Source organism: Ostrea edulis, chromosome 3 (genome assembly GCF_947568905.1).
Source record: "Ostrea edulis chromosome 3, xbOstEdul1.1, whole genome shotgun sequence".
In the NCBI taxonomy this organism is placed as follows: Eukaryota; Metazoa; Mollusca; class Bivalvia; order Ostreida; family Ostreidae; genus Ostrea; species Ostrea edulis.
In genome coordinates, this window is record NC_079166.1 from 73,870,414 (window position 1) to 74,014,592 (window position 144,179).

Below are 144,179 nucleotides of genomic sequence, written 5' to 3' on the forward strand. Positions count from 1 at the left end.
GCAGATAACAGTCAATGTAAATGAAAATAATAAAATCAGTTTTCAAGAAATACGAATAAACATGTCTTCACCACATGCAGTCATCTAAAGCAGATATGATTTAAACATTCATTAACAACACAAATATACAACACAATACCTTGATTTCACTTTCGTAAAGAAAATGTTTCAAGCGCCTAATATTTGTATTGGTAATGAATATTTAAATCAAATCTGCTTTAAATGACTGCATGTGATGAAGATATATTTATATTCGTGCAAGCTGATTATGCACACACAAAAAAAAAGCCAAAAAAAAACCCACACCAAACAATATAGCTAACAACGACTAGCGAAAAATACATTTGAATAAAGTTAAACTGCTCCAAGACAACAAAAGTCAAACAATTGCAGAATTTATAACTACTCGTACTTTGTAACAATAATCTTTTAAACAATATACTTTCAATTAATCAATACATGGATAAAATCAGCAAAAATCCGACCCACAGGTGTAAAAAGTGAGAATTCAAAACACTTCATTTTGATTGTTTTGACGTAAAATGGAAACATGCTGTTGGACTTTTTCCTGTCAGAAATAAAAATACTTTAGTGTCCAATTTACTTTTATCTTTATACCTCTGATGGTATACAAATATAAAATGTATTTAGACTTGAAGAATATTAATGAAGCATCTGAAGGACTTTTAACCAACATAAATCGTGTATTTTACCACATACAGAAATATTATTTGTTACTGGGAATACAAATAATTTTCTATTTTTAGAAAAGACGTTAGTCTGAAATTAAAGAGTACCAATATTGATGTCTTAATCCCACTCTCTAATGGGGGTTGCCCCTCAGTTGAAGATAAAGAGGATACTTTTATGGACCAAATATATTTGTGTGCATCATCTAGTATATGTGAACCTGACGATTGATATCAATATTACTATTATCATTAATACCATTCATAGCTACTAAATGTTTTTAGAAAACATCTTTTGTGTGATATGTGAAAGTCTGTGAATTGTACAACACGCATAAGTCTATGCATGTAAATCTATATGTCGTATTATACTTATAAATCGGTATGATATATAAAAAAGCAATACAAGCTGTAAATGGTGGTATTTTTCAACTTTGCAAGTATGCATCAATTAACACTTATAGGTATAACTAATACAGAGCTTAGGGAGGAATGCTACAACAGAGAAATTTGATATAGATGAAAAGTGGATGTTATATAAACAATATTTTGAAATTGAAAACTTTCAATTTTTATTTCATTTAATCAAAAATGCAGTTTTAATGGAAAACAATCTAAAACAATAAATCCCCTGCTGGACTCTAACCCACGACATACAGTTCAGCAGTTTACGTGCTAAGCTACTGAGGTACTCGGCTAAGTAATGATGTTCGAAATGAATAGACAAACGCTGTTTATGGGTATATCTTTATCCATGTTTTAAAAGGAAGTAAGCCATTATGACGATGTAGAATATATCCTTATCATATGATGGAAATATTTAGCAAAATATACGGGGGGTATTGCTTGAAAACATACCTACAATGAGCGTTTCATATAAACTGTCATAGCCTCGGAGTAATTTGTCATATACTCTCGGTCAATGGGATGATGATTGCCGAACATAATTGGATTGCTGAGACTGCGGTTATATAAAGATGAGTAAATACACAGTTCGTTTGTTTTCAAATATTACATCGTTTTAAAAATGGCTTTAGAGATTTTCGTTAAATCTGACACTTGCGCAGTACCTCTCTTTCGCATTATTCCGAATCGGTGACCTCCAAGGTGAATACACATTGGAAATTACAAACGGAATTACTGTCAGAAAAAGAATTATTCCTGAATCAACATTTTCTGCTAATAAGAGTTTGTATTCCTTCTCATCCATTCTGATTGAATGAAATTATATATATTAAATGATAAATATGGTATTCTATTTGTTCTTTTTTATTTATTGCAATTCATTTAGCGTCAGCTACAGCTTGTATTGCTTTAAATCAATTGTAATAATGTAATAAATTTCATGAAAAAAGAATGAGCTACATACTTCTCGCTACATCCACCTTTCTCAGCTATACTCCAATCCGGTTTAAATAAAATGACGAAAAACAGGTATGTGATCATGTTAATACCACTAATACACGTACATTAAATGAGGTCGACTAGAATTTCATTCATTTTATTTTCTTCCCTTTCCCAAGTTGATACATCCTGGAGTATAGGAAATATGGCAAACTCTAGGAGGTTGGTAATTTGATGTTAATAATCCCTTGAGACCACGGCGTTTAAGGAATAACAAATTAATATTAAAATTGTATTATCCTTAAACGAATTTGACTCTACTTTTTTTGGCACACTGTTTTTGCCTATAATAGCTCTAAAACTTCATTGTTATTTCGGATTTCAAACATTTCGGTTGAGCATCACGGAAGAGACATAATTTGTCGAAATGCGCATTTGGTGCATCAAAAATGGTACCGTATAAGTTTTATATTATGTGTAATGATGATCTGTAGAAGTGTGCATATTTTGATATTCTACTAATACCGTCCTCTATTGTTATAAAGAAAACCAATATACATTTTATATACATTTTGTCCTTACTTGCTCACTAAATTGTTCTGGACATAAAGGTTGTGGGATGTAATTGTGTATGTTTAGAATAATTAGGCTAGTGCATGGGTATTGCGGTTTAGACAAAAATAAGATATATGTGTGTTTCTTGTTTCCCGACCCCAACTACGTTTTTGCTACCGACCCTCAATATTTTATTGATAATGTATATACAAAAATCTCGAATTTTCAAACTGGATTTTTCCTCTCTTCACATTTAAGTTACTCTCATTAATATTGTGACTACTACTAATCTTTAAAGCGTGTGAAAAAGAATTGTAATATATATATATATATATATATATATATATATATATATATAAGCACTAAAGTTTCAACAACACCCGATACCTCAAATTGTCGGATCCACAACATGGATACAAGGTCAAATACAAAAAATTATACAAAGCACTAAAATGACCAACGACACGAACAACCAGATTGTCAAATTTTCGGGACGACCCGGCCATATTATGTATTTCTTTTCGTTTGTCCTGAAGAAATATCAACAGAGAATAATAAGAAAAACTACATATAAATACATGTATTTATATGTAGTTTTTCTTATTATTCTGTTGATATTGGCCACATTATGTAATTCTTTTCGTTTGTCCTGAAGATGGGACGGATCGTCCCGAAAATTTGACAATCTGGTTGTTCGTGTCGTTGGTCATTTTAGTGCTTTGTATATATACATACATACATACATACATATATATATATATATATATATATATATATATATATATATATAATCCCGCATTAGACACATCAAAGGAAAAGTACGTACTACTTATCCTTCTGTGTTTAGTAAACCAGAAGTGATAAAAGAATTAGAATATGTTTTGGTTCCAGGTGTCAAAGCTTTTAACATCATTGTCTTTGTTTGTAAGCCTCATTATTACAACTGTATTTTAAACGAACTTGGCATTCATTCCTCTTTTGGTAATCGTACTTATACTCCAACTGCCCTTTCAAAACATGAAATTCTTCAAAATAATGCTTCTGTTTTAGACACATTTAATATCCCAGTCAATGGGTCAAACGAATAAGAGTTACCGTACCTATACTGGATTCCTAAACTACATAAAAACCCTTACAAACAAAGATACATTGCTGGATCCAGTAAGTGCTCAATCAAGACCCTATCTCTGCTCCTGATGAAAATATTAACAGCTGTGAAGGAGAAGCTTCAAACTTACTGTGCGACTACATATGCCAGAAGTGGTGTTAAACAAATAAGGATTCTACGAAATTCGAAAGAACTTTTAGTAAAATTGAAATCGCAAAACTTTTCCCAAATCAATAACATTACAAACGATGAGTTGGCATTATAAACAATTTAAAAATGATTTTGTGAATTCTTTCTGTTTAGGAAATTGAAACGAAACCTTGTTTCTATGCACAAGAAATAGTTGATTTCATTGGTAAAACTTAGGAGTTCTGGAGACTTCGCTCCTGGGCCCCCATCAGGGCTTTCCTATACGTTACGTACACTTCATATCTCTCTGGCTACACGCCTGATATAACATGGACGGTTGATGTGAGGAAAATGACGGATTGTTTTAGTGACTTGTGGTTTTAAATTTACCGTTTGTTTTTCTTTTGGGTTAGTTTATGAAAGAGCACCATGCTACAGTAGTCCTTTATCGAGGAATATTCAAACCAGACTCTACATGCATACAACAATTTTCTCTTTTCATTTTGTTTACATGTACACAATCAAATGCATGAATACCTTTGTAGATTTGTCATTTTTGTTTTCAGTTTGTGGGAAATATGCGCTCATATCAGAGTTGGAGTATCAGTCTTTAAGTATTACTGTTATTCAAATATTGTAACATGAAATTTTATAATGTTATAGCATTTTATGTTACAATGAATATACATGAATACTGATTAATGATATTTTAATATTTTGATGCTAAACATTGAAAATACAACTCATTTAAAGCTGACGACCAAAATGTGTGCCTTCTTAACCAGTGGAATTTAAAGTATCATCTATTTGTACAGGCAGAAATTTAACTCTGAAATGACATAGACTAGCTTACAAATACTTGAAATGTGACATACATCATAGACTATATGAATGTCTCTGTCTTTTCAAAACTTTGTAAACGATAACATACCTCATTATCATTCTTCGATCATTCTTCGATTGCACAATAAATAAAACAAACTCCCTATAATAAGCTTCTATCTTAATGAACAACCATTTTGTGAAACCTTTAAACACGTTAAAGGTGAAAAACAAAATTATGGTGAAAGTTCTGAATCAGTCTCTTAAATATTGTGATATTAAGGAAGAAATATAAGTAAATTGTTTGGATTTAATTTTGAATTTGTCTATAACAAATTTATTTACAAGGAGATAGTTCTATAAGCAGTAAAATGAATTTCAGTTTTTCATAGTAAATATTTATTATAGTTATAATTATCAGTTATTTCCTCAATTCCATTTAAGGTCAAATTATAGTTTTCTATGATTAGTAATCAGGAAGTGTGTATACTTATTTTCCATTGTTGAATCGACATATGTACGTTTAACTTCCTCAAAACTTTTCATAACAAATATAATACAATAACAAAATCAATTATCATCAACTTAACCTATCGCCATATCCGAAACCATGATTAAAATTTAAAATGCGGAAATAAGAGGGAAGTACCGTCAATTATTTCCAATCAGTGGAGTTTTTGTGAGAAACAGCCTGTGAAACAACGAAAACTCGGATTGACAGATGATGCATAAAGTATAAAGTCCTTCAATACATATGGAAGAGTTAAAGTTATATAAAAAGCGATGATAACGAACAATGAACTCTATATCTTGATCAGATAAACGGGGTGATCCGAAATTAAAATCAGTATGTGAAGAATGCCCTTATAGTTAGTGTAACACACATCAGATGGTATGCGACTTAATGACAGATTGTATTTGAAAATTAAATCATCATAACGACTTATAATTTGCGATATGCTGAGTTTAAACGAGGCTGTTGAAAGCCTGTAACATCTACTTATGTCTTGGTATAGCCTGTCTTAATTTGAGGGAAATAAAATACACAGAAAACGATATCCAAAAGAAACGGATAAGTGATTTATTCAAAGTGTTCAACTTGTTTTGTTTCTCTGAGTACATGTACAACTCAATGCGAAAGCAACGTTCACTGCAATTAATTTGCTGCTGCAATAAAGCAGTCTCTTAGAACTAGAGAGCAGCACCCTTTGTGTTTAATTACAGATAAGGATCAGCAATATATCCTTTGATTTTGTAAACAGTTATACTTCTCTATAGAGACCTAACTAATCCTGATCTGATTATACGATATCCGATTTTCTACACATAACCCATTGTTTACAATATCTGATTTTCTATACCTTATTTCGCAAATTTTATAGTCTCTATAACGATCTAGTTTGCCAATTTAAACCTAAATGCTGTCTGGCGTGTTTCATAGTTCCATACATACCGATTTTAACTGCAGATTACTTCGTTAACTTGATCAAGGTATATATTCCATGGCGTGTATGACCTGTCAACAGGGAATGCTTACTCCTTCTAGGCACTTGATCTCACTTCCGGTACATTATATGTCCAAGGATACGAGTTTTCTCAACTTTTAACTTTGAATACATTGTAGGAGCCATGAAATTGATCGCTGTTCGTTATCTTCACCTTTTCACAATTTGAATATATACCACTTGGGATGCTATATGTTTACCGCACTTTTATATTTTCCATTCAGCAAACTTTTAAACTGTGCCTTTATCTGTGATTATAATTAAATTTTGCTTAATAAAGATGACTGAGGGAAGGTAGCCTTTAACGTTTTCATGCGTGTTCCGTATTGTCCCTCACCAGGGCTCTCGACCGTCATTTAAATAGAGACATGTCATGAGTCTGAGAGAAATCTTCTCATTATGTAGTAGAACTATATCCTGTTTTCCACCGATGGTTATGGCTTTAGCCATTCTATTTGAAAAGATGTAGAACATTTCCACATCGTTTCATCAAAAGAACTGGATCTCAATAGTAATGTTTTTTCTCCTATAATTGGCCGGGTTAAACAACGTGCAAACAGCTTATAAAATATTGAATGACAGGCGGGCGGGCGGACATCCTTGTAATAGTACCTACTTTTTGTAATTAACTCCTCTAACACCTCTAACTTGACATTCCTTAAACTTTATACAATTGTTTTGGATACATTGAAGATGTGCACATGCCTTTGTGAAAGTGATCAACCATTTTTCGAGAAAAAAATACATGTGGTTGTACACCCCACATCTCTTACTTGACGTTCCTCAAAATGTGTGCAGTTGTTATGGATACATTGAAGATCTACATGCGTCTTTTTGATTGTGATCAAAGAAGTGGCGGAATTCCAACTGTCATTGGATTTTATGTAAAAAAAAAAAAAAAAAAAAAGTAAGGTGCCATCCTATTTTTCTACTTCATTATGTTTCTATTTAACTGAATTTATAAAAATTAGGGAGGTCCCAATGTCATTCTTGTTTAGGTTGTCTGAGGTGTACTTTTAATACTCGGGGATCTCCCTATTATAGGAGTTGTAAATAAGTTGTCAACTTCTTCAATCGTCATTAATAAATGACAACTTTAAAACAACAATATGTACATGTATTTTGTTGTTAATTGCCAAGAAAAATAGCAATGCTATGGGACACGAGAAAACCGTGTTTTTTGATAGTATCTTATAAAAATGGAGAGCATAAAGAAATTCACATGTAGTTAAACGTCGTCATTTTTAAGCATTACTTAAATAGACGGTACCTTTTTGTATCTTCCTCAAACGTTGTGCAGTTGTTATGTACATTAGCAAAGATTTGAATATCAGTTGTCAAAGTATATGGGATATGCAAGAGCTCACAATTCATTGTTATGTAAACAAAGCTTGTACCATGCTTTTGTTTACATAGGTTAAATATATCAGTAAAAGTTTCGTGTCAATTTACAAGTTTATTCGGAAAACAATTACATAGTTTCTTGAGCTTGAGACATCTCATTTTGTTTTAAACATGCTATTTCCTATTATGCAATCTATATGTAAAAAAACAAAAACATGACACGAACCTTGTTTACATAACAAATCATTGTGAGTGCTAAATCTCAACAGTAAGTCAACAACTGATATTCAAATTTTGGTTGATTATTAGAAATACTTTAGGTAAGCATTGTAAACAGTAAAAATCGACAAATGAAATTAGAAAATTTTCAGCTCAAATCGTGCTCATGTCCCTTTATTTCTAGGTGTTTCTTGTTTTAAAACCGATTACTACTGAAATTATTGGTATCAATTGCATTGTAACTTAAGAAAGAAATCAACTTAAAACACGCTTATAGCATCCCTCCTCTCCAACTCTACTTTGACCAAGTGCATATCTTAAGGATGTATGCTACACCAGAGAAATTTGATGTAGATGACAAGTGGAGGATATGTAGAACACTATTTTGAAGTTAATTTTTTTCAAATTCACTTTATTTTGTCAAAAAATACAGTTTTAGTAGAAGATAATCTGGACAAAAAAATTAAGACCCCTGCTGGACTCGACCCTGCGACCTACAGTTCAGCAGTCGGTATGTTAACCTACTGAGCTACTCGGCTACGCATTTAAATTCAAAAGGAAACGTTACATATTGCTGATATTGATTTTCCCCCCCCATGTTTTTATAGGAAGTCAGCCATTATGACGATGTAGAGTAGCTCCTTACAATGTTTCCTTCATAAAATCCAAGAAATTAAACCTTGGCACAGAATTGGCACAGTGATTCTGGCTACGGTTAACTCTGTTTGCCTGATCAAGATATAGGGCTCACGGTGGGTGTGACCGGTCGACAGGGGATGTTTACTATTCCTAGCCACCTTATCCCACCCCTGGTGTGTCCAGGGGTTCGTGTTAGCCCAACTCTCTATTTTGTATTGCTGATAGGAGTTATGAGATTGATCACTGTTCGCTATCTTAACCTCTCACCTTCTTTATGTCATAGATATAATACAACCTGTTAAAATTCAGCATGATAAAGAATTTAGTAACATATGTTTTATTATACACTGATTGTTATTACTATTTATGTGAAGATTGGGACCGCAATCGTAAGCACACCCCCAACTTCCGTTGTATAGGGAGAAACTGCAAACATGTGGGTCATTTATTTGACATCCCTCAGATTCAGCACAGCTGTTATAAAAGCATTGGAGATCTGCATGCGTCTTTTTAAAAAAAAATTATCGGACATTCTTTGAAAATTTTGCGTGTACATGATGTAGTTGAACTTTGTCATTTTAAGTATTGCAGCTACTTTGTGTAACGAACTCCTCTCACAGCTTTTACTTAACATTTTCCATACCTTGTACATTATATATGTTATAAAAACACAGACAATATACATCTGATATTTTAAAATTGCATCTTTTTTTAAATCCTACATTTAATGTCATTTTTTCAGTATGTTTTGTACTTGTCTCTATGATAGATAACATATCTTAAAGCAACCCGGCCATTTCTGCTCTTAAATCGATTTTTATCTCTTGTGGTAGTAACATTAATGTATATCATTCCTGAAAAATTCTTTTGGTTTGTTTTCTGTTCCAATAAGAATGTTTAACTCATGTCAAGTCTTCATCAGGTATAGATTAAAGTGTAATTAATTTTGACCTATTCTATCGACCTACGACCGTAACAATAGTGCCTGCTGTCGTGATACGAAGCATCGGTTTCGTGTAAGGTATCATGCGATAGACTTGTAACATTCCTCTCCAAATATTGAATATTTTAATTAGGTAGTAGTCATTACATAATTTTCCACCTTAGGTTTGACTCGACCAAGGTGCAAGCGGGGCTTGAAACCACACCCATTTCTTTTACAGAGCGAATGTTTTAACCACTATCAACCATAGAGCCTGCTACATGTAATAACATAGAATATAACATGTGCACACATATTTACTCACCATTATGGACTTAATATGTGATCAAAGTCAGAGCAGGTCCATACCAGAGTGACAAAATATCAAATAGAATGCGAAAAAATATACAAGTAACATGTTAAGGTAACCGAATACTCGCATCATTATCTGATGAAACTATTGAAAATGTATCTATTTCTATTTATTAGAGTTAAAACTAATAAATTATCAAATAAAATACATAGGCCATCGCACTTTCAAGACGCGAAATATACATAAACAGAATTGTATATCAGCGTCAGCCTCTCAGCATTATCAAAATTTCCTAAAAACTATTTATATCTATATAATAGTATTCATAACAGTTTCATTATAACGTGAGGCAAGCAAAGCTATCTCTAATCAGACAAGAAAATAACTTCAAATAACAAAATTTATTTACAAAAGAAAAAAAAAGATAAAAAGAGAGAACAATAATGATCACATCTGTCACTCACCTAACATACACATAACTTATGCAATTAATATTTACAGTGACAAAAGAAAACTTATCAATATTCTCCATATGATTATACAGTTATACAGTTAGTTGCCACTTGACTTCAATGGTCAATATTGTCATCTCCAAGTTTGTCGAATTCAAAAATGAATGAAAACACATGACATGACATGTTTGCAACTATGATTAAGTTCTATATACTGCAATGAGCGAACCACGTTCGTCACTTAGCTGCAATCCCTAATAGTTCTTGATTTTAGGGTTTAAACTGTTGAACCGTAGATCCCTCTCCTCTCAGGGTTGAATCTAAATACTAGCTGTTCATGGATTGCCGTTGATATATGGTTCAACAATTCACTATATTGATTTCCTCGTTCAATAGTTGTATGATGAAAGTAAATATGAAAATAAATGCACATGTAAAAACTAGCATTGATACTTATTTGTTAAAAGATTGGGCGGACCCTGAATCACATCCGGTCATTCACTTCCGCCCAGATAGAGAAATAATGTCACAAGAATATTACCAAGAACATTGAAAATTAACTCGCTAACTCTCTATATAATGTAACAATAAAAAGATCTAAATTATCACGCCACCGTCATGCTTTGCCCATACATACGTGTAAAACGGTAAGTACTGGCCAAGTTCAAATATAAGAGAGGGTATGTAGAAACTGTTAAATAAGCGTTTTTCGCTTATCTAACAGTTTGTACACACTGCAAATGAACTATAAATGCAAAATATATACTTACCACGATCGTGTATCCGTACACGTGCCATACATAAGTTACTAAAACATGTATATAAATAATTCACATCGAACACGTGTCAGCATACAGCACAGTGACACACCCACCGTCTTACCATTGACGTAACTCACCCGAGAATGAATACCCGTCGATAAAGTTACGCTTGGGTGATTTTACAAAGAATTATTTGAAAGATGGGTGTGTTTCATTTAATAACAGGAGCATAAAAAGGTGTGTTCGAGTACAACACATTATATAAAAGTAAAATGGCGTTAGTCATTTTTACATTCATAAAACTGCTTGTTTACAAAAATATACAAAATGTCGGTGAAAATAAAGGAGATATATTGCATAATGAACTTTATAAAGAAATCAATCAAAACGGAATCATTGCCCTTGGATTATACATATACATTAATCCTTTATTCTCACATTCCGGTATATAGATATTGTTCGTGCTTTCATCAAAAATATGATGCATTGCAATTTTATAGTTTAATTACTATCAAATCAATGATAAAATGGATGTGTAATACATGCATGTTGATACATACATGATACAAGTCGTTGATATTGAGCACAACAATAGCTAAGGAGATTTGGAATAGTGAAATGTTGAATTATTGTCCCCTAGCCAGAAATTGATGGGTACAATATAAACATTTTCAAACAATAGACATAAAGTTGTCTTTAATTAGTAATTAGTGTACATATGCCTATTTTAGAGTACACATCTTTTTCTCCGCGTCTTTATATATTCCGTTGTATGCATGGTAACATACATTGCTCAAATACAGATCCCACTCAAAAGATGGAACATAATGTTTAGATAAGAATACAATTACCTATTGATTTATTTGTAGAATTATCTGAGTCTGCTCTTTGCATTTCCTTAGAGTAATCCGTTGCTGGGGAAGTAAAGAGTACTGTGAATTCTGAAAATGAAAGGCAAATTCACAATGAGTTTTTTTTAATACAAAGCACACTTTCTGCTTTGGCGATGCTATATGTGTAAAATATGAGGATTTCTAATTGACATTTGATTTTTCACTCACATTCAGACATCACTAATTGTAGGTGAAGTAACACAAAATTAGACCTATGATTAGCGCTCAGGACCGTAGTCATGAGGAATTTTTAACGTGCCAACACCTGTCGCTACAATATTATACAATATCTTGGTTTTGTAATCAAACCTTGGTGTGGACATCCTGTTACGATGTTACATCTGTCCTGTTCACAGTCATACTTCCCCATACAGCGCATACCGTAACGTGGATATTCACAGGTTTCATTACAGTACTGGCCAATGTATCCAGGCATATATTATGTCAATAGGTCGGGAAAAAAACTTCATTAAAATCAATGTTCTTTTTTCGCATTTGTCTTAATATAACAAAAAAAGGTTGGCAAAATGCATTTTGAATTCAAATATATATGCGTGCGTGTGTGAGTGCGCGCATGTGTGTGTGTACTGCAAACACTGCTTCTTTTTTCGTTTTGGATGTTTTAAAAGTAAGCCAGTTAATGCGCCAGTACATATCAAACGTTGTTCTTTATACCTTGCACTTTGTCTATTGCCTAAATAGAGCAATCTCTTGTCGTAAGGGGCGGCTTAAACACTCTTGCTACAAAAAATGTTTACCTCTTTTGAGTTCAAAGTTTTACATTGTTTCAGATTTTGTCAAAATCCATGTATGTTTGAAAGTTTTCTTACAGAGTAGTGTTTATTGATACTTGTTTACAAACATGGTGTACCTAAAGAAACTTTAAATCAATGTGTGAAAAGGGAACAATCGATTACATAATTACTTTATACGGGAAAACTTACTCCGTAAGCACTAATGTTTTGATCAACTTGACTTAATTTAGTTTGTTGCATTCTATTTTAGATGTTTTCCATATCTATCGACACTTTGTACAGAAATATCTGAAACGAGATGTTAGGTTTGTTTGTAGCAAATGTGCTTAAATACACTAATTTTCGCAAAGTGTAGCATTCTGTCCCCCAAAAATAAAGAATGAGACTTACAGAGACTCTAAATATTTCTTTGGTCGCCCTAGTGGTGGGGTCATCCTAAAATAGAGTCTCTCGGTCCTTTTGTAAGAATAAGTGGTGAGATTTCAACAAGGAATGTAAAATACATCATTGTTAAATCAGTACAGAGGGTGATTGTACTGCTCATATATAATGTAATGACAAGAGGGCAACTGGTTGTAACAATGATCAGCTAGCAACCCTACTACACGTGTGAAAATTCAAAGTGATAACGAGATGAATATATTTGATACTATTCAGTTTTCATACATAGTCTAATGTTGTTGTACTTAAAAATCACTTTTCAAAGTGTTTGAACTGGTTTAAAAATTTAACGCATTATCATTATATTTTTCGCAGTGCAATTTTCCTTTTGGACTTTTGACCGATGCAAGGTGAAGATAACGAACAGTGATCAATCTCATAACTCCTTTAAGCAAAACAAAATAAATAGTTGGGCAAACACGGACCCCTGGACACACCAGAGGTGGTATCAGGTGCCTAGGAGGAGTAAGCATCCCCTGTTGACCGGTCACACCCGCCGTGAGCCCTATATCCAGATCAGGTAAACGGAGTTATCCGTAGTCGAAATCAGTGTGCCAACAACGGCTTAACAATCGGTATGAAACACGTCAGACAGCATTTGACCCAATGCAAGGTTGTACTGACGAAGTAGATCGTTATAACGACCATATCATTTGCGAAATGCTGACTTCAATCGAGACTGTTGAAATCCCTGTACCATCAGCTTGTTTGTCAGTAGCTTACCGATCTATCGTACGCGCCATAGCCTCCAAATATATTTTTCATTAACAGTAATGGATGATTTGTGTTTGCAAACTTATATGACCAGCCTAAATACTTCATAAACTGACATACTCCACAAAATATGTGTTTGATGATTGACAGAAACTACATGCATATTTTAGGAGCTATGATCTGTACAGAACAATCACAGAAAAAATGAAAGGGGAGAGAAAGGGGAAAATAAAACGTGGAAAGCGAATAACATTTAAAGTGACTGGTTCACATTTTTGAAATAAAAATAGTTTTCATTTTATATGTTAAACATTAAAATTCAACTCATTTAATGTTGACATCCAAATGTTGACCTTCTAAATGCAAGGATAGGAGCAACATAGTAGCCCTGGAACTGTGTTATGTAAACAAATACTCGAGTCGTTTTATGCTTACAAACGAACCAGTGAAATGTTAATTTTGTAATTTAAAACATCTTAATTTTGCACAGTCCCAAATTTAACTTTAAGTCGACACATTTCACCTAAAGAATACTTGAAATGTGATAGATAGATATATTGAACTTAGATCGATGTCCATTTCTTTTTAAAAATTCGTAAACAATAAAATATCGCAAGCTTTGTTTACAAAACAAATAATAACTGTGTAAAATGAGCTTTTAAGAAAAAGTATAACCTTATTTTTTGTGAAACCTTTTAAACACATTAGGCAGTATACTTTGATCATTAAAAGTGAAAAAAACCAATTGGGATGGGGTGCGTGGTGGGTTTTGAATCAATCCCTTTAACTTGCGTTGTGAGGACAAAAGTGTGTATACTACATGTACGAAGAAAAAACATAATGCCCTTACAGTTACAATGTACGTCCCTATAAATTTGGCCCATATAATAGGAAACGTTTAGATAAAAAATATTAGATATGTGGGGGCAAGTTACATGATCTATTTTATTTTACAATTCCAAGACAGCATTCCAGGTGTCCCTATAACTTTTTAAGATATTGTATGTATTTGCCTCTACAGTGACACAAGTGTCTATTCTTTCACATTTAGAATTTCGAGTTGGGTATAAAAGAATAATATTTACGTTTTTTTTGCAAAAGAATTATGAATCAGTAAAATGTATTTAGGCAGATAAGGAAGATGGGATACGTGATTCATGCACTTGCAATACCAACTATACATAGAGCTGAGATTAAATGCTTCTCAAAATTGACATTTTTTATGGATTTTTGGAGTGAATCGATATGAAACAAGTCAAACAGCGTTTGACCCAATGATAGCTTGTGTCGGCAAACTAGATTGTTATAACGACCATATAATTTGCGAAATGCTGAATTTAAACGAAACTGTTAAAAGCCTTGCACCATCAACTTGTTTGTCATTAGCCTCTCTCGATTTAAAAACTGATCATAATCAGAATACGCCCTTGCGTATCGAATCAAACACCATATGGAGGTGATAAAGGAATATTGCTACATGAATATGGGAAGTTGATGACGGAGAAGCTGAAATCATCCCGTTTGTCATAAAGTTGAGTTCCCAGTTTGCTGTTAATGTCTATTTTGAATAAAATATCTAAGTATGAAGCAGAAGTGAACTACTCTGTGGTGTCTTTTGATTTCGAGTTCACAGGGATATATCGAATCGACATATGAATGAAAATTAGCAATGCGAATAGATAAAACATCGTCGATATATATAAATGTCGCGTTGAAGGCCACAGGAATAGAATGACACGTCATAAAAAAACAGTTCTGATAATGGTGTAAAAATTAAATCAACAACATTCAAAGAAATGCAAAACGAAAAGGAAACAGCAGGAGAATATGTCTAAGTGAATAATTCCTTAACTATATATGTATTGTCAATTCATGGGAGGATCTACTGTGAAATACAGGGTAATTTTCAACATGAGCTGTGTATGGGAGCGTGTTTTTGAGTGATCTTGATGCACGTGGTACATGTATAAAGTAGGGAAGTTGTATAATAACGTTCATAGAAGCATGCGGCATTTACATTGTTCTACAGAAAAATATGTCTAAATTTTGGTTAAAGAAATATCATTGATTTCCCTTCCCTACTCTTTTATTGTGCCACCTGTCAAATTCGTTCATTATTCATTGTGCGGACTGTAATGCCCCTGGTGAACTCTCTCATGTATGACAACAGACCAATACAAACCTGTACATCTGCCGAGTGTTTCATTCCATATTGTTTCCACACATCATCCATGCTTACTGTAACACAAATTCAATATCCTTTTCTTAAAACATATGAACAACATTGTGTCTAAAGATTATTCAATTCGAGATTCCACCATGCAAAAAAATGTATGATGACTAGTATACAAATGCAGGTTAAGAAAAGTATGTGCTTCAATGTATTTACAGAGTTAATATCAATTTTACTCATGAGAAAAATATAATGTCGAAACCATTGAAAACAAATTAAAGGGTCGGTGACTATCTTGAAATGGTTCACGCGAATTTTCAGTTCTATTTGATTTCGTCTAAAGCTATATCCTGTGGGCGAGGGAGCTGGAATCTGATTCAGAATGAAATTCAAACACATATCGGATGAATATCGTTTGATTGGACCTGTAAACATGAAGGCAAGCGGAAACAGGTTATCTGACATGAAAATGAGCAGGAATAATACTATCATTTTTACATCGAACTAGCACAAATTTGGAACCTAGGGAGGGACAATATCCAAAGTCCAGACTCTAAAATGTCTTGTCGGGGATTACGAATCTAGTTTGATTTCTATAAAAAAAATTCCCCATTGTGTTCATCAGTAAAGTTGGATATACATGCAACTGATTATGATTGGGCGGGGTTTTGTATGTCGTTATTTTTGTTCAAATATCATTCATACAATCGATGGAATAAATATCATATAGTCAAAGAAATCTGTGTATATATATGTAGATCAATGGAAGGTGAAGATAACGAATAGTGATCAATTTGTTAACTCTTATATAATGAATACAAAAGAGAGAGTTGGGCAAACACGGCCCTTGGATATACCAGGGGTGTGCCCTTGTGCCCAGGAGAAGTAAGCACCCCTGTTGATCGGTCACATCCGCCGTGAGCCCTATATCTTGAGGAGGTAAACAGAGTAATCCTTATTCAAAATCAGCGTGCAACGAACGTCCTAGCAATCGGTATGAAACAAGCCAGACAGCATTTGACCCAATGATAGGTTGTTTAGAAAACTAGATCATTATAACGGTTAAAGAATTTGCGAAATTCTTACTTTAAACGGATTGTTGAGACCTCCGCAACATCAACTTGTTTGTAAATCGCCTGTCTCGATCTAAAACAGATCATAAGCAGAACAAGCTATTGTGTATTGAATTAAGTTGAGAGATATAAACACCATCTGTAGATAATAATGGAATATTGCTACATAAATATGGGGAGTTGACGATGGAGTTACTTAAATCACCCCGTTTGTCATAAAATACCTAATTATGAAGTAGATGTGGAGGACGCTGTGCTGTCTTTTATTTGGAGTTGCAAACTATTTTAATGATTAAAAATTATTGCCAATATATCTATTTATTTCTTTATCATATCATAAACATCATATGCAGCAAAACTGATAAGATGACACGAAAGACCATGAAAAAACTGAAGGTGGGGGATTGGTCATTACTGATATTCAATCAAAAAATAAAGCAAAAAAAAAAACTCATGGATCCGCAAATTGAAAGAGAAAAAACATGTTGACATGAGGATCCGGGTTAGAATAAGTCCTCATTACCCCTTGCTTGTCGTAAAAGGCAAAAAAATTGGACGGTCCTTCGGATGAGCACACAAAACCCAAGGCCCCGTGTCACAGCAGGTGCTATAAAGATCCATCACTCCTCAAAGGCCGTAGGGGACAAGCATTGACCTAAAGTCTTCAATCATTTACCGGCAATAGTGACGTCTCCAGATGAGTGAACGATTCCAGAACGTCCCGTACAGAACGATATACAACCAACCAACCAAATAATATAGATATAAACTACATGTATTTGATGACTACGGAAAAAAAGAAGAAAAAAGTACGAAATGATATGGATTATGCCTTTGTTCTATATGAAATGTGATGTATATAAACAAGTATTTACATGTTTTACAGCTGGTAAACAAATACATGATAATTTCAATACCGTGTAATTTCTTTAACAACATATTGTCAAATGAACCGCCATAGCCTCGGAGGATTGCAGAACATAATTGGATGGCTGAGACTGAGGTCATAAAAGATGAGTAATTGCACATTTCGTTAGTTTTGAAATATTACATCGTTTTAAGAATGACTTTATTTTTTTTTCTATAAATCTAACATTTGCGTAGTACCTCTCTTCCGCGTTATTCCGAATCGGTAACCTTCAACGTCAATGCACATTGGAAATTACGAACAGGAATTACTGTCAGGAAAACAATTATGCATGAATCGACATTTCCTGCTAATAAGACGTTTTTATTGCTTCAGATCCATTCTGATTCAATGAAATTATATATGTTTAGTCACACATATGACATTCTATTTGTTCGTTTTTAATCTATCTTATTTATTATTATTATTATTTTTTTTTTTTGCAATTCACTTACCGTTAGTTACGGCTTGTGTTGATTGAAATCAATTGTAATAATGTAATTAATTTCATGATAAAAGAATCCACAACATACCTATCGCCACATCCACCTTTCTGAGCTATACTCCAATCAGGTTGATACGAAATAAAGAAAAAGCAGTATGCGATCATGTTGATACCACTAAAACACGTATATTAAATGAGGTCGACTCAAATTTCATTCACTTTATTTTCTTCCCTTTCTAAAGTTGATAAATCCTGGTGTTCGTGAAATATGGCAAACTCTGGGAGTTTGGTAATTTTATGATAACAATCCCTTGAGACCACGACGTTTAAGGAAGAACTAATTCATTTTTAGAATGTATTTGACTATGTTTACTGAGGATCTGTAGTAGTGTGCACATTGCGATCTGCCCTTAATGCCACCCTCTTTTTCTAGCAGGAAATCGAGTGGCATTTTATATATATTATGTCCTCACATGCTCCCTAATTTGTTCTGGACATATAGAATATAGGATATAATGGTGAATGTTTAGTATAATCACTAAATTCTTAGGCTAGTGCATGGATAGTAGGGTTTAGGCCAAAATAAAATATATGTGTATTTCCGGTTTCCCGACTCTACCTGCGTTTTTGCTGGTGACCCTGAAAATTCCATTGAAAATGTGTATAAAAAAATAAAAATCTGGAATTTTCAAACTTGATTTTTTTCTTTGATCGCATTCAAGTTTTTCTTATTTATATTTTGAGTACTACTAATCTTAAAAATGTGTGTAAAATATTTGTAATGTATTTAGACCTTATTTGCAACGTATCTAAAACTAAGATTTCAAATAAAATGTTTTAATGACATAAAATGTCTACATACCTACCCTACCAATTTTATTTTGGTGGGGGGGGGGGGTGAAATAGGAAACACACATATATTTTATTTTGGCCCTATTACATCACTCCGGTGGACAATCGGAATTATTACAATCACATTTTAACTAAGAGCTGAAAGGTCGAGTAACATAATCATTATCCTTACATTGGCGGAATTGCCTGTTTAATGAATTAAAATACATATAGGTTCTATTTCTACCATTGAAACATATATAATTGTGAACCTGATAATTTTGGATATTTAATAGTGACATAACTCAGCTGGTTGGTGTGTAGAAAATGACAAACGGTTTTAGTGACTCGCGGTTTTAAATTTACTCTGCTTTTTTATTTTGTTTAAATAATACAAGAGCACCATACTACTGAAGTCCTATATCAAGGAATATTCCATTTATACTTTATAAAACAATTTCCTCTATTTATTATGTGAGAATTATTTGCATGTAGATAATCAACTACATGCATAACATTGTATTCTTTGTCAACTTTTGTTTTCAGTTTTTGAGAAATGTGCGCACTGTAAAAAATATAGCAATCGTTCATATCAGAATTGATTTATTATATCTTGTTTAACGTCTCTCTCGGGAATTTTCCCACTCATATGGAGACGTCACCAAGACCGGTGAAGGGCTTCAAATTTGGGCCTTTGCTCGACACTTAAGGCCATTGAGCAGTGAATGTTCTTTATCGTGCCACACCTAATGTGACATCCGTTTTTAGGTCATCTCTAAGGAACCGTGACATTCACACCCTGATGCCGAGTGTTTGGCGATGGAACTGTCACTACCTATTTTAACGACTTAGTCTATTGCGGCCGGGATTCGAACCCATGTGGAGCGAATGCTCTAACCGCTAGACCACCCTCTTTAAGTTTCACTGCTTTTTCAAATATTGTAACATAAATATTAGAATATATTATAGTATTTCATGTTTCATTGAATATACATGAATGCTGATTAATGATTTCCTTTAATGTTAATAGTTTGATATTTTGATGCTCAACATTGAAAATACAACTCATTTAAAGTTGACAACCAAAATTCGTACCTTCTTAATCCAAGGATCAGAGCAATATTTTAGCCTTAAACATGCTTTATGTAAACAAGACGCGAACCTTGTTTATGTTTACAAACAAACTATCGGAATTTTAATTTTGTAATTTAGAATATCCTTTATCATTATGATTATTAAGTAACCCCCTGGTAACTGGAATTATTTCAAATGTGAAACTTATACGGTATCAATTTTGATGCACCAGATGCGCATTTCGACAAATAATGTCTCTTCAGTGATGCTCAACCGCAATGTTTGAAATCCGAAATAACAATGAAGTTTTAGAGCTATTTAAGGGGAAAACAGTGTGCCAAAAAGTGGAGTCAAATTCGTCTAAGGATAAGAGCTGTGCGTGAGGGAGATAATCCTTAATTTTGAAATGAATTTCTAAATTTTGTAACAGCAATTAAATATACATCAGTATTTCCAAGCTAGTGACGAAGTACTTAGCTACTGGGCTGTAGAGACCCTCGGGGACTAACAGTCCACCAGCAGAGGCCTCGACCCAGGGGTCATAATGTGAGACTTGAAGCTTGCTTGTCTGATATCAGCAATTCGATGTCATCAAACATATTGGAATTGAACCATGATAAAACTGATCTCATCTTTTTTGCACCCAGAAGCAGAGATCGTGGTATGTCTGACATCAACCTTACTTTCGATGGATGTGTCATCAAATCAGTTGCAGTAGTTAAGAACTTGGGAGCTTACTTTGATCAATCCCTCAGTATGGATCAACATGTGACTGACATGACAAGGTCCTGATTCTACCAAATAAGCAATATTGGACAGGACAGACACATTATTGACGAATAAACCTGCTAAACGCTAATGCATGCTTTGATGACATCAATACTTTACTGTGCCAGTGCATTACTACTTGGTTTACCAAACAGGACAAACTCCAATGTGTACAGAATACAGCAGCAAGTATACAACTTGTATAAAAAATATGATCATATTGCACCTGTACTGAATAACCTGCACCGGTTCCCGGTTCAGTACCGCATACAACACAAAGTGAATGCACACACATACAAATCAGTCCATAAAACCGGACCAATCTACCTTAGTGAGATTATTACCCCATATTGCCCTCCAAGAAATTTACGTTCGGGAAATGGGATGCTTCTTAATTTTCCACAAATAAAAACAGACTCATGAAAACAGGCGTTTTGACTACTCCGCGCCAAAACTGTGGAACGCCTTACCACTCGGATTACACCAAGTCAAATCTCTAGACACTTTTAAGCGACACCTAAAGACTTATTTTTATAGTATTGCTTTCTAGCTAAAAGACAATTATGGGTTACTTAAAACTTGTTTTAAAGATTCTCAGTGCATTACAATTATACCCATGTACCATCATTTTTTTTATATGAAGGATATTATTGTTTTTCATGTAAATTGTATGTTTTATATGTAAAGCACTTTAGAGATTTTAAATTGATTAGGACCGCTATATAACTCTTGGTATTGTATATTAGCAAAGACAGTACTTTAACTCTGAAATGGCATATTTTACCTTTAAAATGCTTGAAATGTGACATACATCATAGACTATATGACGGTTTTTACCTTTTCAAAACTTTGTAAACGATAACATACCTCAATCTGTGTTTACACAATGAATAATGAACACTATATCATAAGCTTTTGTCTTAATGCATAACCTTTTTGTGAAAGCTTTAAACACATCAAAAATGAAAAACAAAATGATGGTGAAAATTATGAATTAGTCTCTTTAATAGTGTGATATTACGGAATAAATATTAGCAAATTGTTTGAATTTAATTTTGATGTTTTTTAAATTTCAAATTCATTTTCAAGGTGATAGTTCTATAAGCAGTAAAATGAAATTCAGCTTTTCATAGTAGATACTTCTTGTAGTGATAATTATGAGTTATTTCCTTTAAATCCAATTAAGATCAAATCAGAGTTTCTAAGAATTGTAATCAGGAAGTGTGCGAACTTATTTTCCATTTTTGAATCGAAACCACGATAACAATTGAAAATGCGTAAATATCAAGGACATACCGTCAATTATTTCCTCTCAGTGGAGTTTGTGTGAGAAAATAAACACTGACATTGACAGATGGTGCATGTAGGTGTAAAGTCCTTTAATAGATGTGGAGGAGTTCAAGTTATATAAAGCAATGATAACAAACAATGAACTCTATATCTTGATCAGATAAACAGGGTAATCCGAAATCGATATTGTGATATGCTGATTTTAAATGAGGTTGTTGAAATCCTGCGACATTTACTTATTTGTTGCCTTAATTTGAAGAGACAAATGCGCATAACACAATATCCAATACATATGTGATTTATTTAAAGTGTTCAACTTTGCAAATATGTTTATCTCGATACATAGACCACTCAATGAGAAAGCAACATTGATGGTGCAGGGGTTCCAACAGTCTCCTTCAAAATCAACATTCCGCATATTCTATTGTCGTTATAACGATCTAGTTTGCCAATACAATCTATCGTTGGGTCAAATGCTGTCTGATTTGTTTCATGCCGATTATTAGGCCGTTCTTGGCACACTGATTGTGACTACGGATAACGCCGTTTACCTGATCAAGATATAGGGCTCAGGGCGGGTGTGACCGGTCAACAGGGGGATGTTCACTCCTCCTAATCACCTGATCCCACCTCTGGTATACCCAGAGGACCGTGTTTGCTCAACTCCTTAATCTGTATTGCTTATAGGAGTTATGAGATTTATCTCTGTTAGTTATCATCACCTTTCATTCAACACAAAATATAGAACTGTCTCTTAGATCTGGAGAGCAGCACCTTTTTGCAGTTGATTACCATTAAGGGTCGGTTTCCTTTGATTTGGGTAAAAAATTATACTTCTCTACTCAGAGGCCGTACTAATCCTGATCTGATGATACGGTATCTGATTTTCTACACATTACCCATTGTTTACAATATCTTATTTTCTATACTTTATTTCACAAATTTTATAGTCCTTATACCAATCTAGTTTGCCATTACAATCCTGTCATTGGGTAAAATGTTGTCTGAGGTGTTTCATATTAATTATTAGGTCGTTCTTTACATACTAATATTTACTACAGATTACTTCGTTCACTTGATCAATATATAGATCTCAATGCGGATGTGACCTGTCAACAGGAAATGCTTACTCCTCCTAGGCACCTGGCCCCACCTCTGGTATATTGTATGTCCAAGGATACATGCTTTACCAACTTTTGATTTTCAATTCCATGTAGGAGCTATGAGATTGATCACTGTTCGTTATCTTCACATTTTCACAAATTGAATGTGTACCTTTTTGGCTACTATATATCTCCCGCACTTTGATATTCTGCATTCAGCAAACTTTTAAACTGTGCCTTTATCTGTGACTATAATTGAATTTTTCTTAAGGAAAATGACTGAGCGAGGGCAGTCTTTAAACGTTTCGTGCGTGCTACGTATTGCCCCTCACCAGGGCTCTCGACCGTGAATTAAAAAGAGACACATAAGTTTAAGAAAACCCATGTCCTCTCAGTTTTCCACCTTTCGTTCAGGTTTTATTCATTCTATTTCAAATGTTGTAGAGCATTTTCACATGGACTGCATCTCAATAATCATGATTTCACCCCTACTTGTCTTTTCTTTTTTCTACGGGTTGCACAACACGGAAATGGCTTATGAAATGCTAAATGACGTCTCTGTAATAGGGTACCTATTTTGTGTAATCAATTCCTCTCACACCTCTAACTTGACGTTCCTCAAACTTTACACAGTTGTTACATGTATGGATACATTGACGATGTGTATGTCCCCTTGTGAAAGTGATCAAACATTTAGTTTCGAACACTTGACATCTAGTTGAACTCCTCTCACATTTCTTACTTGACGTTCCTCAAAATGTGTACAGTTGTTATAGATACATGAAATATGTGCACCTCTCTTTTAGAAAGTGATCAAACAAATTTACCTATAGTTAAACTTAATCATTTTAAGTATTTCTTATATAGACTGTACCTATTTTGTATAATCAGCTACTCCTATACCTCTAACGTGATATTCTTCAAAATCTGAGCAGTTGTTATGGATACATTGAAGATGTGCATGAAAGATGAAGGTAACAAACAGAGATCAATCTCATAACTCCTATAAGCAATACAAAATAGAGAATTGGCCAAACACGGACCCCTGGATACACAATCCGTATGAAACACGTCAGACAGCATTGCACCCAATGACAGGTTGTATTGTCAAACTAGATTATTAGAACGATCAAAGAATTTGCGAAATGCTGGCTTGAAACGAGACTGTTGAAACCCCTGCGCCATTATCTGATATAATTATTGAAAATACATATATTTCCATTTATTAGAGTTAAAGCTGTTAAATTATGAAATAAGATGTATCACTGAAGATACATTATTTGTCGAAATGCGCATCTGGTGCATCAAACTTGGTACCATATAAGTTTTACATTACAACCCCTAGTTCGAGGCCTCTGCTGGTGGACTGTTAGTCCCAGGGGGTCTCTGTAGCCCAGTAGCTAAGTACTTCGTTACTAGATTGCAAATACGGATGTATATTTAATAGGATTATCTCCCTCATGCATAGTTCTTATCCTTGGACCAATTTGACTCCAGTCTTTTGGCAATCTAGGTTTCCTTTTAGCTCTTACGAGTTTATTGTTATTTCGAATTTCCAAAATTTCTACTTAAGCATCACTGAAGAGACATTATTTGTCGAAATGCACATCTGGTGCATCAAAATTGGTACCGTATAAGTTTTAAATACAGGTCATCGCACTTTTTAAGATGCGAAATATACATATATAATAATTATTTATCAACGTCAGAAAATTGTCTCTCAGCATTATCAAAATTTCCTAAAAAACTATTTATAACAACAAAATAGTATTTATAACAGTTTCATTATAACATGGGATAAGCAAGGCTTTATCTAATCACACGAAAACCTTACTTTAGATAACAATATTTATTTACAAAAGAAAGAAAAGATGATGACCTCACCTCACTCTCACATCTGTCACACATCTAACATAACTTAAGAAATGGATATTTACAATGATAAAACAACCTTATCATTATTCTCTATATGATTATACAGTTATACAGGTAGTTGCCACTTGGCATCATTGGTCAATATTGTCATATCCTAGTTTGTCGAATCCATCAATGAGTTAAAACATCCATAACAAATGGCACGGTATGTTTGCAAATAAGATTAAGTTCTATATACTGCAATGAATGAACCATGATCGTCACTTTGCTGCGATTCCTAGTAGTGCTTGGTTGTAGGGTTTAAACTGTAGATCCCTCTCCTTTTGGGATTGAACCTAAATACTATCTGTTCATGAATTTCCGTTGATATATAGTTCAACAATCCACCAAATTGATTCCCTCGTACAATTCAATTTCGAATCAGCAACTCTTCATGACGCTACAATATGGCAACTATCATAAATATAGGCAACTAAATATTATATTAATTGTAGGGATAATAAAGTTGTAAGATGAAAAGTAAATATCAAAAGAAATTTATATGTAAAAAACTAACTTTGATACATGTATTCACAAAACATGGCGGACCCTGCATCACATCCTGTTATTCACTTCCGCCCATGTATAGAAATAAGATTTAAATGTCACAAGAATAAAAAAAAAAGTTACAAATTACCTCACTAACTCTCTATATAATGTAACAATAGAGATTTAACTTCTCACGTCACTGTTACGCCTGACCACACATAAATGTAAAACGGTGATTACAGGCCAAGTTTAAATATAAGAAGGGGTATATACAGACTGATCAATAAGCTAAAACATACTGCAAATGAACTATAAATGTAAAATATATACTTACCACGTCCGTGTATCCGTGCTCTTGCCATACATACGGTAAGTTACTAGTATATAAATAATTCCCATGGAACACGTGTCAGCATACAGAATAGTGACACAGCCACCGTGTTACCATAGCTCACCCGGGAATGAATACCGGCGATAAAGCTACGCTCGGGTGATTTTACAAAGAATTATGGGAAAGACTTGTGTTTTTCCTTTAATAACAGTAACGTAAAATGTGTTTTCGAGTACAACACATTATGTAAAAGTAAAATGACATTAGTGATTGCTACATTCATAAAACTGCTTTTTACAAACATTTACAAAATATCTGTGAAAAAAAAGGAAATATATCACATGGTGGATAGAGAAATAAATAGAAACGGAATTATTGTCCTTTTTTCAATAATAAACAGCTACATTTATCTAAAACGACTCCAACAAACTTTGGTTCTAACCTACATACATCTAAATAAATCAATGCAACATCTTTTGATGTCACATAATTAAGAGGGCGTGCAGTTATTTTATCTTATTTTGGTAATGAACGCAATGATTATTGTGCAATGTAACTATAAGTCGTATTGTACCACAACGCAGAAGTAGAGATAATTTTGAAAGAGTGCACAGTGATGAGAAATAATTGCATTCATCCTCTGTCCCGAAATGAGGCAATACGTGCAACGTTTCATTTATATTTCTTGGCCCCCTTCTCAAAATACTTTATAAACCAACTATGGTTAACACTGCTCATGAATACACTTTCCGAAAAGTCAAACATGTTGAAATATTGAAGCACACTGTTTGTTCTTCATCTTTTCATGATCAAACACGTAAAAGATTGACAGGATCACAGTTACCTATCTATAGGTCGCACAACACTGAGTATTGTATGTTATTTTACAGTTCAGTTCTTATACTTTCATGGAACAGTGTGTATTTTATAGAACATATCCATATACATAATTTAGAAACAAAATCCTACTTTTGAAGTTTCAAATCTGAGTCGACTAATCGCTTCAATTATTCTAATAAGCATCCTTGCTACCGGAAATATACGAGTATCGGATTAAGATTGATATCAGCGCTGGTTTATTGTCCTGTACACGTTGATTATTTGTCATCGTTTAACCAGCCGTCCGAATTATATGACTTTATATATATACATGTTTATCAAAACGCAATCAAACTTGTGAAATGTTAGTGATGTTAAGTTTGTATTTCCACACTTGTCACAAATGTATGTTATATCATTTTACTGCCATCTTCGTTAGTCAATGGTGAAGCTCCACGGTGTCTTTTACATGAAACGAATTTGTTAAGTGAGACATCTCACGCATTTTCTCTCATTGACGTTCAGTTTAATGACAATTTAGCAGTTAAAAAAAAAACAAGAGATCTGATACAAAGATAAAAAATACATGAACTCTGAAGTATCAAATGAATAAAATATTGAAATAAAATAAATGAGATGGTCACAACGACACCAGTTGAAGCAAAGTTTCTTTATCCCGATTGATTATCATAAAGACAAAGAATTCCGCCCGACAAGTAAGGTTTATGTGACTGATGGCAATGTAACATACACATGTAATGGAGCTGTGTATCAGTAAGACTTACCAATGTTGCATGAATTTGACGACCATTAAATTACAAGTTATCGAGGGAAACAGTTCGCTGTGGTTTGTATGGCGAGGATACAAAGGAGGTATGGAGTGATTGTATCACTAGTGAGTGCCGAAAGTACTTCAAATCCTTCAACTCATTTCCTTACCCAACTATGACAAACATTGATACTCTATTCCCACATTCCGCAATATACAGATGGTTCGTACTTTTATCGAAAATGTGATGCTTTGAAATGTTACACATGTACTTCAAATACTATGAAATCAATGATAAAATGGATGTGTAACATGTTCATGCATACATAATACAAGTCGTTGATATTGAGCACAAAAACAGCTAAAGAGATTTGAAATAGTGGAATGTTGAATCATTGTCCCCTTGCCAGAAATTGATGGGTACAATATAATAATTTTCAAACAATAGATATAAAAGTTGTCTTTAATCGGTAATTAGTGTACATATCCTTGGACGAATTTGGCTCCACTTGTTTGGCACGCTGTTTTTGGCTATATTTAGATCTAAACCTTCATAGTTATTTCGGATTTCAAACATTTCGATTGAGCATCACTAAAGAGACATTATTTGTCGAAATGCGCATCTGGTGCATAAAAATTGGTACCGTATAAGTTTTAAAATATACCTATTTTAGAGTACACATTTTTTTTCAACGGGTCTGTATATATTCCGTTGTATGCATGGTATCATACATTGCAGAAATATAGATCCCCATCAAAAGATGGAACATAATGCTTAGACAAGAATACAATTACCTATTGGTTTATTCGTAGAATCATCTGAGTCAGTTCTTTGCATTACCGTTGAGTAATCCGTTACTGGTGAAGTAAAGAGTACTGTGAATTCTGAAAATGAAACGGCAATTCACAATGATTTTTTTAAATACAAAACACACTTTCTGCTTTGGCGATGCTATATGTGTAGTATATGAGGGTCTCTAATTGATGTTTGATTTTTCACTCATATTGAGACGTAAAGTACATGTACCACAAATTTAGCCTTATACTTAGCGTTTACTGCCGTAACAATGAGGAATCTTTAACGTGCCAACACCTGCCGCTACACGTCACCTCCGTTCTTAAGGTCATATCCGTAAGACCCTTAATTCTCACTTCTAAATGCTGAGTTGTTTTTATCGAAAAGGCAATCACTATCGATCTTAGGTTTTGCGCGGCCATGGCATATGCGAGGCTCGAACTCTTGACCTCTTGATGACGAGTTATTTTTTTATGAGCGAGTGTTACCTTTGTGAGCACACCCTGTTTTGAAATCATAGTGGTCTCTACTGTGGGGAGGATCGCACTTCATAAGACACTGTATTCCATAGTAAGGATACTGACATCTGATATCGCAGAACTTGCCCGTGTATCCTGTTGTACAATCTAAAAATAAGAAGTATACATTGTTGAAGGAAATGAAAATAACAAAAGCGAAAGATATATCATAATGAATTAAAATGAAGAAAATACAATACAGAAAGAAATAAAAACCTTACCAGTTTCTAGAGTAAAACCAAATATACCAACGGACTTTGAAATTGCAACGCTGGGTGAATTGTGTTATTGTCTATATAATTAATTTGAAAGATATCATATATAATCGTTGATAAATAAAGTCGTACAACCACCAATTTGAAACGTAATTGCTAAAATTGTGTTCCGTATTATTTGTATATCTGTGTTCATTTCAGTGTTTATCAATGTATTGCATTGTATGAAAGCTACAGTTGAAATAAGATAAACCTTTTGTTTTTGTAATTTTAGGTACCTCGCTCCAGTTCGAAAACTTTAACAATTTATGAAATTTGATTGTGTATGATAGATAGTAGACACGTTGTTATGCAGAAAATTTCAGATTTATCCTTACATGATTTTTACTTCCTTTGTTGAAAGAACAAGTGAAGATGATGGACAGTGATCAATCTAATAAATAGAAAAATAAAATAAAAACAAAAGAAAGAAATTTAAGAGAAGGGCGAACACGGAGCCCTTGTCATGTCAGATATGGTCTAGGGTGTCGAGAAGGTCAAAACATTCCCTGTAGACTGGTCACAACCGACATGAGCCTTTTAGGATAAGTCGTACATCAAATAATATTTAGTACTGAATTAATCAAATAAAACGAGCCAAGCAAAGAGTGAATTGAACAGATAACTGTTTTACGTGAAAAAAAAAAATTTCTACAATACTAAATGGCACGACTTAATATCAAGATCAAATCTCCAGGTCGAAACAATACAATAATTGTACGACTAGAAAATGCAATGTCGAACCTCAAAGCCGAAAGTAATCAAGGTGAGTCATTCACTTACTTTGCACTGGAGATATTGAATTAAGGCAGTTCAACCAATAAAAACGAGTTAAGCAATAAACAAATAGGAAGAGGTAGAAAATATAATAATGAAAGAAGTTAAAAATAGGTATCCGACTAGATCAATATGTTTACGTGAATTAAAATGATAGAGATAGCACTGTATTTAAAAACAAAATGCTTAAAATGTTGAATTCATGAAGGGGATACAGGGTGAAATGCAGAAAATTATATAGCATTAAAATGACACGAACATTCAGACAAACCCTAGGAGCGTCCTTCCCCTCAAGACAAATAGAAATGCCTTACACAAAAGAACGAAGGCAACAATCAGCGACCAACCACGCGAATTCCGCAAAGAAAACAAATGGTGAATGAATGGAAAATACGGGTTCCTGGAAACACCAGAGGTGGGGTCAGGTCCCTCTGAGGAATAAGCATCCCCTGTTGACAGGTCATATACGCCTTAAAACTTATAGCTTGATCAGGTAAATGGAGTAACCTGTAGTCAAAATCAGTATTCAAAGAACGGCCTGACAATTGGTACGATAAACTCCAAACAACATTCGACCCTTTGGTTGGTTGTATTTGCATATATATTATTGTAAAAAAAATGAAAAGCGAAATACTGACATCAAGGGAGACTGTTGAAATCCCTATAACATAACGTGTGTGTCAAGAACCTAAATTTGTTTAATAAAAACTGTGTTTGCGTATCAAAGCAGTTGACATATATACATATGTAAACACGACGAGGTGAATATTACGTACAGAGATCGATTTCATAACTCCTATAAATAATATAAAATTAAGAGTAGGACAAATATGAACCCTTGGGCATACTAAAGGTGGGTCAGGTGATTTAGAGGAGTAAGCATTCTCTGCTGACCGGTTACATCCGCCGTGATTCCTTTAGTATAGTAGGTAAGAATGGTTTATTGCTAAGCAGATATTACATGCATAATATCCCACATAAACGTTGTCTAATCTTAGGTCTCATCAAGGATTGCGAGCTCTTTTAAAAGTATTCTTTAAGCAAAGCATAGTGAAAGTATGAGGGCTGTCCCGAAAATTCGTAAACAATGCTAAACATTTTCGAAATACGCATCGAATCGAAAAGATATTTTACAAGAGAAAATTTATCCTTATTCTAAACAAAACTATAAAATTTGAAATACGTAATAAAAGAGATAAATGGTATGCTACTAAATTAAACGAGAGATGTATGCATTGTTGGCGCACGTACAAAATAAGTGGGTATTTTCTTTGTATCACTGAATTAGATGAATGCAAATGCTTTCAGATTAAATAAAAGGTGAAGATACCGAACAGTGATCAATCTCATAACTCCCATGTATAAGGAATACAAAATAGAGAGTTGGACAAAGATGGGGCCCTGGATATACCAAAGATGGAATCAGGTGCCTCAAAGCAATAATTATTCCCTGTCGACATGTCGCACCCAACTTGAGCCCCATCTCTTGATCAGGTAAACGGAGTTATCCATAGTCACAATTAGCGTGCCAAGAACGTCCTAACAATCGGTATGATACATGTATACATATTGCATTATATCTTATATCAATGGACTCAGTGTTGTATTCTCCGTAATATACTAGCAACTGCAGGACGTCATAAACCCCGGTGAAGTGATGATATTTGTAAACGTACCTTTAATGCAATTTGCGCAACAACATTCATGGTTCACGAGAAATCATAGCATATTGTGTTGATCATGGTTTGAACTCCACTGCACTCAAACAAAGTGGGATATCAAAATCGCATCAGATCACCGGGATGTTAGTAGGGCATAATTGTTTAAAAAAGACACATTGTATGTGTGCTGGGAATGGCATCAGAACCGTAGATGGAACACACACCCCCCCCAAAAAAAAAACCAAGAAAGAAAATAAAGGCCAAGAGACCCTGAAGGTAAAGAACGTCACGAATGAAGACGAAGTTTGTGCGCAGACAGCTATGAATATATGGTTTTATTGGTGTTCCACTTCGTTATGGAAAGAGATATCAATATGCAACTTTGTAGAACAAACACAAAATTATGCTTTTGAATAACAAAAGACAATTAATATTTTAATAACGTGTGTATTGTTATATGTCTATCCATATAATTTGCAATGAGAGCATTAATGCAATCACGTATATTTAATACATGCATGCTATTATATATAACTCCTATTCAGATGATTTTTAAAATGTCTGTGATAATGTGTATTTTACCTGTACACATTTCCAGCGTTTCGTTCCACACTTGACCTGAACAACATCCATGCTCTCTATCAGATAGATAAAGGATTAATTTGAAAATCTGAACAAGACATTTCATCATTACAAGAGTGAACATCAACGATATTTCTTTCGATATTGAAACATCCCTTTTGATACCTATTTTCACAGAGTCTTCCACAATCTGCAACAAAGATATTAAAAACCACAATGACGAATCTGAGCGACCAGTACATTTTCCTCACGTCTCTCGGAAAATTATCAACTACAATTTGAACTGATGCGAACATTTCCTTCCTGTATTACAGTTAAATTTTGTAAGGAATTCATATACAATTTTTAAACAATATCCCATTTATCGTTTCTATCGAAGCATATCTGATTAAAATAACCATGCACTCCCCACATGCATGGTCACGTGCTACCCTGTTTATGATTAGAGGATGCGACATCATGCTCCTATGCAATCGGGATAACGCTTGGCATTTTCCGTCAAGTCGAGAATTTTTATATTGATTTGACGGAAAAGGCCGAGTGATGTTCTGATTGGCTCCGGTGAAAAGATACGCTTCTACATGCTCAATCTGACTTTTCTCAATACTAACAAGTTCAACCTCTCTTATTTCCTTCGTGTACCTCAAGGCTCACGCAATAACGAACATCACAATACCCAACATGTATGATACAGTATGTTGTTACATGTACATCATGTATCGTTCTACACTTAGCCCGAACAACATCCATTGTCTCTGTCAGATGGTCAAACGATTTGTTTTACAAATTGAACTTAGGTTCTATAATTTTAACGTGAAAATCATCTTGCTTTATCTCATACATGTGGTGTATATTGATTGTGAGATACAGCATTAGCTTTATCACACGCCCGTTTGATAAAGCACTTTCGGTCCGAACTACTTTTGAAACCGTTCCCGCGTGGATAACATATTTTCAGAACATTTCAAAACACTTAATATGGATATCGTCTATATGTTCCACTGTATATCTGTCCTCACAGAGTCCTTTGAAATCTGCACCAAAGAAATAAAAAGTCATAAGTGCAAGCCTTAGTACCCAATTCATTTTCTCCACACCTCATGTAGAATTGCAAAGCTATAGTTGGAATTCATACAACTATTTCCTTCCTTGATTAAAGCTATAACGCTTTCTATGAACAAAAACCAAAACATGACACTTAATGCAACCTCGTTACATCGTATAGCATAACCCCACACTCATATTGCTCTGGATACGTTTTAAGCAATTAGACTAGCCACATTTCAACAATGAAATGACTCTTTCAAGATTGATATTTTTCGTACACTGTCAGGTGTTAAATGTGTCCTGAGGATTTTTGTTTTTGAACATTGCATCTAAATCTTCAGGAAAGGAATGCTTTTCTATATGAAGAAATAGGTGAACGAAAGTTCCTTTTAAAAAACGTTGACAAAATCATCTTTTTAATGTGTTTTAGTGCGAGTGTTCAACTGAAACTTGTTTTTGACACTATCCTGATACAAACGTGTCTTAGGAAAGCGTCATACTTTGAAGTGCAACAAGGAAAACCAATTGAAAAAATAATTAGGGGGGATGTGTTTTCATATTAATATTTAGTTAAGTGTTTCCTCGTCTCAATATTCTATCCATGACTTAGAATAGAACATACGGAAATAACAGGGAAGAATTATCTATACTCTTGGCATTGGAGTTCGAGCAGTTTGTTTACGTGGACAGCGTCCTCGCAACATTCCAAAGTGCATTGTAACGGAAAACCCATTTCCACAGGACGGATACATCGAAAAGATCTAGCTGTGCATTTCAATACTTTTGATATGGGTTATATTATTATGTTTTTACTAACGCTTTTCTGAAAACTAATACAGTGGCAAGCAAATGACATGTTTCTATAATTAAAATCATAATCATTCAGTTTCAGAATTAAACTGAATTAAAGAGGGTAACCCCGGTACAAACACCGCTAATACCCCCGAGATCTATTAACTGCAAATCTAACAAATGTACGCGTACATATGGTGTTTGCTTTATAAGGGTAAATGGAAACAATTGCAGCAATAAACTAAAGTATACAGTATAATCATATGATTATATTGTTTTATACCCCTCTCAATACAATAACATATACATTTATTCTTTATCTTTATCTTACGCATTTTACTGGCTTTTATGTCGAGTCAGTGTTTTTATCGAAATGAGAAAAAGCTTAAGATACTTTTTGGTTTTCGATGTGCTATAACAAAGCGTAAATGGGCAATATTAGTTTAAAGGATGCTTTGAAATCCCTGAAATTTAGACTAGCTACATATAACATTGTCTTCTAGCGTATGAATCGTATTTATCGGACAAATGAATTTTACATGTAACATGGTATTGAAATGAAGTTATGCAGTATGACTGTTTAAAATATGAATTAGATGCATGGTTATCTGTTAAATTTTATGTAAATGAATATCATCAAGAACCGCTGCATATCTTCTTCTCCCCGTCGCCTCCATGAATATTCAAATGAAAAAATCTGAAGCATCCATGACGATTTCAAAAATTGTATTTTAGTAAAAAGCATAATGTGATTAAGTTTTGAAACAAATATATAGCCTACATTTGACATTAAGACACTCCATAAAACTCCCGAATGTCAGCGTTGAATACTTATGTGAACCAATACAATGCAGATATGACAGCGCGATCTCAAGTTCTAGTAGTTTGCGTGACGCTACATGTAATTCCGAACTAAAGAACTCAAATTGCACGACTGTCTGGTCCAGCAAAATGCACATATAGTACTAAACCGCCAATCCTTGACTACTGTTGAGTTATGTACAATGTACTATTCAGTTTTATTATATTGGCATTAGTTTTTAAATACACTGTACTCAGTTAAGAACGTTGACGTAACATTTCACAGATTTGCAGTTTGGGGACGTGCTTATCAATTTGGTCCTCAGCTACATATTAAATAGCATTAACAAGGAAGATATAGAAAAGCTTTAAGCATGCTGAATTTTAGGAAGTTGTAAAGTATCAATAATAAAGACACAAGCTCTAGAATTTTCGATTTTGTGGAGAACACTTTTTTGAAATTTATACTTCGTCAAACTGTAGGGTTGTAGAAAGGGGGAGGTTTATTTCTGTCCAAGTTGCAGTACAGTGAATCCCGAGAATTTTAATAGCAATTTGTAAAAACAAACAACGGACACCAGGAAAGAAAAGCAAGGTAAAATCATGTGATGATATAAATATAATCAGACTCGGTGCATCGTTTTTCAAAGCAAAAAAGGGACAGTCAGAGAAGTTCACTGCACAAACGTTAAAAGAAATGGACAGCTCTAAATCTAAATTTGGGGTGGGGGTTATAGAAACAAGGATTGATTCTTCATTTCAATTCTTCAGTTAATTTTTCATGTCCACTACAATTCACAATTTATATGTAAAATAAAGTCCGCGAAGCAGCCTAAACATGGAACTGTGTACGCAGAAATGGCCTGTAATAATAGGTGAAAGTGCGATGTCGAAAAAAGTGTGGGGGCAGTGCACACCCCACTCCCTAATGTTATGCAACTGCAATGCAGGTCGAGCTATGCACTGTAAAGTGATATGCATAAAAAAGCTCTTATTCAAAGAATTTAATCACATGTGAACCACCACCACCCCTTACCCTCCACCCCATCCCGATTTCAACATAAAGATTAAATTAGATACGGTTCTTATAAACATGTAATTAACATGTTATGTTCATTGTCCACAATGTGAAACGATAATAAGTTAATAATGTATATGTACATGCATCGGTTGCACATGTCTAATTTTGTATTGTTATGGTCGTTTACAATATTGATAAGAATTGATAATGAAGAATTGATAAAAGGTGAAAGACATCTTGATCCCGATATAAATAAAGTTACATCATGACCCAACATTACCTACGGGGAAAATCATACAGTGGACACATGAACATAGTCAGTAATAAAAAACATTGTGCAGTCACATATTTTTCATTAATTACACATGATTCTTGGACAAATTCCTTAAATGACATTTAATATCAATCAGATATATAATATATTCTTATGTTGAAAACCGCAACGTATTGTGCACCCCCTGTATTCGGGAGGAAATAACTCATACTGCATTGTGAAAATGTATCCCATTCCTACTTGCTTTTTTTACAGTCATGAAATTATAAGATAGGATTGATTCCTTTTAAGAGAAACAAATGAGATACTATCGCATACCCAAGCTTGTCTTGGATATGCGCATTTATCTCCGTAACTGTGTCTTTGTAAGTTTTTACTAAAAGGGAGGGGGTGTGTTCTTATCTATTCCGGGAAATTTAATTCTGCAGTAGTCTAATATATATTGACACGTACACATCACTTCCTTTCTGGAACATTCTTCCAAACGGCGCAGCCATTCAAATTGGTGCAGCGTAAATTGTTATACATATCACTTTAAAATATGCCGAAGATCAAATCAAAAAGGGGGGCATCCAGATCCACGACGTCGGACCAGTCTCAGCATGCTCAAGCAGTACAGACAGGGCGTAATCGTAGGACACGGAGGAGCAATGATGCCGACCCCAGTGTAGCACATGGCAGAATTCAGTAACAGATACCTGTGGTCCAGCCCAACAATCACTTTCAACCCCCACAGCGGGTGCAGCCTGGGGTAGAATTATCGCCGAATACAGGTAATGATATTTTGCACAATGAATTTAATTAGGGCCCACAACCGTTACCTACAATGATCAATTCAAACCAGGCCCCATTGGCATAGCATGTTGGTAACCACACTAAACATACAAGTTAGTCAACGGTAAATTTGTTAATTTAACCACTTTTCTTGTACGTGACAGCAGTAATTATCAGGTAGCATCTATTTTCTCAGTCAACAAATTTGGCCAAATCATTGCACATCCTTAGCAATCAAACAAAATCACTACTATTGAACGCTGGACAGATTGAGTGATTGGTTGAATATTGTGAAACGTCCCTCTCGAGAATGTTTCACTCATATGGAGACGTCACCACTGCCGGAGAAGGGCTGCAAAATGTCGGCCTATACTCAGCGCTTATGGCCTTTGAGCAGGGATGGATCTTTATCGTGTTACACCTGCTGCGACACGGGACCTCGGCTTTTGCGCTCTCATCCGACGGACCGCCCCATTTAGTCGCCTATTACGACAAGCAAGGGGTACTGAGGACCTATTCTAACCCGGACCTTCACGGGAAGGACAAATGCGTTCATCATATTTACTATCATATGTATTGCTGCTCATCCAGATAAAACACAGCAATTATTGAAGTACGTCCAGGATGTTAGACTGGGGGCAGAAAAGTCACATGGTTGGCCTAATTATGACGAGCAGTTTCGCTTGCGCATGGCAACTAATCCGTCTATGGACTGGGGCAGGGTTGACGCAGAGCTTTGCCTCATTTACATGACCCCTTCAAACACAGGGCTTGCATATGAATGGCGGTTTTGACAAGTGTTTACCTTTTGGTTACGCTATTTCATGCAAATTTTTGAAATGTTCTCATCATTTTTACAATGGTTGGTCATAGAAAAATCAGGGATTGAAACGGTTCATCATTACTTGGATGATTTTATTTTTGCAGGCAGTGCGCATGTATACAAGCCATTGTCATGTCCTTATGCATACATTTCAGTGTATGTGTGTCGCGATGGAAATACCTTTGAACCAGGATAAATCTGTTCAACCCACTAGTTGTTTAATATTTCTCGGTCTTGAGATTGATACTATCAAAATACAAATTACAATACCCCGAGAAAAGGTTGACGAACTCATGAATCTCCTACTCTTCTGGGTCTCGAAAAATAAAATTAAGTTATCTACCCTTCAGAGCCTGGTGGGCAAGGTAATATTTTTGGGGCAAAGCAATACCCGGTGGCAGGGCATTCAACCGTAGAATTTACAACGCCATGATTGGTCCCACTAAGCCATCACATAATATCGAATCGATCATTTCATGCGTGAAGACATGAATACATGGATAAGCTCTTTGAGAGGATTTAATGGTGTAGTGTATTTCCCAGAGAGGGAGTAGGCCACCCAGAACACTTTACAATTGTTCACGGACAGTGTAGGTGGATCTATTTTAGGTTGCGGATGTTATTTTCAGGGTCAGTGGACCTACCTTCAATGGCCACATAATTGGGTCATTACTTCCATCTTGAAAGTCATCACATTTTTAGAACTTGTGCCCATTGTGCTAGCCATATCAGTATGGAACAGTAGGTTGCAAAACAAAAACATACTATTTTACTATTTCATGTGGACAATATGGCCTTAGTATACATTCTTAACAAACAGTCATCTAAGTCACATCGGGTCCTGTTGTTTGTTAGTCCACTTATCCTTCAATCATTGCACTTCAATATTCAGTTTAAAGCCCAGCATATCCCTGGGGAAACCAATAGAATTGCTGATTCTATATCTTGCAAGCAGTGGGACTTGTTCAGGGACCTGGCACCTACAGCCGACCACAACCCTCAGCTTCGTTCCAGAGGCTGCTTTGTCAAGTAAATAAGCCGCCTTTTACACTCATCCTTGTCAGCAAACACCAACCAAGCATTTATGGTGGGTATTCAGGCATTCAACCATTCCCGTAGCATTCAGGGACTACCTAACACATGACCACCACCGGATGCTCACTCAATACATTTATTGCACATTTATCCATACACGGTTACAAGCAATCCACAGCTAAAGCATACATCTCTGCCATTAGGATTCAGTGCAAACTCCACTGGAATGCGGATCCGACTAAGCATTTTATAGTGCAGATATTGTTGAAGGGTATGAAGCGCACACATTCAATGTCGGGTGCACCTTTACCTATCACATTGGACATTTTGAAACTAATCATAAATAAACTACAGGTTGTATGCTCTAGCACGTATCGTATGAGACCCTTCTTTTTAAAGCATAATTCTCGCTAGCTTTTAATGCCTTGCTTAGGATAGGGGAATTTGCTTTGTCAAAGGGCAATTCTGTGGATCGGGTTTTACATAGTGCGACATTTCCCTGCACACTAACTATTTAACAATTCACATTAGATATTCAAAACTGACCAATTAGGAAGGGGTACCACATTGATAGTACATAGATGACCGGAACTACTTATTCAATACAGACCATACACGATTATATGGAGGTTAGGACACCGAAAGCGGAACCATTATTTTGTCATTACTCTGGTCAGCCTCTTGCTCGTTACCAATTTACCTCCGTTTTTTTCACCATCGCTTAATTTAGCTGGGATAGGCAGTAGGCGCTTCAAATCCTACTCGTTTCGCATTGGTGAAACAACTACACTCGCACAACAAGGCATGTCAGCCGAAGTTATTCAAGCGGCAGGTCATGGAGACCTGATGCATATCAGTCATATATTCGCTATCTCTTAACGTTCATGAATATGCCTTGGGTAAGTAGCATGCCTAACATTCACCAAGTTTTTCATAGGTCAAATTGAAGTGTGGATTGTTGGATCCTCCATTATTAAGAGGGCAACAGTGGCTGCCAGATCCAGGAGAGGGGGACCAAACCTTAACGTTCCAAATACGACCATTTGGTGGCAAGGTTACGGGGGTATGAATTCATATAGTTGGTGACGAAACTTAAAATATTAAAGCAGGTGCAAGATATTCCTGATTTTATCATTGTTCATTGTGGGGCAAACAACATAGGCCGTACCAACCTGTGGTCACTGGTCAGACTCTTCAGTCAGCTGTACTAGAAATAACCTAACTTTTTACTAGTGTGAGATTAGTGTGGTCCTCACTTTTGCCTAGATTTAGTTGGCGTTATTCTACGCAGGTACAGGCAATGGAAATCGCCAGAGCAAGAATTAGCAGGGACACAGCGGGGGTTAAGGTTTCCCGAGTAAAATAACAAGTAATAACAGCATATTCATATAAAAGTAAAATTCTTTCAAGCGTTGCATATTTTTAGTAAAAATCGTTTGTCAATACATTAATAAACATCGTATCACGTGGGGAAATCCTTTGCTTACCTATTACGTCGTCATACAAGTGACGTAGAGCTATTTTTATCCGCTACACTTTTAGTTGTTTATCACCTCGTTACAGGTGAAAGATGCACTCAAATCATTTGCAGCTTGGGCTTGATATGTCGACATTAATATGGTAAATTTAAAGAGTGATACGGATCGGTACAATATCCTCTCAAATATAGCAATTTCCATAATCTCAACTCAAATGTTGGGCATTTTCCACATTCACATCCAAATCGTATCTAAACGAGGCAAAATATTGTACCTTCCGTATCAATATCCTAAATCTGCAACTAGTTACCTTTCTGAATATGCCTAGGTCGAAATAAAATATCGTCATCTTTCACCTGCAACGAGTCGATATCTACATGCGTTGGTTTTCTTTATTCCAAATAACTATACACATCAGGGGCGATATCAAGGTCACAAAGTGATGTAAAGATTACTTTACAGTCTTTGGTGGACATATTATATATAAATATATGAGGCATATATTATCGAAGAAATTGGGGGGGGGGGGGGTCATCTGACAAACAGATTAAAACACATACAGCTTGAACACTAGATAATGGCATTGAATAGCGAGAAAATATTACATTTTCCCCGCGATACAACTATAGACCTGTACGTCGTGACGTACTTTTATATTGTGACGTCATATAGTATGAAGTGCACCGAGGTTTGTTTTAACTTTACTCGGGACACCTTAACCCTGCTGCGGAGGGTATTAAGTTAATAGCTTCAAAGGGTGGGGCGTTCATCAAACACACACAGTTTGAAGCTAAACCCGTTCACCTGTATTATTCTGATGTTGTGCATCTGTCACAACTCGGGAATGACTTATTTCTGAATAATCTACAAGGTGTCCTTGAAACCTTCATTGGTGGCAGGGTTAGTGTATTCATTTAGAGCTGTTTCGATTTGCGGCAATCTGGTTAGCGGTGACCATTTGACTTGGCGTACTGCCGTCGTCACCACGGTTCTGGGCACTCCCTTGGTGGCGGTTGCAGTCCCACAAGCGGACCTGTTTCACGGGCGTGTGTGGCACGTGCAAGTGGCGTTTCGGCGCACCCCAACTCAAATAGAGGAGTGCACCCAATATTTTGCAGCTTTATGCCATGAACTTGAAAATTTGCAGTATTGATTGATGATTGAATTGCTGATTGAATGATTGAATTGTTGTTGACATAGAATTGTCAGACTATTGATTGATTGATCATCTTAATCCTTGTATTATTGATTGATTGATTTATTGTATTTGCATTTGGTGACGTTGTGCTCTTGCGTTTACCCAGTTCACAATTCGCCCATCTGGGCCATCACATTTGATTGATTGATTGATTGTTGAGGGGGCGGCTCTGTGGTAGCCCCCAACCATCACCGCGGCCAAATGCGCCAAAACAAATAAATACCGTTCATTATATAGTGGTTGTACAGTATTATTTTTGGACAGGAATCGGTGATAATATTTGTTTACAAGATTAAACAAAACGTTGGTGTCCTTTCTAGTGTAATTGAAAATGGATCCTAAATTAGAAACATGTTCATTTAAATTTGAAGAGTTGCAGTGGCTTCAGAAAGTGCATTTATCATAGTGAATAAAAAGGTAATAATAACGAATAGCGATTTATCTCATAGATATTATAAAGAATTGAAAGTAGAGGGCAGGTTAATTTTATACCACTATTCGTGTATGTTGAGGCAAAATACACCTGAAGTTTCTCATAAGAGCAGTTAATATTTTCGTCATGAGTAATATAGTTGTTTGGCTAATGATTCACCAGATCAAACAACTTGTCTTTATTGTAGGGGTTTTTGTGAAGCTTTGGAATCCAGTATAGGTGTAGTAGCTTAAATGTCTTCCTTCCGTTGACTGGAATATTGAATACCTTTAAAACTGAATCGTGATTTCGGGGAATTAAATCTTGCGGTAAGGAACATTGAGTACAACTTGTAATATGGAATTGAAACCCAAGTTATTCTACAAAATAGTTGTAATAATGAACCTTAAGAGTTCAATGCCGTCACAAGCTTTATCAGCTTGAACCAGTACATTTTCACCATATAAGCTATCTAATTATTTATTCACTTATGGTTTCCTAAACTAAAAAGGGAGGGGGTGACATGCATTATTATTTTAACTTGTATTATAAGGTATTTCAATATTCCTCTGATACTTTTTAATCATTCTCACAAAATTTCAAGATCTTCTTTTTCATATCTGACCCATTGTCTGGCACAATCTTCTACAAAATGACAATACAGAGGTATGTCCGTCGCCAATAGAGAACAGTCACTGGAAGTGTGGGTAACATGTACGTAGATCTTACCTAATACCCCCACCCTATTTCTAACCAAGGAAATAAAATAGACATAAAACCAATATCTCATCCAAAATATGTGATTTCCCATCGATTACCTTCATAAGTTGTTCTGCTTAGCCAGTTTCTACTTTTGGTAAGCTTTTGAAATGACCACTTGTGAAATACTAATATATGTAACTGTGCGCAACAGAATCATGTAAACAATCTCTATATATATTAGTATTGAATGAATCATTGGTTTTATATCTTTTCAGTTGGTTTAGAAGGATAGAGGGACATGTATGTACGTAAGATTTATACATGCTATCCACATTGCAGGTGCCTGTGATAGAAAGATCGGGGCATTTCGAACGTCGTATTTTTTAAAAATGTGTATAAACTTTGATTTTAGTTCGTCATTTTCAACTATATCTACATCACCAGTAAAGACATGTCCAGTGTAATAAATCGATAGTTGAAATAGAGAGAAGAACACGTAGGATTATTTTGTCTAAGATGGTCTATATATGTGGTCATTGTAGCGTTCATTGATTTATGATTAAAATGTTGCGTCGTAACTGTAGGGGGATATTTTTATGAAATACTAAGCACGAACTTCAGCTTGAAATATGTTGGAATAGGAGGCTAAACATTCTTGATGGCCAAGGATGTGACGTATATTGACGGCATCTATATCTTTGTTTGCATTTCAGTTTAAGGAACCGACAGCGTGATCCGGAACATCCATAACCCACGATGGTTTAAAGGCTCATAATCATAGCAATCACTCTATATTTTGAAGAATTCAAGTATGAATTTATTCTGGTTTCTTTAAATATTAAAACTATCAAAAGACTTATCTGATAACGTTTATATATGTAATAGTTTGTTGACGGAAGATAAAAGAGAACACTTTTTTTGTAGGAATGCTTGATTTACAATTCCAAAAGTTAGATATTAATCAATAAATATCCCTCGATCAGATAAGTATCAGATATTCCAGGTTCCCTTTAATACACTGGAAATGTTCGTTCAGTGATGTTGTTTGGAACAGCTTGATGTATTTTACCCATCTGATCTAAAGTTAGATTTTAAGGTATTCAATATCTAACGTAATGAGATTGAACGATTTAAATGAAGATAAATAATGTTTATTGTTAAATAACGATGAAAGCGGAATAGTTGAAATTCACATGATTGGCCAATGACTAAATGCCGACCTTTATGCAATTGAACCTTTTGGAAGAGTAACTCACCCTTGATAAAAAGGAGAAACATCTAATTTTCTAAAACTGATTGCGGTAATTGATTAATTCTATAATAATAATAATAATAATAATAAGACCTTTATTTAACCAGGATTACATATTTAGCGATAACGCTAGTTTTCAATATGGTCCTGCATATAACATACATACAGACAGATATTAGTAAAATAAACACAGATTAAAAGAAGTAGAATACATATAAACTTAAGAAATAATTATGAATGTAAGATAAATAGAATACAAAATGAAGCTTAAAAAGTATGGTGATAATCTCTAAGATAATTTCTCTTAAAACACGCAACACTCGTTGAGTTTCTTATGTTTTGACTCAAGGCATTCCACACTGTGCTCCCTGAAATGCTGAAAGATCTTCTATAATATTCTGTTTTTGCCCTGGGTATATACAAAATATTTGAATAAGAATTTCTAGTTTGCCTCTGACTGACTTCTGATACATATTTAAAAACATTTAAATAATCTGGCATTAAACCATGTAAAACTTTATACACTAAAATGACTTCTATAGACAAAGTAATCTGATAGAGGCAACCAGTTAAGTTCTGTAAACATGACATTAGATGGTGTTTCAAAATTTCTGATGTTAAGAATTACCCTTGCAGCTCGTTTTTGCAATATAAAAAGCTTATTCACATTTTCAGCATTTCTTGGATTGCTCCATATAGTACAACAATATGTAAAATGTGGAAAAATCATAGTATTAAAAATCTTCAGCAACGCATCGTTTGACATAAAATATCTTATTCTTCTTAAAATGCCAATTCTCTTGGAAATCTTGTTCATAAGTGATTCTATATGACTTTTCCAGGACAAAGTTTCATCAATAATAATACCAAGTAATTTTGACTCCTGAACACATTCTATGACATGGTTATTTATCACTAAATTTAATTTTCGATACTTTGATAATTTTTGTGCCGATCCAATAAGCATACATTGAGTTTTAGACAGGTTTAAGCTTAATTTATTTTCCTTAATCCACATTATACTGCGCTGAAGATCTTCATACATCTTTGACTCAATATTTTCCACTGACTTATCTGTTACATCTTGTGAAGTATCATCTGCATACATATTTACATGAGAATGTTTCAGTCCTTGTGGATAGTCATTAATATACAGGATAAAAAACAATGGGCCTAAAATAGAGCCTTGCGGAACTCCAATGGTTACATTTCTTTCCTCCGATAAATTGCCTTTCCAAATAACTCTCTGTGTACGATTTGTTAGATATGATTTAAACCATTCAAAAGTATCATTGCATATGCCAAATGACTTGAGTTTGTGTAATAAAACCTTGTGATTTATAGTGTCAAATGCTTTCCGTAAGTCTATAAAAATTACACCAGTAAGTTTACCTTCATCAATATTTTTAAGCCATCTATCTACTAGAGAAATAAGAGTACTTTCACATGAGTGTTTTGGCCTAAAACCAGACTGACAATCTGTAATTAGAGAATTTACTGACAAATACTCATAAAATGAATTAAAAACATGCCTTTCTAAAATTTTGCTCACACAAGGTAAAATGGATACAGGCCGATAGTTATTAACTAGACATTCATCCCCTGATTTAAAAAGTGGTACAACTCGTGCCTTTTTCCAGTCATCTGCACAAGTACATGAAGATATAGAATAGTTGAAAATATATGCAAGAATATCACATACACTGTTTGATGAAAGTTTTAGAAGTTTGACAGAGATACCATTCAAACCTGTTGCCTATCTATCTATCTATCTCATATCTTTATAAAGAGTTTTGAACGAAAGATTTTTATGGAAATATAATTTCTTTTAAATATTCAAATGAAATATTCTATATAATAGAGACCTCAATGTAAAATTCAAGGTGAACTAATTTAAGAAAAAATCAATATTTGTAAATTCCTATGATGGGTTATTTCTATTTCATAACCCCTTGAACATGATACCACAATTACAATTGCTATCCATTTATTAGAAATGAAATATATTCGTTATATATTGAATATCTTAAAGAACATATATTCCTTTATCTACTACGACATATTTTGCCCACAACACAATTACGTGTTTCGTTATTTATCGTTATCCATCAAGGAGTTTCTAAAAATAGACTACAGGAATTCCATACCTTCCGGAATGATTCAATGTTTTATTATTATATTACATGTGTTTAAATACCCCCACACAATTCCAGTTCTATAAATAGAACATGCATCAGAATAGACAAAGTTAGTAGGAATGTATACATTACAGGTTCAGCATTTAAAATACCTGTGTGATCGCCTCTGATACCATACTCGCAACCAACATATCTCCCAAACGTACTTTTATAAATAAAATAGCAATCCATTGTTATAGACTTTATGAAATAAACTGAACATTTATTAAAAAGAAGGAAAAAAAGCATATTAGTAAGACAAATATACTTACGTAGGCAGTGTTTGACATAGTCTCCCCCGATCCTTCAGTATATTGAGGATATGTGTTGAACTGATCAGAAACAACAATAAAATTGTTGGGAACAATCTTATGTAATTGTTTCCATGATTAACTGCACGTTAATTTTTCTGAACTGAAAATATTAAATCCATTTAAATTATGATATTGCCAGCAATACAATTACGTAGTGCATGTTTTTTTTTGTTTTTTTTTTACACTAATGTGCTAGAATTGAATACCACGTGTGTTTAAATATATCAGGAAGTCTTAGAACGGACCTGATTAGGAAATATTAAAGTATCACGAGATCCTTTGTAACGAATGAGTAAACCATGGACAATCAAATTATTTCCCCCACAAAAATCCACACCACAGCAACCTACACATACATTTTTTCTATACATTCACTTAAAGTGTCACAATTCGGCAGGCTATACATTTACCAGCAAGGTAGGCGATTTGTAGCATCTACATATTTTACAATGAGTTAGTTTTGAGACTATTATTTATCAAATTTAATTTAATAGTTAAAACGTTAAACTACGAAAAGTATATAACAATCTATACACAATATTGTATTCCCATATATCAATATCAACTATAGATAACCGAAGAATGGGTGAACGTTTTTTAAAGAACGATGGAAAACTGCGATTCCGTACAGCAACAAGCAGAATGCTATACCTTACATTCTGTCTTTTACTTGTGACAAATTGTGTGTGTGACAGTCTGGATGTCAAAATGGAAGAAGGAAGAAACAAAAGAGGATTACAGGTGCACATTGTGACATATCTTTGGGGTTGATGATTACAGTGGCTATCAGATCACTAACTAGTATTTATTATCGTAGCTAACAAATAGTGTGAAAATTGTTTTCTTTCTTATTATTCATCCAAATAGTTCACATTCCATATCAATGAACACATATGCCAACTCCAATTAAAATCTCACAATGATTGAATATAAAACTGCACAGAATTAGTGCGTAGTTATGATAATTAAACATAATATGTGGGTGGGGGGGTGTCAAAATCATGAAAACTAAATAGCATTATTTTTTTAAAAAAAATATGGGTTGGGTACACCTTCTTTGATGCTCATTTCGGTATTGCATGCAAGTAATGTAGGTAATGTTACGTATACAATTCCTTTCTTTGATTTTAGTCTATATGTAATAGTCATATCTACATATCCGCTAATATAACATGAGGAAAGGGGTCATCTACTGGTGAAAATAAGTATAATTAAATATAAGTTGTATAAATAGATATGGAATTTAAATCTGAATTTGGATATATTAAGGAAGTTGGCTCCTGAGCTTTTGAGTACAACTGCGCAGGATGCTGCAACTAAGTATTCACTAGTTCAATACTGATCCCATTAGTGCAAATATATTACACATCTATTGCTGAACCCTATCCAGTTGAAAATTTTTGTGTCAATTCAAATTTTGAAAGGGTTTGACAGGGACTATATTTTGTGGCGGAAGGATTCACTAATCAAAAAGTTCTAATTCTGCATGGTTTTACAGTTTCTGTTTCATCCAATTTATCGTCTATTGTTATACCCCTATAGGTGTATTCCAGTTTTATAATTTATGATACAGGTAGTTGAGACTTGGAACTAGTTCAAATGTTGTAATTCATCAACTTGGTTGATATACGTTTCCAAACAGAACACCGATTCTTAAAAAAGTTTTAATTAATTTACTTGAAATTTTGTATAAAAATTCAGTATTTTCGCCAATATTTGAAAAATTTGATCTCCAACCCCCACTTTTTTAAGTTGCATTTTGAACTGGAAGACCAGACCTTGAAAATTATGTAAAATTTTAGAAATTGACATTACTCCTAATATGTCCTTTGAAACTCTCAATTTTGATATCATGAAATTTTTCGTATATCAAGTGCAAAAAGGTCATTATTTATTTCCTTTACTAGTAATAATTTCTTTTTTCATCCGTAGTGTTAGAGGATATGATTATGTATTTATTTTATGGAATGGTTGATTTGTGTTGCTTATGTTGTGTTGACACTAACAGAAAAATGAAGTTTAATTGAATAAATTTTAAGTGCAAAAAGGTCACGTTTAGAACACTATAGCTCAATAACAAGCATTGCGATCCCAGTTTTTCTTTTTAATTTCCTAATTCTCCTTCAATGTAGAAATTAAAAATACACTTTCCAAAAAATTGACATTACTCCAAATGTCGGGTGCGAACTCTTTAAATGACAAAATAGTCATTATACAGTGTTTTCAAATTGTATGGTCGTCATAATGATTTAATATATATTTTGCCAAGTTATGAGATTGATCACTGTTTGTTATCTTCGTCTTGCATATATATATATATATATATATATATATATATATATATATATATATTAAACACTACAAATGACCAACGACACGCACAACAGTGAATTTTCAAGTTCTCAGGACAAATTGTCCCTTTCTCAGGACGATAAAATATTTACATAGAAAAGGAAACTAAAACTACAAGTAAACTACAAAAGCTTCCTTTTCTATGTAAATATTGTTTCCTCGATTTGAAAACTTACTATACGCAGAATAAGCTCTTGCGCATCGAATCAGTTGAGATATGCATGTATAAACACAATATGCAGGTAATAATTCAATATTACTACATGAATATGGGAAGCTGACGATGGAGAAGCTGCAATTATCCCGTTTGTGATACAGTTTAGTTGTTAGTTTGCCGTTAATATCTACTTTCAATAAAATATCCAAGTATGAAGCAGAAGTGGACGACTCTGTGGTGTCTTTTATTTCGAGCTCACAGGGACATATCGAATCGACAAATGAATGGAAGTTATCGTTGTTGATAGAAAAAACGTCGTCAAAATATCTAAATGTCGAATTGAAGACCCCAGCAAGAATATTTTTTATGCTAGTTTGTAAAGAACGGCATAAAAAGTTATATGAAACAGATCATATGGTATTTTACAGAACGACAGATTGTATCAATTTTAATGTAACATTTTTTTATATATATAAAATTCTGATTGCATATTTGAGTGATTTTGTTTACCTTACAGTTACAGCGTCAGTGCATATGTAAATTTTGTAGAGATACCCATGCATCACATCTTCGTCAACAATTGTTCAGAAAATATGTCCAAATGATACCGAATCAAGAAATCTGCGAGCAAAGGAAATGAACTGCGATTCTATAAACAACACTTGTAGCAATTCTATAGATTTCGTTTATCATTGTCTGCTAAATGAATGGGGTAACGGGTCTATAGAAATATGCGCTCCGTCAACAAAAATTGTTGGTATGTTTGGCAACAATTAGAGATCAACTTTTTAATTCAATAATCCGCAATGATAACATTTCTACAAATTTCTGTGATTCACATAGTAATGCTATATGAGAATTTTAAACAAAGAGAGAGAGAGAGAGAGAGAGAGAGAGAGAGAGAGAGATGTACAATAATTATGCAATATTTAATCAATTCATATCTTTCTTTGCAGGACAATTTTGTACTGAATTCAACTTGGGAGGAGGGATTATTCAAGAACACCACAAAACAAATCGATCGTGCCTTTCTTGTCCTTATGTCTACAATTCAAGTGACAGTTTCCGCTGTGAGTGTTCATTTGCTTCGAATTCAAGCTGAAAATAAATAAACACACTAAATCGTTGTGTCGACAGTGTTAAACGTATACAAGCAAAAGTCATACTTTTTATTCATCTATGCTAAAGCACATCTCAAAAACTTGGGTATCACCCTTTTAAGGCTTTGATGATTGAAATTAATTTGTCAAATATACCATATACACCAATTCCCTATAGGTAACAGATTAATATGGTATGACATGATATATTCCATTTATTTTAAAGACACAGAATGTTTCAGCGGCCTTCCACCCATTTCTGTAGATCCCACAGAAGAGCATACTGAAAGGAACTCAACAGAATACACACCGTGTAATGCTCATTCCAGTCCTAGTTTGATTGGGTAAGAAATATTGGGTGATAAAATAGCAATTGCAAGATAAAACTGTTTTTGACTTTATCCAGCTTATGACTGATTAGTTCAGTTCAGTCTTGATGCACGAATAGAACAGACTATTGCCACACATTACACTCGATGATTTTAATATTTAGACATTTTGTTTGTTATAAGCTTTTGTAGTTTAGTTGTAGTGTTAGTTTCCTTTTCTGTTTAGTTTCCTTTTATATATAAGCATTCTATCATCCTGAGGAAGGGACAGGTCGTCCCAAAAAATTGAAAATTCTGTTGTTCTTGGTGTTTGTCATTTTTAGTGCTTTATATATATATATATATATATATATATATATATATATATATATATATATATGATAATATATAAAGTCTTTTTTTTCCGATGTAAAATCTAAAAAAAAATCTAAAGAAATATTCAATGGGATATATATATAAAGATAGATAGATAGAATATGGGACGGAAGTAAAATTGGACGGTTTTTGCTTGCTCTATGGATGGGAAGCTAGTTGAACACTGTCTTTACGCTCTGCGGGCGTGAAAAATAACAGGACGTTCCAGTAAGCTCTGACCTCGATCAAACTCTCTCTCTCTCTCTCTCTCTCTCTCTCTCTCTCTCTCTCTCTCTCTCTCTCTCTCTCTCTCTCTCTCCCTCTCTCTCTCTCAAGAGTTGATATCACACAGTCAAAATAATCAAATAAAAGTGCAGGAAATATGCAGTTCCAATATTATCAAATCTTTAGCGCTTTCTGGATTTTAACATCCATTCATAGATGTGAATACAAATATTGAATATGATCCTGCATATTTTCCTGCTTTTTATTTAGCTATATATAAAATCCAAAATATAGGTAAATATCCACACAAGTAATAGTACAACAAAGAAACATTAGAACGCCGAAAATTACTCAATATGTTCATTTTGAATCTTCAAGAAAATGAAACCGGTTTTATTTTCTGCGGTCTATTTTTTCTTTAAATATATATACATGTATATATAACTGTGTAATTTATATATGCTTGCATGATGCACAGGTATGTACGTATACGTCTCTATGAATCTGTATAAATATGTATCTACTGTACGTTGCATACATGTTTGTATGTGTTTTATATGTACACATGTATGTAAGTGTGCTTCATCTATTGCTCTCTTTGGTTAGACTTGTAGGTTTACTAGCGGTAATACCAGTCGCGTTAGGGGCGCTCATATTTCACCGTAGAAAACGAACATTTTGCAACAGAAATTTGGGACTATCTGATTCTGAGGAAAATACAACTCAAAAGTTCATTGTCTGAATCCGCAGAAATCGTCATATGAGAGGAATGAATTCATGTAAAGCACAGGTAATATAATCACTATTTACATAAACGGATGATTGTGTAACTCATAAAATATATATTGAAAAGAGCTAACATTTCATTTCAAATGTCGATTATGCTTATATTGCTGTTAAAGCAATGTACGCATCAATGCAAGTTTAGACATTCTCATCAAATTGATCAGTCGTACCTAAGGCATGTTAGCTATAAGCTAGTTTTCGTTTTTCATGGAGTTCATAATTTTAGGTCCCAGTTACAAAGGATAAAGTTACAACAGCAACTGAACAACAACATTATTAGCAGCAACACCAAATGTACTAACAAATACAACAACAGAAACAAACCAAAACAAATGCATATTTATCAACTAATCTTATGAACCTCAATAGGATATGGTACAAAACAGTTGATAAGTTCGGATCCACACGTTACAAAGTCCTATTTACATCTTTTTGTACAATTTTGTGAAGAAGTATTCAAGTATGCAACAACATGCTCTGTGTATCTCTGTGGAGGAAAATAGGACGGAAGTAAAATTCGGCGATTCCTGCTTTGTGGATGGGAAGCTAGTTGAAAACTGTCTTCACGCTCTGTGGACGTGAAAAAATGACAGGACGTTTCAGTAAGCTCTGACCTTGACCTAGTTTGTCACATACATGTATATATATATATATATATATATATATATATATATATATATATATATATATACATGTATGTGACAAACTAGGTATATATATATATATTGTTTATTAAAAGAAATAGAATAGACAGTACACAAAGTTAAAATTTGAAAGCAAGCGCTTTCATTTTATAATCCCCAGGCGTTACATTTTAAAATAGTTTTGAAAGTATGGCGTTTTAGAATATAACGCCTGAGGATTATAAAATGAAAGCGCTTGAGTTAAAAATTTAACTTTGTGTGTGTGTGTGTGTACATATATATATATATATATATATATATATATATATATATATATATATGTATATATATATAATCTAAACAAATTATATATACATTGACAGGTTCTCAAAACAATCTTACAAGTCATGTACATCTCAAATACAGAGTTGATACTCATTGAGTAACTCTTCAAACAATGTCATTTACAGTGTACAATTAGAAACTGATACCAATTTGTCTGATCCATTACGAATTTACCTTTCCCAAGTATTGATTTAGTTGTATAAATGTACGCTTCCTGTGAGTTTGAATTCAGATTGTATATAGGATATGTTTTTCTTCGTCAAGCTAAGAAATCTTGGGGTGTTTAAGTGCTTGTTATCCCCTCGCGCAACTAGTTGCGGAGGGGATATAGCATTGCTACTGTGCGTGTGTCCGTGTGTGTGTGTGTATGTGTGTCCATTACAGCTTGTGGGCAAGATTTAAAGAGAATCTTTGCACTAACGATTCGCATACATATGTGGCATTGTAAAAAGACGAACCCTATTCATTTTCAAGTTAATCGGTGAAATATTTCTTAAGATATCACGTTTTTACTACCTAAAAACCGTGAAATTTTATGTACGAGTTGATAATACTCACTTCCGGTTAATTCAAACTGGTACCCTGTCAAGTTACGATTCTGGTCACTTCGGTGACACCAATTAACAGGGAACCAGTTTAAAGAAAACGAGACAGCTTACGTCTGCTGCAAGTAAGTTTGCATTTGTGCATTGTCATATTAGGCCTAGTGCACGTTAGCGTGCGCAAAGACAGTATGTAGGAATTAAAAGCGCTATCTCTGACACTGAGTAATTAAAATAATTTGATGAACGTCGCGGTTTCATTACCAGAATACCCCACGTGTTTACAATACAGAATTAATTCAGATTACCACACGTGTCTGTTTACAGAATTAATTCTGAATTAATTCTTGAGGCGTACGTGATTCTTGAAAGCTATAATGATATTTCACAAGCTTCGTCGACCTGTCAACACCATTATATTGTCTTTTTACATAACGAAAAAACATTGCTTCCGTGGGGATTTTCGGAGATCATGCATTCTGCATACAAGAACTGTGAGGTATATTCAGGTAAGTAAATTACTGAAATTTAGTGCATACGTGATATGCTTCTGCTAGGAATAAGGGAAACTGCCCAATCACGTATGTATATGCCCCCCCCCCCCCCCGATAATATGCACCTTGATAGATTTATTAAAAATGCCATATTAATTACCCCCCCCACCACCACCATCTAATGATGTTAGAGGTGTCTGACTTTTAATCAATAATAAATAGCTATATATATTCAACAAAAAACCTATATATGAATATATAGAATGGGAAAAATAAGGGAAACTGCACAATCACACATACCCCCCTCCCCCCCCCCCCCCAATGATATGCACCTTGATAGGTTTATTAAAAATGTCATGTGAATAAATTATGCACCCCCCCCCACCAAATGATGCTAGAGGTATCTGAATTTTAATCAATAATAAATAGCTATACAATATAATCTGTCTAAACCGGCTGTGTGTTGTTTGAAAGAAATTGTGCGGTTTACACAAGAGTCCGGAGTGCGGAATGTTGAAAAGTATGAGAGTTGCTTCCCTTGTATTCGCTGTCTATTATGCATACATGTGTAATGATTACTAACGTTCTATTATATCACAAAAGAATTCAAAATGTGAAACTAAAAATGTCAGTGTTTCATCGTCGTGTTCTTTTGAAGTATATATATAATGTATGCATATGTTCATGATATTTCCTGCCGCGAGGGGATGCTCCGCTTAGCGGTGCCCTTGTTATATGAAAGAAATGAAAATAACAAACAGCGACCAATCTCATAATTCCAATGAAGAATGAAAAAAAATATGAGTAGGACAAACACGACTGTTGGATAATGGTAAGATCAGATGCCATCTCATCAATACCGCAAAAATGCCAAATTAAGGGCAAACCCATACCACTGCAAACATTCAGAGGAGGGATCGGGTGCCTAGGGGGATTAAACATATCCATGTTGACCCGTCACACCCGCTGTGGGCCCTATATCTTGATCAGGTATACGGATTACTCCGTAGTCAAACTTTGAGTGTAAAGAACCGCCTACCAATAGAATTACATGTAGTTGTGATCCACTTAATGTTTGGTGAACATAACTGTTCTACTTTTCAGGTTATGAGCATTGTGATTTTCCCCCTTTTAAACATATAAGTTTATCTTTTTTCCATCAGATTATTGTCATATCTTAGAATAACTAAAACCCCCAAACATGTTTTGTATTGATACGTTTCATGAGGAATACTACAAGTACATGTACATCCAAGGAATTTGATATGGATGAACAGTGAAGGATATGTACGGTGGTATTTTGAAATTGAAAACATTCAAATTTACTTTATTAGTCAAACAATGCAGTTTTAGTAGACAGTAATCAGGGGGAAAAATCCCGCTGGATTCAAACCAGTGATTTACAGTTCGGCGGTTGACACGCGTACGCACTGAACAACTCGGGAGGCTATAAAATGTACTCGTAAATGAAATAGACCAATATCGCTTATATTTATATTTTCATCAATGTTGTAAATTGTAAAACGAAGTCAGCCAATATGGCGTTGTGGTTTACATCCTTAAAATGTTGTATATCGGGAGGGGCTCCCAGTATATAAATAGTATAGTATAGATTAAATGAAATCGTAGTGTGAAATCCCGACTTCGCCATTACGACATCGTAGTATTTGAATATTTGAATAGAAGGCGGGAGCGTTCATCAAGCGTACGAATACATGTAGTATGAATAATTCAACGTGTGTACGGGATATACTAAGTTTTAAAGATGTTATCTAAAAGCAAGCACCTTCACCTTTTCTCGGGCTTGCGACCGACGAAATGTAAATATGCATTGATATTTTTGGCAGCTTTAAGTTTGTTTACTGATGACTTTACGAGTTTTATTTGATGGTTTGGTTCTTTGTCTGTTTTACGTACTGTCAAGAATTTTCAACTCGTACTGATATGTCACTAGTTGTAGTTAAAGTACCAGAGATTTAGACATCTGCTTAGCGCTCAGGGTCAGAGCAGTGAGGAGTCGTTAACGTGCCAATGCCCGTCACGACACGGAATCTCCATTTTTATGGTACATGTACGGGATATAATACTTTTTAAGATAAGGACGTGATACTCAATGACATCCCTTTGTATACATATATGTTTCTGATCGTGTGTTGGTTTTTTCACCCCTTCCAATTTTCCGGTCCCGGAGTTTTCGCATATCCTGATATATTCTGTTTTTATCGAATATAAAAATAAATCTGGGACCGGGACCGAAGACTGGGTTTTAGTCACGTGACGGAGACCGGGTTTTAGTCAGTACCCATTTTTATACTCATATCTGAAAGCCCCGTGGTTGCCGAGCGATCACTATATACCAATGTCTTCGGTTTGACGCAACCATTACACGAGCGGGGCTCGACTTTACAACCTGCCGGTTACGAACCGAACACTCTGCCACTGAGACCTGTGTGCTTTATCTGAAATTATTTCCTGGAGTTAATTCCACATGAATACAGGGGCACACAACACAATTGGTGAGGTGATTGCTAGAACGCGAAAATGAAAACGGGACAGAATGGAAATTTAAGATTTAGAATAATTAATGTAAGTAAGGCAACACCAAGAATTCGGGCAAATTTGTTTTGTTTTGATTAAAATCAAAACCAAAAAATTTCGGTATTCGACAATGTAAACTGAAAACAATTTTTTTTTTAGGAATCTGTTTTCAAGCGGTAAATCAATTGTATTTAAGTTCTGTTTCACTGAAACCTGATATCCATTGGATATATTTATGCAATCGTTTCTTAAGGTGGCAGCCAGAAAAAAAGGTTAATTGCAATCCAAATCTTTGTTCAGTATATTTATTTTTCTTTATTGTGAAACAACACATTGTCAAAATAGGTGGGAGATTGATTGATTGATTGATGTTTTCCGCCATGCTTAACAATTTTTCAGTTACAGTGAAACTTCTCCAAACCGGCCCCTCAGAAAACCGGTTCTCCCTGAATATCGGCCAATTTTCAAAGTCCCGGCAGAAACCTTAATATTTCCTTACAAAGAAAGTCTCACAAAACCGGCCACCCCTGAAAACCGGACATCGGCCACTTTTTAAAGTACAATTGTTAACAAACATGTGTAATTTACCCTTATAATACCGGCCACTATTTGAAGACTAGAAAATTTTGGCCAGAGGGGTGATTAAGACTGGCCAGGTGTGAAAAATGACAGACCTACCGGCCAGGTGGGAAATTATCGACCGGAGGTGTGAAAAACACGAGTGGCCTCTATAAGTTCTTTAGTTTACCTGTGCTGTCCGGGGTGCTAATTGGTGCTTATCTAATCCAAGTGACTCTTTCTAATTTCGGTACACAATGTTATAAACAGATATGCACATATTGAATGACTACAATCCATACGCCATATTGTTGCACCATGGATATAAGCGGTAGTTTCTAAACAACAAACCCATGACTGTTAATGATAATTTTCAATAGATAAATAATTTTTTGGAGGTTTCCATAGACTTAAAATTCCTAAGAAACATCACAATTAAAATTATATTTTTACTACTCTACTTTTCAAAAACGTCAAAACAAATTTGTTAACGATATAAGCAATGGACGTAAACAGAGTTTTTAAAGGTAAGAGGAATTCCAATAATAGGCCTCTGTGTTTTCTTTATGTATCCTGTTATAGATTTTAAGTTAAAATTAGATGATTGCAGCAAGACTATTTTTGGTAATAATTACCTGTAGGTACAAGCGGTCTACTTTGATCTCCACCAATAATTGATCATAGATCCCCATATCAAAGTGAGCAGTACCTACTCTTTGTTTTGTTTATTAAAACATAAGCCGAAAATCTACATAAATGCTGCTAGTCTACAGATTTCAATACCTATATCAAATGCAGTTTTATTTAAACGGAATGTTTTCCATTATTTATGCATGTCAATGTAAAAATGTTTATTCATGTTTGATTAGTTTTAGTGCTATAAATTGAAACTAAACATGTTAGTAAATTATTTTGTTTTATTTCCAATAGTGAAATAATAGTCCTTGAACACCATATTATATGGTTTGTGGTATGTCAATGAAATATCTAATAAAAATTGAGCTGAAATGTCTCTAAATGCTAAATTCTCGGTATACCGGCCACCCCTCTAAACCGGCCGTTTTTTTCGGTCCGACAGCTGGCCGGTTTGGAGAAGTTTCACTGTATATGGTGGCGCCCAGTTTTTTATTAGTGGAAGAGCGAGAAAATGACAATGTCGGGAAAAAGAGGTGACACCCACGAGCACTTGCTTGATATTCTCCATGACGAGTCATAATAATGCATTAGTATCAATTATGAAGTATATAAAACGGTACATTCTGAACATTGCTTCCCGTTTTGACTTGAATTTCTGCTTCCCATGTTCACGATAAGCCTTGAATTGATTTTACAATTGCTTACCTCATAAATTTTTACATACACCATACAATATTTTCCGTTCCTATCCGTTTTCAGTTCCTCGTTTTAGCAATGACGTCAATATAAGGAAACTATAGAAAAATACTATATATTGCCTTGTAAGGATTTGTTTAATAAAAGTGTAATGACTCAAAAGTAGTATGACTGAACAATAATTTTAGTCACTGGTCACATTATTTGTCCTTTGTGTGACAAGCGATGCTGGGTCACGATGTGCCAATGGATGTGAATATCAACTACATATGCATGTAGTCCCCGACTTCTTAAGATCAGAATCAGGATGTCTTCAGTATATCAACGATCCATCATCAATATTTAGACAACTAAACAAAATTAGATAAGTTCTTTTCTTATTTTAACCACCTCTGACCTGAGAAAATATTCAAAAGTATATTGGCGGAACTGTCATGGCTTTTTATTTGAAACAACATTCACCGTTAACATACCGCACGTTCATACCATATGCGTCGATCTTACCACCTGTAAGCTTTTGGCAGCATAGCAATTTCACATATTCAACAAATCATAACAGAGCTGGGTGACATGGAGACAACAGTATCCCTTAGCAAATGGTTTTCTGTAAAAATTGCACCAACACGTTAGAAAGATTGACAAAGGCAAGTCCATAGATTTATTCACCAGTCTCTAACTGCCATGACGCTTTCTGAAATTGAAAGAAAACTCACAGCAGAAAATGAGTTCATAACCCTAGCCTTTTTATGAAACTATTTTAGGACTAAGAATTGTCTCAAGATATCGTGCTTAGGAAGAATCTTAATCCTAAGTGCGTTTGTCAACAGTATCTTAACTTAAGAGAATTCCTTAAAAAAATCTAGAACTCCTAAGAATTGTCTTAATCTTAGGACAGCTACTGAGGTATCCTTAGCTGAATTTGGTACAAATACCAGCGTCCATGTTGACGAAATCGTGGTATTAGACTTGAAAGAGTGTTTAGGGATTTTGATAACCCTTTCGGTTATCTTGATGTAAACTCTACTATTCGTAGTTACGAATTATACAGGCAACTCAAGATATACGCGCATGCCTTCATTTTATTTTATACTACTGTATGCTAACCGTAAGTGACTTTTAAAGTTAAAAGTGTGAACATCGTGGTTGTGTTATTATGAAGTGTTATAACTAGACGTTTTAGAACTAGATGTAATGGTAAATATAGTACATCCATAGATGAAAAGATCAAACAATGCTGTGTCTACATTATCTGTAAATGTTTTTCACTAAGATTAATTCATCATTAGATTAAAGTAAACTTAGGGTAAGTATACAAGTATTGCAATGTATTGTGCAATACACCCATAAACATAATGAATAAATATAGAACATGATTACATCAGATATATACATATATTGTATAATTCTCTTATTAGAAACGTACACATTTAGACATGTACTCACTCAGCTACAATTGTTTTTCAGATCTAGAAATAGAGTTAAGTCATCTTTCAATGACATCTTGTAACATGCCATGACATACAATGTAGTATATATAGTTTATACACATGTACAACAAACTCAGGACTATAAATGATACATTCATTCTAAGGAAATCCATATTGAGTGATTACGTTTATTACCGTGCTAAAGGAAATACAGATAGGTAACATCCGAGCTTCAAGAGAGTGAAGACTCTCAAACCGAGAGTCAGCTCTCTCTCTCTCTCTCTCTCTCTCTCTCTCTCTCTGACAACAGAAGTCTATCTTGTATTTGTGCTATTACCCTATCTTTTTTTTCTCTTTCAAATTGCTTACAAAAATATCTGTTATATAAACACGTACAGTGCATGTTGTGCAATATATACACGTGCGATTGTTTGTAGGAAGCAGCCTAATGTGAATGGCATAATAACACTCACAGTTTCCTAATTTGAAATTAAACAAATTTATGGGTCATACTTCATAATTTCATGAGTTTTTCTAAATCGTTAAACATGCATTTACTTGTGGTTTCATTATCAGATCGTCAAATGACCTAGATATGCATTATACGTTTGATTTTGAATCGTAGAAATATGCATACGTGGATTGCTTGCACTCTTTTTGATTTCTCTTAGGATTTGAATATTGTTTAAACATGATGTAACTGTACTTCTTTGATTTGAATATGTTATAACAATATCTATCATTATTCTACATAATTACTAAATTAGGTGAATACGATATTCTGGAGATTGACGTTAGAGAAATACTAAATCAAAAAAATTCTAAATCGTACATTCATTACAGCTTCGATATATGTGCACTATTATTCCGCTTCTCAGACACATTAACTCTCTAGCTTACGTGGAATGTATTTATAGATATAGATGATTATTTGAGGTCACCTACCATATATTTTTAGATAGGTTTCCAAATTTCAGTAACATTAATGACATTTTTAGATTTCAAATATCATGATGATGAACTTTCTATTCCATCCGATTAATTTTGATATTTTCTTTACTAGCCTCACCATTTTGCAATCCCACAGTGTGATAGGAAATCAATAATTACGCAATCAAAATATCAATTTCTTTACAATTTTTCTAGACATATATCTGTTTTCATCGTCAATAGAAATTATCTATGATGTGATTGTTTCTAAAACCAAGTAATATTTCATTGACCAGTGGAATGATTCACATTTCAACAGAAACTGAAGAATTGTATATGTAGGGCGCCATTTGCTCCAAATAATTCTTTAAAGTACAGTGCATTTGAAATCTGATCTCGTATATCAATATAACTATTGAGACGTCACGTCGTTGTGTCTTTAATTTTAAATCTTAGTCACCGGCCTTTAATTTTTGTGTCATTCTCGCCGTCACTGTTTAAAATTTTCAATTCTGAAGTTTCTCTAAAATTTTAGTTGAGTATTCACATGAATTGCATTTTCTATCCTAGTCTTTCTATTAATGTTTTAATAGAATTTTAATCAAATGTCTTCTCGGTATGTATATATACATTTCAAGTGAGCGTCTGTACAAAAAAATGGACCGCAATGAAGAGTCGAAGATCAATCTCATGTTTTCAGTTGCGCCATAATCATTGTTTTGATACTTGATTACGTAAGTGTCAAATCCCTTTGAAATGTTGCTCTTAATGATTAAGATGAATCAGAGAAGAGTTATATGTTGCTTTCATGATGGATGAGTTTTCTTATTCAGCAGATAGTTCTTTTTCTTCAAAATCCTTATCTTGATTTTAATCATTTTTTTTTCATTCCCCAGAATCTGTATTATCAATATCAAGAATGAACGGGAACTGTAATGTGAAGTTTGATCGCAACAGACAATTCTCTGTATTAGACAAGTACGTGCTGTTCATTACAATTTCCCTTGTACTGATGATATTCCTAAGCGAATGCTGTAATGGAAATCAGATCGAAAGACGAAGACGGGGACAACAGGTAATGCTAACAGAAATGTGAGTGATGGAAACCAACATTTATCTCATGAAAGGTGAAGATAACGAATAGCAATCAATCTCATAACTCATATAAGCAATACAAAATAGAGTTGGGCAAACATGGACCCCTGAATATACCGGATTTATGTTATCAACGTCTTTGATTTACAGTAAGAATTTTGAAGTATCTGAGATTACAGAGTAAATGTACTTAGCATGTATCAGGGGAAAATATAGCTCCACTGATTAAATGGCTTCGTTTATACATTGGAAAGTGCTGAAACTTAACATGCTATTAACTTAGAGGTTTAGATATGAAAATATTTCATTTCTATGTTATAGAGGATGCCATGCCTTGCCTCTGTTTCAACAATAGTTCACAAAATTTGTCCAGATAGTACAGAATCTAGAAATTTGCGAGCTAAAGAAGTTGGTTGTGAACTTATGGCGAACAGTTGTGCAGATTCTGTCGATTATGTCTATCATTGCCTATTAAATGAATGGGGTAACAATAGTTTGGAAATATGCGCACCAACAACGAAAATTGTAGGTAAGATATGTATTTACTAATCTAAAGCAAGTGCTAAAAAGGTATGACTAGAATAAGAGCTTTAAAATTGCAGGTATTTTGGTTTAAGAATAAGACGTCAAGAGACATGAATGGCTAATTATTTTTAAATTATGTTTGAACGTAGGGATACACCGAACAATTTCAGCAATGTTTTCCATTACAGGCCAGTACTGTGCCGAATTCAATGTGGGAGGAGGAATTGTTCAGGAGCATCACAAAACAAACGCATCATGTACCCTGTGTCCTTACATTTACAACTCTTCTGACAGCTTTCGCTGTAAGTAATAGTAAATCATAGGAGAACGTGCAACTGTATAGTACGTTTGTTCTCACGATCAACATAAATGAATATCAGTTTCACAAAAAAGTATCAATTATATTCTGTTGTGCATTTTTCTGTGTTGTTTTCTTTTTCAAATTCGGTGTTTTCTCAATGAAAATATTATGTTTATTATTCATTGATTTAGGTGAGAATGAATTACCGATAAGTAACTCGCTTTATGTGAGATGTAACGAACGCTGTATGCTAGTTGCCCTGGAAACTATTTTATCGTCTATCGTACTCTGGATACTAGTTTTAACAACGTCTTCAAATGCTCCTGACTCCCATATAATAATGACCCCTTGAAAGGACAATTTGCTTCTTATTCAAGACATGCAAGCTTATTCCTACTAAGTTTTAAATGTATGATTTGAATCTAATGAAACGGCATCCTATGGATTGTATTTGCGAAGGTTAAGATGTGTTCTGGTTTTCTATGATCTTGCAAGGAATTCGACTTTATTTTTTGTTCTTAGTCCAGTGGTTACTCAGACATCAACTGACGCCGGATTTGGCTGTTTCTGTGCAATGTACCTAAGGAATGTTACATATATTTTAGAAAGCTTTATCTTTATCACTCTGATGATTTTCCATTTTGTTTTCACGTAACAGATCATGGTTTCTGAATACTGAATTTACTTGAACATTGATCATAATACACTCATCTTCCCTGTGTAAGTGGATACAGAATTTACGTGAAAAGAAGAATTGACTGTAAAAGCACTCCCTGATATGCCAATGTAAGGTGACTTTTATTAAATCATTCTGAAAAACAAAGTTAATGATCACAAATTATCAAATTATGCTGGTGTTTCTCATTATGTTTCCCTCGTCATGTATATCGCCATCATCACTCAATCGTTAGATAATCTAAATCATTTCGATTTAACGTAAAACATTATTTATTTTCTAATCCATCTATTTACCAGAAAAATAGCACATTAACAGACGCGAGAAATTCAAAAGTCCCCTTTAGTTCTGTCATCCTGAAGCTTTTTTTTTTCTCTTTTGCTGTTGAATATTCATTTCAAACCATCTAATTAACCTATCCGGTAATGTAAGTGAAAATGGCATCAATGACAATAATTATTCATTTAATATTTGCATCCCCAAAAAATCATATGAATGTAGTTTATTTCTATTCTACTCATTCCGCCCATGATCACTGGTATTAAACTAATGATCTTAACAATCGTTACTATCAACCCAAGATGGCGGAAGGAAATTCCGGAAAGACCACGTTTACTTATTATGTCTATCTGTATTGTTTATTTGTGAATGATATGATATAGTTCTTACGTTACTATCATCATTCATTTCCGTTACTATCATCTTCCCTGTTTTTTCAACGACGAATTTCTGTTCATATGAGCCGTATAAAAGATAAAATAACACCTGATCGTAATTGTTACTAGTGTATGATATTTCTTACCTTCATATCATTCGCAAATAAACAATACAAATGCAAGGTGAAGATAACGAACAGTGATCAATCTCATAACTCCTACAAGCAATACAAAATAGATAGTTGGGCAAACACGGACTCCTGGACACACCAGAGGTGGGATCAGGTGCCTAAGAGGAGTAAGCATCTCCTGTTGCTATAGATATAATAAGTAAATGTGGTCTTTCCGGAATTTCCTTCCGCCATCTTGGGATGATAGTAACGATCGTTACTATAATCATTTTAATATCAGTGATGATTTTAAGTTTACAGAATGCGAGGAAAGCTAACTAAAGAGATATATGCAACTAGTTGGGTTTATTTCAAATGCGTTGATACCAAAGTATTTGGTTGTAGATGGAGAATGTTTTAGGGGACTTGTATCGAACTTCACAAAGACAATAGAAGCGAGTTTTCCAATAAGTTCGACTACATTCACGTCAAGGTATGCTCCTGATACCAATACTGGCAATAAGTGGTGAGTAAATTTAAGAAGGACTTGATACTTTTCACCGTATGTCCACTGTTCCCCATGTCATATTCTTTTTGTATTCCTTATAGATAAACAGAAATAGTTCATTCATTGAAAAAAAAGAAGAAAGATTTCTTGGATTATGATTGCCTTAGATTGTTGTTTTGCATAGAAAATTACGATGAAACTAAATACAATTTCCAGAAAATGGCAGTCTGATCTTGCATTCTTCATTTAACTGTAGAAACCATAACACCAAGAATTTCCCTTCCAATTTTGTGTTCCCTAGCTGCAATGATGTAGCCCTCTCCGAGTTTCTAAGGGGAGAGGGCTACAACACCTTAAGATCTCCGTAATAGTACAAATGCGGGAGTGATTCACTCCCGCAACACTTTTGATCATTCTAAAGATTTGCTGACTTTCTTTACGTAAATAAAATGATATTCTATGTTTCGTAGTCAATGCATATATTTACAACCTGCAACTTACGATTTATGAGGCTCTATTCTACCGTTTTCAACATATTTGTGCGCCATGTTTGATGTACTGGGCTTTCAACTCCCCACTATCAAGATATTTAGTTGCTAAGTACATCGTTACTAGCTTGACAATACGGATGTATATTTAATTGCTGTTATAAAATTTAGAAATTCATTTCAAAATTAAGGAATATCTCCCTGATGCATAGCTCTTATCCTTAGACGAATTTGACTCCAACTTTTTGGCACGCTGTTTTTGGCTATAATAGCTCTAAAATTTCATTGTTATTTCGGATTTCAAACATTTCGGTTGAGCATCACTGAAGAGACATTATTTGTCGAAATGCGCATCTGGTGCATCAAAATTGGTACCGTATAAGTTTTACATTACATATGCCATATAAGGTAGTAATTGCATCAATGGACAAGTACGGAGGAGAAAGCTATTTCGTCAATATTAGAAAGGTTTAGATTTGATATCAAGTTAAAAAAACGAACAGCTAAGAGTAAATTCCTTCTGCAACCATATGATTTCCCTTTCTTTGTCGGGGTGGCTCTAGTAACTACATTTGTGCGAAGATTTTCAATGTTTAGTGTTTTTCAGTAGATCCACCTACGAGATCTCGCTATAACAAGCATGACGGAGCAGACGAAGAATTTTGCATGTTGTTTAATGAAAAACACCTTTATTAGACATACCAAAGCTCAAAATCTCAAAAATCCAAAATCTCCCATAGATATTGATCACTGTTCGTTATCTTCACCTTTCATACCCAAGCACAAAGGTTGTACTCCTCTTACTGTAAACAACATCTGGGACTAATTCGCGGAGCTTATCATCGGTTATTCATAAAATTAGTTTGTACCATTACGGAGATCCTATGGAATTGCAGCCCTATCCCGAAAACGTCAGAATAAAAAAAAAAATTGGATAGGGCTAAAATATTGCAGCTGAGTGTCCCTATGTGTTTGGATATTAATTTCCTTATCAGTTATTATGTTGATTACATACTTAAAATATATTAATGTAGGAAAGCATATCATTTTTTTCGGAACTATTTCAAATGCATGTAATTATATCATTCAAAATACGTATACTTTTTTCAATTCATGTATATTGCTAGCCATGGCAACCTCATATTGATGCGTGCATATTTACTCAAACATATGATATAATTGCAGATTTAAATCTGATTTTACAGGTTAATCAGTATACCGATTGCCATACATATCCTCCTGGGATATTTGTGTTTGTTCTTTGGAGAAGGAAATGTATAGGACAAGATCTTTACAAAACAGCTATGAAAACAATGGTTAAAAGAAACGACTTCATGTATATCAGATGACAAATATGGATATGCTCGTTAGTAGGAGACAAAGAAACAGTGAAAAGTGCAAATGCAGATCGATCGCTGACCTTTTTTATATTCCTATTCAGCAAAATGTATTCAAAAGGTTCTACATAGGAAGCAAAGATATCTTTTTGTGACCTTCATCTCCATTACATCGACGACGTATTACTTATCATTAATGCTCGCTTCCATTCATATATCTAATCGATATACCGCAGTGAACATGAAAAACAACACCAGGTCGTCCATATCCCTTCCGTTTGTGAATATTTTATTGAATGTATACGTTAATGGCAAACTAAAAGTTGTACCTTGTGGCAAAAGGAATGATTTCAGCTTTCACATCGTCAACATTTCATATTTGTATAGCGATATTATATTATGGTGTATCTCAGTTGATTTGATACATGATACACCATGCTCTATACGTGGTCATTCTGTGAATCTTTTCCAGTTCTCTTCTACATAAGCTGATGTTAAAGGCTTTTCAACAACCTTGTTTAATGTCTTCATTTCGCAATCTATATGGTTATTATCATGATCTGACCAAGCTTTAACACAGATGACATAATATTACCGATCAGATAAATGAAGACAATCACATCTTCATTTGGGAAATGTATATGTGCGTGGTCGGGGGACGGATGCAAACTATATTCTTTATAGTTAAGAGTAGGATGACATTGCCCCGGGCTTTCCTGTCATAAATTGTAACGTATTTTTCGCATTTTGTTTTTATAACTGTGACATTTTAGCGTCAGTGAAATCTTTTCTGTCTCAAAATTTGGAATAGTGAGATGGATTATATTATAGTCATTATCCTCATTTCGATAAACAAATTTAATAATTGATATAGCAAGCAGCTGTAATTGGTAATGAATTACTTATGAACAGGTGGAAATAACAGTAATCAATCTCTTAAACAAACATGGATTCCTGAATTTACATGTGTTATAGGTGGGGTCAGGTACCCAAAGACAAGTAAGCATCCCCTATTGCCCGGTCATACCCAATGCGAGCCCTATATCTTTATCAGGTGAACATAATATTCCGTGTGTAAAAACGACCCAGCAATTGGTATGAAACAGGTCAGACAGCATTTGACCCAGTAACAGGTTCTATTTGTAAATGAGGTCGTCATTACGACAACAGAATTTGCAAAACGCTGCCTTTAAACGAGACTGTTGAAATCCCAGTAACATCAACATTTCTGTCACTAGACTGTCTCAATTTGAAAACAAATGATCGTACGCAGAACATGTTCTTCCACATCAACACAATTGAGGGACATGAGTGCTATATGCATGTGATAATTGGAATGTTGCTACATAAATTTTGGATAGTTGATGATGGATAAGCTGGATTCATCCCATTTATCATAATGTAAAATATCTACGATATACAGTATATTTTTTTCATCCATAAAATGTCTCTAATATCCCTTAAGTTAAATGTTATTTATCTACACATCCGCAAACTATTGAAAGGCTGCAATGTACCTATTGCATTGATGTAACATTATATTTAATGAAATTATAAAGTTTAATCAACATGCAATTTCAATAATACTATAATAGACTGTACGCATCGTGGTATGTCTTTTTTTTCTATCAATAACTTCATTAATAAGAACTTTACCGGAGATAATACTGACGTGTATATTTTGTTGGATCCTGCAGATTTCAGTCAGTGTCATACTAGAATTTCACACAGTTACGTTGAGTTTTGAAACAGAAATAATTAAAACGAACCCTCGAATGAAGGCCTAATGGATCCCGGTCAGAATAGATGCTCAGTACCCCTTGTTTGCCGTTAGAGGCGACTAAATTGGGCTGTCCTTCGGATGAGACCATAAAAACCAAGGCCGCGTGTTCGAACAGGTGTGGCACGATGATGATCCTTTCCTGCTCAAGGGCCGTAAGCGCCGAGCATAGGCCTACATTTTGGAGACCTTCACTGCCAATGGTGACGTCTTCATATAAATTAAAAACTCTAGAGCAGGATGTTAAACAATATTCAATCAATCAATTAATCGTTTGGAGGCAAAATGTTCATTAAATCGTTCTGAATTTGACAATTGTCATTTTCACATTACAAAATAAATAAATGCAATCAGTAAAAACTTGTTCTGATGTGTTTACAAGGAATGTACAGTTTATCAATTCTACAACACTGTATCGAGACAATGAGACCGAAAAGAATTGGAGATAAGGGAAAGCAGACAAGACAGCTAAATGTAACAATGACATTGTCCTCTCATACCACGGAAAAGGGGCCTTTCTGGATTCAGCTTCACAGTGCCCCCTCCCCCGGAGGTCATCACTGCTCCATCCGCCCCAGTCCAGCTGGTAATCGTCTTTGATGTGTGCACGAATTCCCTGCAAGGTCAATTTAGTCAAGCTGATGGCGATATAATAACTCGTATAGCCGATGCAGAGCTAAGTATTCACGAGTTAGTATTCTAAGAAACAACTATATTTACCCACAGGATCACATACCAGTTCACACTAGTGCATTGCCTCATTACTTCAAGGTTTTACTGTCGATTAATTGGATCAATGGGGGTCAGCAATGCTACACTCTATTTTACACTTCAATGTTAGTACCTCACCCCTTAAGTAAAGAGCTTTTACTCCAGTGTATCTTGGGACTTTCAAAACTATAACCTGTGCTAGTCTTTATGTCTTACCAGTAGGCTTAGTTCCTAAAACTGACAGGGATATATGGGAACAAACTCGTATCTTGTTCGAAAGTCGCCGAGAAGCTTTCGCCGTTTACCTGATCGAGAAATAAGGCTCACAGCGGGTGTATCCAGGGTCCGTGTTTGCCCAACTATTTATTTTGCATTCCTTATAGGAGTTATGCGATTGATCACTGTTCGTTATATTCACCTTTCATAGAGACAAAAAGGCCAATTTTGGCCAAAATTGTAATAAAAATGTTGTTACTTAGCAACCATTAATAATTATTTATCACTGCAATTAGATAAATTTCATTTACCGGTAGCACTAGCATTTTAGTAGGAAAGTCAGGACATACAATATTTGTTTCTATGGACTAAAACGTTTTTGATGAGCATTTTGTCTACTTTGTCGGACTGTGTTACATATAAAAAAAGAAAATCACCAAAACCCTAAAAGTGATCATAGAAATGTACACTAACTATACTCCATTGTATAAAGCAATATAATAACACGAAGCAGATCGTACCAAAACAACACGTTATGTATCCATAGTTCCAACAAATGATGAAATAATGCAGTGAAAATGCAATGTTGATAAAACATTCTGTTGTATAACACATGTCAACGAACAAATGTCCAAAATATTCAGAGACACCTATCTTTCAACTGGCAAGCTTCATCTTCCAAGTTTTTTTTTCAGACGATGAACTAAATATGGCAATGAAAAAAAATGTCGCTTTATCAGAATAAATAATAGTGAGAGAAAAATTGATATATTAGATTATACACGTCATATTAACACAGGAATGCGTTCCATATCTCTCTTTCACAGCCAGGATTGAAAGAGTATTAGATAGGTTTTTTCAGGAATATACACGGAATCCAACTGACACAGCTTGTAACAACATTGTCTTCTGCTTTAAAGATTATCATTAAAACCGTGGTTTAGAAGCTTTATTTTCACATTTTGGTAATCTAACATATTCTCAAAGTTGCCTTTCAAAGACGAAATTCTTCAACATCATCTCTCCATTTCAAACGCTATCAATACCTCCACTCAATAGGGCGATTGGGAAAAGATTCCAAAACTTCACAATCCCATTTATTCATATGTTGATCTTATGTATCCAAATAAAATCGAAATTAAAGGCACCACAGAATCGTTCGCATCTGCTAATATTTAGATACTAGTATATTCCATAAAGTAGACATAAGTAACACACTATCAAGTCTATTTTATGGCAAACCGGATGACTGTAACTTCCCCAGGTCATTTTCCTACATTTGTGTAGCAATACTCCATTATCAACTGTAAATGATGCTTAAACATTTCAATTGATTAAATACGCGATAGCATGTTCTACGTATGACCAAATTCTAATCAGATTTAAGTTACTGACAAAATATTGACGTCTCAGACCAATTTATAGTCAGTATTTCATAAATTCCGTGATACATGTAATAATAATATTTCTAAATACATTGTGACAGTAGGTTGAATGTTCTCTGAATTGTTTCATAACAATCATTAGGCAGTTCTTTTAATATACTGACTACCTCATTGACCTGATCAACAATCGGATCTCATTGCGTGTGTGACTGTTTGGTGAGGGATATTTACTACTTTCTGCACCCGATCTTACCTTTCGTGTTTCTAGTGGACCGTGTTGGCCCTACTTTCAATGTTGTACTTGTTATAGAATATCTAAGGCTAATCACTCCTTGTTAACTTCACTTTTTCATAAAATGAAAAAAAAGAACGAAAATACCAGGAATGACACAAATCCAGTGTGGTCCATTACAGCAAATGCATACACGGTGAGCAGATATATTTCAAATAGAGTGCTTATATGTGAAGTGTCACAATATCGTTAGGCTCTGCGTATAAAGATCGTCTCTCTTGGTCTTCACTGTGAATGTTCTTTATTTTTGCGTATATCCACAGGATGATATAAGCTAGAGTGCAACTCAATAAAACGGTGCCAAATCCTAACACGAGGTGAAGTAACTGGTTTTCATTGACATCCTTTGCCATACTTGATTCCGTGTCCTGATGTTTCTCAGCACCAGATGTAATAGTATGCATACTCATATCATCCGTCCGATCCGTAACCTGGTCTAGAGTTGTTGATGAGCCTAAAAAGGTACAATGTAGCTTTAGGATTTTTAGATGATAATTTTTAGATACATTACAAGTGTGAAAAAATATAATAAAGTTTATGCGGTAAAAATGAAATATCTTTTTTCTCATAAAGTAAATATCATAAGTAGACGCTGTTTAATATCATATTCTTATTTCTAATCAGCGTTTTTGATTTATTAGGATAAGAAAAGACAAATTGATTCATTTTGAAATTACTGCACCTTGTAAATGTAAACATCCGATTTGGAAATCACAATCCATCTCATTGCAGAGACACGTGTTCAAACAATACATCCCGTAATAGGGGTATCTGCACTGCTGTTTACAGTCTTTTCCGGTATAACCTACGTTGCAAGCTACAAATACACGACAGCGGGTGACTGAAATTCACTACTTACTCATCTTCTGTCAGGGTATGTCAAATTTTGATTCATGAAGTAAAAGGTTAAAGAGACACTACGACTCATTTTCGCAAAAGAAAATCTTGAAATGACAATTTTATCAGCATTTTATTATTATTATTATTATTATTATTGTTGCATAGTTGAATGTATCAACTTTGCGAAAATAACACTCATCTTAAGTTAAAAATTCTCGTTTTAGCGTAAAAATTCATACTTTTTGATGCCCTATACAAAAATATGTTTCCTCCTTTCGGTCATCAGACGCATGCGGATTGACGGTAAACAATGCAGCATGTCTTCCAGTGACAGAAAGTGTAGTGGTTAGATCCAGAAGTTTGACAGATTCTGCGAGAAATGATGTCAAAATAGAACCAGATGAAACTAAAATTTTCTCTGGAATCAGTATGACTGGTGGAAAACAAAGTCTTAGGAGAAACACATGGATCAGTCCCGGATCTAGGATTTCCGAAGGGGTGTATGGAAGTCAAATATTAGCCAAATTACTCAGTCATTTTAGGTGCCAAATCTGAAGGATTACTAACAATTTGTGGCGCAAAAATGGGAGGGGTCCTGGTCTCCTCTAAATCTGCCTTTGGGACTAGTCGCGAAGACACCACTCCATAAGTAAGTGATATTTTTATCTGAATGCAAGGTGAAGATAACGAACAGTGATCAATCTCATAACTCCTATAAGCAATACAAAACAGAATATGACACGTTTTAGTTGTAAAAACATAGGCTAATGGGAACATGGAAGCGTTTCTTTTAAAATAATGATTTATAATTACTTAATTATATGAAGCAGCAATTCATTTCGTACTTGAAAAACGAGAGTAGAACTCCTAAGGAATATTCAAATAATTTTCTACACAACACCTTTGCTGTCATTCAAAAGCATGTGATGTAGATAACCATTCAAAGGTCCGAGTCAGCATGAAGACACCTTTAAATTCCGGATGATCATCAAAGCGCAGTTGAGAGCAAATTGATGCAGCCAGATTGTTAAAAATTGTCAGTATTGATATGATTGTTATAATGTTATCAATACATGCTTTATAAACACTTCAATAAAATGTGGAAAATGAGCTGTAGTGTCTCTTTAAACAATCACACAAATTGCATGCAAATCAGCATTTCAAATCCAAAAAAAAAATAAATGAAAAGGCAACAAGAATCACTGACTTGTGAATTTAAATAGCATACGGTTGTAATGTCTTACTCACGAACACACTGGTTTATATTAGGATCCCAAACCTCTCGAGAACAGCAGCCACCATCATCCCTCCATATGAAAGTTAAACAAAATCAACATTAAATAAGAAAGTAATATGTTTGTAAGACATTGTATATATCCCCGTTTGACTTTTACACTATACTTTTTAGATGGGGAATCTTCAGACAGCTTTGTAGTCTGGTTTCAGCTAGGCATGATAATTTCCATTACACCCAGGTTAACAGCTTTAACGTGTACATATGCAGTGTTCGTGCCGAATGTGTCGATAGCGTACTTCGCAGTTGTGAAAGTAATTTTAAATATGTGTTATAGAAATAAATATTTAAGAGCTCCGATACCTGTCCGACCCCCCCCCCCCCTGTTTCAAGATACCTTTTACATTGTCCTCGGTTTTGCACTGTTTATAAAATGCATGATGCTTAGATCAATTCAAAAGTCGAAATCATCATGGGACTGAAAAATGTATTATGAAAGCCAACATCACAACCGGGACATACTCATTATATTGAATAATTCAAAGGCTAATATTCTCAGTGATTGTGAGAAACCCTGTGATACTCATTAGAATATACAAAAAGATACTTACGAGCTACAGTCATTTCTACCAGATGCAAAAGAGAACAAGTTGGTGAAAATAAGTGTGCTTAGAAAAAAGAATCCAATCATCTTGAAAAAGGTTCATGTGACACGTCACCATTGAACACATTCGGCAAATGTATAACAACAACGGAAGTTGTAAGTGAAATGAATTATAGAAACTGTATATGATGTAATCTACATTATAACTCTAAACATATACATATGTATGTGGTATCTGGAAATACAAGAATATGAGTAGGCCCTGAGTTAGAGCATACGTTTTAATACCTTGCGTACGCATACATTTCGTTTCAAAATTTCATCATCGAGGAAAAACGACATGATGTACAATAGCTTACACGTCCAATAAACACATAAATGTGGACTGTGAACCATTAATGTTTTGAAGAAAGAAAAACCACATAATTGTCAGAATCACTACGGTGAACAAAGTTATCATTGATTTTTATACCACTCATTCAAAAAAAATGTCATTACGAAATTATGTTTTGATAATTTAACATCAAACAGGAAACTTTCATAAATGCATGCATCTATTTTAAGGAAATGAATCACTGGAAATAGAAAATTCAAAGTGCATTCCCTGACATATAAAACACCGATCCACTGAACTTCGTGACCTTATCTTTTGACCAATAAAATGTACTGAAAATATAAGGTCCGCCCACAACAACGAGCCTCGGACAAACATCGGACATCCTTCATTGTTTTGTAAAGTAAAGAGAGAAATGTATCGACCAATCATGCGTTAATAATACAGTGTGTACGCATCTTTTTGTATAAGGTTTGATTAAACATTTTTCTCTCGAATCTGTAAATCACACAGTAGGTATCCAGACAAACTCAATGAAGTCAAATTCACACCATTTCCATCAACAAAAGACAGACTTGCAGAAGTGTACATTACGTTGATTGCATTATGTCACATGCCTCAAAATCAGTTAAATGTCCACAAAATAACTAAGAAACGTATCAATGAACTCGGTAAGATGCTTTGTTGTTCATTGTACTACGTAGACATTTATCAACCAGGCACATAACATCATTTTCATGGAGGGGGAAGGGTCGCTTGCTGATTCAAATACCTTCAATTTTTATGTACACTCTTTCTACAACTGTCACAAAAGGGGAGGGTCAGAGGAAGTGTATATCATAGCTGAAAAAAGAAGAGAATTTGTCATTGTTAGGGGGAAATGGGTTGATACGTTGTCACACTACACTGCACTGCGCACTACATACATGTTTGCAAAGTTGTAAAACACATGCAACTAAAATCCAGTGTTTACAGGTCGTCCTGTGCTTGTTAGCCATATATTACATGGTAATGGCATTGATAATTAATGCATGCCTTTGTTTAAATGTATCAGTTAAACTTAGTAGCGAATATTTCAACAAAACCTAAACGATGACCCTACCGGGATCTGTTAAAAGTACTTTTGTTTTGTTTTCTTGGCAATATGATGGGCCAATAGCTGGATACCAAGTCCTGAGTGATGTTAAATAGGAGGAAATGGACCTGCATGGATACATATGGAGATTGAATAGAACAATAAACCAATTAAAGTACTCTAAACTTTTCAGTAGAAAAATTACTGCCACTACATAGTTTAGATATGTTGACTCTTAATTTTAAATATTAATGTATACTTTATCAGAAATTTTGAGAGAAAAAAGTAGGTACAAAATACCGAAACTGTTCAATATTATAACATGTTTTGAATTACTGAATTTCAAAGACCATATATATTTATTGAAGTCACTTCAAAAAGCATCTTGTTCTTATTAATAATCAATCTGGATGAAGAGACTAATACGGACATGATATTTGAAGGATAAATGCCTCCAATTGATTGTTGTCAGTCTGACTAAAGCTAGTCCCTATTAATCCACTTCGTTGTACAACGAAGTGAATTAGTAGGGGCTGGTTTTAGTCAGACTGGATTGTTGTCAACCAATATGCAATTGCAACAAAATAGTTTTGTAAGTAAATGTTGTTTGTTGATTGGATATGAGGTATTTTATAGGTATGTAAATTTAACAGTCCATACAACAAGAACTCACAAATAAAAGAAGAAAAAACGAGGACAGGACAGTTAGAACCTAATTGGCCACAATAACCTGGCTACATATTCTTATACAAGTCTATTTTCACAGCAAATATAATCTACTCAGTAGTAGATAACGTTTAAGCATTTTGATATCAAAATTTGCATCCGGAATTTTATATGAATTAAGGGAAAATTTCGCAACACCTTTCATCTCAAAGGTTCAAAATCATTAGTGATTGTGATCATTATATTGCTACATGTATTTTATCAAAATAAATGGAATTCCTAGTGAATAGCATTGGTGTTTATGATTTAATTTGATTTTATTTATGTACATAAACGAATTTCTTTTTTGGTGTAGGTTTGGACTTTGAAAATGTCATGGATGAAACAGGTGCAGGTTGAAAAACCCTTAAGGTTATATTTTAAAAACCATTTAAAATAAGAGGAAAAATGTTTCATATTACAAAGGAATAAGAATGACCTATAAGTTTGTATGACTACGATTTTTTTCTTCTAAATTAGAAGCTCATTTAGTGTAATTGCCCCTACCACTAATGAGGCAAACTAAGTTGCACGGCAGCTTTGGAGAAGTCTGGTTTAGTTTAAAATGTTTACTAGTGACAGATCTAAGATTTTTCAAAATGGAACCCAATGGGTTAGGAACTCGAGGGTTTTGAAGATTGTTTGTTGTTGTTAATTCTATGGGTTATTCTTGCTATTATTTACACATAGTAAAATCACCAAATAACAAGAAATAATTTATTTGTTTATTTCTATGCACTTGTCTATAAGTATAATGTCAAATCTACTTTTAATCTGTCACAAAAATGGGGGAAGGGGTCCATCTAAATCCACCCCTTTTTACATTGCTGTACATTTTATACCAATGTATATGTATATAAGAATACATGTATGTTCCAGAAAGTGTAATGAACAATACCATTGTGTAGGGTAGTGTAATATAATTGTTGCTGTTCGTATTTTACAGAATTATAATAAAATGCAGAAAACTGCAATCTATTATGGGGCCAAGATTACTATAAATGTATATACATTTAGATCTAATGATTCAAAAGAGAAGAATGCGGGAGCATTCATTTTCATAGCCAATTCTGAACACGTCTTCAGTCTGTAAGTTGGTGGTCATCAGCTTATCGAAGTTATCGAAATGGTAATCATTACGACATGTTAACAAATTTTAATGAGTCTACTGACAACGAATGTAAATTATTGAATAAATGTATGAAAAACAAATCTCAACAGCCTGCATGGAAAGAGCATTACAAAACCCGAGTGAGGAGCGTCATCCTAACGCGGGGCCTGTCGTTTCGATGCGATTTCTACGCTTTTGTGAGTGGAATGAAATAATTTGAGAGCATATAAATAAAAATGAATTAATAATATCAACCCCTGTCCCTCACTCGGGATGAAATGATGATACTTTTAAAGTAGCATAGTAAAATTTTAACCGGGATTATCTCGGAAGCGTTTGCAGTTACCACCATTGTTTACTTTTTTCTCCGAGTATCCGTTGTTGCTATGACGTAACCATGGTGTGCGGGATTTGTGCTACGACAGGGGATCGGTGTACTGGATCTATTTTGTTCGTTTATTAGAACTATAAGTGAGAAAAAAAATGAAATCTGCATCAACGCTCGTAGTGCATTGTTTAAATAATCCCCAGTCTTTTTCCACAATTGATACCTTTATCTAACAAAGACGTATCGGATTTATTTCTTGTCATTTAATTTCATCTGTATATAAATGAAGAGTATGTACCAAAACCTTGGAATAACGTGCTTCTTTCAAAATTCCTTTGATATTGTAAGACACAATTTGACGTCATAATGAGTTTTCCTTTGATACAGAAATCAAACGAATGTTTCATCCAGTCAAACTCAACGCCTGGTAGGTCCTCAAATCAATGCATATCAAATGATAAAGGGAAAGAGACACTTTGATTTGAATTATCCATGTTTTAATTTCTCGGAACTGCTAGTTATTTGTCTTTCATATTATGAATTTCGATTAAAGCTAGAGTTTATGATAAAGGACAGAAGAATGTGAAACTACTATGTGTGTTCAGGTATATATCTGGTCCATGTTAGCCCAACTCTCATTTTGTATTCCTTAAGTGAGTTATGAAATTGATCACAGTTCGTTATCTTCACCTTTCATGTAGTCATATAGTGATAGCAAAATATACTAAGTAGATCATATATTTTCTACAAACTACGTTGCTTACTATGGTATCCACAATTGTAGCATTATGTACACTTTAAAATAAATAATATGCATACCACATATTTCATTTTATAGCATTATGCACTCTTTTAAAATAAAAGATAAGGATCATTTACTGATAGTTTCTGTGAAAGGAAGAAACAAAACATGTATACCTGCAAGTCTTCCTTGAGAGAGGTACGAATTATTCTGGTGCTCTTTCACGTATAATGGATCTCTGTTTCCCCAAAATGCACTCACATTTGACGATAATCGATAATTTTGGTCAAATGAATGGTTTTGATATCGCCAAGAGTTCTTGAAATAAATCTAAATCGTGACATAATAACATATTTGTGAGGTGTCTTCATATACTTCGGGTGACCATAACATTACCTCAATCATTTTTGTCAAGAAATAATTCTTACAATGCTAGTATCAAACAAAATATGTAGAATGGTTTACTTCTTCAAAAGGCATTCTCACACTGGTTTTATTTAAAACATTTTTATATTTATTGTATATATCTAGTGATTACGCATTATTTTTTAACATTTCTTTTCCGCAAAAATTAACTGTTGCTATTCTGGTACATTTTAACACCACACTTGTAATGACAATCTATTTTCAACAATATTGAGATAAAACAAAAACCCATGTTTAAGAAAAAGCTCCAACATTCCATAGCTCAGGTTTTGCTACTGAATATGCATCATAACACCGTCGCTGTAACATCAATTTACTTCTCAGTAGCATGTTTTGAAATTTTATTGAAGGCAGGGAAATGCCCACGAATATTGATTCCGTTTAGAGACATACACATATTGACTGATTGTATCTTCTTTAACGTCCCTTTCAAGAACTTTTCACTCATATGGAGACGTCCCCAATACCGATGAAGGGCTTCAAATTTAGACCTATGCTCGACGCTTACTGGTATTGAACATTGTGGGTTTTTTAGCGTGCCACAGCAACATGTTCAGTACTCTGACACGGAACATCCGTTTTTATGGTCATTTCCGAGGACCCGTGGCATTCCTACTTAATGTCGAGCATTTGGAGATGGAACTGTCACTAACTGTTTTAACGACTTAGGTCTGTCGCGACCGGGATTCGAACTCCGACCTTCCTCATGCGGGTTGAACCCTGCACCATCGCGGCGGTGATACTAGGATACTGCTAAGTAATCCTAAGAACCGACAATGGAACAGATTAAAAGAACATGTTTGATATAATGCTGAATTGTTTGGTTTTAACATCTATGTTTATAAAAAAGTGACGATATCGAACAGAGATTAATCTCATGAATCCCATATAAAGACTATTAAATTAAGAGTAGAAAAAACGCAAACCCTGACAATACCAAAGGTGTGATCAGGTGCCTGAGAAGGGTAAGCATCTCCTATACATCGGTCACAACCACCATGATCATATGATTTTTTGGATATGATGTAAAGTGCATATATAATGAACATGTGCTTCTGTAAAAACTTTGCAATGTGGAATTTCGCATTTCATTTGATAAAATTATCTATAATAGAATATCTAATTATTTTCAGAAATTTTAAACTTATACATCCCTCTTAAATTTCAAAATTTACTGCACAATTACCGGTACAACCTGTCGTTGGGTCAAACGCTCTTTGACGTGTTTCATACAAATTGTTAGGCCGTTCTCTTCACACTGGTTTTAACTACGGGGTACTATGTTTACTTAATCAAGATATAAGGTTCACGGCGGGTTTGATCTGTCGGCAGGGGATGTTTACTCTCCGAGTCACTTGATTCCAACTCAGTTATCTCCAGTTGCACATGGCTGTGCTACTGTTAATTTTGTATTATTGGAATTGTTCGTTAAATCCGCCTTTGATGGTAACCTACAATAATTTCCCCAGGACAGATCAACTTCCAATATAAATAGTTTCTTTCTCCTCTATGATTAGGAGTGACTTCCCACTACTGATCATCTAAATGTCTCCTTTTTGAAAGCTATTAGATATATATGTTGAAACAATAAAGTTGAGATTTATTCGTAAATGAAGGCAGAATGAAATTCACTGTCAGTTAAGACTTTTTCAAAATCATATTTATATCAGTCATTTTTTTTATATATAATTTAGGACTGGCAAGCATAAGCTTATCTCAAAGCCTAAGCAGCTGTCATTAATTTGACTACATTCTCCAAAGAAAGTGCTTTACAATTACACAAACAAAAACTTACTTGGCTAAGGAACGTAAATGTGATATATACTCGTTTATCTCTGAACAAAAAGAGTCCTTGTATGTATACAAGTACAGATTTGCTCTATGCATAAATGTATATGCTGTTGTATACATGGACTTATAAATTTACACAATATAAAAAACCCATATATTTCAAATTGTAACAAGGCATACATAGTGGGATCTTTGTATATTTACCTGAATCTTCTCTTTGCAGTTCAGTCAAGTAATTCGTAGTTGGTGAAGGAAAAGAGATTTCTGATAATGAGAAGTCAATACATTATGTTTTGTTTTATTTCAAACACAATATTATGTGGCCATGCAATATGTTTGTTTTTCTAATTGACACAGCATATGTACTGTGTAGAATAGTATACATTAATTACATGATAGTGAAGGAGATATGAATATTTATTCACCCAAGAAAAATCTGTTTTTCTTGGGTGAATAAATATTCATATCTCCCGAACATTCATACAATAAATTGTTTATTATACCGAAACAAAGCAAAACTACAAACATATATTTGAAATTGGAGTCTGATCATCTATACATTAACAGTAACACCGCGCTGTCAACGTATTAGAATGTAAAAACAACGAATCACAGTGATATAATAATCAGTTTCTGTATTCCCATTCTCCATGAATGCTGATTCACTTGCTTGTTGTTTCTATCAACCAAAACCAAGCAATTTAATTGTATATCAGAAACCCTCATATTTGTGCCTTACGAACTATCAAAGTACAATGACTCTGACTCACTGTGACGTCACAATAACATTCGTTTACCTTGATGTTAAATTTATGGAAATGCACGAGGCTGCATGTATGTTATTGTCTGAGTCATTCGGAACACTCGGGTTTGTTCATTTAACTGGACACGAAAGTGAAACAAGAGATATCCGAAGGGGTGGAACACGACATTTTGTTGCAGGGCAAACACAACGGTCACATGACCTTTTCGGCCAATCAGATTCTGTTTTACTAGTGATTCTTTATATGAGGTATAATAAAACTTCATGTGATTTGATGCAGCAGACTGCATCTTTAGATGGTATCTACCTTTTCATATTTGTATTTGAAATGACAAATATATCAAATATTCATGTTTTGCAGGTTAAAATTGGTTAAAGGTGTGTATGCCGTATTAAACAATATTTTGTTTATTGCAAAAACCATACCAAAATTTTGTCAGTATGATAAACTATAAAAAATGATATTTGACAATTTCGACAAAATAAATACCGGTATCGAATGAGTAGTAGCCTATTTAATGCAAGGGTAAAACGACGATTTCCTAATGAACATTTATAAAGGAGTGACGTTTGTGGATGAGCTCAACCGCCTTAAAAATATCATAAGAAACACCATGGAAGATGAATATTTTGTTTATAATATGTAGTCGTACTGACTTATGACAGTATGTTAAACAGGAAATTTAACCCCAACCATTGCTCAACGCGTTTCTCTCTACCCCAATTTCCCGTCTGGGTGTCTTTTATCGCTGAATGTTTCTCGCCAGCAGCCTGCAGGTCACCCATGTTTTTATATCGCTGCTATTGTGTACGTTATAATTTTAATTTGAGACGTCAAGTGATCATGAATAATTTAAAATGGGGCGTTCACTAATTGCGACTCCGATAATGAAATATTTAATAAAAAATTAGCTTTCTTAATTTGTAATCTATTCGAATTAAATTGCATAAAGGCTATGCAGTACTTTCACACATAGCTTGGTATAAAACATATGGCTTTTAAATGCTTAGGGTAATGTCCAACTAATACGATATATATGACTTTAAACAGACCACCGAGGTGGTCTAGTATGGCATGTCAAACGTTGCAATATTTGATCTTTTCCATTTGCATTGTATAATTTTCCATTTGTATTCAATATTTTCCATTTGCATTGTATAATTTTTCATTTGAATTGTATAGTTTCCATTTCTATTGTATGGTTTTCCATTTGTATTCTATATTTTCTATTTGTATTGTATATTTTTTTATTTGTATTCTATATTTTCCATTTGTATTATATGATTTTTTCGTTTGCATTGTATAATTTCCACAAATAGACTTCAGCGTACAGTGGCGTAGCTGTGTGGGTTCTCTAACGTGCCAACGCCTGTCGCAACACGGAATGTCTGCTTATAAAGTCACATTATCCGAGAGCCCCGTGATTCTCACTTTTAAATAGCCATGCGTATGGGGAAGTATTGACTATATATACGTCTAAGGTTTGCTGTAACCATTAAAGCTGTTTATGTTAATGGTCTTTATATATCTCAACTGATTCGATATGCAAGAGCTTGTTCTGGGTATAGTCAGTTTTTTAAATCGAGGTAAGCTACTGACAAACAAGTTGATGGTACAGGGATTTCAACAGTCTCGATTGAAGTCAGTATTTCGGAAATTCTATGGTCGTTATAACGATCTAGTTCGTCAATACAACCTCGCATTGGATCAAATGCTGTCTGACGTGTTTCATACCGATTGTTAAGCCGTTCTTGGCACACTGATTTTGACTGCGGATAACTCCGTTTGCCTGATCAGGATATGGGGCTCACGGCGGGTGTGGCCGGTCAACGGGGGATGCTTACTCCTCCTAGGCACCTGATCCCACCTCTGGTGTGTCCAGGGGTCCGTGTTTGCCCAACTATCTATTTTGTATTGCTTGTAGGAGTTATGAGATTGATCACTGTTCGTTATCTTCACCTTGTAGCTAAACATACTCTTTCAAACTAATTCTGTTGTATCTGCTAAATATCCATTGGTAAACTGTTCTGCAATTTTATTTCTCTATATTCCTATCCTGAAATCCAAAGCACTTAGATCAAGAGAGTTGGTTATATTTGTGTATAAGTTTACTATATCTACGTTAACCTGTTTTGCGATTGTATCAACGTGATGATGTATGTCTTAAATCATTTAAGTCCCCACGGATAAAATGTTTACCATTATAACAGAATCATTTTAAAACTATATCAAGTAGGTTGCTTAGACGCTGAGATGGTGCATCGGGTTCCCCCAACAATTGATTGGAGTGTAAAATCCTTTCTCGGTACATTGTTTGAAAAACAAATAAAATCAATGTTAATGTATCTAAGCGAAATAGCTCTTTCTTTCTCTTCAGCACAGCGGACATTAATTAAGGCAGACAATGCTTAATAGCATATAGTTGTAAGGCATTTTTCTAATCAGCGTTTGAAAATTTTAAAGATGAAAAGTGAAATTGATTTATATTACCTCTCTCTCTCTCTCTCTCTCTCTCTCTCTCTCTCTCTCTCTCTCTCAATATATTACTATCAATTAATAGCTTACAAAGCAAACTACTTAAACGTGAAACATGAATAAGTATGCACCTTGTAAATGTAAACATCCGATTTGGAAATCACAATCCATCTCATTGCAGAGACACGTGTTCAAACAATACATCCCGTAATGGGGGTATCTGCACTGCTGTTTACAGTCTTTTCCGATATAACCTACGTTGCAAGCTACAAATACACGACAGGGGGTGACTGACATTCACTACTTACTCATCTTCTGTCAGGGTTCAATTGCTGATTCATGAAAAAATGTGCTAAACAATAACACGAATTGCATGTGCATCAATATTTCAAATCTAACAACATAAAAAGGCTAAAAGAATCATGGACTGTTAAAGAGATTTTATAAACCATACGGTTGTAATGTCTTACTCACGAACACACTGGTTGACCTTAGGATCCCACACCTCTCGAGAACAGCAACCATCATCAGCCCTCCATATGAAAGTGAAATAAAATCAACTTTAAATAAGAAAATTATATGTTTGTAAGACATTTTTATATATCTCCGTTTGATCTTTCCTCTTTAGTTTTTAAATGAGGAAATTCCATCAGACGTTAACGTGTACATTGGCATGTCCAATGTGTATATAACATACTTCGCAGTCGTGGAAGTAATTTTGATTATTTGTTGTAGAAATAAATATTTTAAGAGCTTAAATGGGGTTATGTAACTTTTTTTCAATCACACAATCTTCATTATGACTCTAATCTTTGGTTCAAATTTCAACCACAGTCACAGGGTGAGTACAGTGTAATGATTACAAAAGAAGCTAAATGCATGGTAAAGACCAAAATTTAAGTTAACACCCCCAAATATTACATGTATTTTGATCGATGAAAAACCGCCTGTCACTTAGACTTTTAACAATAGATCTCAGGTGGATTGATATCTGCAGAGAGCGTGATCTGGAGAGATCCCAGAGAGGTGTTTTGATAACAATAGCGGCCAATAATTACCGGCATTCTTCCGATCTTGAGGAAGCCCAATATATCAGAGTTTTGATAGCATTGACCTGTCCACAACTGAGGTTAGGTGTCGACTTTTGTGTCAGCTCATTATACAAGCACTATGACCACAGAAATTCTACAGACGGCCCTGAAACATTTCCTGAGTATATCAAAAGTATGCACAGCACCCTGATCTTTCGGCCAGGTATTTTCCAGGTAGATAACAATGGTCATAGATAAGCTCCAACCACATCCAATGATCCATAAAGAAACCGTACGGTATTATTTTTGGGTCTTTGATAAATATAAATATTTTATTAAATTCCTAAATACTCCCACCCCTGTGTTTCAAGAGGCCCCTTGTATCGTTCTCGGTTTTGTACTATTTAAAAGATGTATGGTGCTTAGATCGAAAATCGAAATCATCATGGAAGTGAAAATTGTATTATCAAAGCCGACATCACAACCGGAATATACTCATTATATTAAATAATTCAAAGGCTAATGTTTTCACTGATTGTATGAAACCTTAGAATATATATTAGAATGTACAAAAAGATACTTACCAGCTACACTTCCCCCTACCAGATGCATCAGAAAACAATTTGGTAAAGGTTACTAGTGTGCTTAGAAAAAAGAATTCAGTCATCTTCAGAAAGGTTCATGTAACACGACATCATTGATAACATTCGGCAAATATATAACAACAACGGAAGTTGTAAGTGAAATGAAATATAAAAAATTGTATAAGATGTCATCTGCGTTATAACTCTGAACATATACATATGTATGTGGTATCTGAAAATGCGGTCCAGGTTTCAAATTACTTGCGTACACATACATTTTTTTTTATTTCATCATCGAGGAAAAACGACATAACGTACAAACGTTTACACGTTCAATAAACACTCAACACGGTGCGAGTCTGTTTTACAATGAAGAGATGAAGATAACGAGCAGTGATCAAGCTCATAACTCCTTAAAGGATACGCTACATAAAATACACAAATGTAGATTGAGAAATATCAATGTTTTGAATTTAAAACAAAACATAATTGTCAGAATAACTACGGTGAACCAAATTATCATTAATTTTGATACCAATTATCCCGGAAAAAAAATAACATGAGGAAATATTAAAAAACGGGATAATTTAACACCATGCAGGAAACTTTCATATATTATTGTGTTCATTTCTATGTGTTTATTTTAAGGAAACAAATCACTGAAAATATAAGATTTAAAGTAAAATCCCGAAACTATTTTTATTTTGTCTAATGGAGGTATCAGTAACCAAAAAAAAAAAAAATGAAAACTGCATCAATGTTTGTAGTGTATTTTTGCACAATTTCCAGGCTATTTTCCCAATTGAAACCTTAGCCGAACGAAGACATATTAGTATTATTTTTATCCATTTGATATATCCGTTGTTTATAAATAAAATATGGACAATAGCGTGCTTCTTTCGCAGTTCCTTCCACATTGTAAGACTATGTGACGTCACAATGAGTATTTCATTGATACGTAAAACAATCAATCAATCAAATATTATAAATTTGATAAATGCCCAGCTAAAGATATTTCATGAAATATAAACACATGGGAAAGACATGGAAGACAAGACCACAGAACGTATATTACATAAAAGGTGAAGATAACGAATAGTCATCAATCTCATAACTCCTATAAGCAATACAAAATAGATAGTCGGGTCAACACGGACTCCTGGATATACGAGAGGTGGGATTAAGTGTCCAGGAGGAGTAAGTATCCCCTGTCGACCGGTCACACCCGCCTCGAGCCATATATTTTGATCAGGTAAACGGAGTTATCCGTAGTCAAAATCAGTTTGCCAAAAAACGGCATAACAATAGGCATGAAACACATCAGACAGCATTTGACCCAATGATAGGTTGTATTGGCAAACTACATCGTTTTAACGACCATAGAACTTGCGAAATGCTGATTTCAAACGAGACTGATTGAAGCCCTGCACCCTGCACTTGTATGTCAGTAGCCTGCTTTTATCTATCTACAAATGTATATAAATATATCTCAGTGTTTTTTCTTTTAAATTATTTCTTCTTGTTTTTATGATTGGTTGTATGTTGTTTAACGTTACGGTCGAGAATTTTTCTATCATAGTAGTAATTGTGAAGAATATCGACGAGAATATTCAGAAAAATCACTACCAAACAGTGATAAGTGGAAAGACTCAAGGTGAATATAACGAACAGTTATAAGCAATACAAAATAGATAGTTGGAAAAACACGGACTCCAAGACACACCAGAGGTCAGATCGGGTGCCTAGGAGGAGTAAATATTCCCTGTCTACCGATATGTTAATGATTATCAGTTGTACAAAACGAGTCGGATATGATTTACTTAAGTTCTCCATTCGTAAAGCATATAACTTTCTGAAAATATCGAATACACTTACTGCATATGCACTATTTTGAATGAAGTCAATCAGCAAGTAAGCTATGTCTGAGCATTCCATTTCGCTTCTATATATTGAACAATATCAAAGGATATTTAAAATTGGTGCCATTGTACCTTCAATACATAATTTCAAATCATATTATTGAAACAATCATTTCTGACTACTGAGTTTAGACGAGTTTGTTGAAACCCCTGTAGTAGGAATGCATTTTTCAGTAGCCTGCCTTCATTTAAAATGATCATATGCACAGCATGTTCAGCATAGGATATAAACATGTGGTAATGGATTATTGCTACATAAATAAAAGACGCCGACGATTATAAGACTCTCTTATGAGTAGCCATGAAATATAAGGTGATTCCACCCGAGGGTTGCAAAAAAGCTGTGAAACCCGAGGCTTTGCCGAGGGTTTTACCGCTTTTTTGCAAACCCGAGGGTGGAATCACCTTAATATTTCATGGCAACTCAAAAGAGAGTATTTTTCTCTCATATTTCTAGAGGTTTTCCGTTTTCCTTGTGCCTAGCGACGCCATTTTGAGAATTTTCCAATTAATTAATTTTTCGCTGTACATTAAAAATAACACCAGAATCGAATTCTACGACCTTCCTTTTGGCAACTATGTTGCCGAAAAAAATCGGCTAACGGGTGTATAAGTGAATTGTATTAGAGTTATTCCTCTTTGAATAAATCAATAATCAAGGTGATGCGTGACGTAACTCGACAGTCATCAGCGCGAAACATTTTGACAGACCTAATCAGAATATGAATCCACAACTGCACGTTTTTTTTCTTAGAGGAGCATTGATATTGATATTAATTGAGAAGTTATTTAATGACGAGTGTGTGAAGAGGAATTCCAAGTGGTTTTTGTTGGTGAATATGGGCATGGCTTGACTTTCGTTTTTCACGCGTGCAAGGACTCGAGTCTCATGAACATTGAAGGCACTTATTTCACCTGAGGCACGGACAGTAGACGTTGACAGAGTGAATGTGGAGGTAGGCCTAGAAGTAATAGCCCGTGTGGGCTGTTTTTCTGTGAACTGGCATAATGCACCGGATGACATAGGTGTATGAGCAATTTGTGACTGTTGTTGAGTGTGCAGTAATTGTTCAAGGAATGTGTATTACTGTGTCCGGTCACATACACCTGGAGATTATCAGGGACATTACAATCTGTCATTTTTTGTACAAGAGATTTGCAGACGATAGTGTTCGTCGAGGTAAGTTGCAAGCTAGTTGTGTATTGATTATGACGTCACGGGATATGTAAGATAAACGTCACGTGATATGAAAGATAGAAATATCTTACATACCTTTCTTTCATAGAATATCTGTATCTTACATACGTAGATATGAGAGAAAAAGGAGTCATCCCTTTTTCGTCATAAAGTTGATTGCTAGTTTACTATTAACACTTGAAGCAGGTATTGGGATAGCGGTGTCTTTTAATTCAAGTTCACAACGTTCTACCGAATTGACATATAGATGCAATTGAGTATTATCAATAGATGGGACATGATTTGATATGAAAAGTATAACTTATTGCTATTTGAATATATGTCTCTTAGAATTTTATGCCGTTGAAATTTCTTCCATCACAACATCTTAATACATTTATTGTCACATTTCACAAAAGCCAGTTACTTACCCCAGCGGGGCTTGATATTAACATTGATCGTTGTTCATCAATTAGTGTGAGTATGGGCTTTAAAATTAAGTATCAAGAAATACACCCGCCTGGGGTACATGTTAGATGAAGCGGACTACGAGGACGGGCATATGTCGCGATAAGTGAAAATGTGACGTCAAAGTTCAAGTATCCCCAGGACTTCATTAGCTAAGTAATTGCCTCGATTTAAGGCGAGTGATCATACGTAGATCATATGTGATCATACGTAATCATATCAAATCAGTTGAGAAACATGAATACCATATGCAGGTGGTGATGGGATATTGCTACACAAATATCGGAAGTTGACGATGGAGGAACTGAAATAACATCGTTTGTCATAAATTATGTTGTTAGTTTGCCGTTCGCATCTATCTTCAATATAAAGTATTCAATTTTAAAGCAGATGAAATATCCGGTTTCAAAGATATTCCTAGTATAGTTTTTATTGATAGATAAAAAGAATATCTAATGCACAATGGATACAGACATGGCTTGTGGAAATCACATCAGTACAAATCAGGACACTAACCTCTAAAGAAAAGAGTGGATAATCGGTTGTACTTTTGTACATCAAACTGCAAAGTATGACTTCATCGGGAATGTTCATAGTATATTTAGTATACAACATTTAACAACATCCTTGGACTATTCTTCCAACTTTATCATAACAATCATCCGAACGTATCAGAGCAATTGTACTTAAAAACTCGGACTATCAAAGATACAAACATAAGCAATTTAGATGTATAACTAGTGTCAGGACTGAACCAAGTCGTAGATCTCCTGAAAATCTTAACTGTTGTATTACTTTCAGAACGGACCAACATAGTATGTGGCATTTTTAATTGATACTCTGTGTCCTTATTGAACGCACGATTTAGAAAAGTTCTATCCAATACACTTGTATGCAGATGAACTGCAAACTTTAACAATAACTCATGTGTGGCACTGTGTTGCTGTAGACGATTGTCTTAAGCTCACATATATCTTTAGAACTAAGTTTCTTGGCGAGTTTGATCTCGGGTGAAAATCCAAAAGATGAAATCATCACTGTGTATCAACGATGAATGAATGTATAACCCACTTATTAGAATTGTTCTTAATGAAAATTGAAAGACATGCATGTGCAATTATTATTCTAAAAATTCAAACTACGTTTTTCTTCAACAACTGAAAAATGCAGTTTTACTATAAAGTTACTTAGGAGAAAGCAGACTGAAATAATGGGCCTGTGAGACTGGGGTAGTCAATCTACAGGGTACCATAATGAAATCGTACTAAGTTGGTCGACGTATCTCTTATAGATATCGATTTTATCATTCATATTTGACTAAACATGTGCATTTCTTAAGGAGGTCACCCATTATGAAAATGAGGTACACTACCTTTTAAATATATTTCCCCCAACTACATGTTCGTTTCATTTGTGTGTAGAAATTGGTAAAATATTTTCATATAAAAAGAACTGTAGTTTACGTTTCACATTCATGCAGTGCTTGCCTTTGATTTAGCAACACAATTTTAAAAATCACCATCACCGAACCTACATTGTGTATTATTTTGCGAAAGTATCCTTTAAATTCAATTACAACCCAATTCATGATTGTTATGGGATAAATAGTGTGAGTGATGTAAATTTCCGTATGTGAAGTGGAGATTGTTTACTCTTTATCTGATTATTTATTGTGTCATTATCAATAGCTATGACTTTAAAATAGTCAATCATTAGGATATCCGTGTAACTACAATTTTATATAAACCATCAAAATCTTTATAGAGATGCCTATGTTTTTTCTTTGCAGTAATGTAATAGCACAGGCGATATTCAGTAACCTGAAAAGAGTGATTCAAACAGAACATCAGTGTCCATAGAACCGAACAGGTGACATCGTGTTTGACCTTTCTTAATTTCGTATTCTTTACAGAAATTATATTTGTCGCTGTTCGTTATCTACACTTTTTCATTGTTCTTGTATAAGTGCATATGAATCTCCCAATCTCCCTATTTAGTTCCAATATCCGGGTGGCGCAGGGGTAGCGCTCTCGCTTCTCACCGCAGCTAACCGAGTTTGATCCCCGTGATCGACAGTGGTTGTATGTGAGAGAGTATGGCGGTCGCCCGCTCGGACACGTGAGTTTCCTCCGGGTACTCCGGTTTCCTCCCACATAAATGATCTCCTAGCGCAAACTCCGTGCATCAAGGGACCCCATTGGAAATAAGCTCTCGAGCTTTCATGGATTATCCTTGGTATTTATGTACGTATGTTTGTATGTATGTATATACCGAATAAATAATTATTTAAATTACAACAATAACTTCACTATTAGAAAATTGCATCAAATCTGAGTTGGAGAAACACTATTGAATTAAATCTATATATAACGTCACGTCAGGTGTATTTCATTTTTAATTAACGGATATTTTTTTTCCTCGTTTAGCACTAACTTTTGTCTCAGCTGTTTTTAAACTTCTAAGTTTCGTCTAGCACTACGTGAAAGCTAAATACCAGACTAGCATACACTACCTGAGTACCCCCACGTTATGTTGACAATCGTATTCTTAATATTGCGTTGTAAAAGAGGATTTGTTTCATATATATATATATATATATATATATATATATATATATATATATATATATATTTCCACAACAAAAATCCCTGTATATTATGTTCTCACGACTACCTCACCCAGTCTAATAAACCAAGAATCCCACAGTGAAAATTGATACAGTTTTGATAAGAATTGATCCGATTTGCATGCACATGCCGCTTGCATGCTAACCTTTATTCATTTCATCTCTGTTCAGGGGATACTTTCATTCGATTTAGCCATATCATAACTATTACGACAATTGCTATGAACGTATTAAAGGAGAATCCGGAAGTTGTTGGGAATATGCTTCTTATCACTTTGTATATTTACAAAATATGTGCACTTTGTAAATAAAGATGATCTGTAAACGGAAACCCGTTAGCATTAGATTTAGTACATCAGCTGACCAAGCGAACATTATTTTCAACTCCTTGGATATGGCAAATGCAACGAATCATTTCTCAATTAATAAACATAACTATATTAGTTCTATTAAATGTTGTCATTTTCAAAAAAGTCACTCTGTGTACTTGTGGTGATCAAACTGTCATTGTACATGTATTTACAAGATTTCAGAACCTGTGCCTAATATCAATGTATAAAAACATGCTATAATCAAGAGTATTAACAACGTGAAGCTCCGAACCAGATATCTGAAAGAGTTGTCTCCCTGTAACCGTAGGATTTGGATTTTAAAAATAATTAATGGTGGCACTATCTCGTACGAAATATTACAAAAGCGTTAAATACATGCAATGTACAATGTCTTCATCGGAAAAGGCATCAATGATGTTATGTGAGCCTGCCGAAATAATGGTAGAGATATCTTATTTCCATATTCATCATCAGACACCTGACGCTCGCCAATGAGATATCTTGAAATGCGCTAAACCACATTACATAAAGAGTTCGGAGTTATACACCAAATACACGAGGATAACGATAGACAGATAAAAATTGAATGCGGTAACATTATCCTATGTATATATATTTATCTACTATTTGCAAAATAACAATGGTGTGTATACTGTTGTATTAAATTAGTGGGCAGATCAAAGATGTAATGTTTCTCCCTCAATTACCTGCCTACCTGTCATCCATTTCTCAGAGCATCCATTTCGTTCGTTTTAATTATTCAAAACGAATAAGGAATATTTGGCTTTTTCTTTTACTTTAGATTATGCATCATATCATTTGATTGCCACTCTCACGCGAACCCCATTCACATCTTTACAAAAATCATTTAATCATTGATTTTTAATTGTACAATCGATGTTCAATAATTTAATGAAAGATATTTCATTGGGTATGCTGAATAAATACGTGTCTACACATGCAAGAATTAACTTCAATTTCAGTGCGAATGAAGTCAGACATATTATTAGAATTTATTTTTAACTGATGTTACAAAAACCCGATATAGCTGATATGTTAATGGGTAGTCGATAATATATATGCTGCATTTAATAAATTTTGGGGAGGGGATTGTAACATGTTACATGGTAAATTATCAATCAAAATATATTTAACATTTGCATAAGATAATTTAATTCAGATTACATATATTAATTATTTTATTTTTTCAGAATTCGCTCATATCATTTTTCAATTACAAACTGCACATAGTGCGTATCGCATGATTAAAAAATTTCCTGTCTTGTTTTCTTTCTTCTTCTTTTTTGGATGATATACCTCCATTAGATGAAAAAACAGTAAATGTATTCCTTATCATTTCAATGTTCTATAAAACATTGAGTTTATCAAATAATAAAACATGACATGATTTAAGTGAATTAGCGATTTATTCTTAGACTACATTTTGAGATAGGCATTGTATTTTGTGGGAAAATGTCAACTAAATCCGTTAATGACAACCTCCACGAATTGTTGAGCAGACGGGTTTTGTGTGAACTGAAAAGAGTAGTGTTAATGAGTAAAGAGACAATTCCTGTTGAGAGAAAATTGCTGGGATTTTGTTGAGTGGAACTGGATTTGATGTCGCAAATAACGGCAAGCGAGGGAAATGTATACGGTACATGTTCACGATGCTTATCTACCAAACAGGTATGTTCCTCGAGACGGTTGTGACGGCTTCTGGGTGGATAAGTGAGTGTTACAGAGGGTTTTTCAAGTTTTACCAGCAAAGTGCTAAGACCTCACTGTTGTTGTAACGTCTTACGGAAGCCTCGTTTCCGTCCCCAAATATAAACATCACCGGAGTTTGAAACCATCGTCGTTAACGGTTAAAGACATGAATATCGCACTTGTTCTGAGGTGTATCTGTCATTTGGGTTTGTGACATGAAGGAAGTTGTTGCAGGGTATGAACTGGACTATTGTCATTCCCGGTTGAGTACATTTGACTCTTGGGAGCAGACGTTTGTTGTGTTTGTGTGTTGTGGTTTTTTTTTTCAGTCTCAAACTCAAATAGCCATGTATCTTTCATTTTGCAAAATGAATTGTTTTACATTTATCATTTGTATTTGATGTTTGTTTGTTTTTGCGGAATAAATTTATATAGATCAATAGAATTCTTAAAAAGAATTTCAGGATTCCCAATCTATGAATAGATCTATGAATACGAAGCATACACAGGAATTCCCAACATTCGAATGGAAAGAAATTCCAGCAATTTTATTTTCATTGGATACGATGTATCACTAATTTTTCAACCAATGGTAAAGCGTGTAACATGCGTGATTGAATGATATACTAATTACTCCGCTTACCTGGCACAGTGGGATCGGGAGCCTAGGAGAAGTAATTACCCCTAATGACCGCTCACACGCACTGTGAGTCCTATATTTCATTCAGGTAAATCACATTCCCTTATTGGCACCTAAGATCTCCCACCAAACCGTTATTATGTTAGGCAGTGAATCCATACATAACTCGGGAATACTTAGATTATATTTAAAAATTCCCTTATAAAGCATATGGTGACTGTTATCTGACATCAGCATCAACACCACAGCGCACATTTCTTTTAACACTGCACTACAATTGATGAAACTTTTATTTAATAGATGGGGGTCTAATAATGATTACTTTTTTAACCGCTTCGGTGGTCTAGGGGTTAGAGCGTTCGCCCCGCATGCGGAAGGCCGGGATTCGAATCCCTGCCGCGACAGACCGAAGTCGCTAAAACAGGTAGTGACAATTCCTTCGCCAAACGCTCGGCATCAGGTGTAAATGTCACGGGTCCTCGGAGATGACCTTAAAAGGGATGCCCCGTGGCATAGTAGGTGTAGCACACTTAAGGACCCTCACTGCTCAATGGCCGTAATCGCCGAGCAAAGGCCTAAATTTGAAGACCTTCTCTAGCCGGTATTGGTGACGTCTCGATATGAGTGAAAACGTGAAACAAGATACAATTAATCAACCTCTCTTTGCATTTTATAATACTTGCCTGCTTCGACCCTGGCCTATAAAAATCCGACACTTTGTAAAATAGGACGTTTTCGCAGTTAAGAGATATTCGTTTACAATGTGCATTATGGTTTTTCATATCCATACTATCTTGAATTTTATACGGCAGACTATAAAACATGGCATGGTCCAATTTCCCTGGCCTGTCCCAATTTAGATATCAAACTCACTGTTTTGTGGGGTTTTTTGTTGTTGTTGTTGTTGTTGTTGTTGTTGTTTTGTTTTGTTTTTTCAATGAGAGTTAAGACAGTACACTACATCACAATGTGTTTAGTGTGATGATTTATCATTAAGCTAGTGTGAATTTATTTTAGTATTTTTGGTTGAGATCAAGGGAAATTTATTTTATTCATTGTTACATCAGTGAAGTGGATCGTTAGTAAAATGAGTGTTTTCAATGTGCACATTTACAAAACAATAGAAACACATAATTTATCTTCAACAATTTGAAAAATCAAAACCAATAATAAATCAATGAAATGAATTGCATTTGTATAATTTAAGGTAATTCCCCATACCACATCTTAGTATTGAAAAACTACATATTTCTATCAAAGTTTGCATGTATTTTGTCGAGGATGTATATTGACGAAAAAATCGAAGAAAAATATGTTTAGCGGCCTTTCCCAGAGTACAGCCACTTCTAAAAATAGAACACGTCACTTTAAACCAAGCAGTATTAATATATATAGATTTTAAGGCACTGTCTTTATTTAAACGATAGAAATATGCCTCTTTCATATGAATTGAAGAAAATGTATTGCATTTGACTATTTTCAATAATTTTTCATCTACTGAACCATGTTCTTGGTTTCAAGGTGATGAAAATACACGTATAGTGGTCAAATTTTGACTAATCATAGCCTACCATATCCGGAAAATTGTGTTGTCAAAAACCTTCAGATTTTTTAAACATTTCAATATGTTTTTAATTACCTTTACACTCCAGCAATCATATGACAAAAAGAAGTAGATAGGGTATCGGATAATTTGACAGCCCAATGACCCACTCTAGGTTAGAAAACCTTGAAAAAAAACGCATATTGGAAAATGGTGTCTAAAATTCCTATCTCTGCAAACATGTTTTATTCATCATTTACATTACTAAATTACCATTTCAAGAAATATTACAGGGTGGTTTTTGAAAAACAGTTTAAAACATTAAAGTTTCAAATAGCTAAAAACCACTTTCATTGATTACCGTAAGCTTTAGGGATCGGGCTTGAAGTTAGAAAAATCCTAATTTTACTATGGAGCTTATTAGATTCATAGCCTACGTCACATGAACACGGACATGACGTCACAATAGATGAAAAAATAAAATTATGTCGCCAGATCTAGTTGGAACAAAGTAATGTAGATCAGAATGATTTTTAAATTTTTAACGCTCATTCAGAGAATGCTAACCTATGCTCAAGTTACAAATTTTTGAAAATTCGAATATTTTAAAACACCTGAATTCTGCATTCCTCGCCCCCTTGGTAATTTTTAGTTCCTGGTAGTTTTTGGCAATACGATACAGCCATGCGATGCCATTCTTAACGACATGTAACTACCGCGTACATTCCGAGTCGTTTTAATCAAAACATCAGTAAAGGTCATGTCCGGCCAGAAAAGTGTTTTAGATAAAAGAAAATTACATTACAACACCCATGATCCATACTGTACGTACAAGAACACAAACGTACGACACCTAGGCCTAGTCTAGATAGGGCCTAAATATGTGACAAATCTGTCAGCGTATGATCTAAATTGAACACCCTGAAATCATTAGACACAACAGAGATATGCACATACATGTACATGTATATGCACATTTATTACGGATTCGGAGAGCCTCGAAAGCGATTTTTGTCAGGTAAATAAATATAAAAAATGTCAGTATAGCTTTAGATTATGCATATATTTTATTTAGATCATGACAACATCGATCGTATTCTTTCAGGTTTAAATAAATCATAGGGAAAAAATAACAAAAATATGTGACTGTCAGTACATGTAGCACACAAACATTTGCATTTTGTTGAATAGGAGATTCGATATTTCTACCCATCATCAGAAATCACACAAAAGAAATGGTCTACAATAGATACATTGAAAGTTGGCAACACTTATTTAAAACATCATAATCTGTAATATTTGCAGAAATCTCTCGGGAATTACTGAACGACTGTGTGTCATACACTGTAACGCAATGTTTATGGATAGTTTACGACTTCGCGATGTATATAACTATAAGCATTTTCTCTCTCGGGTTCGTTGAATGTGTGATAACGTTCGTGACTCGTGATTAACGTTTCTAACGTTATTTGACGTGGTCTGGGGAATTACCTTAATACAAATTCAATACGACAGTCATTTCATTCATAGTGTACACTTTGTGGTGTGTATTAGTACAGAAGTTAGGAAGGGAAACGACAAATTATATTATCATTAAACTAAACAATATATTCAATAGAATCAATCAAATTGGTCAATGTGATTAAAATCAGCTCTTTGATCCGCTCCCCTTATTTATTTATTTTTGTGTCGCTACACAAGTAGCGACCAAAAAAAATGAAAATAAATAAAGGAGCGGATCGAGGAGCTGACTTTAATCAGATTGTGAAATTGGTGGTAGTAAATTATTATTTTAAAGTGCACATTTACAAAACAACAGAACATATCATTTATCTGATGTGACTTTGAAAACCTAGAACAAATGAAAAATCACTGAAATCAATCAAAATTTGGAATAAAAAATAGTTTTGGTTGACACCAAGAGAAATTTTAGAGGCCAAATTTGAGGCCAGGCCAACTTTTGATGCCAGGCCAAAATTTGGGTTGGGGCCAGATTAAAGGCCAAAATCGGAGCTAGCTCATTTGTCAAATGGTACCAGGTCATGTTTTAAAGTATGCCAGTTTAATACACCCTTGGAAGTAAATGTAAACAATGCATTCTATACAATTTAAACATCGTACGCACTACTTTTAGAATGGAATGTTGTTTTTAAACGTCAACAGGTAATATTTATTACAACAATGCAAATAGAGCGGATAAGATAAAAAAAAAAAATGGGTCACGTCAACAACATACGCAGGCTTTTTAAATTACAAAAGAGGGCAGTCAGGGTCATTTTACATATCAAAGTACCTCATTCAGTGTCAACTTCTTGCATGCTATCAAATTTGAGATGGATGCCTTTGATTGACTATTTCATTTATCGAAAAATTATGCTTATGTTTAAAGTTTTACATCATATGACTCCAGAGTATTAGCATGTTTTTAGATTTGTGAATGAGGTAACACAAGAAATACAAGAAAGAGCTCTACTAATTTTATTTATGTTACAAGAGCCAAACCAGAATATTTTAGATCTTTTATCATTTCAGCAGTGATTTTATGGAACTCATTACCAAATTTTATAAGAAAATGCAAAACTATCACAACTTTTAAATCAGTCTACCTAAAACATTTTGATCCTCAATGATACTCGTGTGTTTATTGTCTCATTTCATTTAGTTCTTGTCTGTATGTATATAAACTGTGATATTTCCATGTTTTGTGATATATGTTCTCGATATGTATAATTATATGTTATAGACAGGACCACAATGTAAACTAGTTCATACAACTAATTGTGTAATCTTGTATAAACAAAGAATTATTATAGGTCTGTTTAACTTCTACGTAAACTTGAGATGAATTTCAGGACAGCATTGGTATTTTTGATTGAAAAAATCCATATCTTGTGATTAGTCATAAAGATGCTTTATTTAACACCAATTTGATTATACGTGCAAGTACTCTTAAATTGATGTACAAGTGAAGATAATGAACAGTGATCAATCTCATAAACCATATGAAGAATACAAAATTTAGAAAAAGGCAAACACGGACCCCTGGAAATACTGAAGGTGGATGTAGGATTAGGTGACGAGAAAGAGTAAGCAGTTCTTGTTGGCCGTCAGAAGAAGTTGAAGTCAGCTCATTTGTCATAAAGTTGAGTTGTTAGATTGCCGTCAGTAGCATATCCAAATACTGGGAAGAAATGGAAGAATGCCAATTCAAAGTCTTAATTTATGCATATCATTAACGTCATCGTTTTCTTTCTTTCGTTTAACAATACCATGGCAATAAGACTTAGGAAGTACGTCAGTATTTTCTTTCACAATCTGCACATCCCAACAGGATTTTGCAAATGAAGGACAAAACTTGAAAACTATTAATATTGTAGTCCATTTCAAAACAACAAGAATTGCATCACAACATCAGGCTCAACAAGACTGGTGATGCTGCAAATTATAATTTGAGCGCTTACGTTATAAACTATTCCATGGCTGCTTCTACGGAAGCCGGTAGATGCCAGGGTAAACCATTATTTGTATAAATTAGATGGCGGTCACCATTTGATCGCCAGTTGAACTAAATATTGATGCTCACCAATGCATAAAAGGAATTTATAGAGCAAAGGTCCTTATTGCAAGTGAAGATTTTTATGGACATTCATTTTGCTGCAATGTGAAGTATTTTTCATTCCAAATTATATATTTATATCACCAATCGTATTCATTTACATAAGAATAATATATGGGCATTTAATATTGATCGAACAAATATGAGTATGACTAGCATAATATACTAGATACAATTCGAAATTATTATTCTTTCCGAATTCATGAACCATCTTTCCCAGTCTCATTCATATTACAATTTAATAAAAACAATGTTTTATCAGGTTGCCAACAAGTATAGTTAATTTGGATTCGCAATCACATCATCGTCTGTGTACTCGTATAACTTACCCCAGTCATTCCTTGTAATTTAATGCAAGCGACAGAGATACTAACCTTCGTTTATCAAAATGTACATAAACTCGGAAAAATACAAGTCAACTAAGCCGCGCAATGTTTCACTTAGCAACAACGACAAAGCGTCGCGTCTAGCTGTGAGGGTCGCCATCTTTCATCTTAGTTCTACGGAGCCTAGCCTATATTTATCAAAATATTGTATCGAAAGTGAAGTTTGTCATGATAGAAACTATGTGTAGATTATGCATACAATGGGTATTTCGCTGCCTTTTAGAGATAGAGATCGACTTTGAAGTCGCTCATCTCCGACAATTGAGAAAATACGGGAAATTGCAAATTGCAAAATAAATCTTCAAATATCAGAGAATGCAATAATTTGCGGCTTTTAACCCTGTGAAAACTTCTACTACATGAAAACTTACCATTGCATACAACGCTGTCGCTAATAGTAAATCCAACCCAAAAAGATAATGTATAAGCAAGTGACATGTCAGATATTGCAATCCACATGTTAATGTGACTGACGTCATGTGATAAAATGTGACGTATGAATCTTTGTTTGCTTTGTTGAAAGGCGAATCAAGCAATGAAACACCCTCCATCCCCACCCACTCCTTTTCCCAGTGAAAAATGTATTTCAAAATGAACAGGACAATGCTTACTTGGTAAATCATTAATGCGAATATATTAGAGAGAGAGAGAGAGAGAGAGAGAGAGAGAGAGAGAGAGAGAGAGAGAGAGAGAGAGAGAGAGAGAGAGGGAGAGAGATGCTAATATTGACAACGAGAAAACAATATGTGTATCAAACCGAAGAAACTTATTGTACATGTTGGCATTCTATTCCTTAGAAGACTGAAAACAAAGTTCCGGTTTCCGGTTGTCAAGTCTAACCGCTATATCCCTCCCTCCTCACGTCTTCAAATATTCCTTCGACAGGTCGACACAAACGCGTAACAAGTCGACATAACTAACAACTCGACATTATTACATGACAAGTCGGCAATTTGACAAGTGATGACAGAAACATTCCACCTTAGAGAACATATTGTTGCCGACATAATTTTTAAATATTTGTTTGGTTTTTTGAGCCGACTCGCGATAGCGAAAAGACCCTTGTTATCACCGGCACCGCACTTCGGATTTTGAGTACAAACCATTGTTGATACATATGCGAGATGATGCAAATAGTTCTTAATCTCTGGTCAATGAAATTTCGGCAAAATATGGGAAATATTGTGCATATCAAAGTCGTTGGTTTAAACAAAGTATTGGTTATTGTGTTCTTGCATTTAAAGGCAGTGTTACCTAATTGTAATAATATTCTCTTTATGATTTGGTTTGGAAACAACGCGAACGCGCATGCATGATACGTTACGTCTACCCAGAGTTATCGTTCCTTATACTCACATTAGCAGTGTTATTTTACATGTAAACTCAGAATTCTGACGAGAATATATCTGAAACGAATTAATGAATTCTATATTTACTTTGTTTAAATAAATAAATAATGAACGAGTTAATATCATTTAGATACGCACGTGGTACGTTTTTGCGGGAATACGGTCAAGATACAATCAAACACATTGAAGTGGTAAAATTTTTCCATCGTATGAAATGTTTGGAACGCTGTTAAAATCCACCTATGACGTAATTCTTTTGTTCGAACACTCCATTATTTTTCAGGAATGGAGTGTTCGGAAAGTAGGTCAACCTTTATACAAGTAGATATAAATGCATTCAACAAAAGAATGAAAAACGTAAGACATGATTAAAATGCACAAAGTTTAGTAGCAAGGGGCCCAGCAAAGGTGGATTTTAAGTGAGTCAATGTACTCGTATCACTCCATTCCTTAAAAGCAATGGACCTCGGCCCCGTTCATTAAGGAAGGTGTTCGAAAAGAGTATAAATAAACACAATGAAAATAAGTCTAGTTTTTACGTAAATGAATTCATATATATGAACATTTCCATGTATATATATTTATTATATACCCATCAATGTATCGTTCTTTGATACTGTGGATTTCACAGCGTGTGATCCGGTTTTCCGGATCACCACACTGTGGTTTTCTGATTCCGTATCAGTATCCTCTGAAACTGATGCCGTCACAATGACGTCACAATGCAACAACGCAACGTTATTTGTGGAAAATGTTGACTGCGTCACAAACGAACCTGCGTATACAAAACATAATTTCATGGTATGTCTGTGTTTTCGATCATTTGGATTACATTTATTATCTTATAAATGTGGATTTAAAATGCACAAGGGGGTATATAATAAATTTATCATTACTACAGTAACTTGATCCGAAGAGTTGGATCACGTCTCGTTGACAGGCGCGGATCATCAGATCAAACTCGACGCTTCGCGTCTCGTGTGATCTGATGATCCGCGCCTGTCAACTCGACGTGATCCGACTCTTCGGATCAAGTTACTGTAGTAATAATATATATATATAACATTGCGCATACAGAATTGTCAAGTAACGTTGAGATATCCAGTGCTACGGTAAAACCCTCTGCATGATATCACTTTCTGAAATTTCTTTCAATTCACGCGTTATTGCAAGTTTTGCACACAGCAACACGTGCCGAAGAAGAACAAAAAATCTGCCCATTAAAAAAAGGAAAATGTAATATCATATTTGATATTTTGCGTATATCTGACATTTGAGGTGTTTCTGAAAGAATATTGAATTTCGTGTAAAATGCTTAGAAATAGGAGTCGGCGATGAGTTAGTATCCGCCTAATGCATTTGCCTGTAAACCAGCGTTTGACGAAAAACAAGCATGACATTAATTCAAATTTTCAATATACAAATTACATGTAAGTCAGATAGTGATGAGCAGAACTAAGTATTTTATTCATTTAACTACATGTATCTGTTATAATAAAAACAAAAGAAATTTGCCAAGTTGATTTTCAATCCACTTTTACATAAACATATTTTCCTTTACATAGTCCCTTTCATATTCTCAATAAAAATGCGTTTGTAATAGTATTTATTTATGTACAAAATGAGGATGAAACTAAGTGGATTTTAAATCAATTTAGAAACAGCACATTAAATTTCAATCCATTGTTTTCCAATCGTCCGCGATGAGTTAGTACCCATGCAGTTTCGCCGTCTTCAATTGATTATGTTACAAGGAATCGTCAATGCATCATCGGGTAGATAAAGCGGGGCAAGATAGACACTGTAACACGACAAATTCTTTGAAGTGTGAATGTCACTATAGTCGTTCATTATGTTTAATACGAGCATTCACCGGGTGGTACTTGGGAGATGGAGAAGAGCTCGGGAAGAACTCATGTTAATTTGCTTGCTACGGAGTTTTTTAACATGCAAAAGAAGTGTTTCATATTTAACATCTCTTACTTACTGTTCAGACCAAAATGAGTAGGGGATGGGCGAAACGCTTACCTACACATTAAAGGGGACTTGAAACCCCCACCCCTGCATTACTAGAATTACGCCAGCGAGATATATGTGTACATATTTCTTCATTGACTTGAATGTTCATACAGTTTCACGGGGTCTTTGGTGATATAAGGGGTGTATCCGAATATTGTTTACCTATAGTTCTGTAAAAATGAGCGTGGCATCAAACGTCTAACAGAAAGCTCGTAACATTCCGTACAAACGAAAAAATTTTACCACTTCAATGCGTTTGATTGTATTTGAAGATTTCAAGAGAATAATTTGTATCGATACCTGCTACAATCGGTGTCCGGGTTGTTAATGTCTTGTCTTTTGCGGTAGGCTTTTGATATTTCACATGCAAATTTGTGTCAATAAATGATCATCTCATGCAGCATCGCATGTAGATGTGCTGGGTACCATGGATAGTGACCATGGATCTTGAACTTTTATATTCAGTCAATTTTTGAAGCTTTTATGGGTAAATTCCTCTAGCCGATGTGTCGTGTTCCTAGTCTGTGACGTTGCATTTCCATATATATCTAGTTAAGCATATACATGTACGCATGTTTTACCATACTTCAAATGCTTATATTGTTGGAAATCGCGGGTTACTCAACTCCATGAACTCGGAGGCTCTTGAGACCTTTGATTTTTTTTTACATACTTTGTGCTCATTAATTCGCAACAGTGACCCGTTGAATTGCTAATTGTATTGATTAAAAGTATCACTAGCACCAAGGGCTATGAAATGCTAGTTTTGTCTTTCCCCTTAGGTCCCAGGGGTACAGGAGTCCTGAAATCGTTTACATCAAAACATTGGCTAGTTCCCAAAATTGTATATCGATTGAATAATCTCCCATTTTTAGCACAGATATGCGATGTAAACATTTAAACCCACTGTCAAGGTCACATGTCGGAGTTTCTGAAGACCTGTTTACAAGTTACGGCGAATGCATCCGTCTAGTACGGAAGCCGATAGGTGCCAGGGTATAGAATTAATATTTATTTAACTGGCGGCCGCCACTTAATTTATGTGGCGGCCGCCACTAAATTTAACTGGCGGCCGCCACTTATTATCTGGCGGCCGTCATATAAATTAACTGGCGGCCGCCAGTTATTTTATCTGGCGGCCGCCACTTAATTTATATATGGCGGCTGCCAATTGCAAAAACAATGTAATTCGTATCGCTGAGTGATTATTTTGGAAAGATTTAGAATAGTACGCAAACTCGCAGCATCTTTTTTCAAAGTACATAGGGACATTCGGAGGAGAAATTTTCTTCTACAATTGTTGACAAGCAGAAAAGGAACCTAAAATGTCTCTTGTCCAAACTTCGTACTCCTAAATTTGAGGGAGGGAGCTCCGTTCATCCTTCAATTGATCAGTTCATTCATTATTACATTTTTACCATTCATTACTACTACCAAAAGAGTGGGGTGGAGGCCAATTAATCTTATTTCACATGTGAAAATAATTTAGTTTAAATGTGAAAATAATAGAAATTGAACGTTCAAATAAATGGAGGGTCAGCCCTGTGGTTCTACGTATTTAACAGTACAATCGAAAAACAATAATTTAATGCTCTTAATTGTATATATATATATATATATATATATATATATATATATATATATATATCAGATACATATTACTAAGCATTGGGGATGGATTGCACCCCTTTCATTTTGAGAGAGAGATAGAGAAAGAGAGAGGAATTGAATAACTGGTGACAGCCATATAAATGATTTAAATTGAGTGGCGGCCGCCATATAAATTAAGTGGCGGCCGCCATATAATTAATTGGCGGCCGCCAGATAAATTAACTGGCGGCCGCCACATAAATTAACTGGCGGCCGCCAGTTAAATTAAGTGGCGGCCGCCACATAAATTAAGTGGCGGCCGCCATATAAATTAACTGGCGGCCGCCACTTAATTTATCTGGCGGCCGCCAGATAATAAGTGGCGACCGCCAGATAATAAGTGGCGGCCGCCAGATAAGTTAAGTGGCGGCCGCCAGTTAATTTATATGGCGGCCTCCAGATAATAAGTGGCGGCCGCCAGTTAATAAGTGGCGGCCGCCAGTTAAATAAATATTAATTCTATACTCTGGCACCTATCGGCTTCCGTAGTCTAGTCTACAGAAGTTTGTACCTAATCCCACCTCAGGTGTGTCCTGGGGTCCGTGTTTGCCTACACTTATTATTCATCAAATGTTTCATAGAAATACGCCACTTTCGTCAGCAAATGTTTCGGTTTCAGTTTCGGATAAACAGCACTCGAAGATAAGAACAGATCAATGCCATAAACTCTAAATAGCATGGGATATCCTAGGGGATTAAATATGCATGTATTGGTTAGAAACTGAGCGGTGTATTTGAGTTAATGCTATAAAAGTTGAATGATCAAGTCCTTGTGTGGTAATGTAGCATATATAAACTGTAAACAAAAGATGAATCACACCGTATTTGATACAAAGGTTGAATCTCAAAAAGGAGGGGGGGTGAGTTCATGTGTTCCTTTTGTAAGTATCCACAGTGTCCCGAATATACTTTTCTGTTGAACGTATTGCATTTGACTGTTAACCAGCAACTGCTAAATCAAGTAAATCGTGCACGCTAAATATATTAAAGTATTCTTTCCATTCAAACTGTACATATATGTAAAGTCAGGTATCATAATCTGGATTAACGGAATGTTTAATGAGCTGTCTTTGAGTTGGTTGACTTTTTCCAAGCATAATTCATATGATTATTAATGGACCGTGTAGCCTTGCCTAACTTGAAAGCTACATGTACTATGTGTCACATCGAAAGTCCATTAAAACTCTACTGGGGCCCGGGTAAAAATCCGACTGTTAATGACGTACGTCCCAATACAACAGATCTACTGAAAGCACTTCTGATGATAATAGAAACACTGAAGTAGTATAAGTGTCGAACTCCCCTAATGCTTCTTACCATCAAATTAAGTAAACACTTGTGCTAAGGACACAATTCCTATGCTTAAGCTTATCATGAAACTTAATACTCCCTGTGATTTTTCTACACATTAAATCATTTTCTAAATATCTAGGAATTGGCAGCACAATTATATGTATTATATGGTTGGTTGTCAATCACACCCTAATACATACATGTCTATATGTACTGATGATCTCGAGCGTTCTTTACACTAGAGAAAGTACTGCGTTGCAAGCCATATCAACTAAAACGCAGATATGAATTTCAAAATATCAAATCCAAAATAGTAGTACAATGTGGGTGCAGCAATCGTACTACTGGTGCTATTTCGACTTTCTTCTCTCTTGGGCGGAATTCCGAGGTTGATTTTGAAATTTAGAAATGAAATGTATAATATTAGACAATGATATGTCAACTGGTAATTATACGACCACGGTAAATTAAGCGCATGCCGTCTGCAAAATAATTTTTAACGTTTACAATCCACAACCATCCACGATTATCAATTGTTATTCACTTAAAAACTTTTTGAAAGCCATGCATAAGTAAACAAAAGTACTAAATCAAAATTTCAAAGTAAATTTACACGATATGTTTGCAAAATTTGTCAATGCGTCTGCATGTTTTGATATATGTGGCCGACAAGAATGCGTATAACAAACCCGACCCTTTATTTAGAACCTCAGGGAAGCCATCAGTCGCGTAGCCTGATTTAATTAATGTGTACGCCTATTGTACGGCGGCGACAAAGGCCCCCGGAAGCTCCTGGGATTTAGGAAACGTAGACGATGTTTGTAATTGAAAAAATACCCCAAAAAGCATGGACTCATCGCAGTTAAGATCTTGAAAAAATAATCATAGGTAATTGAAATTTTACAATTTTAATTATTTTTGTATGTTTGCCAGAGGGATTGTTGTCTTATTTTTTTTTTCTATGTTGTATTGTGCCATTTGCCGGTATCCTTTCATTATCAGTGATTTGGGGGGGGGGGTATAGGGAACAGTGGTTGACGGGAAGAAAAATTCGGGGAGCAGGGATTATGGTTGGGAACAATAACTGGGGGTAAAATGAAAGGGTAGCCGGGGAAGAGAGTGGTCATGAGGGCGTGAGGCGGTTGTCAAGGTGAAGGGTAGCGGGATGGAATATCCTCTATCCACCCATCTGTAATACCCCTTCCACATATTGGGAAATGTAAATGACTTTATAAACAAATAACAGAAAATCAATAATCAATTCCTAGTAATATATCATCTGGAAGTAAAAAAACACCTGTCGGGGACGGACCGTCGACAAACGAACGGACATTCAACTCTTAGACCAAGATTCATACAGCATGGATAAATTAACTTATTGATGGGTGAAAGTCAAACATATCATATTTACAACTAGTGACATAATGAAATGTATATGTTTTGTTTCATGAAATTAACTTGCATTCATGGTCATTCATAGTCAATCAATGGAATATATTTTTTTTCATATCGTAAGATTTGTTTAGAGTAATTAAGAAAAATATCTAATTACCTTGCAGGAAATGAATAGTTTGTATATTAATTGGAATCCCATGTCTTTTGTAACAGGTTTATTTTAGTTTCATGGTTTGACAAGTCGGCTTCTTTCATTGTTCCAATATCGGGATATGGAGGATCACATGACGATTTTGTCGAACTTAGACTAGAAGTGCTTGCTGTAGGACTTTCAGAAAAAGAGCTGGAACATGGCTCAGCTTCCTGTGGTGGTTTAGTAACACTCCGTTTAAAATATTCATCAATCTTCTTCATTTTGTAATTTGATCGGTTTCACAACTTGCCGGAACAATAATAGAGAAAAACATGCCGTAACGACAACGGTTTAGACCCGGAAAGGTGTAACACCAACAAGATAATCAAGATATCAGTACCAATAGGGAGACTAATGTACCGCAGATACTGCAGACACTTATTTTTCACCTATGTTTATAGCATTCAATAGGTTTTTTTTTATGTGTACGACCGGGCGTTTTGACGTAAACGTAGCTACGCGCCTGGCCATTCGTCCCCAACGATATGATAATGAGAATGGGGTCTGATTTTAATCAGACTGACAAGTAGTACAGCCTATGCTGAAAGGCAAACTATTTTTCTCGTAAGATAAAGGCATCTATTTTGTATGCACTAATAGTTGCTATTATGATGTATAATGTTATATATTTGTTTAAGTAAAATGTAATAGATCTCTCTCTCTCTCTCTCTCTCTCTCTCTCTCTCTCTCTCTCTCTCTCTCTCTCTCTCCACACACACACACACACACACACACACACACACACACACACACACACACACACACACACACACGTGCACACAAGCACGTTCGCACGCAATACTATACTATACTATATAATATGCTATATTATAATTACTTTTATTTGAACTATTATATAACATTATGTATTTATTATCATATGTATCTACATATATATATATATATATACATGTATACATGTATGTACGTATGTATGTATGTGTGTGTGCGCGTGTGTGTTTGTTTGGGTTATTCCAATCGTATCAAATGACCAACATCTTCTATCTGTGAAGTTTTATGACCATCGTATAAAGGAAGTGGCTTTATTTTTACCACTCACAGGTAAACATTGTATGTTTTCAATCGTGTCATCTGCCAATTAAATTTGAGTGTCTACATGAGAGTATAATAACTGCATTGATTCCTGAAATGGCACCTGGAATGAACAATTTTTTCAGTTCGATCACGGACAACTATTACAAACATGTGTTTGGCTTTAAAGTATGTTGTTTACAAATTTGAAAGTACAAGGTGAACCACTACCCGATTTTAGCGATATTTAAAGAGACGGCAATGACCTTAGACTGACTGTGTACTGTTACAAGGAAGTAAACGCAAACGATCGATCATATAGTACAAGGGAAATTCAGATATAGTAAATTACCTCACCTTGACAATATTTAGTTTCGCGTTGTCCTTTTTAACATCTGTTGCATTGTTTTATAAATTCATCGACTATAATCGATAGATAAATATTATGCTTAGTATATTCTGTTTTGAAATGAATTGCCTAAATTAGCTGCACCCCAGAGTAGGACTGCTACCGATACTTCCGATTATTCAATTTCTACTGACAATTAAAATAAACAACCAAGCATATTTTCATGCAATCAAAATTTAACTGATATGAACATACTCTTACGAAACAGATTATGTTTAATAGACACAGACTAAAGGTAATTTTCCCCCAAAATATATTCGTTTACACAACGTCTACAATAAACTTACGATGTAAACGAGGGGAAAAAAACCACATTGATGAATCTTTCACATACCGGTATCTCTCTTAAAATGCTGTGACGAACAGTTTAGCAGCCAACTACTTTTATTTCAAGATTATTACATATCTACAAGATCCCCCATAATATTACTTTGAGTACATATCTAACTAAAGAATATATCAAGCTTTCCCATTACTATCTGACGATGACAAACAATCTTCCAATCTTTCCGGAAGGCTGTGACTCTGGTTTGGGTTAAATTCGCTGAGAGTTTCGTGAAATGCAGTAACGAAAATTATAATCTCAATTCCACTGATTTTCGTATTGTTATACAAGTAACATCATGGCGACATTAATGTCACCCCTTTATTGAGTCTGAGTATAAAGAGAGGCATCGTAACGCCTTTCATTCGCGTCAAACTACACCTTTCGTTTGCTTGGTATCATGGCTGTGGTGTTTTTGCTTTTTATAAAAAAAAAGTATACAATAACTTTAGATACACCAGCGGGCGGAACCATCATTTACATATTTTTTTAAAACTGTGCTGTGTCAATAAATTATTGAACACCATCTGACAGTTTCAATACATGGCGAAGTTCAAATCAGAATTCACGAAATCTAGGCTCACGGCCGTGTCGATATTCATTTCATCATCTCCCAATTTAATTTCACCAAATGTGTGAGCATTACATGCTTGTGAGAAAATCCTCATGGTCATCATTGAATAAAAACTGTACACCCAAATCGTCAGTGTTCATAGTTGAGCTGCTCTGATCAAACACATTCTGTACATCCTCTCTCATCAAATATCGGGCGATAAGTGCGCGATGAACATGCATGGCGGGAGGAGAAAAATACCCAAGTGATCACCTGACAAAACTTACTTTTCATTGGGGTAATTCAAAAGATTATGCAATAAACACTGGTCACATGACAGATATTATATTTCTAATTGGTCACGATACAACTAAGTTATTGTATATTATTTCGGTGTATCTTGATTTGTGCTTCGCACTCGTCACCGTCCTTCGTCTAAATGAATCAAAACACACCGAAATAAATATACAATAACTATTACTTATCATGTCTGTCTTTGAACGCCTTTGATTTGCATGATTGCGTCTTTAGAAATATTTTCTCTGTTAAGCTATCGTAATAGGCTTCCGTAAAGAAGATGAACTTTATTTGCTACAAAATTGGTGTATAAGCCCTGAATTACTTCGTTTTATTAACAAGGCTTTCCGGGTCAAAAAATATTTTGTATCTTGTACTAGGGACACAGACAGTGAACGCATTCTTAAACACTGCTACATCTTGGATGAAATGTTTTTAAAATATCTGGTTGTCTCATAGATTCCCTATGCAAAATGGTTATGAAATAATGTTTATAAAATACTGTATGATCAATTTGTACAAAAATGGCAGAGCGATATTTCTAATTCGCTCAAAGCAATCGATTATAGAATTTTCAAAACAACACTGATTTAAAAAAAAAAAAAAAAAAGGTATCCCATACACCTCCCAAAAAAAGCAAAAATATTATTTAAATATAGATGTTGTAATGTCAAACTACTAATTTAAACTGGTGGATGGCATAATATTTTTCTAGAGGTGATAGAAAATATACACTTTGTGACATAGATAAAATTGGAGATAAATATCACTATCTTTTAAAATGTAGTAATGTTGATATTGCATCCATGAGAAAATTCTGTTTACCTGAAATATATCGCTTAAATTTTAATATATTTAAATATAATAACCTGATGAACTCAAAAGGATAAAATTTTGCTGTTAGAATTATGTAAATTCATAAATTATATAAAGGACAGAGTCCTTGTATTGTATATATGCATGTATCTTATATGTTCTCTACACTGATGTAAATTAGTTCATGAAAATAAAGTCATTGTCACTTAAAGTAGGTAACACAAGGTAATCAACACAATTTCTGCTCTGATTAGTCACAATGTGCGTTTCGGTAATCAATATGTACTGATCAATTCAGAACCAGCTCACGGTGTATAACCTCGTCTATTTATAAATCGGAGATAAACAACCGCCATAGATATCGTCTTAAAAGACAGTTAAACTAAGATAAAATCCGTAATACTCATCTGTACGTTTTAATTTTACAATAAATGTGATACATTGTCTTAATTATAAGATGTGTCCTAACATTTTAGTCCTATGTTACCTTTATGAAAATGTCCTAGATCCCAGACAATAAATACTATAAATACACGCCAATCCACAGCTATCCACGTGGTATTGTTTGTAAACATATAAAATTACACCACCACTGGGGTATGTTATTTATCGTTTGTCGGTGGAGATCTAGGTAGACGTTACTGTACGTACATTGATTGTTGCTGTAAGTTTATGGAAATTAAGAGAAAGACATTAATTGCAGTACATGTTTAATGATTATTTTTTTTTTACTTTTAGGGCAAACCTTGAAAAGAAGTTTTTTGGTATAGAATGAACTTGAGCCAATTCATGTGCATAAAAAGTAAGTGAAACACCTAATTTGATTCTAATGTAAAACTTATACGGTACCAATTTTGATGCACCAGATGCGCATTTCGACAAATAATGTCTCTTCAGTGATGCTCAACCGAAATGTTTGAAATCCGAAATAACAATAAAGTTTTAGAGCTATTATAGGGGAAAACAGTGTCTAAACTTTCTTTTGCTTGTACATATACTAGGATATCGATATCTATAAGGTCACGAGTACAAAGGTTCAAACTTGATCAGTAACTTATCAAGGCAGACCAATGCGCCAAAAATGAAATAAATACCTGCAAGAAAAGAGAAAAAAGTCCATAAAACTGATAATCCACGTTATTTTTTCAGTCCAAGGGTCATAACTTAGTGAAAAATCAACGGACCAATGTGTAATTTTAACTTGATCTGTAACTTGTTGTAAAAACGCGATGCAAAACAGATCAAATGAATGTGTGCAAGTTCAACAAAAGTCCGGAAAACTGAGAATTAATGTTATTTTTTCTAAGTCTATGGGGATTAACTTATTGAAAATTCAACAAACCAAGACGAAATTCGAACTTGATATGTAACTTGTTATGGCAAAGTAATATATCAAATATGTAAAAAAAAGATCTCTACAAGAACAAAGAAAAAAGTGCGGAAAACTGATTTGACGGACTGTCAGGCAGACAGACGGAGCGCAAATTTAAAGTCCCCTTTAACTTCGTCGGTAGGGGCCTAAAATGCAGAACACCCACTGGCTTTAAAAACGGTCGCGGTACCTTAGTGGTAGAGCGTTCGCTGTGCAATTAGGTCTTGAGTTCAAGAAATACTCATGCCATGGTCGCGCCAAACTCAAGAAGTGAGTGTTTCTTTGTCAAACGCTCAGCATTCAGAAATGCAAAACATGGGTCTTCGGATATGACTTAAGCACGGATCGCGGCGGGCATTGGCACGTTAAAGCACTCTCACTGCTACTGTCCTGAGCGCCAAGTATATCTCTAAATTTGTAATTCTTTACCTACAACTGGTGACGTCTCAATGTGAGTAAAAAAAATTCTCGAATGGACGTTGGTTTGGTTTTTCCTATTTAACGTCCCTCTTGAGATCCAAATTTTTTCACTCACTTGCCAGTGAAAGACCTATGCTCTGCGCATATGATCTTTGAGCAAAGAGGGATCTTTGTCGTGCAACACCTGCTGTGACACGGGAACTCGGTGTTTGCAATATCACCCGAAGGACAACCCCATTTAGTCACCTCTTACGACAACCAAGGTGTACTGAGGACCTGTTTTAAGAAACAAGAAAGGTTGTTCAAAAATGTTTTCACTAGCATTTCAAAGGTTATGGCTAAGATTATTTTTGTAGAAAAAGACAAACAGTTCAATAGCTAGTAATAATATACTTACGAATTCCCGACTGCAAAGGCATAAAATGAATTTGTCAGCTAAATACTACATGTATCTTTTAATCCTGATACATATTGGAAAAAGCATATATAATTTCTGTTAATGTATCAGAACAACATCGACTTGTTAATAAAAACCCAAGACAATGAAGAGCAAAGAATATAATCAAGTCTATAAAGAATAAAGAGTTTATTGTAAGACAAAGAAGGACATCTGCACACACCAGGGATATGATAATGTCATATATGTTCCCGCCGTAAGCCCTTTATCTTGATCAGATAAGCATATTATTCCGTAGTCAAAATCGATAATACAGAATGATCTAACAAGTTGTGTGAAAGAAGTCAAACAGTATCCGACCTAATTTGCAGTGAAAATCATCCTAAGATTGTGAAATACTAGTAGAAAGTCGCTTTAAACAGAACTGTTGAAACCCAACTTATTTGCCAGTACCTGTATTTGTTTAAGAAATTTTCACACACAGAACATGTTCTTGTGTGTCGAATCAGTTGAGAGATATAAACACCATATACAGGTGACAGTAATTCTGCTACATAAATATGAATTGTGGTATTTACCATGCACACTATGGGAAATTCGGTCAGTGATTTGATTTTTTTTTTTACATAGGTTCAGATAATTCATATATAGTATGATACTATTTCACTCTAAGCGTCAACCAAGTCACAAGTGTTTACAATTTTCAATTTTATACGTATTTATTTTGTATGTTTTCTTTATATTAAATACTCAGTTTAACATGCATTTAACTGAATGTGGTTAACTGAACTTTCAAATTTTATGTGTTTTATTCTGTAGTAATTGTACCTTATTGTATATTTGTTGTGAAACCAAAAATAACATGAATATAGTAAGCGTTGGGAAAATGAAAAGGTTCACAAACATCGTCCGGAAAGGCTATCAAACGTACGGATTTCTGGTTCTCGTCCACTATGTGTTCAAATCTATGAAACCTAACATTGGTAGAACACTGGCATTATGCATGTAATATGTTGTATTCTGCGACTTGTAACATCAAATAATATAATGTATACGACTCTTCTCTGAATGCTCGGATTTTATTAATTTTAAAACCCACACTTGTAGATGCCAAATTCACATTGTCCACATCCAACCTCAACAATGGAGCATGTAAACAATTGTCCAGATTCAAAATATACCTGGGACCTGGCTGCAGAAAGAAAAGGATGTCACCGAATATTCGATAACTGTCTCGGTTTACCTAAACAGGACCTAAAATATCACTGTCTCATCAATCCATTCCTGAACGAAACTGTGGAGGTTTGTGCTCCTTCTCGGAGGATGTTCGGTGGTAACATATCCAATTGAATATCTTCTTGCTTTGTTTTTACTCTCTTAACTTACTGGTAAATATCTCATAAAATCATTCACTGCACCCTACGGTCACAGTAGCTTAGTGGTAGTGCGTTCACTTCATGATACGAGTATGTTTGTCTAACTCTTTATTTTGTATTGCTTATAGGACTTAGGAAATTGATCAATGTTCGTTATCTTCACTTTTCATGATCAAAATGTTGTGAGTTTGAGTCCACTCATACCATGGCTGTGTCAAAAATGTGACGTACAGCAGGTAATGATTCGTCCCAGACAAAAGCTTGACTTTTAGAAAATGTGAAGATCACCACTATGATAAATCTCTTAACTCCAAAATTAAGAGTTGGGCAAACACTGACTCATGGATATACCAGAGGTGTGAACAGTTACCTAGGACCAGTAAACACCCCCTGTTGACCGGTTACATTCCAGTTAGCCTAATATCTTGATCAGGTAACGGGTGATTCCATAGTCAAAATCAGTGTATAAAGAACGGGCTATAACAGTCGATATAAAACTTTTCAGACAGTGTTTGACGCAATGAGGTTCTATTTACAAACTACTGTAGAATCTGCGAAATATTGACTTTAAACAATGCGGTTCAAATCCCTGTAACATGTGAGAGCCATGGGTCTTTCGAATATGACATTCGAACTGGAGGCCCCATGTCGCGCCAGACTTTGATACGTTAACGAACCCTCACTGCACAGCCCTGGGCGCTATGCATATGTCTAACTGTGTAGTATCGTACTTCACCTACAAATGTGAGTGAAGAGTTATCAAAGGGACGTAGCACAACAACAGTCATTGCACCTAAACCAATACATAAGTACATTGTATCTTAAAGTTACTTGAATTAGTATTTGGTATAACTGTTGAAGTTGTAGAATAATAAAGAATTCAGAATTAATCTAACTCATGAAAAGTGAAGATTACGAACATTGATCAATCTCATAACTCCTACAAGCAATACAAAATAGATAGTTGGGCAAACACGGACCCCTGGACACACCAGAGGTGGGATTAGGTACCTAGGAGGAGTAAGCATCCCCTCATATAAGAAAAACGTTTTGATGCTTATATGGTAATATTTTATGCAATTATCACACACCATACACAGATAAATTCTATTCTACATGATGATTCATAATTCCTTTTGGTGAGAGGGATGATAGAAAAAGATGAAAATGTGAATGCAATTTTTCCAAATGCGATAATCTGATTATATGTATACTCAACAGGGTTTTGTCCAGAATACAGCACTCGCGCGGAAGGAGTTCAGGAAAATTTCGACATCGATTGCAAAAAGTTCCAAAGTTCATGTCCAATAACGTTCATGTCTACAGAGGCTTACAAATGTAAGCATATACATGTAGATACCATGTTGGAGGTAATACCCACGGAAATATTTATGATACATGTAATAATAAATTGATTGTTAATGAAGGGGCAAAAGGCATTTAAAGTGAAGAACTTTTTACATCAATTTCAAGGAGTATTCACCTGAAATAAAACGCATTGATATGATATTACTATTACAGTACATCAGAGAAACGTTGTTTGTATCATCACTAAGTAAACCAAAGAATCATGTTCTGATACTGTTTCATGTCCGTTTTGCTCGTCAATAACATAAACTACAGTGTTAGATTTTCAGAAAAACCACATCATATTACCGGAATGTCTATGTACCCACCAATAGTTCTTCCGTAAACAAAATACTAATATTTAATAACTGTAGTTAAGTTTATTTTATTAATGAAATGTATAGCTAACAGTGATGAATCGGAACTCCTATAAGCAATACAAAATAGACAGTTGGTCAAACACGAACCCCGATCAATTCAAAATACAATTTACTATAGCATTTTTGCATTCATCATACGAATTTTCTGCAAAGTTTTGTTCCAATTTCACATTTCACAAAATATATTCACATGTACAAGTCTAATACATAACATCCAATGATCAAAACACTATCGAACAGCAGCTGTGAGATTCAAGTATGGAATTCTCATTCATCAAAATGCTGTCTGTCAGTGCCAATGAGTTATGGATCAAATTAAAACTAATTTTTCTGAGTGATTCTTGCAATGCTCATTTATTCCTTTTTATTGTAATCAATGTGCAATCAGAGAAATATTGATGAATTTTAGTAGGGTCCTGAAATAAGCTTGGTAGAATCCCAACATTCTGACTGAAACGTAAACTGTATCGATAATAATTTCTAATAATATTTTGACCACACGCAGTGAACACAAATTGAATGCAGTCTCAATAAAAATCTATATATACATTGTAAGACGTATAATATTGATGGATATAGTTTTGAATCATTGGAATGAATATGCCCTAAAATGTGCCTTTCGCCAAAATTGTTTACTTTTATATAATTAAATTATCAAGCTTGCCTTGTTGTCATAGATCAAGAGTGCTACACAATGATAAACAGACGAACAACACAGTCCGCTACCGAAAAGCCTTTAAAATCACATTCTGAAAGGACATCTTCAACAAGCAGTTCAGATACCAAAACAAAGTATGTTTTACATATATGTATGTATGTATGTACAGTGTTGATGAAGACGTTGTGTGTATCTTCTATGCATGACAGAGATTCGTATATACAATAAACAATGTCTAACATGAAATTGAGCCATGGCCATCAATATGTTTTACTTTTTGAATTATCTCAATAACGCTTTTCTTTTATAATTTCGAAATTCATTTTAGTGCCGAACATGCTACCTACGTCATGTCTATTGTACTTGGAACGATTGCACTGGTTGTTGTGGTCTTAATTTTTATGTTGACGTTGTGGTACTGCTCAAGGAAGCGGAAACAACTTTGCAAAAGGAGAAATGGTAAATTACAAAAAATGTGCAGATATAGGGAGATATTATGCAGCAATATATATTTTGTCATTAGAAAGCTTGATATGGATAAATATGACATTTTTCTTGATTGCAGGCAAACAAGGGGAAACGCAAAAATTGTATCAAAGCATCGGGTCATATTAAAACTAACTTGTTGTATAGATTGATGATTACTGGAAAAAATAATCAACGTATTTCTTTTTAATCTTCAAATTCAATGAGATATATTATTAATTAACTCCATTTTATGTATCATTTTAACTCGATCTGGATATTTACTACAAAATGAAAATGTAGAATCAGTTATATTAAGTACTTTTACTTTCAGTTTTCAAATGTCACGGTCATGTAACATATTTGAACGCCCTGTCTTTTCAAAATGAAATTATTTGAAAATGCATATTCATAAAAGTATAAATCAAAGACTATTCCACAAATAGGGATTTTTGATAACTAACATTTGATTTCTTTTGGCATGAATTTCACATTCACACATTTACGGCAATAATAGGTCTGGCACTTTATACGAAATGTAAATGGTAAACTTCTTGAAATAATTTACCTCGACATATAGAAATATAAAACAATTAGGTATGTAAAGCGTCAAACTTGAGGATATTTTATGCAAACGATGAGCAATTATTACAGCATCAAAATGCTTCGTTTGTTTTCCTAGCAAGAGTTGCTGATATACACGTTTCTTCTCCAGGTTTCACACAAACTATCAGTAAACTATCCTTTATATCTGCAGCTACGCTACGGTGTTGTTTACACACATTAACTTAAACCTTTACATATTAGGAGATAGTTCAAGGTCAAGATAAGATAATAAACTTACCATAGAATATTCTATATCTGACAAAAATAGACACGTGTAAACATATCACAGAAAGTTAAAAAGTATTTTAACAAGCTGTTACACATATCCAACGTGAACACGTAATAGCGATAATCAATAGCTACAACATATCACATTTTCCCCGCCATGCAAGTTATACGTGTCCTTCGTAGCATGCATTTTGATTGTGACGTATATAGTCTGCATGTACTGTATGCCGTGCACTGAGGTACATTTCTGTGTGTGACACTGCGGATTGCTCTGGAATCCATAAATAGGCTATATATGCATAAAAATATTAAGGCTGTTTAACTACAGTCGATGACAACTATAAATTTCCAATGCCAGAGACAAAATGACACGCTTATCTTATGTATTCTTCCAAATATATATCAATGCAATATGAAATTGTGCCCTATTGTAAGAGTCTGTATAACTTATTGGCAGTGCAATTGAATGATGAAACAAATATAATTCTGAATTTGTTTAGCAAAGAATGTGAAAACAAAGGAAGAAGAGATGCGACGAGAAAATGCAGACTATTTGACTGGTAATGATCAGCCTGAATCCTATTCCTACCTCGTTTCTAATCCCAACAATTCTGATGAATGCGAAAGAGGTTTGTGTTTGTCATGTTAAAAGTTTTCATTAAATACATTTGATGAATTTTCTACTCATAGAGAGACATCATCATTGCCGAGGAAGGGCTGAAACATATAGGCCTATGCTCCGCGTTTATGGCCTTTGAACAAGGATGACTCTTTATCGTTTCACACTTGCTGTGACACGGGCCTCTGTTTTTTGCGGTCTTGTCCGATGGGCCACCCCACTTAATCACATTTATAACAAGCAAATGTACTGAAGACCTATTTTTACCTAGATCCCAAACGGGGCCATTTAAGCGTAGTTTGCATCTGTACCTTATATTTGGTTTACTGAAAGAGCTTTGACAATAATGAATGTTCTGAATCTATTGTAAGATCTGTAAAGTTTGAAAGTATAGCATACACGTAGTTTAGTAACAGACCATTCCATAGAAATGAAAATATAAGACACTTATCTTTTTGTCAGTGATTCTTTCATAAGGTATTGTGAAATTAAATTTGCATCAATGCTATTGGTTTCCCAATCCTACCCATCATCCTTTTCGAGAAAGTTTCTCCTGGTAACCGGGCACAGAAACTGCCAACCTTATATCTTAATCAGATAAACAGAGTAACCCCCAGCCACAAGCAATAATGAAAGTAATGTCCTAACACCTGATATGAAAATGACACCAAACCTTTATGTGGATAATCTACACATTAAAAGCCAGGAAAGTGAAACTCTCAAAGACAATAAAAACAATATTGCTTTAAAAAGTCAACTCTATTCATCGACTTTATGCAAAATTAAAACCTGATAAATCGGGAAAGTAGTGGCTGTGTTACTCAGTAATAGTAATATATCTTTCATTTCAATATTTATATGCAGTGTCGCTGTCTATAAACAATCATACAATTAACCTTCCTGTAATAACTATGTGCGTCAAGGGTCATGGACGTGGACGTTATCTATTCTTTTCCTGTGTGGTAATTTGTTCAAATCATGATCCAGCTTTAGTTCTAAGGATGATATTGTGACAAAATTGTTTGATTGATTAAAGTATCCTACATATAGATACATGTTTATTGTTTGTACATGAACCCTTGTAGTTCTTAAGAAGATAACTTGTAAATCATTTTCTTACAAACAGAATGCATTTTATGTACCATGACCCCCTGATTATCTAACATATCAAATATGATTAGACATGCATGCTGGTAATTCTTGAAAGGAATATAAATGTATTTGTCCCTAAATTTTGACAATCTGGGTATTCGTCAATAAAAATATTAATACTGTATTTTTCTATTTCGTTGAATTGGATTATGAAACATGTGTATTTTAATTTTATGTTTTAGATATTCATTGTGATTATACAAAACAGGCATCAGCTACCATAATACTTGATGATGGCGTATTCAGCAATGGTATATCATGCCTTGTTCATAAATCAAATAACAGCAATGCAAGTACAAAAGGGGAACCTTCAGATGGATGACCTATCGCCGTGGACTGTATAATTGCATTATTTCATTGTGAGATAAACATTTGAAGTTGTCTACATAGATTTCTATATTTACTTTATAAAACATTATGTCATTGTTTTAACTTTAGGTTCATTATGTCTACATACATGTATCATTTATTGAATATTGAATGTAGATATATCAAGATGTTTTGAATCATCATACCCCAGTGTTGTATGACTATGTTAGAGAAAAGGCTAAATAGGTTTATCCTGTTGCCCAATCCCATTCACTATTACACAAAACATTTTTTTCAAGTTTATCATGCTATAGAAATAAACAACATTTTGCAGTAAAAGTGAAATATCGTGATATGTATAGTGTATGCTTACTCCTCATAGGCACTACAGTACGGCCAACACGGATCCCGTAATTTCCGCACTTTCCCGGCGGGATAGAGCTACCACGGTATATCTCAGGTAGCCCTGCATATCCCGCGCTCCCCTGCGGTCCTGCTGTCCTCGCCGCGGTCTCACCTGTAAATGATTAATACCATCAACAAACGCAAGTTATCTCCCGTTAACGTAAATTATAAATATATCAATTGCCGTAAACATGTGCATGCATCGCTTGTACAAACACATTTTACAAAAAAATTCTCATGTCACCTTTATTGAATCATACATTCAATATAATGGTAGATTACCATATACCATTGTCGGAAGATTACCATATACAAGTGCATATATATACCCTTTACCCGTAAACAGCAAAGTTAACTTTACGAAAACCGATTATACCTGTTAGTATCAATCGCATATTGGTGGTTTCATAGATTGTTTTTCAGGAATTTAATTATATACAATGTATTTGAACAAATATTTAAAAAAACATAAATTTGTATTAAAGTAGGAAAAAGAAAACCTTGCATCAGCAAATTCTTTATAAAATTAGAGAGAGAGAGAGAGAGAGAGAGAGAGAGAGAGAGAGAGAGAGAGAGAGAATACTATTGAACATACCTGACTGTGAAGAAACGGTCATGGGTATGTGTATATCTGTTACATAACACTTCCTGTCTGCTTCAACGCCTCAGACATCGATCAGCACACGCTTTACCCGTAAAACAGCAAAGGTAACTTCACGAAAACTGCTTTTCGCACATTATCAATCACAGATTGGTGGTTTCATAAATTGTTTTTCAGGAATTTAAGTCCATACATGTATTTGTACAAATATAAAAAAAACATGTATAACACAGATATTAAAGTAGGAAAAGGAAAGTTTAGCATCAGCAAACTCTATATTAAATTTAAGAGAGGAGGTGGTGGTGCTGGTGATAAAATGTGTAAAGCGAGGACAATTTTTAACCATTTGACAAAAATCTTACGTCTCCATAAACGTGACCCATAGCATACGACAGATGTAGATACAAAACATCAGATTAGAGGGGACAAGTGGTGTGAGGACATGTTTTCATGAATATTCTCTCTCAAAACCATTTTTTCACAATTCACAAGAGAACATTAAATAGGTGACCCTATAGCTATACCTAACACAGTACATATTTGCCTTTACAATAACATGCATGTATTTTCTTCTAGACATTGCGAAAACGTCCTCATTTAACATGTTTCATTGTCTAGAGAGGAAGAGAGGGTATACTATTTGTTACTGCAGTAATAAGTTTGTAATAGCGAGCGAAGCTCGTGTCGCGAACCGAAACAACGAGTTCGCTCCAATGATTACACATATGAGTCACGTGATTTGCTCTTCATCAGCTGAAAAAAGATGAGTATTACCCATAATGCTTCTGGAAAATTGTCGCCGTCACTGTGGTATACTTCATTGACAATCCCGTAATTAGAATAATTAGATTGTTTAGAAAGTATCATAAGGGTTTTTAAATTCCAGACAAGCTTTCTCATAGCTTCAAACGTTTTGTTTTTGCTTGGTTTGAGAGAGGAAGAAAAAACATTGCAGCTAATATGACGTCACAATGTAACTGTTGACATCCACCGCGTTATATTTCCCGCATTAAATGAAGAGGCGGATAAAATGTCTATAAATCGTGTTGCAAGATGTTAATGGCTTCGCTCGTCTCAACGGTCACACCGTACATTTTAACCTACGTGAAATATATTATAAACAAATTAGCTACGAGTCTGCGACTCTTCTGTTTTGAGAGGTAAAATTGCGAGCAATACTTTGAACATGTTTTTGGTGTGCTCACGACTGTACGTGCGAATATGGGCACAAGGAGTTATGTGTACTATTTACATGTGAAATTGTTAACTACTGGTATTTGTAAATTTGATATAAACTGTTTTTGATACAAAGTAAGGCAAACGTTTATTTTGTTACAGTTTCACATGGAATTTATAGAAGTGTAGATGTGTGCGAGATTATATGTGCGTGACTGTATGCATTGCGTAAACTGAACAGATGAATAAACTTCGTAATATTCCCTGGTTTGAGATCCGCCTATTTTTTGATACTGGAACACATCAGAATACTACCCGTCACAGTGAAACTCCGTCCCTAAATTACTAAACACGAGATTCAAGATTGCGGAAAACGAAACAAACACCTGTGACACCGAGGACGTTGTCCAAGAACATGAAGTACAGGGCATTCAAAAGATACCGTTAGATAGAGAACAATGCCATAAGAAAATGACACCGAAAGGTCAGTTGTTGAAGATTGAAACTCTCAATTCTGAATTTAAGACATCTGTCAATAAGTGGAGGAAACAACCCAACAGAGTCATGGTTTTAATAACTGATAAATCATCAGATCTTGAAGTTTTAAGATTTGAAAGAAAGATTTTTGAAGCACCATATGTGATCTTAGAACTACATTTGACAAAACCTGTGATTTATCCAAAGGTAACAACCCGCACACCATTTTTGGAATAGGTGATCTGAGCATACAAAATAACCATATCACTGTGTTTCTTGAGTGTTCAAAAACTGATAGGTTTGGGAAGTAGGTCACGATTGTACGGAATTGTCATGGTTCAGTTTTTTGCCCAGTTCCGGCTATGACTAATTTTAAGGACGCAAGAGCTGGTTTGGATGAACCATTGCCCCTATTGGTCTAGATAGCATAGGTGCTACAAGTATCATTTTATTCAGAATAGGGGATGTGCCAGTGGCAGCAGGTAAAGGGGTTTATGTGATGAAATCAAAATAGCTGGAAAATGGGGGTATAATGCGTTCCAAGCTTATATTAGATCGTCACTTACGTGAACATCTCTTTTATGTTAATCATTCACTCTGTGAACGTTTATGATGTGTTAGATTTATACATATTAATGCATATTATAGGGATCCCACAACTTAACGATATCAAGGAATGGATAGTCGGTTTGTCAATTATAAAACGGGCAATGAAAGCAGCACGAATTGCACCAGGAGGACAGAATAAAAGAGGAATAGATATTCAGTGACAAGGGTATGGGAGGTAAACTTCATCGACCTGATTGGCAAAGATAGGTACCTAACTGCCCTAGGAGATTATCATCTTTTTTTTACTTATTGTGCGGCCAATAATTTACAATGTACGTCACTTCTTGACACAATTATATATCTATAGTTGAAATTACAAAGTGAAGTAAAATAGTTTGTATTGTTTTCTTCAAATTTCAAGTTGATATTGCTTTCTAGTGGACAGTCTTTGGGTTTTGTAGTTTACACTTAGTGTAAACCATTCTGGGTACATATGTAGTACAAATGAAACTTTCCTGATTTTCAGATCTAATTAAGTTGGACGTGTAATTACAGTCCAGCATCTTCATTGAGACTACGCTGGTTTGGTCCTTCCCTTTTCATGCAGACACGCTTATGTTAGAACTATGGAACAAGCAAGGAATAGACTGAATAGGAATTTGATTGCAGGGGTATCACTCACGCTTAATTCAATTCAAGGGACATTTGAGTATTTTACTGATCGGGGAAACGAAAAGAATTACCTTGTATATTGTATATGATTATCACATGAGTGAAGGATTCTAAACAGTGACAAAGTGGCCATTTATTATTTGAAGGTTCCTACCCTTGTCGTATGTTGGTGGACAACCTCATAGAATTTTCTGCATGCAGAGGTTTGTATTTTATATCAACAATTTCAATAAGGTTACAAGTTACAGTTTTGAATACAATATATGTTGATTGTGCTGGTAGCTTGATTGTGATTACCCAGCAGTGTATTTGCCGTTATGGACGATACATGTTAATTAAGGATGAACCCTGTTAAAAGGTTACTCCATAGTGTATATGGTTGTATATATGTTCAAGTTGTTTTGGCGACTGTGACCAATATCTTCCAAACAATAAATTGTAAAATGCTCTCATAATCTGTTTCATCTACAAAATATATGTGAGGACTGTATTGTATAATTATCAGGATAAGTTTTGTGTTGGATTGCTGAACCAATGGGTTAATACAGACTTTCATAATTACAGCACATATTTTAACTTGTAAATATTTGTGGTTATCTCCCCGGGCCCTCTTCTATGGGTGATATGTCATTGAGGTAGATAGTGTTATTTGATTATGGTATCTGGTTTTTTTTTTTAAATCTAAGACATGTCAAGTTGTTGATTTAGTCATCATTGCCAGACGTTGTATAATCCGGAACCCTGTTTCTGACTACCAGGTATCATTCTCAATTTACCGTAACATCACTTTCCTTTCTCATCCTGCAGCATTTAAGAAGGTCAGTAAAAATTGAGAGCGGGGAAATTTGAAATACCAATCCAACCCACCATTCTTGTTCGTTCTGTTCAATTCTTTGGCTGTTGATATTCTTCTCTCATATATCACTTGTTATCAGCATTCCTGGATGTTCCATACTTGCACGACTTGGTCCAGAACTATTCACTTTGGAATGATGTGAGGTTGGTTGTAATGTTTAACGTCCACTTGAGATTTTTCACTCATATGGAGACGTCATCATTGCTAATGAAGGGGTACAACATTTAGGCAGATCCTCGACGCTTACGGACTTTGAGCAGGGTTGGATCTTTATCGTGTCACAACTGTTGTGACACGGGGGCTCGACTTTCTGCAGTCTCATCCAAAGGACCTCCCTATTTACTTAGCTCTTACGACAAGCAAGGGGTACTGGGGACCTATTCTAACCCGGTTTCCTCGGGACTGATACAGGGCAAAATTTTCATCTTTAATGTGGATGTTGCATTATGATATTGACAGTTGATAATTGGATGTTAATTTGTTAAAGTTTATTTCATAAAGAGAATTTCAATAAGGTTACAAGCTAAAAATAGCTTTAAATAGAATGTATGTTGTAGAATGATTTTGATTACCTATGATGTTAATTGCCGTTACTAACAACACATGGAAATGATCTTGTTGGGGATGAACCCTGTTGAAAGTCGACCCCACAGTTTATATGGATGTATATATGTTCAAGTTGTTTGACCATTGTGGCCATTATCTGTCAAACAATTAAATGTGAAACGCTCACATGATGTGCATCATCTTAAGGATCTATGAAAGGAGAAGAATAGCGTATAATTACAAATTTAAGGCCTTATTTCAGATGTTATTTTATTTACTTCATGCACAAAATTATAGGCTTCTTACGAACATTGACCCTCATACTTCATCTCCTGATATCAATAGAAAGTAGAGAAGAGATAATAATGTTGAGGTGTTACTTAGCTGGCCGAATTCAAGAATGACTTTCTTTTGAATTTAAAGAAAAGGTGTAAGTATATAAATTAATTGTGAGGATGAGGATTCTTCAAAAGCACACTAGAGTTTTAAACATATTTGATATCCCAGTCAGTGGGATGAATGAATGTCAGCTAAAGTACCTATACTGAATTCCTAGACATCACAAAAAGCCCTTCCAAACATGCATTGCTCGATACAGTAAATGTTCTACCAAGCATTTTGCTCCTCACATAAATATAATTAGCTGTCAAGGAGAAACCCCTACCATATTATATCACAACATACATGTATGCCAGTAGATTTATAAAGAAACTTTAATTCCCATGGACACAATTCTCTCCCTTGGTACCTGACCTGTTTTTATAATTATATAAGGCAGAATTTATTCAAAATAGTATACTTTAGAAGAAAAATTACCTTGCTTCAACTCGACATTTATATATATCGACGTTTTATCTATTAACAATATTAATTTCCATTCATCCATGTATTTGATATATCCCAATTTAACTCAAAATAAGAGGCACCACAGTCTTTCACAGTGTTTCGTATTTAGATCTTTTATTGAACGAATATATTAACGGCAAACTAAAAATTCAATTGTATGACAAACGGAGCAGCTTCAGTTTCTCCATTGCCAACTTCCCATATTTATTTATGTAACGATGTTTCATTATCACCTGCACGATGGTGTTTATATCTCTGAACTGACTCGATAAGCAAGAGCTCCCTTTACCTCTGAGCAGTTTTAAATCGAGGTAGTCACATTTATCGTCAGCATTTCGCAAAGTATCTGGTCGTCATAACGATCTATTTTGTAAAACATCAGACTGTTTAGGTCAAACTCTCTCTCTCTTACTCATCATAGGCAGTTGATCCCACTTCTGGAATACCCAGGGTTTGTTGTTGGCTCGTTCTTAATTTTGTATTCATTATAGGAATTATGAGATTCATCATTGTTATCTGAATCTTCTCATTGTAAAAAATCAATCAATGACATTGGAAATTAAATTTTCAAAGTCAAGGGTGTAATTCTTGTGTGAAAAGTTGGATATTACAAAAAGTGATCAACACCATAATTCCCATAAAGTTTCGTTTGTAATAAAGTTGAGTACATTTGCAATAGAATATTTAAATTTGAAGAAGAGGTGGAAGACTAAAATAAAGTTCAAGTTTTCTGGGATATATCAATTCGACAAATGAATGAAAATGATTATTGTTAATAGTTAAAATGTCGTCTATGTATCTATTTGTAATTATCGAGTTGAAGGTCACAACATACTGTGAATATGTCAGTGTATAAATGTGACGATAAAAGCAATAGACACTAAATATCATTTTAGCTGTTTTATCGGCGCTTGGAATAAACATTTACGGTATCAAATTAATCTAGGTAATTAGGAAGTGGGTCAGTTGCTTTGTATTTAGTTTTCTTGGGAAATGCATTTATATACCCTTCTGTTTCTATACTAATCTCGTAGTGTTCTCTAATCCTATATTTTCCCACCATATGAATACAACAGGTTTTCTAAGAGGACACAAATCGTTATGAATAAATAAATAATTTCCTGATTGCAAATGAGTGCCCGCTGCGGAATTACATTCTTTGGTGTTCTAACATAATTAGTTGTACATGTGCATATCCAAATATAGAAACAAAAGAGGAAAAACTGTGTTATTGTTTCTATTTTTGTATTTTTATTACAAGATTTGCACACATGTAAAGTGAATACAGTGATCAGGAAATCTAACAAACACTTGCAAAAGAAATATCATAAAATCAACAATAGTATCAGTACATGTATAAATTTATAATTCATACAACATATGCATCATCAACATGTTTGTATTATGAATACATTATATATTTTGGCAATGGATATGAATAGCTGATATACGATGTTATCACTTGACTACTTTGAAGTGATCACGAATGTACTATAAAAGGGCAAGGGCACGATTTAATCTGTAAATATTACAATGTTATGTTTACATTTTCATTGTCGACACTGCTTAGCTAAAATATTTTGATTGGTCAACCAAAATTCGACTATTGGTTATGAAGTTACAAGAGAGAAACATCACTCACAATCCTTTATTATGTAAGCAAAACTTGTGCTATGTTTCTGTTTACATATATCTTGCGTAATAGAAAATATCATGTTATGAACAAAATGAGATGTGACAAACACTAGAACCTATTTATTTAATTGTGTTCAGATTTAACTTGTATATTTAACCTATGTAAACAAAAACATAACAGGGACATTGTTTACATAACAGGGACATTGTTTACATAACAGGGACATTGTTTACATAACGAATAATTATGAGCTCTATATCTCCCATGTACCTCCACAACTGATATCAATTTTTTTGCTGAGAACTTTACCTTGGTTAAGTTTTCTAAATATTGAAAATAGAAAAATAAAATTAGAAAATTTCCATCTTAAATCACTTACATGTCCCTTTATTCGAGAATGATAATAATATATAGCATTGCCCCAAGGTTTAAATTGAACTTCAGGATTGTTGATTATCGAAGATGATTTTTGTCTCCCATTAACAATGTCAGTGTTGATTTCTTGAGGGGTATTTTCAAATAATTTAATTCTTATTGTATTATATTTCTAATTGGTCAAAATCAAATTGAGGAACGCAGGTTATTTTCTTTAATCTGGTATGGTATGGGGAAACAACCCCCTGACAACCACCAGTCGGAACTTTACATTTTATTTCTCTAAATTTACATCGCATCACTGTTTGGGCTTTATAAGGAATAGAAGTTCAACGTCTGTAATAAGGTATTTCGGTTTATTACACATATTTTTTTCTCATCTTCAAGCAAGACGTATAAGATCTACCAATACACAAATCACTGTTGTAAATCATCTTTCTCTATGTGGTGATCGAATAATACGTTAAACAACGATATCATATTCGATTTAACTATGTACCAAGTATACATTGCCCTATTCATTTTGATATACATTTCTCACCGTGGAAAGGTGATTGCTTCATTGCTTGATCCGCCTTTCAACAACGCAAACAAACAAACCATACATCTCATTTTATATCAGATGGCGTCAGTCACATTGGCATATGGATCGCGATTGTTCCCTTTCTTGTGTCGGATTATTCGAGATACCGTTGCATACAAATGTAAGTTTTCACGTACTAGAAATTTTCAGACTTAAAAGCCGCAGATTATTCTATTTTCTGATATTTTAAGACTTATTTTTAATATTTTGGGTAGGCCTCACAATGCAAACGGGCAGCAAATTACGCATTGCATTCATAGCCTATACATATATTCTGCCATGACAAACTTCAAAGTTAACCCTTAATAACTACCTTTAGTAGTTTAGCAGTTTACAATATTTTGATAAATAGGCTCCGTAGAACTAAAATGGCTGCCCACACTCCGTCGTGGTTATTAAGCGAATCATTGCGCGGCTCAGTTGACTTATTTTTTTCAGATTTTATGTACATTTTGATAAACGACGGGTTGTATCTATGTATATCGCATTAACTTATAAGGGATAACTTTAAATCTGGGACATAGTATATGAGTAGAACCTGGTTTGGATCACTTTATGCTGTTTTATAATCCTCAAAGCTTAAACTGACCCAAACCAGGTTATACTCGTACAAAATGCCCCAGAATTAAAGTCATTCAAATAATTGATTGAAATTGGAGCTCTTAACTAAATTGTAAATCAGATTTATTTTGCATATTGTTTATAATGCCAATTATATAAACAAAAATTAAATTACTCCCACACTCTTTAGATGATAAATTTTAGTTTCATATGTGAAAAGCTGTCTTTTAAATTCACATTACCATGGTTTCTTTCTTGTTTGTTTTTATTATCGACATTAGCAGTAGTAATAGTAGTAATGATAATAAAAACAGTAGTAGCAGTTGTTCTAGTTGTAGTTGTACAACAATAGTTGTAGTAGTACTAGTATAAGCATTAGTGTTATTATTATGAAGATCGATTTTGACTTCATTCGTTGGTTGGTGTTTTTTTTTGGGGGGGGGTATTTTTTTCAGTAACGTGACAAAAGCTATACAACAATGTTTCTTCTATAAAGCTATCGCTCAAAATTTCCGTTCATCTGTATTTATCAATAGATTTGATGAATAAGTGAAGATCACCAATAATGATGATTTTCAGAATTTTATGTGGAATAAATAAAGAATCATAATGAGAACACGGACCCCTGGATTCACCAGGGGTGGGATCGGGTGTCTACGATGAGCAAGGGTCCCCTGATGACTGATCACACCCGCCATGAACCGGACATGTTGATCAGGCCAACATAGAGTAATCCAGTCAACATGTATATGTAAAGAACGGTTTAAAATTGTTATAAAACACGTCCGGCAACATTCAACTTAACAATAGGTTGTGTTTTCATATAAGATCATTATACTGAGCATGTAGTTTGCTATATATTTTCTAGTAAGATGATATTTACAATTCTGCAAACCACCAGATGAACATAAACTCTTTTTTTCATTCTAATAAACTCATTGATTGAAAATTAAGGTAAGGGTGTTGCTATTTCAAAACTTCGGCAAATAGGTCAAGGTCAATTATTTAGCAACCAAAATGACATTGGAATCGGTTGCACGGTTGCAACCACGTAATAATTAGTAATATATGATATTGTTAAAGTGATTTCCATATTGTAGATGGACAAAAAGATTAATCCTCTTCCTCATTGATCTCTAGTATCTCCAAAGGATGCATATCTGCTGTTGTGGAAAAAGATTTGGCGCAAAGCAGCTTACTGTATCTGCTATATGTTAAGAGGTAACAGATCAAGGTTACGGAAAACAATCCAAAGACAAGAAAAATGCTAGTTCGTAATACACTACCCCCGTGTCCATGGATTTGTGGTCTCACATCTTTTCGTTTTGTAACCCTCTTCTTTGTTGTGGGATTTATAGCTGGTGTGGACCTGTGCTTGACGTCTCTCTCTTGTGATTCGTTTGCTATAACTGCACGTGAATTTACACATAATTTAGTAACAACAATATTCATTTTATTTGCAAACTGCATGTTTAAAAAGAAGTGAGCGCTTTACCTGTAGATCTAATAACGTCTGCACATCCATTTGCAAAATGGCAACTCTCATTTGAACATGTGCACGTAGAATTGCATCTTGATCCAAAGAAGGGAAATGGACATTTTAGTGAACAATTAGGTCCATAATATCCGATGTCACATTCTGAAAGAAAAATACAACGTATATTAAGATTGCTCAGTAACAATTAATCTAAGACAGGGTAACAATTTAATGTAAATCGCTGTTCATACGGATTATTGTGTACAATACAGAAGAATACATAGTATTGACAATATCAGGTGCTAAAGAAAAGAATGTAGTACATACTAAAACAAATATAATATAAACACGCCTATATCTATTACTGATTATCATCTGAGGGGAAGCTTGGAACATAATAGTTATCCCCCTCGGTTTGTTCCGCACGTAGGTACACGCGTAAGCTAAGGCCAGTTACAGTCATTTTTTATGTCAATGAGAATCGAAGAAATGCTGAACCATTTTTTTAAATTTTAAAATCAATACCTCAACTCTTATGACGCAAAAGGGGTTAACACAGAGTGTAGTGCAGCCTATGATGACGTGACATATACTGCGAAATTCCAATTTACACTCAATTGATCCAGTGTAAGATATGCCTTTGGATTTTCTCAGTTATGATTTTTATCATAAATATTGAAGTAAATATACAACAGTCTCGATTGAAGTTAGTATTTCGCAAATTCTATGGTCGTTATAACGATCTAGTTCGTCTACACAATCTACTATTGGGTGAAATGCTGTCTGACATGTTTCATACCGATTGTTAGGCCGTTCTTGGCACAGTGATTTTGACTACGGATAACTCCGTTTACCTGATCAGGATATACGGCTCACGGCGGGTGTGACCAGACGACAGGGGATGCCTACTCCTCCTAGGCACCTGATCACACCTCTGGTGTGTTCAGGGGTCCGTGTTTGCCATACTATATATTTTTTATTGCTTATAGGAGTTTGGAGATTGATCACTGTTCGTTAACTTCACCTTTCATATGCAGCAATTTTATTTCTGTCCAAAGCCGTTCGTGGTCTTGTTTGATCGTTATTTGAAGAACATTATACTGTTTTGAACACTTTGACGATTATTTCACTTGGTATGATGGCAGATGGGCAGCAGTAATGATATTGTATAGGGGATTCTGTTTATTCTCACACTAATATTGTCTCACTTAATCTGGTGCATTTCCTCGTCCGAAGTCGTTTTGTTGACATTGTTTGTTTTCCTCCGTAGTAAGCCATACAAACGTTATAATGTGATGTCATAGTCAAACATACGCAGTGTATGTCACATATAACCATATATCTGCATGCTCAGAATAAGTACAATGGGATTTTTAATGGATATTGAAATTATATTGAAATTAAGTATAATTTAGATAGAAAGATATACATGTACCACCTCTAAATGTTACCGTACTTGGAATTGTACTTACCAACACACATGTCAGTTGTAGCATTCCATTTGTAGCCTGAACAGCATTTCCTGCAGTATGAATGACATATCATTATAGTGTTTCCATCATTATCGTTGCAAAACGTATGCGAATTCATATATCGACAAGATAGAAAGAGAAAGAGAGGGAGCGAGAGACAAAGATAGAAAAATTGAGAAAGACTGCGAGACGTACACAGACCAAGAGAAGATCTAAATTCTACTTACCCATTCTCACAGTCCTTTGATCTACAAATGGTAAATTGTACATGTGCACAGAGAACAAATATTGCACACACACCAATATACTGCATGATTATTTTATTGTAAAAGATTTCAAATCATCGAATTCTCATTCCCAGGATATGTTATATTAATTAGTAATTCAAAAATATACAAGTACTAGCGTAAAAGCAAATACGATTATATCAATTTCCTCGGTTTCTAAATTTAATTGCGTAGATATTTCCTTGTGTCAACTATCCTCGAGTCTATTTCAGACCATAATTATAAATATTACATCCTGCTATTGAACAACAAAAACAAAATAACAACAAATCAAAAATAGAATATGTGTTGATCAATAAACCAGAAAAGAAGAATGCTATTTTATGTGTACGGAAACGCGTTCTCCAAATTATTGAGAGGTCAAGGAGACAGATAATGTATCAATCACGTGAGTAACACTGCAATAGGAATCGTGTTAATTGATAGTATGCTGTATAAAGACCGTGTATTATACAGCAAAACGAAAACCCCAAACGAATCACAAGCTTTACAATCAAGAAGATAGTACTTTGGTATTTTCTAAATCCCTGGTACAAGCCTTATTTCCAAAATTATTTTCCTCCCAGCACCCAAAACGACTTTCTATTGTCGAGCAAGATTTATTTTGCTGATAGATATTTAGAAGAAGTATATTTCGTACGACAAAGATTTATATACATCACATTACCTGTTGTTTTCGCACAATGTTACATTTATTCGTATTTTTGTAAGCCCAAAACAAAGGGCTTGGTCTCAGAATCAATTTGACTTCACCGGAATTCATTTTCAGAAACATTGTCATTTACTAGACTTTCAGAGTCTTATTGATATTTCAACCTCGATATTAATTTTGACCTACTTATAAACAATAGATCCATAGGCCTTATCGTTCACCTGAGTACTGGTGAAAAATTATCACTTCTCCCAAGGGCTATCAAATCTAGAAAACACTTCCTGCTCTGAATATCTAAGCTAAATTTCAACATTCAGCAAAAGTATAAAACAAGATGTGCTCTTACAACTTCAATGTCTCCATACATACATGCATACACTGATGAAATGCTTCATATAATATATTAGGTATATTAACATTAAAACATTACAAGAGACAACTAATTTTGACCCATCCTACTGTCAAAACCCTGGGTTGTGAAATTCATTATTTTTGTACATATTTTCTGCTATTCCTTAGTATGCATTTAGATTTTATACAGTATCAGCAAACTTACACATAAACACTATATACTAAGTTTAACCTCACCCTGAGATCAGAACCCCTACCCAGGGGATCATGAAATTTACAATTTCGGTATGCATTTAGTTTTTCTTAAACGTGTGGTTCATGAGAAGATTCTTGAAAATCGGTCAATTTTGGGTAGTTTTTGCCCCAACCCTAAAGCCCCAGGGGTGTAGGAATCCTTAAATCAAAGTTATTGCTTATTTGATAGCATTATTAAATCATGAATAAGACATTTTCCTGCCTTTTAATCAAAAAGAGTTTGATAACTTCATCCAGATTATTGCTTAGGAAAAGGTGTACTCATTCGTCGAGCAAAATGAAATCAATATATATTGTGTGTTAATGAAAGGTGAAGATAAGGAACAGTGATCAATCTCATAATTCCCACAAGCAATACAAAATAGATAGTTGGGCAAATACGGACCCCTGGACACACCAGAGGTGGGATCAGGTGCCTAGGAGAAGTACGCACCCCATGTCGACCGGTCACACCCGCCGTGAGCCCTATATAGAAAATAAAAATATATTTGAATATGAATTTGCTCGACGCATGGACTGTATTTTTTTCTAAAAGAAAAACCCCCTGAATTTATATGAATTTTTATATTGATTTCGGCCTTTTTGGCAATTTTATGCCAACTTAACACTCCTGACATACAACACAAAGCAAAGTTGGATCAAATCAAATGTAGTTTGGGTGTGCTTATATATTCCTTATTTGAATGCCAGATTTTGGGACTACTACTAAAATCATCCATTCTCTGGGCCAGATGACCGTGGGAACTGTATTGCCCCTAAAACCCTAGTGGTGCAGATATCCTGAAATTTGCAATTCATGCCCCCTCCCTCTTGTTCCAAAGATGCTTCATACCAAATTTGAAAAGAATTGGACTGATAGTCATAAAAAGAAGTTAAAAACGTCTATTGTTCACACATTTAATAACTGACCATTTTGAGCCACCCTAATACCAGAACCCTTATCCCCGAGATCGTCAAATTTACAAGTTTGGTGAAGGACTAACTGTTCTTTCTAAATATTCATTTAGTTTCAATTAAGTGTCATTAGCACTAAAACAGATGTTATTTAAGTGTTTTACATATAAACACTATATAACAAGTTTGGCCCGGCCCTGGTGTCAGAACCCATACCCCGGGGATCATGAAGTTTACTATTTTGGTTTTCCTGCTCTACCTCATTATACATTTTGTTTTTTGTACACATGTGCGATTCTTAAGAAGATGATTTTTGGAAATTGGAACATTTTGGGCAGTTTTTGTCCTGCCCCTAGGGCCCCAGGGTTGCTGGAGGCCTAAAATTTACAATTAATGTCCCCCTTGTCCCAAAGATGCATCATATAGAATTTATAAAGAATTGGACTGGCAATTATCAAGAAATCAAAAATACTCCATTGTTAACGCACGAAGGACGGCGGACGACGACGGACGGCAACCAATTGCAATTATAGCTTACTTGAGTTTACTCAAGTGACAAAAAAATCCCAAATATAGGGAAAAAACGAGCATCTTTGATAAGAATTGCACATTTCTATTCAATGTTTTAATAACAACAATTATCAGAGAATGTAATTTCATTTTTAAACCCCGTAGGCATCTGGGTTAGAACAAGTCCTCAGTACTCCTTGCTTGTCCTAAATCGCTACTAAATGGAACGGCCGTTCTAATTAGACCGCAAAATCCGCGGTATCGTGTCAAAGCAGTTGTGGCACGATATACACCCCCCTCCGCAAAGGTTGTAAGCGCTGAGCATAGGCCTAAATGTTGCAGTCCTCCACCGGCAATGATGACGTCTCAATATGAGTGAAATATTCTCGGGAGGGATGTTAAACAATAAACAATCAAATGATTTTTACACTGCAAAAAGTGAGATAAGCATGCACACGATACATGTTCGTAAAAGTCTGGTTAAAACACTTCAATTGGTATCAAATTGTAATATATGCACTCAGAGATCGATCTTCTTGTTTCACGCACTGTCTAAGACTATAAAATCGAACTGGATTATCAGACTTTGCTGTATTAAAAACACCAAATTCTTTAACCTTGTTACTTTGGTGTTGACCTTTGAATTACTTTTTAACTCATCTATTATATATGTGAAATGCACTTTTTATTTGAAGTGACGGGATTCAAATCTAACATTGTATTCTTTTGTCGTACAAAAACCGTTGAACTTGATACAAGTCTATAAATATTATTTCAACTTGACCTTAGATGCCCTTTTGAACATCTGCGGTTTATCAATATCGAACAAAGGGATCAATAGGGTTTCCTTATTCTTTTCATGTGATTCCTGTAGGAATTTCTAAAAAATAATCACTACTGATCATTTCAAGCGACAAAACTTTCAAATTTGCGTTTTGAAAGATGTGTCTTTATCTATTTATCTATTTATTAATTTTTGCTCCCAAAGTTAATGGATTTGGTATACATGTTTTGGTGTTTTTAGATATCAGGAGTTGTACAGTTATGAAATTTATTACTGTCCATTATCTCCACCTCCCCATGCATAGCCATTTCTATTAAATTACAGCAAATATGACTTGCTCGATTCCATCCCTTCATCCTTCGTGGCAGCATATTTTATCCTTCATACTGCATTTGATATCGCTTTCTCGACATAGTTATTTGATCTCCTTATCAGAAACATGATTATTGTCAATGAAGTTTGAGTTGATAGATAATTCATATCTTCTATATAATAATCTTGAGACGGAATCTTTACTGCTTGTGATATGTCTATCACTACAGTCGTACACGGCTTTGTGAACTTCGTATTCACCGAGCTACTTCTGTAAACATTCTTTAATTGACCGTAGCTTTGAAATATATTTGAAAAGCTTGTATAGTTTTTGTGTCTATTTCATTTAAAGAAACATATATAATGATGAAGGAACATTTGAATCTGTAATGATGAGGTTCAATTTTGTTTATTTTTCATGATCACATGTAGTAATTGTGGCTCGAAATATACGGTCGTGATTAAACAGATATAATCCCACATTCAGATTGACTGGTAAACATTTGGGTGAGTGTGGGTGTTGTATTATTTTTTGATCAATCCTAGAGTATCGAAAATAGAAATGAATCGCAAATGTAGTGATCAATAAATTAAAGTAAGATGAATTTTGAGATTTTTTTAAATGATAAGTATTCAACATACACTGTTCAAAATTTACATGAAGCATATACCGTGACAATGTCAGTGTTGTCACCGAGTGATACAATACAGGCTGTATATATTTCGGAATGGAAAAGAAATACTTTGAAAAACTATATAAGAGATTTCAGGAAGAAACGAAAGTATTTGATTCATTAACACATTTGGAAAAGTTCCAATTATGTTGCAATCATTGCGTAAATTTATCTAAAAAAAATGAAAGCGAATTTTATTCCGAACCATTTTGAAATTCAAAATGACACTAACACCTACTTCCTCAACAGCTATTTATCATAGCCACTTAACAGTTTCCTTATTCACTAATCATCTTACGACTCAGCTGAAAAATACTTCTGTCTGATAATGAAATACCGATCACAAGGTCATAAGTATGAAATCAAGTTTTTTTAACCATGAATGTACTTTACATATTAATGAAGAAAATCTACAAGAAATGAAAAATAAGAAAAGTACAGTGTTCTTAAACCTTGATCTTAGTCATTTAGCCTATCAATGGGTCAAATGCTGTCTGACGTGTTTCATACCGATAGTTAGGCCGTTCTTGGCACACTGATTTTGACTACGGATAACTTTGTTTATCTATTAGGATATAGGACTCACGGGTCCATGTTTGCCCATTTATCTAATTTCCATTACGTATAGGAGTTATGAGATTGATCACTGTTCGTTATCTTCACCTTTCATACGATATTTTGTGAATAAGGGCCCTGGCAAAGAAATGATAGTAAGTTTTCTCACAGTCTGATTTTTAAAAAATAATTCATTCGGTTTTTGTCACACACATGTATATGTATATTCATACACATACTACCCTCTCAACTGATTCATTCATTCTTTAATAGAGTTATCAAATCTGTGGTTACTTGCTGTATAAATTAAGAATAAAGAGAAAACAAATAGAATTAATTGTTTTTTTAACTTACAGTTAAAAAAAAGTATATACAATGATCGCAATTTGAACAAAATAGAGAACAGAATATTTCATATAAAGTAGGCAAGGTATACAAAAAAAATTATGTTTTTTAGTAAAATGTACAACATACATGTACCTAAACTCCCTATCAACTATGTATGAAGAAAATATCTCCATCATTTAAAGATTGACGCCATCATGAAGTACAAAACCGCCTGCGTTGACCTACTCCAGCCAGTTATAGGTTAAGCAGATGGCCTATCCATCCAGTTATAGGTTCAGCAGATGATCTACTCCAGCCAGTTATAGGTTCAGCAGATGATCTACTCCAGCCAGTTGTAGGTTCAGCAGATGATCTACTCCAGCCAGTTATAGGTTCAACAGATGATCTACTCCAGCCAGTTATAGGTTCAGCAGATGGCCTACTCCAGCCAGTTGTAGGTTCAGCAGATGCTCTACTCCAGCCAGTTATAGGTCGATCAGATGATCTACTCCAGCCAGTTAGAACTGCAACAGTTGACCTACTCCAGCCAGTTATAGATTCAGAAGATTACCTATTCCAGCCAGTGAGAGGTTCAAAAGATGACCTACTCCAGCCAGATAGAGGTTAAATAGATGCATTTGATTACATGTTATTATGTATGCTGTTCTCTAGATATATCGACATTAGGAAAACCGACCTGAATTGTTCATTATATCCAAAATCCAATGTAACCTTCAATATATCAGATAAGTTAATATAAACAACTTCAATGTAGGTGGCGTAGACTGTACCAGCATTATTTTTATTGTCATTACATTTTATTTTCGTCTTTATGTATCTCATTCATCAACTTCCACGGTGGTCTAAAGGTAGAGCGTTCGCCCAGCATGCGGAAGGTTGGGGTTCGAATCCCGGCCGCAACACACCTAGGTCGTGAAAGCAGGTATTGAAAGTTCCATCGCCACCAAGTGTGAATGTCACGGGTCTTCGGAGATAACCTTAATGACGGATGTCCCATGTCACAGTAGGGGTGGCACGCTAAAGAACGCTCAGTGCTCAATGGCCGTAAGCGCCGAGCATAGGCCTAAATTTGAAGTCATTCACCGGTATTGGTGGCGTCTCCATATGAGTAGAAAATTCTCGAGAGAGACGTTCAACAATATATAAAATTTTAAGTATCTATCTTTGTTACTGGATAACATCTATTATTCATTGTAAATATGCTCGCTGGTGAAACGACTTACTTCCTTTACATAATGAAACATTTGACTTATTCCACTTCCATTTCCACAGCATAATCAAACCCAAATAACTTATGTGACATTACATAAGCCTCGAAGCTTCAGATATTTGCATTCTTCTTGTGATATATATGTACTTATTCAGGACAATGATGATGACGCAATGCGATTGTTTAAATAGAATTGACAGTCCACAGTTGGTGGTATATTTAGTTTAAATGTACCATCGTTTTGCTATATACGTTATGTATTTTGTACTTTTGTGCACATATATTACATTGTCAATTTTAGAGGATCAGCATCTTGAAATATAATTTTGCATTGTGTGACTAGTTGTTGGTCTGATCCCCTAACTAATTACCCAAAAAGGGTAAAAGGACCCATCACTATTTAGAGACTAAAATTCTTCTATAAATAATAAATCATTATAGTACATGTATTGTACTAATAACAAGTTTTTATAAAGATACAAGTCTTATTATGTTTATTTGTATCCAAATCTTATTAACACAAGTGTTTGACGATTTATAATAAAGGTGTTAATTTGGGTAGTTAGTGGCATGGTTAAAATGGCTATGATAAGTGAAAGAGCAGATGGGTTTATAATTTTCAGTCACTTGGAGCTATTACAGACTTCAGTTTATGAATTGGAGTAAGGCTTTCAACTTAAAAATGATATCTGATGCTTCACATTCTATGTAATAGCTTGTTGCATTGTTCAAACATTCCGTTTAGTGATATAGAGCAAGGGCCCAGCTAAAAGTCGACCAAAAAATAATAGACATTTTTTTTTCCGAATTCATTTCTGCATATCTTGGGAGGTGTATGGAATTTCCAGATGAACTTTGGTAGTAATGTAAATTGATTGTGTATGAATATATTGGAATACAGAGTAGAATCTTATATCATTCAGTTTTATGTTTTTACATCAGGGAACTTGGGTACCATATATTTAGAGTTCCAAACTCTTTAATTAGTAAATTTGAACCCAAGCGGTAAAATTGCCTGTGAAGAAAAGTGATTAGTTACCAATGATAGGACACCCCGTCACGTGGTCACAAATGGTGTTGTTGCAAGTAAATGTTGGAGACATCTTTCTCCAAAGTATGGATTTTTTTTTTACACTTTGTTGAAAAGTTGACTCCAGCGAAGCCCGGTGAACACTACAACACATCCATCGATATGATTTAGAAATTTGTGAATTTCATTAGCAATGAATGTTACCTATTCGTCCTCTAGTATTCAATTTCGAAAAGTTTGTAAAATATGTAGAAGTACAATATTGTTGGCAACCAAAAACAACTATTGTTCGAATGAAACAAAATGGTCCATATTTTAGTATGTGCATAGTAGTTTCGCCGAAGGTCAAATTTTGAGATGTTAAATGTCACGAAATGCTAGTGGTATGTTTCTTTTATACTAACGTTCCTTACAATTTTGTTTGTGAAATTACATTACTTATTGGAGAATTCATGGTTGAGTTTGGAGTAAACTTAGAATATATTACATCACCTTGAACTTTTGAAATTGAGAATGGGGTGACATTGAATTGAACATACCTACACATGATTTCTTTCTCTTGTTCCATTTGAAATCAAGGCAACAATTTTGTTTTTAAAAATCTGCAGAACCCATTGAGTTAGAAACACAATGTCGGATTGCTAACATTCCAAGGAACCTACAAAGGGCTGTGTAAAACTTACTAATATTATTACTTTTCTTCAAACAAACACCGAGTACTCACCCTGGACAAATTGGGAGCTCCGTTGCCATACACGTATATCGTAGTCTAGCATGTAAATATATCAATACTAATAACGCAATACTGCATGAGATCGCCATTTTTAGAAAGATAAAAAAGTTCCCTAGCCTGTGTTGTATGTCAGTAAAACCGATATATACAACTGAATGATAACCACTTATTTCCTTAATCTTTAAAAAAAAAATTTAACTTTCAAGATTTTTATTTATGAAACAAGACAAAACATATACAAATATACAAAACAAATGAAATATATGTATAAAATATAATGTGTATAAGATATGGTTATTATTGTACCATGAAATCAAAATAGATACAGTATATGTCAAACAATTGAAGTTATTAATTTACATCAAAATAATTTCAAGTGACGGAATAATACTGCGTATGAAACATATTTGGCAATGTGTGTATAATAAAGATAAGTTGGTTGGTTTTTTTTTTTGGTTTTTTTTTTCAAAAACGCCACACTGCCACAATGAGTCCACATATATCACGACAGTTCATATCATTTCGCAAATTCCATGGTCATTATAACGATCTAGTTCGTCAATACAACCTCGCATTGGGTCAAATGCTGGCTGACGTGTTTCATACCGATTGTTAAGCCGTTCTTGGCACAGTGATTTTAACTGCGGATAACTCCGTTTACCTGATCAAGATATAGGGCTCACTGCTGGTGTGACCGGTCAACAGGGGATGCTTATTCCTCCTAGGTACCTGATCCCACCTCTGGTGTGTCCAGGGGTCGGTGTTTGCCCAACTATCTATTTTGTATTGCTTACATGAGTTATGAGACTGATCACTGTTCGTTATCTTTACCTTGCATCCGACTCATTGGGCAGGTCTACTAGAGGACAGGACTCTCTGAATAGTGGCTTTAGATATAACACATGTATATATAATACACAGATATACACATATATAGATACATATGTGTGCATACATATAATAGCAGTAGTAACAATGTTTAAATTTTATATGTTGAATTTTTGATATAAAGTATTTCATAGTATAATTGTAGATTGGATACAAGATTTTGAAAAAGTTTCTGTTCTTTTGTTTTATATAAAAACCTGAGAACTTGACAGTGCGATCTCAGGTATTCTTTGATGGAACAAATCTAAATGCAATAAAAGAAAGAAAATAGTTATATATCTTTATCAATTCAGTATTATCTAAATAAAACTCAGCAACAATATGTTTCCAAGTAATTGTGAAATTAATACAGGTACTTGCGACCTTCCATATATGTTGTACATTAATACAATAAAAAATAGGATGTTTTGTGTTTTCGATTTCATTTCTATACAGTTTACACTTATTTGTTACAGTGTTGTTCCATTTGCTAATAAGGAGATTATTACTCAATAAGTTGTGTATTAGTTTATAATTAAACTCTGCTAAAGATTTGTCTTCAATGTATTTAACTTTCATTAAATATATTGATTCCCAGTCATTTTTATCTTTTATTTGGAACTCTCTACTTAACTTTGTAAGCGAGGGTTTTTTGGAATTTATGTTTTATCAAAGTGTAATAGAAAATATCAGTTTTATGTTGTAAACATAAATTTTTATCCATGTTTTTGGTTTTATTGTAGGGAATTTTAGAAAAATCATATCCGAGTTAAATTATTTTACAAATATGTCTGATAATCTTATACTCGCATAGCAAGTTCGTTTTCTTAGTAAGACAATCATAAATTTGTTTACTTGATTTTAATAACCCATCCTCATTAAAAATATCTTTAACATATAAAATTCCACTTTTTATCCAATCATCATAACATATTGATTTACCTTTGAAGAGAGCATTTCACCATATTTGCTGTAGAAGGAATTTTTCAGTGGAGTTAACAGTTTGGTTTGTGTTGTCTTGACAAAGGTTGAAGCAAGAAAACACCTGTTTATAAAACACTGGAAACTTTTAAGGTAGAGATTGATAGGTTGATGCCAAAAAAATTAACCATTGAATTTTTTAAATTTCGATAAATGTTTATGATGAAGCTTTGATATAAAACATATTAAAAAATCAATGTTGGTAATCGACCTTGTTTTTGAGAAATATGGCAATTTTAATAGCACCTTCTTTAGTCTTTGCAAAGCGTAAAAAGTGAAGAAAAATAAGTAGAGAGCAATATACAAATAGAGCTATAACATTTTTATTGTAAAAAGGATCATAACTTGTCATATATGGTTTCAAACAACCTTTCACATAATTGTATATTACACATCAATTTCAAGTTCAGCAATCATTGTTAACATGCAACAACATTACTTCAACAAAGCTACATTGGCCTATTACCTTAAAATAATGAACAATATTTGCACACAGGGTCATACTTTTGCTTTAGCTGCAAAAAAATTACCCATCAAATTTCTTATTTTATTTCATTAAGTGGTTAGTCTATTAGTAAGTTAAATATAAGAAAAAAATTATACACCATAATGGGGTTCAATATGGAACTAGCAAAAAATTCCTAACCCCACCCTCTTTTTACAAACTACACATTTTCGTAAGAAAAAGGATTATTAAAAGATGTTGTAAACAATCCATCAAAAAAAGCTTGCTGAAATTCGAAGATTCTTTGTAATACCTTTTTTAAATTAATAAATATAATACAGAAAGTATGTATTTCAAATTTTAGCTTATACTTTGTTGTAGTTCTCGTTGTTGACCTTTGTGCACTTACACTCAGAATATAAATTTATCATACGTCATCACATTTGATGATTAATATTAGAGTTTTCCCACATAAAAATCCCCACAAAAAATAGAAATACAATTTATATTTGTTAAAACAAATGTCTCCATTACATCCCAACCCCTTTAATGTACTGCATGGTATGGAGGAGAAAGAATGAGCAGGAACATAGACATCATGAATTGCACTCCGCGCATTGAGAAGAAGGATTTAGCCAGCAGAGATAAACTACTGACTTTTTAATAACTTAAAATGTTTAAGCATTCGATCCCAAATTACCTCTGAGAATTGAACATGACAATAAGAAGGTTTCTATAAGTTATTTCAGGGGCGGATCGGGAATTGTAATCGGGGGGGGGGGACGGACTGTATGAGGCATGGGTCTAAAAGTAATTCAATAAATCAAAACGTTTTGTCAGACATTTATTTCTCCGAGAGTGGAGGAAATTATTGCTTCTTTTATCGTATACATTTTTCTAAACAACATACCACGATTTACCTTAAACTTGATAATTTTAGGGGGGCTCGCGCCGGTTGCCCCCCCCCCCCCCCCCCCCCGTTAAATCACCCAATGCATTTATGTATGTGCTCTTTCAATTGACCTTTTTGCACTCACAATGATTGCATTAATATTCAGTTATTTTTCATACAATTCTCTATAATAACCAGACACGCTTACCTATTATACCTATTTGAAGAAATTGATATGATTATACAGCATAGTGCACCAAATATGTTTAAATAACAACTTTATATTCAATATCAATAGAAAAATTTCAATCCAAGCGACCCATGGATTGATTGATTGTATCTTGTTTAACGTCTATCTCTCTCTCGAGCATTTTTCACTCATATGGAGACGTCACCAAGACCGGTGAAGGGCTTCAAATTTAGGCCTTTGCTCAGCGCTTACGGCCATTGCGCAGTGAGGGTTCTTTAGAGTGCCACACCTACAGTGACACTGGGAATCCGTTTTTAAGGTCATATCCGAGGACCCGTGACATTCACATCTGATGCCGAGCGTTTGGCAATGGAACTTTCATTACCTGTTTTAACGGCTTAGGTC

General features: G+C 34.5%; 6 protein-coding genes and 4 long non-coding RNA genes across 22 annotated transcripts in view; 4 read left to right on the plus strand and 6 right to left on the minus strand.

Annotated features, from left to right (window-relative positions):
• The window catches only part of LOC125677095 (uncharacterized), a 14,216-nt gene extending 12,027 nt beyond the window's left edge, over window positions 1–2,189 (minus strand). Inside the window, exon 1 of the mRNA XM_048915072.2 lies at window positions 2,059–2,189. Within this exon, the coding sequence (XP_048771029.2) occupies window positions 2,059–2,135 (77 nt within the window). The 5' untranslated portion in view covers window positions 2,136–2,189. The remainder of the gene's footprint in view (window positions 1–2,058) is intronic.
• A 5,880-nt stretch (window positions 2,190–8,069) lies between these two features.
• Window positions 8,070–32,651, minus strand: LOC125677465 (uncharacterized). Of its 3 annotated transcripts, XR_008801228.1 has the most exons (8): window positions 32,345–32,651; window positions 32,180–32,235; window positions 29,498–29,553; window positions 28,876–29,013; window positions 28,387–28,476; window positions 16,865–16,924; window positions 15,788–15,843; window positions 8,070–11,743 (listed from the first exon to the last, which is right to left on the minus strand). XR_008801228.1 is itself a non-coding variant. In XM_056158892.1 (6 exons), the coding sequence occupies exons 1-6, from the start codon at window positions 32,473–32,475 to the stop codon at window positions 11,654–11,656; spliced, it is 561 nt and encodes a 186-aa protein (XP_056014867.1). In that variant the 5' UTR covers window positions 32,476–32,651; the 3' UTR covers window positions 8,071–11,653. The 3 variants fall into 3 exon arrangements, 1 of the variants encoding a protein (XP_056014867.1); XR_008801227.1 differs by lacking the exon at window positions 29,498–29,553 and having other exon boundaries at window positions 8,071–11,743; XM_056158892.1 differs by lacking the exons at window positions 16,865–16,924; window positions 29,498–29,553 and having other exon boundaries at window positions 8,071–11,743.
• LOC125677468 (uncharacterized) lies at window positions 25,035–28,380 on the minus strand. The gene is made up of 2 exons (XR_008801229.1): window positions 25,701–28,380; window positions 25,035–25,583 (listed from the first exon to the last, which is right to left on the minus strand). It is a non-coding gene; the product is annotated as an uncharacterized LOC125677468 (long non-coding RNA).
• Window positions 32,652–46,446: 13,795 nt separating the features above from the next.
• Window positions 46,447–52,261, plus strand: LOC125677098 (uncharacterized). Its single transcript, XM_056158894.1, has 6 exons — window positions 46,447–47,020; window positions 49,338–49,545; window positions 49,745–49,858; window positions 50,115–50,232; window positions 51,403–51,586; window positions 51,809–52,261. The coding sequence occupies exons 1-5, from the start codon at window positions 46,862–46,864 to the stop codon at window positions 51,536–51,538; spliced, it is 735 nt and encodes a 244-aa protein (XP_056014869.1). The 5' UTR covers window positions 46,447–46,861; the 3' UTR covers window positions 51,539–51,586; window positions 51,809–52,261.
• On the plus strand, window positions 52,104–69,303 carry LOC125677092 (uncharacterized). Of its 6 annotated transcripts, none has more exons than XR_008801231.1 (7): window positions 59,206–59,659; window positions 61,268–61,446; window positions 61,788–61,995; window positions 62,180–62,293; window positions 62,951–63,083; window positions 64,140–64,260; window positions 65,936–69,303. XR_008801231.1 is itself a non-coding variant. In XM_056158895.1 (6 exons), exons 1-6 carry the CDS (start codon window positions 52,169–52,171, stop codon window positions 66,009–66,011), a joined length of 714 nt encoding a protein of 237 aa, XP_056014870.1. In that variant the 5' UTR covers window positions 52,104–52,168; the 3' UTR covers window positions 66,012–69,303. The 6 variants fall into 6 exon arrangements, 3 of the variants coding, with proteins under 3 accessions (XP_056014870.1, XP_056014871.1, XP_048771025.2); XR_008801230.1 differs by having other exon boundaries at window positions 59,212–61,105; window positions 62,951–63,078; XR_007370926.2 differs by having other exon boundaries at window positions 59,213–59,659; window positions 62,951–63,078.
• Window positions 69,304–69,709: 406 nt separating this feature from the next.
• On the minus strand, window positions 69,710–85,277 carry LOC125677569 (uncharacterized). 6 transcript variants are annotated; one of them, XR_008801234.1, is made up of 8 exons: window positions 83,355–84,421; window positions 83,012–83,146; window positions 79,846–79,905; window positions 77,601–77,754; window positions 72,540–72,598; window positions 71,531–71,661; window positions 71,134–71,268; window positions 69,710–70,905 (listed from the first exon to the last, which is right to left on the minus strand). It is a non-coding gene; the product is annotated as an uncharacterized LOC125677569 (long non-coding RNA). The 6 variants fall into 6 exon arrangements; XR_008801236.1 differs by lacking the exon at window positions 72,540–72,598; XR_008801235.1 differs by lacking the exon at window positions 83,012–83,146 and having other exon boundaries at window positions 83,355–84,416.
• A 20,713-nt stretch (window positions 85,278–105,990) lies between these two features.
• On the plus strand, window positions 105,991–107,123 carry LOC130052824 (uncharacterized). The gene is made up of 2 exons (XR_008801237.1): window positions 105,991–106,111; window positions 106,832–107,123. It is a non-coding gene; the product is annotated as an uncharacterized LOC130052824 (long non-coding RNA).
• A 3,672-nt stretch (window positions 107,124–110,795) lies between these two features.
• On the plus strand, window positions 110,796–119,911 carry LOC130052822 (uncharacterized). Its single transcript, XM_056158893.1, has 8 exons — window positions 110,796–110,886; window positions 110,982–111,045; window positions 113,540–113,765; window positions 115,030–115,146; window positions 116,213–116,327; window positions 116,522–116,652; window positions 117,993–118,121; window positions 119,446–119,911. The coding sequence occupies exons 3-8, from the start codon at window positions 113,540–113,542 to the stop codon at window positions 119,583–119,585; spliced, it is 858 nt and encodes a 285-aa protein (XP_056014868.1). The 5' UTR covers window positions 110,796–110,886; window positions 110,982–111,045; the 3' UTR covers window positions 119,586–119,911.
• A 10,057-nt stretch (window positions 119,912–129,968) lies between these two features.
• LOC130052823 (uncharacterized) lies at window positions 129,969–132,932 on the minus strand. The gene is made up of 4 exons (XM_056158901.1): window positions 132,032–132,932; window positions 131,805–131,854; window positions 130,351–130,494; window positions 129,969–130,264 (listed from the first exon to the last, which is right to left on the minus strand). Exons 1-4 carry the CDS (start codon window positions 132,115–132,117, stop codon window positions 129,969–129,971), a joined length of 576 nt encoding a protein of 191 aa, XP_056014876.1. The 5' UTR covers window positions 132,118–132,932.
• A 9,622-nt stretch (window positions 132,933–142,554) lies between these two features.
• LOC125653709 (uncharacterized) overlaps window positions 142,555–144,179 on the minus strand; it is a 3,862-nt gene continuing 2,237 nt past the window's right edge. Inside the window, exon 3 of the long non-coding RNA XR_007362032.2 lies at window positions 142,555–144,179. This exon is cut by the window's right edge and continues 644 nt beyond it. This is a non-coding gene — a long non-coding RNA (uncharacterized LOC125653709).

Excerpts from the sequence above, each read along its gene's own strand:
- LOC125677098 (XM_056158894.1), top strand. The coding sequence starts at position 46,862 with ATGGGTGAACGTTTTTTAAAGAACGATGGAAAACTGCGATTCCGTACA. Across the intron at positions 49,546-49,744 it reads TCCGTCAACAAAAATTGTTG|GACAATTTTGTACTGAATTC; the intron begins GTATGTTTGGCA and ends CTTTCTTTGCAG. Across the intron at positions 49,859-50,114 it reads TTCAAGTGACAGTTTCCGCT|ACACAGAATGTTTCAGCGGC; the intron begins GTGAGTGTTCAT and ends TTTATTTTAAAG.
- LOC130052822 (XM_056158893.1), top strand. The coding sequence starts at position 113,540 with ATGCCAAATTCACATTGTCCACATCCAACCTCAACAATGGAGCATGTA. Across the intron at positions 116,328-116,521 it reads AGTTCAGATACCAAAACAAA|TGCCGAACATGCTACCTACG; the intron begins GTATGTTTTACA and ends AATTCATTTTAG. Across the intron at positions 116,653-117,992 it reads ACTTTGCAAAAGGAGAAATG|CAAAGAATGTGAAAACAAAG; the intron begins GTAAATTACAAA and ends GAATTTGTTTAG.
- LOC125677465 (XM_056158892.1), bottom strand. The coding sequence starts at position 32,475 with ATGTTCGCATCAGTTCAAATTGTAGTTGATAATTTTCCGAGAGACGTG. Across the intron at positions 28,477-28,875 it reads AACAGGGTGTGCTCACAAAG|AATTCACAGTACTCTTTACT; the intron begins GTAACACTCGCT and ends TTTCATTTTCAG. Across the intron at positions 15,844-28,386 it reads TTCTACGAATAAACCAATAG|TAAGCATGGATGATGTGTGG; the intron begins GTAATTGTATTC and ends TTTGTGTTACAG.
- LOC125677092 (XM_056158895.1), top strand. Across the intron at positions 61,996-62,179 it reads ACCAACAACGAAAATTGTAG|GCCAGTACTGTGCCGAATTC; the intron begins GTAAGATATGTA and ends TTTCCATTACAG. Across the intron at positions 62,294-64,139 it reads CTCTTCTGACAGCTTTCGCT|ATGGAGAATGTTTTAGGGGA; the intron begins GTAAGTAATAGT and ends ATTTGGTTGTAG.
- LOC130052823 (XM_056158901.1), bottom strand. The coding sequence starts at position 132,117 with ATGCAGTATATTGGTGTGTGTGCAATATTTGTTCTCTGTGCACATGTA. Across the intron at positions 131,855-132,031 it reads TCAAAGGACTGTGAGAATGG|GAAATGCTGTTCAGGCTACA; the intron begins GTAAGTAGAATT and ends TTCATACTGCAG. Across the intron at positions 130,265-130,350 it reads AGACGTTATTAGATCTACAG|TTATAGCAAACGAATCACAA; the intron begins GTAAAGCGCTCA and ends ATTCACGTGCAG.